At 40.0% G+C, this 106,199-nt stretch overlaps 1 protein-coding gene across 1 annotated transcript; it reads right to left on the bottom strand.

The window, feature by feature from the left end:
• Nucleotides 1–6,974: 6,974 nt before the first annotated feature.
• On the bottom strand, nucleotides 6,975–105,908 carry LOC149319328 (von Willebrand factor A domain-containing protein 3B-like). The gene is made up of 29 exons (XM_089511482.1): nucleotides 105,836–105,908; nucleotides 92,147–92,224; nucleotides 86,814–87,035; nucleotides 85,814–85,908; nucleotides 84,325–84,575; nucleotides 78,418–78,577; nucleotides 73,506–73,675; nucleotides 71,814–71,935; nucleotides 58,764–58,880; nucleotides 57,118–57,308; nucleotides 54,931–55,085; nucleotides 53,309–53,447; nucleotides 52,455–52,586; nucleotides 49,071–49,169; nucleotides 47,004–47,186; nucleotides 45,116–45,243; nucleotides 43,939–44,108; nucleotides 41,730–41,822; nucleotides 38,749–38,788; nucleotides 38,494–38,650; nucleotides 34,937–35,055; nucleotides 30,149–30,199; nucleotides 28,645–28,864; nucleotides 20,011–20,101; nucleotides 19,099–19,223; nucleotides 15,790–15,927; nucleotides 15,092–15,189; nucleotides 12,238–12,485; nucleotides 6,975–7,358 (listed from the first exon to the last, which is right to left on the bottom strand). The coding sequence occupies exons 2-29, from the start codon at nucleotides 92,184–92,186 to the stop codon at nucleotides 7,039–7,041; spliced, it is 4,074 nt and encodes a 1,357-aa protein (XP_089367608.1). The 5' UTR covers nucleotides 92,187–92,224; nucleotides 105,836–105,908; the 3' UTR covers nucleotides 6,975–7,038.
• Between the last annotated feature and the right edge of the window lie 291 nt (nucleotides 105,909–106,199).

The raw sequence follows: 106,199 nt of genomic DNA, 5'->3' as shown, positions 1-106,199 counted from the left end.
GATAATTGCAGCCCAGAATTCTGTGAGTTCCAGAGAATGCAGTCAAGTATCCTGTGAGAAGTGCATGTACCGAAGCAGTCTCTTGATCATAGATTCTTGGAGCTGGAAGGGACCGCAAGGGCCATATAGACCAACCTCTTACCATGCAGGAATATGGAACTAAAGCACCCCTGAAAGATGCCCATACAACTTCTGTTTAGAGACCTCCAAAGACAGAGAGTGCACTACCCTCCGAGGCAATCTAGTCCACTGTCAAACTTGAAACCTTCCTGCAGATAAGGGATGGGAATTGTGCAACACTCCTCCTGATGTTGGATTGCAATTCTCAGCAACCTTAGCAAGCATATCCAATGGTGAGGAATGCCAGGAGCATCAATCCAGTAACTTCTGCTGTTGATAAAGTGTAGAGGGGGCAGTGGTTTTGTGTCAGATATATGCAGCATAAAAACCTATCCATGCAATTACTGATTCTAAGAAACTGGTTACACAGTTGTAATGGACAGAACTTATAACCTGACATTTGTCACAGAAAGAACACTCTGTGTGATACTAATTAGAAAGCACACTTTGTACCTAGTTCTCGCTGTGTGAAATAACCACAGCAGTGAATTGCTGGACTTCTCAAGTTTTTTGTAAAACCTATTGAAAAGATGTGGTTGTCTCAGTCGGAAACAACCAGAATTATAACAACACTGTGGGTGAAAATAAACTAAACTGAGATGGTGAACCACTCTTGAATAGGTTCTGTATGAACAGGAGGAAAAAATGAGTTTAATCTCATAAATTTCTTCTCTGTATACACCGTAGCAAAGAAAAACTGACCATAACCTCCCAGAAATTAATCATGGCCTCTGACAAAAATGGTGGGTGGACACAATTCACCTGCTCCTTTCAGTAATGGGAGGATATGGTCACCAGCATAGATCTACAAGTCTGGCCACCAAAATGGAAATCTTAAGAAAAATGAAGCATTATGGAAGAAAACGTCATCCCTGGATGCATTTTGGAAGAAGCCTTCAAGTGACCACTAGAGAAAACTCAGACTGATTTCATTTACTTGTGCCTCTCACATATGTATGGGACAAAAACTTTGCTGAAACATATTCAGCTGCTCTTTTTGGCGAAGCAGGAATCTAGCTCTATCCTTCCCATGTTATTTCTACCTCTGGTACAGTACCAAATTTTCTGTTAATGAAGTAATGCCCAGGAGCACATCTACTTTGTCAACTGAGGTACACTTGTTATTCTATGAATGTGCTGTTTATTCTTCCTGACTGTTAAAGGAGTGGACCTGGGAATGAAGTGGTTAACATTTATTTTCCAATTAAGATGTGCAGAAGGCTAGAGGAGGAAAAACAGGTAGTTAAAAACCATAGGCACAGAATCATAGGATCATAGGGTTGGAAGGGACCATAAGAGCTATCTGGTTCAACCCCTGCCAGCAGGGATATTATCAAAGTACTCCCAAGAAACAGTTATCCAACCTCTGTTTAAAGACTTCCAAAGAAAGAGAATCCACCATCCTCTAAGGCAGATTCCATTATCTCATTTCTAGTCATTTGAATCCATTGGTTCATGTTCTAGTCTCCAGAGCACCTGAAAACAAGCTTGCTTTATCTTCAGCATGGCATCTCTTCAAATAATTTAAAATAGCTATTGTATCACCTATCAGCCTTCTCTTCTCAAGGCTAAACATTTCCAGTTCCATAGGTTATTTCTCACAGAACATGGTTTCCAGACCCCTTACCATCTTGGTCACCTTCTTCTGAACATGTTCCAGCTTATCAATATCCTTCTTGAACTGCAATGCATAGCACTGGACACAGTACTCCAGGAGAAGTCTTACCAAAACTGAATAAAATGGAACTATTACATCTCTTGATCTAGACATACTCTTGCTGATGCAACCCCTAATTGCATTGGCCTTTTTGTCAGCCACATCACATCATTAACATGCTTGTGTTAAGCTTGTGATTTACTAAGACCTCTAGATCCTTTCCACAAGTACTGTTGTCAAGCCAAGTGTTACCCATCCTACATTTGTTCATTTCATTTTTCCTGCCTGAGGGTAATACATTATAAATATCCTTGTTGAAATTTATTCTGTTAGTTTTTGTTTAGCTCTCCAATCAATTAATTTGAATTGTGATCCCATCCTCTAAAGTATTAGTTATCCCCAGTAATTTGTTTTGTCATCTGCAAATTTAATAAGTATACCCTATATTCTGTCATCCAATTCATTCATAAATACGTTAAAAAATAGGCCCAGGGCCAAACCCAGTGGCACCCCACTAGCCACTTCTCTCCGGGATCAAGAGTAACAATTGATGAGTACTCTTTGGATTTGTTCCTTCAACCAGTTACAAATCCACCTAACAGTAGCACTGTCTAGCTCAGATCTGACCGACTTGTCTGTAAAAATATCATACGGAAACGTGTCCAGAGCTTTACTGACATTGTTGTACTATATCCGTGGCATCTCCCTGATCAACCGAACTCATAACTCCATAAAAAAAACCAGAAAGATTATCATAGAACCATAGAATCATAGAGTTGGAAGAGATCATAAGGGCGATGCAGTCCAACCTCCTGCCATGCAGGAACACACAATCAAACCACCCCCAGCAGATGGCCATCCACCTTCTGTTTAAAGACCTCCAAAGAAGGATGATTCATCCTGGTTGCTTAGAATCAAGTGTAAAATAGCTGATTTTGTCATTGCATCCTCTTTCTTCTGGACAATGAAATTGTTTGCAAAATAAGTGAGGAATTTGTTGGATCTTACATTCAACACAGAATTGGGCTTCCAACAAATATTGGGGAGGTTGAAATCTCCCATTACTACTATCTCTTTTCTTTTTGAAAATTTGGTTACCTGTTCTAGGAAGGCATCATTCAAATCTTCAGTCTGGCTTGGAGGTCTATAGTAAACCCTCACAAGGATGCCATTGTTGTGTCCCTCTCCTTTAATTTTCACTACACTCATCCCTCCACATTCATCAGGGTTATGGGCACAGGACCACCATGAATGTGGGAAAAGCGCAAATGACAAAAACACTGTGTTTTTACCTGAGAGAACACGTTTCTAGGAATTTATAGGTCTTCCAGTGCAACTCTGTGGTCAACATCTGCCAGACATTGACCACATAATTGCACTGGAGGAGCTACAAATGCCTAGTGGAGTGTTCTCTCTGGGAATCTCTAGGTCCTTCAGTATGACCTTTGGTTAAAGTTGATCATAGAGTTGCACTGAAGGATCTAGATATTCTTGGAGAGAACATATTAATAAAATTCATGAATAATCAAATCTGACAAAGTCAAAGCCGCAAATGTGGAGGGACAAGTGTATTTCCCTTCCCCATATAACTCATTTAAAGCCCTACTGATCAAATTACCGAGTCTCTTAGCAAATAAATTCTTGCCAAAAGCTCTGAGGTGCAACACATCTCTTGACAAAATGTTATAGTCAAGTACAGACCATGGTCCAAGAAACCAAACTTTTTCCAGCGACACCATCTCTGGAGCCAGTTGTTCATTTCCAGTATTCTTCCTTCTCTTCCTGGGCCATATCATTAAACTCAAAGACATGATAAAAGGTGTCCTAAGGTCCTTCAGATTCCTACCCAGAGCTTCATAGTTCCATGAAATATTTCCAAGATTATATCTTGCCCTATCATTAGTTCTCATGTGTATAAGAAGACAGAGGTAATGGTTGGCTGGCTTAACTAGTCTTGCTAGACTCTCAATTGTACTGTATCTTGAATCCTCACCTTAGAGAAACAGTACACTTCTTGAGATATCTTGTCTGGCTCACACATCACCACCTCTGTTACTCTCAGGAGGAAATCACTCAAAACTACCACCTGTCCTTTGTTCCTCTGAGAACTAGTAGGAGCCCTTCCATCTTCACCACCCTACAAAACAACTTCCTTGATCTCTGAAGGCTTATGTTGTTCTCCTTCCTGCTGTGTCTCACCATAATCAATCAAAGGGGAAACTCGAAATATGTTGTGTATTTACAAACTGACAGCATGTCTTCTGATGGATCTGCTTCTGTACATTATATACTTCCAAGTGCCTGCCTCCTGCATTTGGGAATTGTTGTCCTCTGTAGAGGCATCCTCCATGTATTCACCTTCATGACAGCCTTCTCCACTTTTTTTTTTTTTTTTTTTTTGAAGCTTCATCCTTTCTGATACGTTGCAGCATTGATACTCAAGCCTCAAGCTGTTGAACCTTGTCTTCCAGCAGGACCACTAGTATAGCCCCCACAAGAAGACAAACATACCACAGCTGTTGCAGTTACTACAGCAGTTCCCTCACCATCCATGATCCTATGTCCTATGTAGGTAGTGGCATGGCACTTTGACCTCCCCTTAAATGTCCTTGGAAAAATGTATATTTGCCTTGTCCTGAGCACTGAGCTCCTGTCTGACCAGCTTATTCTAAGTATTCCACGATACCCACACACAAACCACTTGTTTTGCCTTTTCCTATTTGCCTCTAAGTAGTCAAGCATCCTCCCCTCTGCAGATTGGTAGGGCTGGCATACTCTCACCCATTTTGCCATTCACATATAGGGATGCTTTTCTACCCAAATTGTTTTATGAACATCGCTTAGAGCACTTTGTGGACTATAACTACCAGAATCTGCTGGGCAGCATAGATGCTGGCCAAGTTGGAGATTCTGGGAGATATAGTCTATAAAGTAAACATTAAAAGTTCTTCATACCTCTGAGTATACCCTGTACTGTCTTCTTGGAAGCCTCTAAGTCTGCATCTGACCAAAACATTACACGAGCTAGATTTGAAATGATACAATCCAACTCAATCTGCCTTGAGCTCAACTATCAGAAATCCATATTTCAGAAAAATATTTTCGAGCTTTATTTTGACAAACCTCTTAAGCAGGATTCTGTCATACTTTATGAAGGGGATGGCTGTCAGTGGTACACCAGGCTTCAATGTTAATGAGTTGTGGGAAATCAAAGTAACACATAGTCAAATGCTGCTGTCATCTCATCTCTTTTATGTGCTCACAGATTCCTGGTGCAAAGTCTAACCAACAGTCCAAACAACTAAGTGGTGGTTAAATCAAACAGATGAGATTTCCTGACTTGGTTGGCACTCCTGTCAACAAGTCCTGGTGTCTCTGAGGAACAAGATAGAAGTGCCTGTTGTTGACACATACACTCCAGGTACCAGAGAAGAGTTCCTATAGTGTGTACTGGTGTGAGTCACCCATCATCAGTCTAAAACAATTGCTCAAGACAGATACTTCCTAGATTCGTTGTCTACAGTTTGCATGGAAAGAACTCCTGGCACAGCAGTTGCACCATAATAGGCCTACTTTGTCTCTTGTTCTAATAGTTGCTTGAGGAAACTTTGTAGGTCCCTGGCAGACAGGCAGATTTCATCTCAGGTCACTTATTAGAATTATTAGAACTGAAATTAGTATCTCTAAATGTAAAGAACTGGCTAAATAATACTGTAGTTATTTCTGAATGCAGATATAGCCTTTCTCTACTTTTCTTTATTCAGGCTCTTAATAACAGATATTTGGGAAAGAATAGGGCCCTTCTACACTCTGTCTTGCTAATGTAGCTACTTACTATCTACAATAGTTTAAGTTTTCCAAGGAGGATTTAAGTCAAATCAAGAGGGTTACTAAAAGTGTCTTTCTCTCCAATATTTCTAACTTTGAAGTGCCTCTGGCCTCAAATCAGAATAAAAAATGGTATTTCTCAATGAATACACTTGGAAGTACACTAACATCAGGCACTTGGTAGCTTCCCTTGAGAGGAAGATAATGTGAACACCACTGGATCATTTCAAGGAGCAACAAGAGCTCTTCGGATCTATTAATAGGCTTTTGAGAGCCAGCAAAGAGATGTTCCTGCCATCTATAAAGAATCAATTCCCGCATGGAAGGGGGTCGAACTGGATGGTCCTTGTGGTCTCTTCCAACTCTTATGAGTCGATGAATCGCCCTCATCAGAAGCTGAGTTTGTCTTTGTTTTGAATAAAATAAGCATGTCCTTTACACATAATAGATTTTTAGCATGCTTTTATTCCTGTGTGTGTGTGTGTGTGTGTGTGTGTGTGTGTGTGTGTTCATTAAGGTTTCAAATGAATTTCATTCTATTGCCATCTTATTGCTAGTTTTATCTTAACTTTTTGTATGTTTTTAGCTAAATGTTTTACTTGTATTTCTTTTTTTCTTCTTCTTGTACGCTACCTTGAGTCCACATTTTGGGAAAATGGCAGGACATAAATAAAGCGATAGACAGAAAAATATGATCACAGAAACCTGTTGAGACCTTAAGTCCTCATAAGTGGATTTACTTCTTGAGGGTTGTGAATTGTAAAGTTGTATAATGTCCACATGTAGTAGTGGGATGCTGTTATGTTACTACATAGCAGATTCAGGAAAGTGTCCAATGAGAAATGTGTACATGGCCCTTTTCCCCAGGTTTCCCTCCCTCTCTCCCTTCCTTTCAAGTGCAAGGTTATTGGTTTATGAAATCGATTCTTATTGTCCCATGGCGTACTGTGTTTCAGTGTAGCTCTTTTCTTTAAAAAAAATTAAATCAATAACAACAACAAAAGCAATGCTGGCACAATTAAAAAATAAATAAACAGCACATGTACTAAGTAGGGTGTAAACAGGTAGGAAGCTGAGGTCAACAAGGCAGTGCAGAAAACAGACAGTGGCACCATGCATCGCCAAAGCAGCATCATAGCACAACTGCAGAGAAGTGTGATAGTAAATGTTTCTATACCAGTATGTGTCTGTTTACTTGAACAATGTGATGGCTGCAAGGCAACTGGCTAGTGTGATAAAGTCCCTAGAGGAGGTATTTATTTTCACTACATGGCCCATTTTCAAAAGATCTCCTTACAAAGATCTTGTGATGCTGCACAATTTTAATATCAAAAGTTTAATATCAAATTAAATTGTTTATTTAGTATGCATATAATACAGTTTGGCAACCAGCAGCCATTCCCCACAGTTCCCCTACTGTCCTGACCTGTTCCTTATTTGCAATTGGTGAGGTGGCCTTTCCTTTTAGCGATGTGGTACTGCTGAAGCCGCCTTGCCAGCTCTTCCACCTTCTCAATGCTGGAAAGGGAAACCTTGCTACTACTGCTGCTGCTACTGCTGCTGCTTCTGCTGTTGTTACTGCTGCTGCTGCTGAAAGTTTTGCTAACAAGCTGAGGGACACTCTTCTGGCGCGTAGAAGGGCAGCGAGAGCAACGAAGACTCTTTGGGAGCCTATGTTCAAAAGCATTTGAAGACAGCCTCTGCTTTCTACCTCTCAGAGAATTATGGCACGGAGAGCCACGAAAACCAGGTTCTGGCAAACAAGATGTTAGGAGAAAAGGTGAAGAGTTTGGTGAGATCAAATAAGGCCAATTTTACACTTATTATATATGCAAAAGTAAGAGAAAGCATCAGCAGCAATAAATGAAAATGGGGCAGGATTTTTAAAGCCACATTGAGGCTACAATTATACATACACTTACCTGGGAATAAGCCTCACTGAATTTAGCTTATTGCAAACGAAGACTGAATAAAGTACAATTGTAATTAACATAAAATAGGACTTATTCATCTATACCTAATATCATGAAGGTCACATAGATCATCACATATCTGTTCCTCTTCTGCCAGCACAATGAAGAGGCTAAGTTATTTTTACTCATCTCTTCAGACAGTTTAATCAAAATTACCTCTGAGAGATTAAAAAGCCCAGGATGAGCAGAGGCATCAGATTTAGAAATGAAACCCAAAAAGATCATGCATAAAAATATAGAGAAATCTTTTGGGGGAAGTTGTAAAGAAGCATCAGTGACAATGTCTACCTCTGTTCAAAATCAATGTGAATTATGGATATGATTGCTTTTTGGGTTATGTTGATTGTCCATCTAACTACACAGATTGTTACTGTTGTTGCTGTTATTGTTGAGTGCCTTCAAGACACTTCCAGTTTACGGTGACCCTAAGGTGAACCTATCATCCATGGGGTTTTCTTGGCATGTTCTTTCAAAGAGGGGTTACCACTGCCATCCTCTGAGGCTGAGAGAGTGTGACTTACTCAAGGCCACCCAGTGGGTTTACATGGCCACGCCAGGATTCGAACCCTAGTCTCCATAGTTCAACACTCAAACCACTACACCACACTGGCTCTCTAACTACACAAGCACACACAGTTAAACATAGCAATGTCACATCATCAGCAACACACATCACCAGTCCACCCCTACTGAGTACATACTCTTTTTGAGAAGGCTACAGGACCCACTAAAAGGTTTTAAAATTGTCTTGCACTCCCTGGTATGTGGATAGAAACTGAAGTGGCCAAACTCCTTTGCTCTCAAGTGGCTTATATTCTTAGCAAGTAGCAATAGCATGTACATTTCTATACTGCTTATTAGTTAACTAACACTCCCTAAGCAGTTTACAGTGTGTAAGCCAATTGTCCCCAACAAGTTGGGTACTCATTTTACTGAGCTATAAAAGGATAGAGGGCTGAGTAGACCCAGTAGCCCTAGCTGGGATTGAACTCACAACCTTGTGGCTGTGATTGGCTGCAGTAGCGGCATTTAACCATTGCCCTACCAGAGCTCCATTAGCAAAAGTGAGGCTAGATGAGAAAAGTTATTAATGAAGAAGAACATACAAGGTAGGAAAAGCTGCAGCAGTTTGCTTTTGCTTAAACATTGGACTATGAATATGAAAACCAAGGTTCAAATCCCCACTCAGACGTGGAAACCCACTGGGTAACCTTGGGCAAGTCACACTCTCCCAGCTTCTGAAGAGGGCAATGGCATACTGTACCTCCTCTGAAGAAATCTTGCCAAGAAAACCCAGTGATAGGGCAAGACCCTTGCTTTAGGGTCGCCATAAGTTAGAACACTGGGAAGGGCAAGACTCTACCCCTCTTTTCCTTTCTGTTGCATTAATGGAATGCAAATCGCTTTCACATTTTGAATTCAGTTTGCAGCAATTGAAGTAAACTAAGGGAGAAGGGGGAAAGTAGGAGGAGAATAGAGAAAAAACTGGGGCATTTTTAAAGTGGTTGAAAAAGTGGACAGGGGATTAATCACAACTGTCACAGCCAAACTGGGGCAGCTGGAGGATACACCAAGACCTGAATACAATTTCAAATAAGTTCTTGGGAGCCAAAATGTTTGAATATTTTAGATCAAAGGTCTTTACTGCAAAATATGTCTAGATTCAGGGAGATATTAGATGAGGCTCAGAAGAAAAGGAGGGCAGAGGAAAGTTAGGGGAAATGAATTCTATTAAGAACAGCTACACACACATACAGAACCAAAATATGTCAAAAAGCAATCATGCCAATCGATGCACAATGGATTTTTTCTCCATCTTCTTTTATTCAAGTTATGTCTTACAATATATAGAATACATACAATATACACTAATGGAAGACTCACAAGAAGAGTAACATCAACAAAAGTAAGCATAGTACAGCTATTCCAGAACTAACAAGAACAAGGAGAACAGTACAATATAAGGAAACAATTCTGATAAAAATCTTACTAGACATTACTCCTAGATGAAAAATGGCAAGTCATTCATGTAAGTTGAAACTGTCCACATTTAATCAGGAAGTTTACTTTAAGTAAGAGTCCACTGGTTGGTGGTTTCAGTCTTTTTCAGCACTTCTACAGAATAATCATAAGTGATAGTTTGTGAAGTGAAAGTCTTTCATGGCCAGCATCCATAGTTGTTTTGTGGGGTTTATGGGCTATGTGGCCATGTTCTAAAAGAGTTTGTTTCTCACGTTTCACCAGCATCTGTGGCTGGCATCTTCAGAGAATGCTGGCATGGAACAACACAGAACAAAGTCTTCTAGAACATGGCCACATAGCCCGAAAAACCCATAAAAAGCTGTAAGTGATAGTGATTGCTTATCTTGACAAACAGTACTTTTGTTCAGTATGATAACTCTAGTTACCTCCTGAAAAAGTGAAAGATACACCTTTGCAACTACTAGGAACCAGATGTGGAAAGATTATTTTATACAAAGACATGTTGTGGGAATGTGGGTGAAAAACTACAGGGCTATTTAGTTATTTAATCACTTTACCACTGAGTAATACAGATTATTACAAGGCAGATCATCCAGATAAGCATCATCTGTTCATTTTTTCTCTCTCTTGATCTGGTCTTTCTCTTATCTGTCACTGCCTAACAGACCTTATCTGTCCACGGTATCAAGTCTTTGGTTAGTAAACAAGTTCATTTCACAGAGAACATTATAAGGGTTTTAATATCTACATAGAATCAGTAGAGAAGTGAAGTCAGAGGTCCATAGAATTACAGCACTTAAACTTTTTGATTGGCATGGACAGTGATTCCTTCTACTTCCCTCAGCTATTTGTGTTCCATCTAAGTTTAGCTGTAGTCCCCACAGTGACTGGAAAGGGGTTGTTATTTCCATATTAATGATATATTTTTGTGAACAATCCCTGTTGTAATCCAAAGTATTTGGGTTCGCTAGGTCTTGAATGGACTACGAAGACCCAATAACTTTACAAAAGTCCTGCTCCAAGTGGCAAGGCGAAGTGGTACAACAGATTTGTTGACACAGATCAACATTGCTGTAGCCTTTTTTAGTGCTTCCTGAGAATGAGGCTATGGTCATGATAAGCAACTGTGCTTCAAAACCTACCACCAGAAATGGAACTTAGTTCCTCTTCCTACAAATTGGTTCACCCCAGTTCTAAAGCTACATACTACAGAAATCACTACAGATTTAAAGGCTTGCAGATTTTTCTAACATTTATCTTCCTGTGTAATGCAAGGGTGAGGAAGGTGTGGCCACCTGTGGACACAGGGCTGTTTTTAGGGCCCACAGAGGTTAAAAAAATGGTATTTTTTTAAGAAAGGAAGTTTTGTCCCCAAATGACCTCTAGGTGACTTTATGCCATGTTTGGTGGTGCCCTAAGTCATTTTAGGACCAGAAATGTCTTCTGTTCACTTGTGGTTTAGAAGGAAACCCTCTCCTTGATCTAAAATGGCCCTGGCAGCCCTAAAAGTATGGCTCCTAGAGGGCATTGGAGGGCATTTGGGGGCAAAAAAAATGGGGAGAGGGGTTTCCAGTGGGTGCATGATGGGAAGGTACAGCCCACTAGACTCCCACAGTTGCCCACACCTGCTTTATTACGTACACAAACCTTTGCAGCAATTAACTGAGAACAAGAAAAGCAAGAAAAGCAAGAGAAGTTATTTTCAAGGCAAGTAAGGGATATCAAAGGAAGCTGTTCCTGCTTGGGTACTTGCCAAAGTAAGCCATTGTTTGTAAAAGCACTGTATGAGGGGTGTTGAGGGGTTCTGGATGTTGTTGTCCAAAACAATAACTTTCTGAAATTCAGGTTCAAACCCATATGACATGTGAGATCATAGACTGAGGTATTTTGTCTCTTGTATCTTCAGAAGGGCAGGGGTGATATAGATAAGGAAAATGGCAAATATCAAGGACTGAAAATGTACACACTTTTCTAGAGCTATTCCTCCAGTTAAATCACCTTCTTATGACTGATTTTGAAAAATAAAATGTTTAGAAATCCAATCCAGAAGATCATAAATTACTAGGGAAGGACTTGAAAGAGTTCAAGATTAATTACATGGCTTAATGAAAATGAATGGAACAGAAAAAGCATATGCCCCCATTTTTTAAAAAATGTAACTGGATGTGTGTGTGTGTGAGAGAGAGAGAAAGAGAGAGAGAGAGAGAAAGAGAAAGCGAAAGAGAGAGAGCTAGCTAGCTTTGGGCTTGTGCAACAGTGTATCTGAAGAAATGACATAGTCCTGGGGCTTTTTCACACTACACCACTACACACTACATAATTATAGCACTTTAACATTAAATGTGAAAATGTGGATTCTACTTTAACCGGATTCCACTTTAACAACTTACAGAATCCTGGGATTTGTAGTTTAGGGAGGAGTATTTAGAACCATCAGCCAGAAAGTTCTAGTGCCTCACAAAACTACAACCACTAGACTTGCCATGGGCAGTTAAAGTAGAATATGTAGCTTTAGAACTATGTGGTGTAACAGGATCCCTGAATAAGTACTAGATGGGCAGAGCAATAGGAAATGCTGATTAAGTGATCAACTGACCTTAGGGAGGCATCCTTCCATCTGAGATAAATCTGATTTTATAACCTCACTGAACTCTTTCTCAAGCTTACTTATTATACCTGAACTTTCATCTTTGGCAGGAGGGGGTGGTGATGAACTATGTTCTCTCCGCTTCATTGTCCTACTAGGAACAAACAACATCTCATCTGAGTCAGATGAGGCCCATGCTTTGAGGCATTCGTTCTTGACTGTAGCTCTTCCTTTTCTGTTCCTCTTCTTATAATCCCCTCCTACTGCAATTGTTTTCTTCGTTCTCTCTTCAGATGAGATTGGTCTGTGGAAATGCTTTACAACCCTTATGTTTGGTCTGGAATTAAAAGTAGAAGCATAACTGAGTTCAGGAAAATGTGATGCATCTACTACTTCAGAAACTTTTTTTTCATTCATAAAATGACAAATAGGAGGCATGTGATAATCACAAACTTCTTGTTGTTGTTTGCATTCAAGTCATTTCCAAATTATGATGACCCTAAGCCAGCCCTATCACGTAGTTTTCCTGACAAAATTTGTTCAGAGAGGATTTGACTTTGCCTCTGAAGCTAAAAAAATATGGTTTTCCCAAGTAGGTTTCCATGGCTGAGAAGGGATTCGAACCCTGGTCTCCAGAATCATAATCCAACATTCAAACCACTACACAACACTGGTTCTCTTGCTTGTAATATCTTTGCTGTCCTCATTTCCCACTCACATTTTCTTCCTCCATTACACACAATCCACATACATACTATTAATATAACTCATGGCTCCATTCACACATAGTCTAAGAGTTCTCTATACAGTAGTACTGCCACCTCATTTGTATATCTCCTCCTACCATCACTACAGGTTAATAAACATATAACAGGTAGGATCAAGATGCTTTTAACTAGCTTTTCTAGCTTTTCTGACTCCAAGTGAGAGCCCTGTTTACAAAGACAACTGTAATTCGGCTTTATATCTATCAGCTCAAAGTGTTGCACAGTCTCTTGCCAATATTTCAAGAAGCTTGCTAACACAAGGTGTAGCATAATAACTTCCACTCATGCTTGTAACAAAGGATCAAAGAATAGTACCGCTTCCAGAATCTTTTCCATTGATGCATCTCTGGATCCAACCTTTTACATGTTTGTTTGTTTAATGTATATCCTGCCTTTCATCAAACAAGGAGCCCAAGGTGGACTGTAACATGGTTAAAACAAGATACAAATAAAGATCTGATGCTACAAAAGTTTTTTAAAACAATTAAATCAGCTATCATATAACACCCATAATTTAAAACAGCATAAAGTCATTGTAAAAGCATAACAATGAAACTAAAATGCAGGGCAAAACCTCTATTAAAAGCACCTTTTTATGACCTGTTCATCATCAGATGCCTGTTTAAATAAAAAAAGGTCTTTACCTGCCAGTGGAAGGAGGTAGGGTCAGGGGTAGATCAGTCTTCCATGTAAAGGAATTCTACACCCTGGGAGCAACTACTGAGAAGGTCCTCCCCAAGTCATCACTGGACAGACCTGTGAGGACAAGGGGACTGGAACAAAGCCCTACCCCAGGGAACTGAGGACTTGGATAGGCTCATACAGGGAGGCCCATATATACAGATTGAGTATCCCTTATCCAAAATGCTTGGGACCAGAAATGTTTGGGAATACAAGTAGCATAGTACATACTTGTACTGTATTAGAGAGGCTGGAGAGAGATGTAAGGATCTGTGAAATGGCGGAAATCCAAGTATAGAGCTTGCCATGAATCACGTCTCCCACCACTTCACAGATCCTCATGTACCTTTTCAGATGCTTCTCTCTTCAGCCCCGCATCTCTCATGTCTCTCTCCAACCTCGCAAACATAGTAGGTACTATGCTACTTGTATTCCAAAATCCAAATCCACAATATTCCAAAACTGAAGCCACAAAGCATCATGTCAGCATTCAAAAAGTATCTAAATTTTGATATTCAGATTACCAGATAAGGGATACTCAGCCTGTATTTTCATAAATATGTATCAAATAGCGCATACACACACACACACACACCTTGCATAATTTGACAGGCATTGATGAGAATGGATCTGATACCTCATTCATATTTCTATGACCACACTAAGTTTACAGTTTCAATATGGATGGGCCACATTGTGATATAGTTGGGTCACACTGCAATCCTGCATGCTTGTCTTCACAGTTAAGGGGCAAATCAGGGGTAATTGTGTAAATAGAAATTAATATATGTGGAAAAAATCTGAATACCAACTAAGACTATTGAGACTTCTGTTTGCAATGCGAATACCAACAGATGCTTGCTTCCTAATGTGAATACAGTCAGCCCTATGTATCCACATATCCAACTATCCACAGCTTGTAAGTATTTTTAAAAAATATTTTTAAAGAAATATACAACTGGCTCTCTGTATCCACAGATTTTGTATCCACAGATCTGAGCATCCATGACTTGTAAATATTTTTTTAAAATATAAATTCCAAAAAGTGAATCTTGATTTTGCCATTTTATATAAAGGACACCATTTTACTATGCTGTTATATTTAATGGGACTTGCGTATCCCCAGATTTTGATATCCCCAGGTGGTCCTGGAACCAAACCCCAGTGAATATCAAGACCCCACTGTATATAAATTCCAAAAAGCAAACCTTGACTTTGCCATTTTATGTAAGGGACACCATTTTACTTACATTGTATTTATTGGGACTTGAGCTTCCATTGATTTTGGTATCCATTGGGGGTCCTAGAACCAAACCTCAGTGGATATGATAGGCTTACTATACCATTGGGAGTAAGGGAAGGGGTCACTTATATCTGGAGAAGAATTCTAAAATCATTATTTCTGCTGGTCACACACTGCTATTACCCTAATTGATTTCATTTAGGAATATACCTATGCCAACATTAATAAAAACAAAAATTCTGTTATACCCACATGAGGTAATCCATCATCCGGGTCATGTTTATGTAGCAGCAGGAGCAGGTATATCTTCTATAACTGATTTTAATAAGCCCATTTCGTACACAGTGTTCCTGAAATAGCAAGATTGCTATTTAAAACTCAGTGACTGCCAAACTAATTACTCAAAGAAAAGAAACATATATACAGAAAGAGAAAGATGCAAGTTTATTAAGTGATTTTTAAAAAGTGGCACAGTGGATAAAAAGTATAATTTACTAGAATAGCGGAAGTTATTGGAAAATGGTTTGTGTTCAGAGAAAAGTGGGTGGCTATGGTTTTTGTAGGATGAAGTTTGAAGTCAGTGAGAAGAACAAAATAATGAAGTAGGGCTGAAAATATTTGTTGAGAATATGGATTAAATATAAGAACTAGGTTTTGTTCTAAAATACCATTGTGGGTTTCACCTCATGAAGGCTTTCGTGTAAGAGAAAAGAAAATTAAAGATAAATGGATTATATATTGAGACATTTTGAAATAAGAAAATGGTCAACAGTCATTTTTTTTCCTGTCAGCTGGAGTTTCCAATGAGTTACTTTTTTATCTACTGCTCCCAGAATTCCCCCGACAATATCATCATATGACGGATTGTAGGAGCAATCCAAAATAACTTTGGTGTCAAAAGCAGAGCACATGGCCATATCACTGGTTAAATGCCCTGCCTAGCTACCTACCTTTCTCTTGTTATATTTCAAAACTGTATAGAGTTTATCATCTGCCGCAGTTTTTTGGGGTGTTGCTATAACAACACCAGGTACATAATACTCTTCTCCCAAAGTTTTCCTAATTCTGACAAATACATAGTCTCCAACCTGTAGAAAAACAGGCAAGAGTTGGTTTGTGCACATCCATTTTAAACAGGACTGTCCCAAGGTCTTATAATCTTAATACTATGAGAGATGACAATGTAATTTAACTGTATGAGCTTACACACACATTCAGCAAATTTCAAAATTCATATTAGCATTTCATCTTTATTCTGTTATCTTAGAAGCAGAAATAGACTGAGACATTTTGCTGTCCAAGTCATATATATTAATACCACTCTCCCCTCTCTCTAGTTCAATGCTAAACTGGAAATAGGGCAGAAGCTGAGAAAAATATACAAGTAAGGATTGGTAGAAGATGGTAGATGAAAGGCATAAATTGGAATAAAATAGCACACAAATATTGTTGGGCTTCAAGGCCCCTCTGCTATCTATTTAGTCACCAACATTTAGAACCAAATGAGATATCTAAAATGTGTGAAGCAACTTAATGTACTCATTTCTTTCAATAGTTGCTGCAAGAGGGTGGAAAGGTTAGACCAGATTTGGTACTGCAGCATGTGAGCAGTGGCACTATCCCTATCCCTCCATGCTGTGGTTCCAGTGAAATGCCCCCACCCCAGCTATTATTAGCCATCATCTTATTCGCCATAAGAAGGAAGCTGATATCAACAGTAGCTTCCCTCCTGGGGCCAATAAGACTGTGGAAAAATGTTTGATTGGGAGTGAAATGCATACATATGAGAGCTGGGAGAGTTGAATCATGGTCCAGAACTTGTTAAGTCCCTCTTCCATGGATGCTATTCACGTTAAAACAAGAGCATGTCTACATGGACCAAACAAAAGGGTTTCTCCCCACCCACACGGTGACCTGTTTTTACAATGCAGGGACAAATCCCCGATTCAAGGGTGAACTGTTTTCACAACATGAGGGAAGTTCCACACCAATTCTAGCCCATCCTTCTCTTAAACCAGATTAAAATAATTCACCTTTTGCTCCAGATTTTGCTGATGGAACGAATCTGAGGTCACAAAGAGGTGCCCAGGCATGTGGTCAACTCTGAGTGCCTTGTTGTGACCTCAGAGGAACCGACTTGTGCCAGCAGTGGTGGTGGCATTGGGCATCACAGCAGGGGCAAATGTGTAGACAGCTGCCTGGTGTCACTATGGAGTATAGAGGTAATGAGGAATACAGGGCAGCTCCAGAGCCAGAGTACTCTGGGAGTAGTCTGGATGATGCAGATGAGCTCTGAGTCAGATTTGTGAAATGCAATCAAAGATTGGCAATGTGCTGCACACCTGATCTGTGGACCTGTGGTCTTTCTCTGCATATACAGAAATAATGAGGAATGCTTCTTTCAGGACAGATAGCAGGGTTCCACTTGTATATATTGATCCCAGCCCCTCTCTTCTTTATTACTTCAAAAGGACTCTCAGAAAATATTTAATCTTACAAGATGTATATGTCTTGTGAAAGCTATTTTAGACTATTACTTCCAGAATCCTGCCATGGCCATTCTCGTGGGGCATTCTGGGACTGTAGACAATGTTATTTTATTATTATTTAAAATATTTATACCCCACCAAAAGGCAATCAGAGTGACTTATATTTTTTAAATTAGACAGTTCCCGGCCCTCAGGCTTACAATCTAGGAAAGACATGACACAAAAAGAGAAGGGAATAGTGGGGAAAGGGAAAAGTCCAGCAGATCTTCTCTCCCTCTGATGCCTGGACCACAGCAGATGGACTGGTGGGAGGGATGGGCAGGCCAATTCCAGGCCTAGCCTGAAAAAGAAGAAGGGCCCTCCCTCCAGTCCATCTGCTGTGGTCTAGGCATCAGAGGAAGAGAAGATCTGCTGGACTTTTCCCCTTCTCCGCTGCCATTCCCTTCTCCTTTTGTGTCATGTCTTTCTTAGATTGTAAGCCTGAGGACAGGGAACTGTCCGATTTAAAAAATGTAAGTCGCTCTGATAGCCTTTTGTCTGAAGAATGGGGTATAAATACTTTAATAATAAAATAATATTGTGAATAGAGGGAGGGCCCTTCTTCTTTTTCAGGCAAGGCCTGGAGTTACCCTGCCCATCTGTCCCTCTGGATGATGATGGAAGGTATTCCATCCAAGCTGTGGCTAAACCTTACAGTTGGACTCTCAAGGAACTATATACATTTACTTTCAACATTATATAAGGCACCAAATACCTTTGTGCCAACATTGGCAAGATAAATGAGCTTGCTATGGTCCCCTGGCACCCATATAAACCATGAAAATTGGATGTACAATACACCTCCCATTTTTGTGAGGGATATATTCCTGGACTTACCATGGAAATAGGAAACTATGGATAATAGCAAACCCTATTGAAATTGATGACTTCCAGAGGAAGCATACCATGGAATTGTTCCTGGGAACCTGGAAAATGCCTGGGGAGAAAACTTCTGTAGAAATCTCTAGGTCTTCCAGTGTGACTTTGTGGTCAATCTCTGGTGGAAGTCAAAGGCTTTCATGTCCATAGTTTTCTGTGGGTTTTCTAGTATATGTGGCCACATTCTGGAAAAATTTATCCCTGACATTCCACCTGCACCTGTGGCTCTGCATTCAGGATTCTTTTCAGGACTTTTTAATGCTTTTTCAATGCTTGAGAAACATGTTTTTCAACCATTTAAAAAAAATATTTTAAAATATCCTTACCATCCCTATACATTACTAATTTCTAAGAAACAGCCACATTATCCTATTTCAGCATAAAAAGAAGGGCAAAAGGAAAGGAGTACTGCTAAAACTGAATTATTTTAATATTCAAAGAGATAGACATGTTAGTCTGTTTTGGCATAAAAAGACATAAAGGAATCTGGTAGACTCTATGAGACTAACTGGAAAGGAAAGATTTCTAGCATAAATTTTCCTGATAAAAATTTCTTTTTCCCAGATAATTTCAAAGCTATTACTGGCCTCCTTCATGCACTTTTGTGATTTGTTTTAGCAAGAGCATTTATGGAATTACAATCCATTTCCTGAAACAATACAGTGCAGTATTAAAGCCACAGTTACATAGTTGCAGGAATCAGAGTGGAATAGGAGACAGCAAAAGACAATTGTTAACATTGGTCATAAACCTTTAAAGAGTGGTTTAGCATTACAAATTTTTAGATAAACACCCTGCAGATACAACTTAAACTTAATGGGAACATGCCTTAAGAAACAGTAAACTACCTACCTGTAAGTAAGGACAAGGCATTGCACCACCCACAGGCATAATGAACTTCAGTGGTACAATTTCAGTGTGCCCATGAGCAAAATCAACAAGTGCATAAAAAGGAGTGATACTTCTTATTACTGTCCCTAAAACAAAGACAAGCAAGGAAGGGATAATTCCATAAGTCATATATTATCTGCTATATTTTAGTTTATGAAAGAAATCTACATATTCTTTAACCTATAAATCTTAGGGTAGGTCAGGTATAGTATATTTTATGCATTTGTTATTGTTGCATGCCTTTACACTGTTTCTGATTTATGGTGACCCTAACGCAAACTTATCATAGTGATTTCTTGGCAAGATTTGTTCATTTTAAAATGTACTGCACATTTTTACACTACAATTGGGGAACAAGAGAGTGGTGGAAATGTATACTATCTTTGTTCCTCTCAGATATTTTTATTTCTTCTAATACCAATTTAAGAAAGGAGTTTTAGAACCTAACTATAGCAATGGAGTGTTTTCCCACTAGAAAAGAGGGGTAAATATGAACCTGAGAGTCTGAAAGATTGAACTGTTTTTGCGGGGGGGGGGGGGGGGGCAGGGAGCCTTTTCACAATGTGCTAACAAGAGTAAGATTTGGAATCCAAAGGAAAGCTTCTGGTAATTCCATCTTTAAAAGCAAGATTTCTGCAATCTGCACGGTTTCCAAGCCTCACATGAAGCACAACATCAATATATACTGTATATAAAAGCTCTGCAGTGCTCAATTAATTTTAATATTGGTAACACGGTGCTGGCATACCTCTTATTCTGCACACTTTACTGGCACAACTCAGATCTTCAGATTGGCTGTTCTGAAGCACTGGTCCATTTCAGCTGGAATTATGGACAAAATTAACTCTTGTTTGCTGTGCTGGGAATACTTACCTGGATAGTAAAATCCTGTGCTTTCTGATCTTGCAATGACTTTTCGGTGTTTGAGAGCATCAATCATTTTTCCTTTCTGTTGTTTCTTTGCCTGTAGGTTTGATATAAATTTCTGAATTATACACATGATTTTTCAACTCATTAATGTGATGTCCATCATAAATAGATAATGGCCTAAATCTTGTTACTCCTGACTAGAGCAGTGCCATGAATCAAATGAACTTGTTCATATGTCACATACCCTCCATATCATGGATGAAAATCAGGACAACAGTGACTATCAACATCAGAATATGTTCAAGAAGGCAAAATGTACTAATGAAAAAGAACAGACAAACTGGAACAGGCCACAGCAGTATGTTTTTGCCTGAGATGGTAAGATTCCATGACCACTGCCCCTGCTGAGTTAGCTGAGTACAAACTACTTTTGCATTCTGAACTGTTCGCAGCAATGGAAGCAAACCTAGGACAAAGGGCAGAAATGGAAGAAAGAAACTGAGACATTTTAAAAGCAGCTGAAAAAGTGGAACAGATAATTAATCAGTACTGTCCCTGCCAAATTGGGACAGATGGAAGATACAGTGTTCACGAACCACTCAGCAATTGATACAATGGATCTACTCTAGTTGGGATTAACTAATAGCCAGTAGCAACAAAATACACTCGGCCGATATGCATGAAACCAAACACTTTCAGTTTAGGTGCTCCAGTCCTATGTATCCACATATCCAACTATCCACAGCTTGTAAGTATTTTTAAAAAATATTTTTAAAGAAATATACAACTGGCTCTCTGTATCCACAGATTTTGTATCCACAGATCTGAGCATCCATGACTTGTAAATATTTTTTTAAAATATAAATTCCAAAAAGTGAATCTTGATTTTGCCATTTTATATAAAGGACACCATTTTACTATGCTGTTATATTTAATGGGACTTGCGTATCCCCAGATTTTGATATCCCCAGGTGGTCCTGGAACCAAACCCCAGTGAATATCAAGACCCCACTGTATATAAATTCCAAAAAGCAAACCTTGACTTTGCCATTTTATGTAAGGGACACCATTTTACTTACATTGTATTTATTGGGACTTGAGCTTCCATTGATTTTGGTATCCATTGGGGGTCCTAGAACCAAACCTCAGTGGATATGATAGGCTTACTATACCATTGGGAGTAAGGGAAGGGGTCACTTATATCCGGAGAAGAATTCTAAAATCATTATTTCTGCTGGTCACACACTGCTATTACCCTAATTGATTTCATTTAGGAATATACCTATGCCAACATTAATAAAAACAAAAATTCTGTTATACCCACATGAGGTAATCCATCATCCGGGTCATGTTTATGTAGCAGCAGGAGCGGGTATATCTTCTATAACTGATTTAGGTGCTCCAGTCCTGGCACATTTGGTGGGATAGTAACAATTTTCAACATTCAGAAGGAATTATTCTGAAGAGTTCCTCTCATGTCAGCTGTGGGATTCTAGCTCAGTGGTAGTATGCATCAGTTCTATGCAGGACACACCAGGTCCAGGTACAATCCTCTGCCCACTTAAGCAAGCTTCATTGAATACAATGGAACTTTTATTGAAATAGAGATGTTTGCATCGTGATATACCCAGCATTTCTAATAACAAATACCTTAGGTTACAGGGAACTGAGAGCTTGGGAAGAATCTCTGTTGGAGGTTCCAAAGAGGAAAGTTTGCAAGTTACTTTTTTGGTCTCTTGGGAAATTATGGAAAGCAAAGCTCACAAAAAATAACTTTTCTCAGTTTTGTCAAAGGGATGTCTGCCATCAAACAAACTAGACAATTTGGCTAGATGACAGCAATTTTTGTATATTCTGAAAATCCCAAGTTTATTTTATAGAAATAAAAATAATTGAAATAATGTTTGGTTTCTATAATGATGTGGTATGAAGGTACAAACTGCATCAGACCATAGAGAACAGCTATCTCAGGAGAATTACAATGCATAGGTCTATGTTCTATGGAGAGAAACAAAAAATCTTCTGAATCCCTTTTAAAGCTCTTCCTCTGTATCTTTAATGGCTCAACAACTCATGCAGCCTTCTTGTCAGAACTGCTTCCTCATCACTGAAATAATATATGTAAAGTGCACTGACCACTTGAAAATATGCTATATAAATGCTAAGTATTCTTTTGTCTTTATAGTTTTAGCTCCCAGTTTTTTGCAATCATGAGAATACTTAATTTTCTAGATAACTGAAATGAACTGATATTAGACAATTTAACTGGTGTAAAATATGAACTCTTCCTTTCACTGAATACAGTTCATACCAAAATCAGCAATGGCCCTACACATTTCTGCCTTCCAGAAGGAATACTTCAAACTTCCAATTTTATGTGGGGATCTGCCACCTGCACAAACAGCAGCAGTAATTCTACTTTGTCAACGGAGGATTCAGTAATGCTATTCTTAATCATCTGTAACAACTGATGCTATTTTACCATCTGGTTTAAATCCATAATCCATTAACATAGCCATCCTTTAAATATTACTGTTTCTCTGTAAGTGGTAATAAACAATTGTTGATTTTTAAATCAGGCTTTTAATAAGTTTTAATTGCAGGAAAATAACAGTTTGCTTCTTTCAAAACTTAAAAATACAAACACATACTATATGCCAGAGGAAAGATGCCACATGTATATTCATTTAGAAGCATGACATTACAAGGACAAACACCTGGCCATGATTTCAGAAACATTTTATTTCTTCACAGAGCTCAGAGTTGTTTTGAATGCTGCCCTGCCTTTCTGCCACTCGCTCTTAAAGCTTTACAGTTGCAGATTAGCAATTACTGAAGATGGTGCTCTGATTAGGCTGCTAAAGCAGGTTGTCTCAGGATAAGTGGCTGCCTAGTGTTAATCACATCATGGGCCACAGCATATGTTGGTATGTCAGGAGGGAGGACTCGACAGAGTGAGAAGGTAAATACTAAATATTTCTGCAACAGAACAAACCACACATCAGTACAAACTGATGTCAAAGGAAGATTATGATTATTATCAGATGTCTTATTTGTTTAATTTGTTCAAATAAAAACTATGCATTATATTTTAACAGATGCTCCAGACATTTGATAGAATTGTTCTCTGTCTGGTCATATATTTTCCCATGCACTTCATAGCAAATATCCTGGGAGAGGTGTATTAATATTACTTTCTTTTCTTTTTAAAAATTTTATTTACATATATACATACACACAACGTTATCACCCACCCTTACATACAAACCAAAAACAAAAAACAACTGTGAAATACAGTACTAGACAAACAATAAATATCAAACATATATATGGTAGTGCACAAGCTGGTAACTTCAAGGCTCAACTTTTGCAATATGCTGTATATTGGGCTACCTCTGTACCAAGTTTGGAAACTTCAGTTAGTTCAAAATACAGCAATCAGATTGATCACCGGGACATCCAGGAATGATCATATTACACCAATATTAAACTCACCCGACTGGCTGCCAATTAGCTTCTGGGTAATGTGCAAAGTGTTGATTAATGCTTTTAAAGCCCTACATGGTTTAGGTCCAGATTACCTATAGGATTGCCTCCTCTTGTATAATTCACCCCATACATTTATTCCAGTCAGCCAACTCTAAGTTGGTAACTGCCAGCCAGATGACTTTTTCTTCAGCCACCCCTAGACTGCAGAAAGACCTGCCAGAAGAGATTTGACTGCTAAATACGATGTCCAGATTTAAAACAGCATTGAAGACCAGTCTCTTCCAGCAGGCCTATCCAGATGATTTTTAAATTATGAATGGAGATGATGAATTTTAAATGTGGATTGTTTAAAATAGGTATGTCTTATTTGTCCTTTTTAACTGTTGCATGTTTTAATTAATGTGTTTTAAATATTGATTTGTTGTTGTACCCCACCTCGATCCATGGGGAAAGGTGAATAAGAAATTATAGTTGTTGTTGTTATATTATTTATTAGGGATTGTCCATATGTTACTTGATTGCAACTCTCAGCACCTAATCATCAATGATCACGGAAACTGTAATATATTTGTCCACATTTGCTCATTCCATTTCTAGATACTTGAGTTGAAAAACTGGAGAACTAGAAGGAACTGTCAGAGAAGCGTACTGCCTCTGGGTAAGATCCTCACTGTCTCAAACAGAAATGGACCAAATATGGCCCACCATGCTGTTTCTGTGACCACAGGGCTCCTCTTAGACCCATCAATGCACTTCTACCCCAAAATGGCTCCACATGAACACTATCTGTTCTGGGAAGGTTTGTGAGCAGCAATTTTACACTGAAACAAGGCACTGAGCATTTTCTGCATCGTGTTTTTCCCCCATCCACCCCCAATCCCACAACAAAATCATCAGTGGACAGTTTGTCACTTTCTGTCCTCCTCCAATTTTTAAATCTGCTTTTCTGGAACTGGTACAGCAGGCCACAGCAGGGGGGGATGAAGAATTGGACCCAGACCTCCAAAACATGCCCACCTCAGTTTGAAACATTGCAAAGACAGGTAAAGAATATGTAAAGAAAATGGAAGGATTGGCAGAGCAGATTCAGTTGACCTGGGATGAAATGGCACACACCCAAAAAGGTCAGAGGAAGTGGAACTATGCAATAAACAAGAATACATCAGTATCTATTCTTATACCAAGGTGGCTTCTTATGTTAAATGCAGTGGGGCACTCAGCCACCTGTGATAAGTGGTTAAACCCACAAAGAGAAGGCTATAGGATGTTATTGAGGAAGACTTCAGAGTTAATAGAGGATGTACTCGACAAATTATAATCCTGTTTCTCTCCAAGTGCAGTGCTCAAGGCAGTTTAAAATGTAGATTAAAACAGCACTCAGCTAAAAGCCAATCAATAATATCCAAGAACAATGTTAAAAACAATTAAACATCATATGAAAAACAGCACTGGTTTAAAAATAGTTTAAAATAATTTAAAACCTAAGAAATGAGGTGGAAAGTACAGCATTCCCCCTAACCATCAAAGATCTTTCTGTAGCAACCAGTTAATGCTCAAAAGCTTATCTAAATAAAAAGGTACTTATCTGTAAATGAAAGGAGAGCAAATGGATGGGGAAGAATCTAGGCTCCTGTGGAGGGACTTCCACAGCCTGGGAATAGCCACCAAGAAGGTCTCTCCCATTAAACATGGTGGTGAAGATGATGGGACTCAGAGAGAGATTTTCCCTAAAGATCTCAAAACCTCGGCAGTCTGATATAGGATGATATTGTCTTTCAGAAAGTCTGTATCCAAGCTGTAGAGGGCTTTATAGATCATGATCAGTGCTTGAATTGTGATGGCCCTTTAGTTCAAAGTCTCCAAGGTCCATCAGTCTGATGCTACTGATTTATAAATCCTATACCAACTTTTGAACAAGCTGGTGTGCTCCAAATGTGTCCTTCCATCATTCCCACACCAACTTTAGTTGAATGTGCTAGTTTGGGATGATGTTGATTTTAGTCCAACATACTTGGAAAGGGAACAAGATTGGGAACGATGTCCTATATCCTTTTAACCTGTAGGTTTGCTAAAAGAATCCCTAAAGCATATTGCCTTTTAAGCACGTTGGTCATTTCTGTGCAATGCGTTTAAAAATAAAGTACTATACACATTTACATAGGAATACATTTTGCTGAACCGTGGAACTTCCAGGGATATGGCTACAGGACAGGGTAGATTTTTAAAGTCCTCCCCATTTAAATGTAATCATTGTTTCAAAACATTAGCAAAGATAAGAGCTTTTAAATTTTTTTTACAATCTGAAGAAATGCCCACTTGGAAACCTCCCCACAGTTTGGCATTTTCTCCCCCCCCACCCATCTCCCTTTATTTTATGTGTCTAAGGCCTCCTCTTTTCTCTTAAAAGCAGCTTTATTAGCATTTTAATAACGCTCTTCTCAATAATTTCTTTGTTTCTCCTACTGAATGGTTGGTTTAGCATAATCCTTCTAGGCAAATGTTTTCATTTATCAACTGTCCATTTCAATTACAGATTACTTCAGTCAATCAAAGCAAATGCCATCACTTCCTCTCCAAGTAAAAGATGCCCAATTCCTTCAATTGCATGGTATTTAACCAATACAGCAGCTAATTTTAAATTCCATGCTGAGTTAAGTTCAAACCATGATGTTAAAGATTCCTCTTCTTATTTTTTTTTACACACAAGTAAGCCCATAGTTCTGAGGGGACCCCAGAGAGGTGTAGTGGTTTGAAGACTGGACTTTGAGTCTGGAAACCAGTCTTCAAATCCCAGCTCAGCCATGGAAATCCACTGGATGACGTCCGAAAAATCACACTCTCAGCCTTAGAGGAAAGGCAAAGGCAAACCTTCTCTGAACAAATCTTTCCAAGAAAACCCAGTCATAGGTTTCCCTTAGGGTTGCCATATGTCAGAAATGACTTTAAGGTACACAACAACAAGCCTGTGCAGTTCCCTATTTGGATGATTGGGACAGAAAGAATAAATTTAAATCTTCCTCTACTTCCTAACTAGTTTTTATTTAAAATGGGTTGGGGAGGTTAAAGTTACCAATGGAGTTTGTCACTCCCTCTAATTCTGTAAGCCTCTTGTATCAAAGAAGATGAATTTCTGTATAAAAACGGAGCAGGGGTTAAAGAAGATTTTCACATGACATCACTATATCATTCCTTTATCGTCCCAAAGTGTAGTGGAATCGTCATAACAGATAGACGATTCCAAAAGATTTTCACATGAGGCTGTTAGTGTTCTTAAAACGTTGATATATCAGAATTCAGCAATTCAACTGTTTTGAAATCGTTTTGTAATCATTTATTGCTGAATTCTGATATATCAACGTTTTAAGAACACTAACAGCCTCATCTGAAAATCTTTTGGAATTGTCTATCTGTTATGACGATGCCACTACACTTTGGGACGTTAAAGGAATGATGTAACGATGTTGTGTCAAAATTTTCATAGTTACTTCACTTGCACTACAGGACAATTCTGCTTCAGATTGAGGCTGCTCGTGCTTAGTCAGTTGTTTAAAAAAGAGAAAGCAATCTTCAGCTGCATGAGATTTGATCCCACAAATGTATTCAAATTTACATCTTTGAAAAGTTTAGAGGTGTCAGAAGGTGCAGATTGGCCAGCCGATGAATTCTTATTTCATCAAAAATTATAGAAACATACATTTGCTGGCACCTGACAGAATGAGCCCATGTAGGAATAACCCATTAAGCCAAAATGTCTTGATTCATTAATTAAACAAATTAAAAACCCACTCATCCCTTCACCCCATAAAACATGAAGATGCTTTATATGCCCTATCATTGGTCCATCTTATTCTATATGCTCTACATTGACTAGCAGTGACCTCCAGAAAGGTGTCTTTCCCAGTCAAATTAGGAGATACCAGGAGGCTTCTGTATATAAAGTGTGTGCTTTATAAGAGGTTAGAAAAGTTTTTGTTGTTTTTGTTTTTTGACTACAGTTTCCAGAATTCGTCTGCCACCATGGGATCTAGAGTGGGCAACTATGGTGGGAAAGGATTTAAGGCCCAATTTTTCACTCTCAAAACCTGCTCCAGGCCACTTCCCCACACATCCTGAAGCACACCAAGGTTTCTGAATATTTGCATGCAATCAGGGGCTTTGGATGAGATTTCTGGGTTATTTTTGCCTGAGAATTGCACTGATTTTTAAAAAGGCTTTTTTCAGGGGCCACAAAAAATGGGCTCCAGGTATATGTGGCCAGTCTAGTCAGTGGTGATGCTGGAAAGGGGATTCTGGTACAATTCAGAAAAGTAATTTTTTTCCAAATCCTGTGTTCTACCACTGACCTATGTGCAATGAGTAGCTTATGTACATTGTGGTTTTTGTTGTTCCCATTTTTTGGCTATTCCTTCATAGGGAATGCTGTAATAAGGCATTCTTATCTTAGGTACTATTCACATCAACAAGTCTCCTTTTCCAGTGACACCTTTCCATGCCACAAGCCATGGCTGAATTTGTTTTAGTAGCAATGTTCATTCTGCCCTTGATACTGTGACAATTCATCTAACAGCAACAAGGCAGCAAAAATATCATGTAGGGTTGATGAATAGTGCCTCCCTGCTTATTGCAACAAGTACAACTCCATGCAGGGAAGAACAACAAAGGAAGAAGCACAGCAGCTAGAGTTCTATAGAATAGCCTAAAATCAGTCCCAATCAGAACAGAGCCGCTCAGCCTGTGACTGAATGGAAATCAACACTGCTGTAAATTCTCTTGTTTCAATAATGCTATTACAATTGGATTTAGGTAAAAAATTGTTACAAATACAATACAGCGTGCCTGCGCTGTACGCAGGCTCACCATACGCGGACTTGACTTCATGGAGATGGTGAGTCCTAATATAGTGAATGGGGTGTACGCCCGTGGCACGCACTGCGCACCACAGCAGCACACCCCATTCAAATGAATGGGGCTTAATCATTGGAAGAATTTGCCTTACGCGGGGTTTGGAACAGATCCCAGTGTAAGGTGAGGGTGCATTGTATAGGTCACACTTCCTTTGCTTCTTTAATGCTTATGTGTTGGTGTAGTGAGTCACTTTGCATATGTCTTATTTTTAAAAGGCAGGAGTTAGCCACAAACACCATCTACCTCTTTAGGTGGACAGATCCGAAGTGGGCCAATTCTCTGAGGCTCCTCTTTTGAAGCTTCTTGAAGTTCAGTGGCCTGATGTATATATGTTAATCCTGTCAGGATCTCATCTTCCAACAACATCACATCTTCATAGGCAATGGGCCAACCTGCATTTGCTAAGGCTTCTAGCAAAGATTCTTTACGATCCACGTATGACACTGGCTCATCCTGTTCAAACCTAAAAACAAAAATACATGAATGCTGACTTTAAAGTCATGTGTGTGTGCCCTGCAGCTGTCTTGATCAATCATCACTAAAGTGTAGTGTAGTAAAAGTCATCTGTATTTCTGAAGTGTAGAAATGCAAGGAGTAGTCTCATAAAGATAATTCTGTGGTAGAGAGGTATTGCATGTTGTTGTAGAAACTGGTTCACTACCTTTTCTTTTCAGCAGAAGCTCAGTATCTTTAAAAATCTGGTCTAGCATGTGCAGGTTTCTTCAGTTGGAAAAACCCTAGCTGATATGCAGCTATTAAAAGCACTGTGCTTCTGTGATGAAAATATGATGACAAAGTTTTCATCACACAATAATAATAATAATAATAATAATAATAATATTTATATACCGCCTTTCCAAAAAGACCATAGCATCTTTAAACCAGATTAGACAAACGCATGGGGGTCACTAAATGTAGCCACAGTGGATAAATAACACTGTTTCTGATCATGTCTGTTACTGTCAGCCAACAAGAATGAAAGATTATCTCATGAAAACAGATATTTTAAGGACCAGACCTTGGGAAAAGCTTTTTTTTTATTTTGGACTCCTAGAACCTCCCATCTAGCATGGTCTAGGACACAAGTCTGACAGATAAGTGTAGAGTTCATAAATTCCTAATTTGATACTGTGGCCATGGAGGGAAATATTTCCTTTCAGCCAAAAATAATACCTATTGAATAAAAATCCATACGTATCTTTCTAGATGAACCCTAACCTCTTCACTATTCCACCTCCAGCTGTAGAAGCAAAATAATTGCTTGGGTCCACTAGAATTTTTGGGTGGAACCCAGTAAGAATAGTGGCATTTTTATCAATCAGCACATGCAATGTTTTGCGATGTCTTGTACTTATGAAAACCATTGTCATCAGCTGAAATACAATAGCTAAAGCTTTCATGTCAGGGGAAGGTGACCTATCTGTTACTGATTCTTCAGGCTTGTGCACAGCATCATTCAGACCATTCTAGAGACTACACACCCAACAACCAAACTGCACAAACCCCAACTTTCCAATCTGCACAGATGGAAAGCCTTATGTATGAAGCGTAAACGCTATGAACAAGAGCCTCACATTACCCACAAACACAGATTGCTAAAATCATTAAAGACACACAAAAATCTAAAAATAGAATGCTTAATACTGAAGAGGTGCTTCTAGAGAAGGGAAGCTCTAGTGGCTCTCATTCTTTCCATAGTTTTGACAGGGGGAAATCCTAATTGAAAAGCAAGAAGGGAGCATCTTACTTCTCTTTTTCTTCTTGTGGTAACACTCTCCAAACAATTTGATCAAGGCGCCTGTTAACGAAAACACAACAATATTAAGAGTGAGCATTGGGTAAAATCTAACATACTCTTCTAAAACATAACTGTATACTGAGAAAACACAAGCATCAAACTGTCCTCATCTAACAGTTAATAAGGTCAGATTTATCCTCTGTGAATAAAGGGAACTCATATTTCCAAGTCACAACATGATAATTAATAGATAATAACTGGAGAATGCAATGAACCCTGCCCTCCATTACAGCCTGTAAGAACATCACAGAAAATGTCCAATTCATCACACAGTGATATATCCAAGCAGTGGAGGTGCATTAAACATCAGCCAGGATAAATGTGGTTCTATAGATAACATGTAATAGTTTGTTCCAAAGCTCTCCTATGTCATTAGATATCTCCACGCAAACTTCAGAGATCACTGACTGGCAGAACTTGGAAAAGGGCCACAGCAAAGCCACCCATCCCCAGCACATGGCCTGTGGGAAATCAATAACTCACAAGCTATACAAAATCTACCTTTACTTGCGATCTGATCTTTCACTAGCAGCCTACATGTTTGATCAGGCTGTAAATCGCTCAAAAAATTGCAGTCTACAAACCAGATAAAGCCCATATATGTAAGATGTTCCAGAAACTCTAGAACAAGGTGGACAACTGTTGGAGAGCAGCTGCATTGTTCCCAGAGAAACTTATAGGACCGTACCCTATTTATTAACTTGCCCCAATTCCCCCAACATACCCATAAAGGATGTGCAGAAAGTCCCCCATGTTTTTAGCCCTCCCCTGGGGGCAGAGGAAGCCTTTTTTCATTAGGAAGTGACCAAGGATTTATGGTCCTGCCCATGGAATCCAAAAATGCAAAAATGGATTCCAATTATTTTGGACTTAAAATCATGGATTTTTTATTTTTATTTTGAAAGAAAAATTATTTTATATTGCCATTGCAAGTAAAAACAAACCAGCCTGGGGATCATACTTTCAAATACCCTGCTGGTAGACCAGGTTTGTTCAATCAGGTGCTTATTAGATGTTTTGGGATACAATCCCCATCATTCCCAGTCAGCATGCCTTAACTGAATTGATTAAATAAATAAATCGATAAATCGATAAATTAAATAAATAATTTGTTCCCTATTTCATGGTTCACTTCATGTATTTGTGTCTTCAAAAAATCACAGTGCAATAAATAGGTCAGGCAAGCTTTAATCTTTGTGATCATGCTTGGTATCGCCTCTGGTGCACAGGACAGGTGTCATTTGTGCTCCAACAAACTGGTCCAGTTGCAGTTCTTGAATGCCTTAAAAGGCTCCAGAGGTTTCCAACTAGAGATTCTAGTAGCTAGAAAAAACTACCTTTAACTCAGACTTCTCCAAAATGGTACCCTTCAGATGTGGTGGAGGTCAATACAGATGGACTATAAATAGTGTGTGTGTTTGTGTGCATGCAAACACACACGTATGCACACACACACATGCACCTTCAAGTCACTTGTTGATTTATGTGACCTTTCTGCCTGGCAATGATTCTCCAGGATTTCTGGTCAAAGTGTTTCCCATTATCTACTGACTGACCATTTAACTGGGAGATGCCAGGGATTAAACCTGGGACCTTCTGTATGAGACGTATGTGCTTTGCCACTGAACTATGACTTTCTCCATTGATTTCATCACTCTGAAAGTAGACTGTATGTGTGTGTACCTTCAAGTTGTCTATCAATGTATGGTGACCCGATGAATTCTTTCTTAGGCAAGGAACATTCAGAGGTAGTTTTGCCAGTTTCTTCTTCTAAAATATAGCTTACAGCACCTGTTATTCATTGGTGGTCCCTCATCCAAATACTAACCAGGCCTGATCCTACTTAGCTTCCCAGATCAAACAGGATCTAATGCCTTTAGGGTATTTAGGCCAAACGTAAAGTAGCCATCTGCTAATAGAATCCTCCTTTATTTTAAGCAGCTGTTGCAACAAACAAAACCTTGTAGGTTAATCAGCAAATTCCTCTCGTTCTACACGATACTACAGTAAAGGATACTGAGAATCACAACCTGCAGAATGGAAGCTTCCTGGTGGTCTTGTCCTCTAAATCAGCCCTGGTCAGATGCCAAAGCCTGCAGGTGCAGTAAGACTTAGCCCAATGGAATTCAGCAGAAGCTCTGGCCTAAATCCATCTTTCTTTGAACCACAAATGTGTCCCTCTGGCAGAGTAGGGCTAGAATTACTAAAGCATGCCAGAGACATTCAGGCATTCTAAGGCATAAACACTAAGCATAATTTGTGTCACACATACTCAAAGCCCTTAATTTATTCACAAGCATAAAATCTGAGAGTGCTGGGCTATTTATTTCTGATAGACACATGTCGTCTGTTAACCACCTGCTCATTTTCATATGATTGTAATTACTCTGCATCATTATAACTTTGCAGCTTTAGGGTCTCCCTTTTGGGGATGTTGTGGGGGCATGGTTTTGTTTGTTGCTCAGCAAAAATATTTTCCTTTTAGGTGGCATGAAATTGTCATCACATTTTGCTTCATTTATGTTTCATGCTAATAGCAGTTAGATTATTAATCTAGAGAACAGCGGTTTATGTCATGCATTGTGTGTGTCAGAGAGAGTGAGTATTTTTGCATGGAAACACAAATTGTGCAATTTAGCGAGTGTCAAGTAAATTTTTAACCAATCACAATTCAGATACAACTGCTACTACCCTTGCAAATTCAATTCCAAGAAATATAATACACTGTTTGTGGCATAATGTGACAAGTCTGAACAGATGTGGTGGAGAAAAATTTAGAGCTATTGCTTGGTCATTTTCAAACTATTCCATATTGAAACTTGGCCTCCTGACATTACAGCTCAGCAAGATCTTATAGAGCAAAACAGCAACTGCTTCAAAATTGTAGTGCTATTTTGGAGGTTCAGGGGCTGAAACTACACAACTGTCCCACAAAAAAAATCTGAGCAATCTCAGTTAATGGGACACCACCTATATTTAGATTAATGAAGAAGCACATGTGGTTTTATGGCTGGGTTAAGATTTTGCAATGGAATGTTTAAAAACATTGCTCTCTTCAAAAATGAAAATATATAATGAAAATATGATGAACAAAATGATATTCAAAATTAATGTAAATTGTAAGTTCTTTGGGCCTGCTGTTTATCTATTCTGTGGTCTGTATAGTAATTAGCACAATGCTGAGGTTAAGTCAATATACATCATGACCATCCAAGATAACATGATAACCAACATCTGAATTTTTACATGGCATGCAACCAGCCTAACTGGAATCAGTATCACAAAGCCACCTTTCCTAACTGCTACATGTTAGGCTGGGTTTGCTTAAATCAGAGGTGAGCAACGCTCAGAGATCAGGGAACTACCACATCTGTCCTGCTGCCTCCCCTCCAATTTAAAAACAACTTGTTTTTTCAAAAATGTTTAGGGGAGCTGTAAGGGGCTCCGGGGCTCACAAAATGACCTTGTGGATTGTATGCACCCCACAAACTTAGCTATAATGGAAGGTTTTCAAACACGGCTCAGTTTGGTCGAAGGCTCACTTGAAATTATCTGACTCTGGGAATCCATAAGGAAAAAGATATTGCAATCAAGCACCAGTAAAGTGTTTTCACCTTCCTAGAGACCAGAACCAATCTGGGATTACAGACAAGGTCATCCAGGATAGAAGGCATCATTTCAATGCACTCTTGATCTGTAGCATCTCTCATTTTAGAGATGAATCAGTATATTAAAGCCAATTTGCCACAGAGCAGGCTGTCATTGTTATTGTGTTTGCGTTTTTAACCATGTCACTGCAAGTCTTTTCTTTCATGTATCTGTGATGGCCATCCATTGCATATGGTCCAAGCAGTGGCATAGCCCCCTCCACCACCACCCAGTACATGATAATGTACTAGTAGTGATGCTAAAAAATAATAATGATCACTCATTCCTGCCCACATCCTGGAGTAGCCCTCTAGATTTGCTTGGACAGCAGGTCCCAGCATTCCTCCACAGAGGCTAAAATGCTGGGAAATGCAATCCAAAAATATCTGGAGGATATTTCCCACTCTTAATCTATAGTTCTCAGCCCCCAGATACAATAATTTTAAAACAGTGTTTGCAGAATAGCCCCAGTGTATCAGTCAGCATGAGATCAACACCATTGTTCTTCACTGCTCCCATAAGAGAATCCTTTCTGCATTAATCTGTATGTTAAAGAAATTTCTTGAATGTTTTTCATGAATGCTGGCAGATTACATAGCTCTGAAAGGTGCCCGACCTATTTGTCCCTCCACACAAACAGACAGAGCAGCTAAAAACATGCCCTGCCCTGCTTTGCAACCAGACCTTCGAAACAAGCTATGGCACACAAGATGCCTTTCAGACAACAGTGATAATGACTCTAGTAGTGTCTACAACAGAGTAGGAACTTGTGGCCCTCCAGATGTTCTAGCACTCCTCAACTTTGGTTATTCTGCTTATTCTGCTGAGAGTTGCTATTCAACAACATCTGGAGCCCTACATGATTCCCACCCTTGGTGTACAAGATGGAGCCAACTCTCCCTTTCCCATCATTGCCAGGTGTATACAGTTGAGTCTGTATCAGCTACCCTTACACTCAGATGCTAGCAAAGCTAACACCAGCCACACTCTGATGAAAAAGACTACTGGATAAACAGCAGTCCATGTGGCTGGATTCACTCAAGATGAATCCAGTTTGCTTCATGGAGAATTCCTGCTGACCAGACTTGCCTTTCATAGATTTTTATTGCTTCTTCCACCCTCTTCTTGTAAGCATCCAGATCCACTGCCTGAGGATTAATCAGTGTGACAAATTTCTTATCACTGCTCACATGGGCAAATGGGAGAACCTGCAGCATAACAAAAGAATCAACTTTTCAAAATACTGTTATATTCTAAACACATACGGCTACAGACTCTAGCTAGGGTGAGTGAAAAACAAAGCTTCATGTGAGAATAACTCTTTCCTTCCCTACAACCCCCTCTCCACAAAAAATTGACTGTTATCTATTTATGTACTGTCCTTCAACAGACTTCTTAGCATAGTTTATAATTTTTAAAAGCCAATAAAAATACAATTTAGCAGAAAATAATTACACATCAACCACTAATCAAACAATAAAACCCAAATGAGTAGCAGAGTAATAAAGCCATACAAATTTAAATGATTGAGAAAATAAAATATTTTTTCCTGGCAATGATGTGATAATGAAAGGGACACTAGCTGAACATTTCTAGAAGGAGGAAAATTAAAATGCCAACACCAGGAAGGCTCCTTGCTGGCACCTAGTCAACAACCACTTGGAAAAGTTATTTTGGGGGGAAGACAGTTCCCTGAAGCCTAGCAGTTAGCATGGTCACCAGCCATACTGGCTGGGGAATTCTGGTAACTGCCCTCTAAAAAAGTAATTTTTCCAAGCTGTGCACTCACTCTACTTCAGATAGTGGGGCATTTGCAGAAGATCTTAAGAAATTCTACTAAAGAACTTAAGATACCATCATTTCTTATTATCTTGCAGGATATTTCTGTGATTTATACAATAACCATGGATGTTGGGTACATTTCTCTCTCTCTCTCTCTCTCTCTCTGTTAACTCATTATGAAGTGCTTTGCTTACTGAAAGGCTGTGCAAATTTTAAAAAAATATGTACTGTACTATTATTCCCACTTAATTTAGCTGTGGGTACATGGCTTCTGAGCCAGCATGTCATTATGGGAAATTTATAAATAAAGCTCCTAGTATTCATTGGTGGACTGTCATTGAAGTACTAACCAGGGCTGACCCTGCTTAGCTTCCAAGATTAGAGGTGATCTGGTGACATCTGGGTATTTAGACCTCTTACTTTCAGTTTTAGGCAGCAATTTTTAGAATTCTCTACCAGAGTGCTCTAGTTCCTCACCAAACTACAAATCCCAGGATTCAAGAGCATGTTTCCATGGCAGTTAAATTGGAATCATGGTGCTGTAATTGTGTAGTATGAAAAGATCCAATAACTAAATGCAATCAGTAAACAAATAACTGGGTTAACATTTACCATCTTGCATTGTTGAGCTTTTTGTACAGCCTGTGACATTTCATACCCACTGAGCCCTTTGTAATTGTTATTTAAAAGCATTCACACCTTAAAAATTCAATAGCCCAGAAGCATTTGATCTTTTGTGGATGGATTGGATTGGATTGAACTGGATTATATCCCTCTTTTCTCCCCTGGCTGGGCTACAAAGGAGATTTCAGTGTAATTTTAAAAGTTACTGTGAAAGCACCACAAATTATGTAGGCTAAAACAGGAATTAAATTAGTTATAATATTATAACACCTATTTCAAAAATGTTAAAATAATCACACTAATAATAGATAACTATTAAAATATTTAAGAGTCCACCACATCCATTCTAAAACCTTTGATCATAATGGTAAGGCAGGTGCTGAAGGCCTATCTGAATATAAAGGTGATGCTGATGGAAGGACAACTGGGAACAGGGATCGCCTTGATGATTTTGGAAGGAGGGTTTAGAATCTGGGAGTGGCCAGATCTTTTCTCCTTTTCTCTCTCTCTCTTGGGCTTGTGTGTGTGTTTGTGTGCCGTCAAGTCACCTAACAACTTATAGCATCCTCATTACTTTCATAGGGTTTTCTTAGGCAAGGAATCATCAGGTATGAGTTTTCCAGTTCCTTCCTCTGAAATATAGCCTAGCACCTGTTATTCATTGATGGTCTCTCATCCAAATACTAACCAGGAATGACTCAGTTTAGTTTCCAAGCTCCGATGGGATCTGGAGTATTTAGGTGTGTGTGTGTGTGTGTGTGTTGTGTGCCTTCAAGGCATTTTCCATTGTCTTTTCTTAAGGCTGAGAGCATGTGACTCACTCAAGGTCACACAGTAGTTTTATGGCCAAGCAGGAATTCAATCCTGGTCTCCAGAGTCATAGTCCAGTGCTCAAACCACTACACCACACTGGCCTACTGAATATAGATTATGGCGTGCCAGTGTCATTATTTCCAATGCAACTTCAATTATTGTTAGCAAGCATTGCCCATTTTTGAACCCACAGTGGATATATACTGCTGGCTGCTGGTCAAAAGGGGGAAATGCAAATATCTGTGCAAAATGGCAGCTCTGTATGTGTGTGTGTGTACCCCTTCAAGTTATCTCAAATTTCTTAGGCAAGGAATACTCAGACACAGTATACCAATGCTTTTTTCTGAAATATGGCCTAAAACAACTAGTATTCCTTAGCAGTCCCTCTTCCAAGAACTAACCAGATCTGATCCCACTTAGCATCCAAAATCAGAAGGGATGTGGGTGCCTTCAGTGTATTTAGGTGAGCCAATAGCACAGAAAAGCTGGAAGAAGCTCTCCTAAGTTTTGCTTACATACCTCACCTTCAACCTTCACTCACAAATGGGAGCGAAGTAGTTGCACAGAATTACAAATTATTATATCACTCCTTCAGCTTTGTATTATTATATAATTTTTCAGAGAATGGTTACTGTAACAAGCTTATCATATATAGTTTACTCGTATAAATTCAATTACTTTTCACAAATATTTTCAGCAGTTTCAAGAGTACAGAGAGAGAGAGAGAGAGATTTTAAAACAAATTTTCAGCAATGCTTACAAAAAAAAAGACACATACACCCTACACTCTCAATTGCCTTCATGATGTGATTGCACAGTCAAATCTGACTGGTTACATAGAACTTTGGCATCATCTTATTCACTATATTTTATTTATTTAGTTAGTTAGTTAGTTGTGATTTTATTCTCAGTTGGCTGAAGCTTCATCTGCACTGCTGAAATAATGCAATTTGACACTGCTTTAACTGCCACGGCTCAGTGCTATAGAATCATGGGATTGGTAGTTTGCTGCACTGTTAGAGAAGGCTAAATATCTCACAAAACTACAAAACCCAGAATTTCATAACACTGAGCCTTGGCAGTTAAAACAGTGTCAAACCACATTAGTTCTGTATTGCAGATGCAGACTAAGACCATCCATATTACCGATTCCAAAAAAAGAAAGAAAATGACACCAAAGCAACAGCAGAAATTGAAAATGACATCTAGAGGGATGCAGGAGGGGAGAGATATTCTAGCCAACAAAGAGTTTATAAGGAACTTTTTCTCTTGCACTATTTCTAACATCCCAAAATCAAAATGCATGAGTATTCTGCACAGCCCGCAGTGCATGTTGTGACTGGAATAGTTGAGAATGCAATTAGTTGACACATTCAGTTGCTAATTTGGAGTTTCCCCGGGAAAAAAGGGCACAAAAAGACACTTACATCATCAAATACTTTTGAAACTACATGTTTGTCTAGAACGGGAATGTATTTAGTTGTGCGCGGAACAGCTGTTGGTGCTAAGGCATCCATTATGGTGAGTCTCCTAGCAACTAAGCCATGATTCTTTAGCCATTGAGCTGAAGAGATATCTAAAGGGCTTTTGAAAAAGAAGAAGAGAGATAATGAGCCACAGTGACCAATTCAGCAATAAGAATTTTTAAAAATATAAGTCTCTCTCATTATACATCGACTTACTCTTTATCTATCTTCCTGTCCATTTTTGGTGTCTTCTGCTCTGTAGGGGAAATTTAAAAACAAAATTATTATACAGTTTTCCATACAGCAGCACTGTAGCAGTCAGGAGAGCCAGAACTTGGAAAAGTTACTTTTTGGCAAATAACTCCTACAATGCCTGGAAGGAGCGAAAGATTCTGGGAGATGTCGTTTTAAAAAATAGCCTTTGCAAAGTCTGGTCTTAACAAGATAGGACCAGAAGCAGGCCTAGGCAGTATTGAAAGCAGCCAAATTAGTTTGCATTTTAAATTCAATTTGCAGCAACTGAAGTACGCTGAGGACAAAAGGGGAAAGTGGGAGGAGACGAAAGAAACTGAAACATTTTAAAAGCAGCTGAAAAAATGAGGCAACAGAGAAATAATCATGACTCTTCACCAGAGTTGAAGGGTTTGGCAAGCACATAGACAACACACAGAGATGTATACAACTTTGAGACTAACTAAAAGAATGAAGCTAGTAGCATGAGCTTTTGTAGACTTGAGTCTACTTCCTCAGATGCTCATGCTACCAACTTCTTTCTTTCAATTATTCTTAAAACTGCTACAAGATCCCTTTGCATACTGATTTTCCAGACAAACATGGCTATGTCTTTGAATTCTGCATATACATAAATACATATATACATACATTCTAGTCCTTGTAGTTCCTCACATTATGTAACCATAGTAACTATATGATTTTTTAAAATAGTTTGAGTACTAAGAACATTTTTAATAATAATAATAATAATAATAATAATAATAATAATAATAATAATAAGGCTTTGCATTTATGGAGCAATTGGTTCACATTTCTTCCCAGTAATCCTCACAATATCAGAATCTGAATCTTCAGCAGAATCTATATGCACTGTCTCACCACTTCTAGAAGCTAAGATGGTACTAAAGAAAGGTCTTTCTCAGCAGCCACACATATTTTCATGTTTAAAACTGGTTTTAAAAAGAGTTCAAATTTTTTATCTATTACATTCACCATGGTGGGCAGAAAACTGGTTTTATTTTTTAATAACTATTAATACTATTATATGAGAGGCCAGTGCTGTTATCTATGCACTGCAGATAGAGAGGGATCCATTGGTTGAGAAACTGCAGGCTGCCTTGAATCAACCTCTGAGTTCATGGCAGAAATGAAATTTGAACAAGGGACTTCCTGCTTTATAGTTTCTTTTTTTCTATTAAAAGTAAGTTTTACTGAGTTATTGTTTTTTATAAAGCGTGAATTCCTTTTAATTTTACAGCCTTAGGGGACAATGTAGTATAATGTGTTGACATAATGTCACTTAATCCTTTATCCCATGTGTTTTCTCCCTTAAATTCAGCTTCTATGCTATAATAGCAACTTATTATAAGTTGGCCCTTGTATCCATGCATTTTTTTTATCCACGTGTTCAACCATCCATGGCTTGAAAATATTCAAAAATAATATAAATTCTAAAAACAAAATTGTGTTTTTTGCCATTTTATATAAGGGACACCATTTCACTATGCACTGTATTTAAAGCATTCACAGATTTTGGCATCCACGGGAAGTCATGGAACCAATCCCCAGTGGATAGCTTGCTACAGAGCCTTTAAAGAAGCAGGTTAAGAAAGTAATTCTTCCCTGGTGTTAGTCCAGATCATAAAACATAATAAAAATACATAGCAGAATTTATTTATTTCTGAATTGCTATGCAGGGATTGTTGTGGTAGTGGGGGTGGTGTGCCTTCAAGTCATTTCTGACTTGTGGCAGCCCTAAGGTGAACCTATCATGGGGTTTTCTTGGCAGAATTTGTTCAGTGAGAGTTTGCCTTTACCTCCATGTAAGACTGAAAGAATGTGGCTTCCATGGTTGAGTGGGGATTCAAACCCTGGGCTCCCAGTGTCCTAGTCCAAAACTCAAACCATGTACCATGCTGGCTCTCATAAGAAGATCATATTTATCTCATTTCTATATAGATATGATGCAATGTAGCCCTAATGATCTCTTTCTATACTTTTGAGACTATGGTTGCATCTAAACTACACAATATTAGCACTTTGATTTCACTTTAACTTGGCTCCACTGTATGGAATCCTGGAACTTCTAGTTTGAGAAGCGTGTAGAATTATCTGCAAGGCTGTTGTAGTGCCCTCCTCTTCCCTAAACTGCAGCACTGGAGCTCCCTAACAGAAAAGTCTATGTACCTCACCAAACTACAAATCCCAAAATTCTATAAGATGAAACCATGAGAGTTAAAGTGCTATCAGATGACTCTAAATTTACAGTGTGCATACATCCTACATCTCCACAGAGCAATATTTACTCCTGAACACTCCTATAACACAGATGTTGTACCAAATCTGTCCATGATTCAAACATGGTACAAGTACCAAAATTTTGACTTGTTTGGACAACTAAAGTTGCCAACCACAGCACTAAGGCAAGAATAAAGCTTGGTTTGTGCAATACTGGACCACAGTGAGTTCATGATTCCCATCACAATGAGAATATCTTATTTTATTGGGAGTACTGAGTGCAATTCAATACCCAGTTGAGTGCTGCCAGCATCCAAAGAGTGGGCAAATTGTGCCAAAGGGTGGAAATAGTAGTCAAAAGAGGAATAAGCAAAATGTGGCCCTGCACAAGTGTAGCCCTCTTAGATGCTTCCCAGAGAAGCAATTCTTCTTCCAGAAAGGTTGCAGGTACCCACCAACATCACACTATTTAACATTTAAAACAAAACAAAACACTCTTTTCAAAACCAGGATTGGACTGCTGAACACTTCCTGTTTTGTTCGGTTTAGTGTCATTTTTGGCATACCACATGGTTCCAAAGGGAAACTGGCCCCTGGACCCAGTATAGTTCCCCATCCCTGCAGGAAAAGATAAATTTGGTATGAACGAATGAATGCACTGTGCAACAGTATTAGAACTGCTGAGATAAAAAATATATATTAATCTTCCTAGCCCCACAACTTACCTTTTCTTTCAGGAGAAACCCTTCCATTTTGATTTTGTTCAGAAGGTTTTGCTACATAGCGTTGACTTCTAAGTATGCTACTCTTTGTTTGCTCTGTAAAAGGATATTCACACACACAATCAATGAGTGGCTACTAAGCCAAAAAGCTGCTGAAAGTCTCAAAATGACAAATTGCTTTTAATGCTTACAGCCCATTCAGCAAATACAGTCCCAGAGAATTTCCCATGGGTGAAATATACAGCTTCCATAATTTCTATTCTATGCTTTTCTAATCATATCGTGTTTCATCCTCTTGAAAAGTAGTGTATACTGCTCAACCAACAGAACTGCAATTAATGATGTAACTACACTGGAGACTGAGCTAGAATTGCACTCACAGATCATGAACTTTCATTTTAAAATCTGCATTTCAAATTTTACATTAAAGGAAAAGAGGATAAATACAGATTATTATGGCAGTTTTCAAAGTCTCTGCGACAAGATCCCAGAGGTGTTTCCAAATGAAAGGCTCCTGATGTTACCAGGCAAAAGACATTCTGGAGCTGCTCTTTATTTTCCTCCTCAGTATATTTTGATAGAATGAAAAGAAGATAGACAAAGAGAGGGGAAAACACAGGACAGCTACAAGCAGATAGAGTCTAACCTAAAGCCTCCACAAAATCCCATCCATGAAGCAGGGCAACTGCATGAAAAAAGCTGCATCTGGATGTACCCAGACTGCATCCTATCCCTAAGATTCAATTTAAGATTGTTTTTCTATACATTTATTTTAACTGATCATTGAAAATCTTATGGTTTACATTTACAATGCAAAACCTTTACACATCTCCCTGGGAGTAAGCTCCACTTACTTACAATAGGACTTATTTTGAAGTATGCATCAACAGGACATCCACTGCTAAAAAAAATCATTTATGGTCCTGTCCAAACAACTATAGAGGCCCAAGCTAACAGAAACCACTGTGTTTCTCTTGGAAAACTAGAGAAGGGCTTTGGAACTCTCCCAACCCTCCATATGTTGGACTCTTAACAGTCTCTACCAGACTATGCAATGCTGAGAACAGTAATGGCCCTAAAACATCTCGCGTTACAGATTCCCAGTTTCTGACCCAGAAAAATAACACTATTTTATTAATAATTCCTCTAATTTTGTCCAGTTTCAGATGTTTAACCAGATAGATGTGTTTGTTTAGTGTTATAGGACTGTACCATACTTTCAAATTTTCATGACTTCACACAACACAAGCCCTTCTAGATTATCAACCTAAATTCGGATACTGTTACCCTTTACAGAATCCCTCTTATCTCTGGATTCTGTGGGGCATCAATGATCTGCAGAGATCTATGGGAATTCTTTTTCCTTCAAGAATCTTCATCAAGCTAAGCAGTCAGGACATCCAATACATGTAACTTCCCAATACACGTAACCAGAAGAAAGATATTTCTCTCAAAATCAAAGATGGGCAAGGTTGTTAAGCCTAAACACAGAAAATAATCTTTCCCATAGTAGCAGAAGAGAACCCACATTCATATATCGTGTCTCAGACTTCCAACAGTCTCCTGGCTTACTTTCTATCCCTGTCTTTATGTAGCCATCAGGATTCAGCTTTTCCTCCACAGCAAGTAAGAGGGAAAGGATGGCAAAATAGCCATTGGAAAAACAGAGAGAGGAAAAGTTATGTTTTTGGATGACAGCTCTAAGAATCCCACAGTCACCCTGACCACTAACCATGCCAGCTGAGGGAATCTTGGAATTGTGGCCCAAAATGCTGGTTGGGTGGGGGAACCTGAATCTTTTTTTTAATGTAGTGTAAGAACAAGATGAAATATACAGCAACTTAATCCTCTGTCCCAAACCTCTGGATTGATTATCCACATTGCAATTTAATTCAGAAACCTCCAAGCATTTCCATATCTTAACTACAATACTTATTAAGGAAACAAGACCACATCTAAAGGTAAGTCACAAACAGTGTTGGTATTATTAAAATACATAAACAAGAGTCCTTTAAAATGTGTCAGTCTAGACTTTCTGTTTCCACCCTTGTCTTGTCCTTCCACGGTATGCTGCAGACATCTGGGAAATAAAAGAACTGCAGCATCTAGTATACTATTAGTGTGAAGTAATATGAAAGAGGAAGAGGTTTGAGTTCAAGATATGTCAGAAATGGGCTATGTTTTACTGAGCAATCTCCACAGTCTCTTTTACCTGCATGTAAAGCTTTCTTCTTTCTGCTTGCACTCTCAGAGCGTGCCTGCCATCCATCCGTACCTGGCTGTGGTGAAGGTGAAGCAGGCTCTTCAAAGGCACAATGTGGCCTATCTGGGGGATTCATTCCCTCAACTTGTGGGGTTACAGTGAAATGTTGTCTGCGATGTCTGTTTAAGAAACAGACAAGTCATCATCTGTGCCAAAGCACACACACACATATATCAGGGAGAAGCCACTCTGAGAACTATAAGGTCCAAAGCATTGCACATTGAAACATGCTGACCATGTTTGTACCTAGTATGCAATAGGGAATGGGTGCATGCTGTTCAAAAAGAGGTGTATCCTGCTAGATCCTGGAAAACCAAACAGTACCTGGACAAACCATCCAACCAAATAAGAATTATCACCTTAACAGCCACCACAGATATTTCCAACTGGAATCCACAGAATCTGGGCCAAACATTATTTCTGGCAATTTGTTTTTCCTGTGCAATCCATCTTTAACCAGTACTTCAGACAGTGACATACCAAAGGTGTGTATCTGTGTATAAGAACAGAAACTTCTCCATGAAGAAGACAACTAACAGATGTTGAACATATTACTTCTGATTCTTTGGACATGGGGTTCTCACCTCGTGGCAAGAAAAGCCTCTGATAAGTTCAGGAAGAGGAAACATTTCTGCACTATTTCTCAAGATGCACTTCATTTGCAATGTGGAGAAGGGCAAATAGTGCTTATGAGCAATTAGCTAACCCATGAGCAGAGAAACAACCAAAGTAAACTAGGAAAAAGGCAGGTACCACTGGCTGGGACATGGGGTGAATGAAATTGTAACACTGACAAAGAATAGATACAGAAGGACACAAATATTCCCTCATAAAATTGAGAGGTCTTCGTTGTTTTCCCAGATGAGTACTTTGTTCTTCAATTCACTATTATTTTACAGTATGGATACTAAATAATCCTATCAAAAGCAACAGTTTTGGTCTTTTTTCCACAAAAAAGAATTATTTTGTTCCAAGCACATCAATATTTTTTTCTCCAAGACCATTTCTCTTCAGAACAGAGTATCTCTGCTTATAATTCAGTTCTCCTTATCCAATTTTCAGCCAAGACAAAAGTTGTTAATAGCCGGAGAGCAGTGCAAGAAGGAAAAGCAATCTGAATACATACTTATCGTGAAGATCTTTTGCTCCATTAAACAAATCCATCAATACATTGTCAGTGTGAAAGGCTTGTATTTTCTTCAGTTCCCTTTCTCCTTGTTCAATCTCTTTTTTAAGCAGATATATATCTTCACACTGTCAAAATGAAAAAAGAGTTACTAAAATAAAATTAGAAACACATTTTATTTCTGAAATGAACCTGTTCTAAACAAATAATAAATCTAGACAGTAATTTTAGAAAGGGGAAAAAACCCTACTTCTGAAATACAGTATATCTCTCTCCCATTGATTCTTCAATTCTGGTGCTTATTCTTCCTTACATTTCTTTTCTAGTGTTCATTACATTACACATCTAACATGATTTCTCAGTAATTTACTAATAACATTGGAACAGTTCTTCCAAGTACAATTTTAATTCAATCCCGAATTCATAAAAACAAATATTGCAGAACAGAAAATTATTGGCTGAAAATTTATTACATTTTAGCCTTCAATAAAACAACTGATTTATTAGCCCAACAACAGTGGAGCCAAAATATGTTATATCTCTTGAGGGAATAGAACATTATGAATCTAGCTTTTCTTTGTGCTACTGATTAAGTTTTTAAAACTAATATAAAATCCATGGTATTTCAAAATAGCCACATAAAGTTCTTATTTTTTCTCATTCTTTATGACTAATAAGTTCCCAGAAATAATAAGTAAAAGCCTAGACCTGTCATTCCAGCATGATATATTCTATTTATCAACAAGGATGGTGACACTGATTCTTCATAAAACCATTCTAGAGAACCTCCTTATAGCTTTCACAATCTCTCAACAAGCCACCATGGTTCCTTTGAGAATTTAATAAATCCTCACTGATTCAGCACACTTCATCTTGAAAGAAGTCAATTTGTTTCCTCTGACACTGGCTTTGTAGGCTGAATGATTCTCCACAATGGTCGAACTCCTTAAAAATCAGCATGCACTCAGTATGGCCTCATTCATGGAGTTTCACAGTTATATGTTCAAGAATATCACCCACCTGTAACCCTCCTGTACTGTTTCTTCCATTTAAAAAAATGCACCAAGGAACAAAATGGAACAGCAATAGGAAGCCTGCAAGCCATGTATCAGCTTATGGAAACCCTATGAATTTCATAGGGTTTTCTTAGGCAAGGAATACTCAGAGTTTTTGTTTTGCCAGTTTCTTCCTCTGAAATATAGCCTACAGCACCTAGCATTCATTGATGATCTCCCATTCAAGTACTAACTAGAGTGGAGCCTACTTCCATGTTCAGATGAGATCTGGTGCCTTTAGAGTATTTAGGCATACAGCAGTGCCCCTGAATTAGTACTTAAAGTACATCAGGGCTCCTAAAGCTCTGTACAGTTATGCATACGTACATACATACTTTTCTTTAAGAACAAGTAAAAAACAATTTTCAAAACCAAAGACCTGATGGAATAATGCCCCTGTGCATTTACATCCGATAGCTAGCATGGGAATAAAAACCAGTACACTAATCTCCATTTTGACCATCCACTGGAAGCTCAACATAAGTGTAGTCAATCTGACACTCATTCGCCCTTGGGAGGGAGTTTTACAGACAAGGTGCCATTATAAAACAGAACCTTCCCATGTATTCACCACCTAAACCACTTGGGGTTATCCAACATAGCTACAATGTGGCTAGGATAGTCAGTCAACTGATCCTCTCAAGAAGTCCCTTATCTCCTAATATTTGTTCATGTTTTTTGGCACACAGAAATGCTTTTAAACTTTAACAAAAAAATTGGTGCAGTAACAAACTTTAATCAGATGTTATTGTAAGACCTCTTACAATAGGTCCCTTACATGGGCAGAGAGAAGAAAATTCCTAATGTCTTGATTGCAAATTTGAATGACTTGCCTCAAAAGGTCTTGGAGCATCAGGGTCCCTCAAATGAATATGGTAGTAATGAAACCGTCCACCTGTCTTACTAGCCAGCTCATGTAGGAATTTATTAGCTCCAGTATCATCACAGTTAAAAGAAATGGTGTGAATTGGAATGTTCCGCTGAAGTTTGAGTTGGGCTAAAATTGTATTGGGGGGCTGCACAGAGAGAGAGAGAGAGAGAGAGAGAGAATGGAAATGTATTAATATGGATTATTTATTTATTTATTTACTTATTACTTGCTTTACAGCCCTCTCAAAATAGGTGTCAAAAGTGGCTTACAATATAAAAAAATCTAATACAATATGTAGTACAATTTTTTAAAAAGCATTAAACAACCAATTCCTTTAAAATGTTACTTTTAAGATGTTAATTTAAAAAATAAAATAAAAAGTATAGCACACATATTACATATTAAGAACAGCACACTTACATATTAACACTGCATATCCTGCTACACTAACCTAATACTGATGACCTGTTCAAACAGGAAGGTGTTTATGTGTCAGCAAAAAGAGAATAAAGAGGGGACCAAGGAAGCCAACTTTCCCCTGCTATGCCCACTCACCCACTTGATCAGCCAGCTACCTGCCTTGGGCTGCTGGGTGGTCGTTGGACATGTGAGGCAGCCAAAGGGAGAAGGAGGTGCATGCATGTACCCTTCCCAGTTGCTCCATCATGGGCTTTTTCCCCGGGTCAAAAAGCCCAGGATAAGGGAGGAGCATGCATGCACCCTTCCAAGCCATCGGGAAGGTAGCACAGTTCCCTTCAGACACAGACAAACTTGCAAATAATCAAATCTGCAAATGTGGAGGGCCAACTGTATCTCAGAGTGTGTTTATTTATGTTGAGCATCTTCTAGTTCCCCCAGCTCCATTCTTCTTCTTATTATTATTATTAGTAGTAGTAGTATTTGTACAACTGGCATCATGTCGTGATGTCATGGTGTTCTCTTTTTCCCATTATGTCTACTGTCACTGGCTGCTACTGATAAAAGACAGGAATATGAGGAACACCACAGAGAGGTAGAGCATAGGCTTTGCATGCAAGAAATCAGACATTTAGATCCTGGCATCTCCAGCTAAGACTTGGAAAAAAATCTGTCTGAAGCCCTGGAGAGCCACTATCAGTCAATGCTGGCAATACTGGGTTATATGCCCTAATGATCTGGTTTTGCATAAGCCATTATTCCATGTTTCTACGGTAACATGCCATGAGGCCAGTTCTACTTGCCATTAGAAGAAGAAAGCTAAGCACAGTTACTATTTTCAGCAACCCTCTCATTCTAGTCTGAGTGTTTCCGTTCCCACAACCATACTATCTCCCTCTCCTACAACTCCACTGAAATCTGTTGTGCAGCTTCTATACCCCAAGTGGGAATCATGCAGCCTTCCAGAATTTGCTGGACTGTAGCTCCCAGCTAGCTAGACAGCCAAAGAGGAAAAATGCTGAGGGCTGCAGTCCAATGACATCTGGAGGGCCATGATTCCTACCCCTGGGCTGTATCCTACTTCCATATGGTCTGTATCCCACTTCACAGTCTCTCTACCCTACCCAAATCTCTATATAAGTTTCTCAAGTTATTTCCTTTCTTCTTCCTCACTTCGATGCCCCTGCTTCTCCCTCTTCAAAATCAGCCAGGATCTTCACCCTTACTCCTTCCCCTACCCAAAATCTGCTTGATGCCCATCTTGACTATCTTGCTCCACTCCCATTTTTCCTTGTTTCAATTGGCCCAAGACTCTCAGCCCAATTTCTGCCCTACACCCAAACATCTCTGTGTTGTTTTTTTTAACTTCTTACTTTGGGGGCTGAGAGATCATGCTGTTTCTTCTATCTCCACCATCACCACATCCTCCTCCCAACCTCTCATGGTTCCAATCTGGGGCTGGAACGGAAGATGGGGAGCAGACAAAGGCATGTGTTTTCCTTGAACTGTCAGCCTAGCCCTAGTTTGGCCACCCCTTCAAGGCTCTGCTTTGTCATATTGCCAGTGTTACATCATCATACTATCCTGACATGTTTACTTCTTCCATAGATACCTGGTCAGGTCTCCCATCAGTAAGAAGGTAAATGGCTTGGGTGTCACTATCAGAAAAGGCAATCAGAAGTGCTTGTAGTGTATTTGTAGAACCTCCAACCTAAGCAGCAGAGAGGAAAAAGGAGGGGAGGTGGAACAAAATGGAGAAATTAGTACCAACAAAACTGTGGAGCAGACAGTGAAATGTATTTGTGAAGTGGGCTGATGAGAGAAAGCATACTAGATTGTCTGCAACCACCCAGAGGACCTTTTTGGCAAGCGTTCCCAGATTATAGAATGGCCTGCTGGACAAGATCCATCATATTAACACCTTAAACAGCTTCAAAAAAGCTGTTAAGGCGGATCTCTTCTGGCAGGCCTTTCCTGAACAGACAACCGGCCACCAATAAAGTTGAATCCACATACCTATGGTTTTTGCCACAGCCACTGTTCAACCTGTCTGTTTGTTTGCTGTTATTTTAAAGCATGTTTTTAATTATGAATTGTTTCATTGTATTTTAGGGCGTGGGATATTGGGCTCGGGGACTGTATGTTTTAACATGTAAGCCACCCCGGTTGTGCTACCAGAGAGGCAGGCTATAAATAATAATAATAATAATAATAATAATAATAATAATAATAATAATAATAATAATATATACAATTTGTCCAGAGAACCAATTAATTCTTTATGTAATCTACATGACATTATGATCATCAATTAAATAAATATAACTGATAAACTGGTGTTGGGGCTACAATAATTCTATATCTTAATTAGCATTATAGATCTAGGTAGGTAGTATTTTATGAAATGTGGTACCCCACATGAATTTCTTTTTTTAAAAAAAAGATTATTATTTTTTTACAGTCAAAAACAGGGGGGAATATAAAAACAAATAAAAGCTAACATAAAACTTGATACATGGTCAAAATAATGTTCCATTTGGTTTCAGTATGATACAGAGAATGAGAGGGGGGGATCAGAATCAAAATCATTGCAATTCATATTTACATGGTAAAACTCTCAGGTCTCAGAGTTTCTGCATTTTATATTTAATGCTTCTCTATGTCTTTTCAGTTGCAGAGTCTTCTGAAGTATATTTCCAGGATTTCAGGTGGTGTTTTGGACGAAGGCATAAACAATGTTCTGTATTTATAAATTAAACAGAAGGAAACCAAATCTTCTTCAAAAACTATCTTTATGTTTCTCTCTCTTTTCACATATTTTAATTTACACATTTTTTCTGAGAAGGCTATTGTCCAAATTCTATTTAGCCAATTGCACTGGGTACATGGAGCCAGCACAGCATAGTGGTTTGAGTGTTGGCCTATAACTCTCTGGATCAGGGTTTAAATCCTTGCTCAGCCATGGAAACCCACTGGGTGATCTTAAGCAAGTCACACACTCTCAACCTCAGAAATGTTTTAGGGTTGCCAAAGGTCAGAAATTACTTGAAGGCAGATAACAACAACTGGGTATACCCAGTTATTTTTTCAAACTGTTAAATTGTATGTGTGCAGCTGGGTAGAGGCAGGAAGGTGGAGAAACTTTAAATGTATTTTGATAGCCAGCAGCTTTAAATTTCGCTCAACATGAACTGGATGAACATATTCCTTAGTACTCTTTATTCCTGTGTAATAAGGGGTAAAGACCACCCAACCCATGAGCCAAATGTGGACCTTTACATCTCTCAGTCCAGAAATCCGGGCTCTGCTCAGGTCACGTCCTCTTGCCAGTATGATTTGCTCCATCTTCCAGCCACACAGCAAGTGGGTGGAACTTGGCACAAGACTAGAACTTTTGGATGTTATAGAGGAAGATACATGCCTTTGTCTGCTCCGCATCTTCTATTCCAGCCACAGATTGGAACCATGAGAGGTTGGGAGGAGGATGTGGTGATGATGGTGACATAAAATGAAACATGATCTCTCAGCCCCAAAGTAGTATGTTTCAAGAAAACAACAAATGTCTAGAAACAGGGCAGAAATTGGGCTGAGAGTCTTGGGCCAGCTGAAACAAGGAACAATAGGAGTGGGAAAAGATAGTCAAGATGGCTACCTGGTGGATTTTGGGGAGGATCCCAGCTGACCTTTGAAAAGGGAGAAGTAGGGGTATCTCAGAAAAAGAAAGGAAAAAGTTTTTTGTGGGTTTTTCAGGCTATGTGGCCATGTTCTAGAAGAGTTTCTTCCTGATTGATGTTTTGCCAGCATCTGTGGCTGGCATCTTCAGAGAATTGTCAGGGAACAATTGGAGGTATGTAGTTGCAGCTGATGTAATGATAATTTTCAATGGGAAGGAATCCTCTAACCCCCCCTCCCTCCCCCCCACACACACCTTGCAAAAGACCACATTAAAAAGTATAACCTTCATGTTTTCCTTGCCTGGAAGATCTCCAAAATAAGGGCTTTCCTGGAAAAGGAGAAGCAAATGCTGTATTTTGCATATGACCTTAGTCCTAGGGAGGAGGAACTAATGGCACACCTGAACATTCTTTTCCTGCATAGCAGGATAATTTTCAAAACTCTCTCCCATGAAGAGACCCAAGGAAATATACATTCTTGTTTCAGGGATTCTTCCACAGAAATTTCTGTGCTGCTTGTATAGAGCTAAAACCAAAGCTCAGAAATGGTTAGGTTTTTATTTATTTATTTACTTACTTACTTACAATCCCAAGAATTCCCACTATATCCTGTGGTCACACTGGAGGGAGATCCTGGGAGTTATAATCCCAAAAAGTAACTTTTCCCAGTTCTCGCTAAAACTAAAGGCATTTTTTTTTTCATTTGCCACTAAAAGCTTTTTGACATTACCTAGCATTCAATCTTCATTTCCTGGTTTTATTAAACCAAGGTAGTCCTCACCCCATGTATTTCACTTAACGTAAGATTTCCTGGTGTGTTAAACCACAGTTTACTGTTACATATGGACTGGAAACTGTGGTTTGAGTGCTCTTACAAAACAGAATCAAAGTGCGGGCTGCAATTCTGGTTTTATAGGGATCGTTCCATCCAACGTCCTAGTTCAGGCACTACAAAAAAAATTAGTCTGATAAACTAATAGGTCTTGTTAAGACAGGCATGTGTGGAAAAGAGGAGACGACAGCCAGTAGGGTGATGTGGCATGAGTGCTGGACTAGGACCTGGGAAACTTTGGGGTCAGATCCTTACTTAACCATAGAAATGACCAAGTGATCTTGGGTCAGTTTTTATCTTTCACCTTAGCCTTCTTTATGGCACTATTGTGAAGATGAAACAGAATCCACTCTGTTACCACTTAATCTCGACTTCTAGGAGAAAGAGCAAGGTAAAGGTAACACAAAGCTCTATTGTACCTAAGAAGCTTGCACAACAGACCAAAGAATAACTTAGCAAAGTTATATTTTAAATTCCTTTCTATATTTACCTGCAGTTCTTCCACCCAAATTAAAGCATCCTCCAGATTATGTTCATTAACATCAGCCAGTTTTTCTTTCCAAGCTACTGCCTCAACATCAAATTTAACAAGGTTAAACTTTCTTTTATTCTGTAGTTGCTCCTGCAAGAAATGGTGTGTTGAATTCTTAGTCACATAACAAATGCCACACTTATTTTGTGGTATCTGAAAAACTATCACTACAGGAGTATATTTCATTCTTAGAACATCAGTGGTGATATTTGGTCCTCCTGGTACCTACAACTCCCATAATCCCTTAAAATTGGCCACATTGGATGGGAGTGGTAAGAGTTGTAGGTCAAAATACCTAGAGGGACAAAGATTCCCCACCCCTGTTCTACAGTTCACATTAAGAATTATTTCTTTTCAGATATTTTAATTCTGCTTCACTATCTCTTTGAAACACTGGATCTAGTTAATAGTATATCCTCCCCATGAAAGAATTAGAAAAAACTTCTGCACATGGGGGAAGAACCATAGTTAATGGTGCACCCCACACTAAGGTCTCAAGCTTAGTCTTTGGAGAGTTTCTGCCAATCAGTGTAGCCAATACTGAGTGGGATAGACCAGTGGTATAAAGTAGTACCCTATATTCTTAATTGGAAAAGTATATACGTTTCTATGCATTTCTTTGCATAGACAGCCAACGTGTTATAATGTTTGAGCATTAGACTCTGGAGATCAAGTTTCAATTCCCCACTTGGCCATGAAAACCCACTGGATGACCTTGGGCAAATGACACACTCTCAACCCCAGAAAAGCTTGTGAAAAGTAGGAAACAACTTGAAGGCACACAACAACAAATGCACTCTTTTTGCACTCACCCACATGAGCTGAAACAGTTTCTGTTTCACTACTGGCAGTTTCTCCTGCATTGACTGAGATGTATCAATGAGAATATAGATACGATCCTCTGTAATGTCCCCAAACAATGCTCGGCTTCCTTTCTTCAGTTCCTGAAGCCTATGCAAAAAATACTTTTAACTTGAAATGAAAGGTACAAAGAGAACTGTAGGAATTTCTTACTTAGCAACTTTCCTATTCCCCACCCCCATCGCAATGCTTGTAGAAAGCATTTCTAAATTTGGATTTAGGAGTCAAATAAACCCTAATTATGTTATAGTTTTTTTAAAGAAAGATTACCATCATAACTTTCATAAATGAAAAGTTCTTCAAAACGTCTGAGGTATATAAGCATAATACAAAATCTAATACCCTCTTCACCATCCTTATGTTAATGTAGAGTGAGATGGCATAATAGTTTGAGTCCTGGACTAGGAATGGGAACTCCTAAGACCTAAATCTCCACTCAGCCATTACACTCTTTGGAATAAGGAGCAGGGGAAGAAATATTAATTTAATAAATAAATGATATGATATTGTAATTCCTCTGCAGTTTTACAACCCCCACGATAACTTACACATTAACCTTTTCCTTTCAACTCAGGATCTCCTGGATTTTTAAAAAAATAATAATAATAAATAAGTAAGTAATGGAATACTTAACTTTCTCAAACAAAATGTCTCCTAGGACTAAATCCAATGTTCTGTTGGTGTAACTCTGAAAAAGTTCTTCCTCTCTCCTCCCCTGCAGCCCTTTCCAGCCTCCAAACCAACAGCACCAGAGGATTTTCCATACCTTCATTTTTCAATCATTGGTGGGGGTGGAAGGAACCATCCCCATTCCCACCCCAGTTCTGCTGGATTCCACTGTTCCAGCACTGGAAGTCCACTGCATTAGATGAGATTTTTCACCATGTTGGAGCCATTAGCCTATTTCATTTGCTTGCCCCACCAAATCAAATTGCTTCTTGTAATGGAATTAACATATGTGTCAATTTACTAACTAGCAATTAATTCGGTGGGTCTTCTCCAGCTGAGACTAGTAATTGGATTTAGGATCTTTCCTGCCTATAGCCCATTAATGGGGCCCTCAAATACTGGAGAATATATAGAAAATGGAGAAGTTCAGATTACGGATGAAATATTAATATCTGGATTTTATTCTAAATCCAAGAGTCTAAACTGGCAAAGAGATAATCATAAAAGTCTTAAAATAAAATTACACAATTCCCCACTTGGCCATGGAAACCCATTGGGTGACATGCTCCAGCCTCAGAAACCCCCATGTTAGGTTCACCTTAGGGTCAACAAAAGTCAGAAATGACAACAATGATGAAATTATATCAGTCATATGAAGGAAGGTACACAAGTTCTCTGTGTACAGTATTTCAACTGGTACATTCTCTTCAAAGCTACATTCATCATTATTTGTACTGTATCTTTTCAGATGCTTGCAAAAAGTTTTAAAAAGCAAACCAAAATTATAATACCTGATTCTAGTTTGTAATGTCTTGATATTATGCAATTACATATTTGTTCATGGGACACCTTATTCATTACAAACAATAGCTTTTGAAAAGATTTCATTAGAAAGCAAGCCAACCTTCCTTCAATTCGACTGAGAGCGCTCTTCATTTGCTCTTCGTACTGCTGGCATCGTTCATTATTCAAATATATGTGAATTATAGACCCATCTTCCAAGACTGTATGTAGAAATTTGTCACAGTATTTTGCATGGATTATCTTCTTATTGGTCTCCTAAGATGACAAAAAATGCAGTGAAGAATTCATATGCTTCATTACATGCATAGGCAAATCACCAATGCAGAAATGACCTCCTCAAATTCAGTTCGTCAGATGTATCAGCTTGGAGAAAAGAAATACTACCTGCATGTTCTTCTATGCCCTTTCAAAGTAGCATATTAACACTAAGGCTTAGGATCATGAGATCAACAGTGGGGCTTGGTATCAACCTATATTTTTATAATATGACTTGGTAGGTCTACACCACCATCTTAAGCCTCTAGCTCAAAGGTGGAGGGTATATGAGCCCCCATAGCTAAAGCTGAGAGATGATAATAGCTGCAGTACAAAAATGTCTGGATGGCTATGCTTGTCCAATCCAACTGCAAATCAGTGATCATGGAATAAATTTAAGAAGTAGACAAGAACATTTCTTCCAACAGATCAGTTCATTAGCTCAGACAGCCATGCCTTCTTTGCTGCTGATTCGAGGTCACTGACTTCTCAGTTCTTCAGCCAAGAATGAGGCAAATTTACACCTTTTCAATGAAACAGAACTAAACACACATATGAACTATTTGCCACTATAGTTTACCCTTGTGTTCTATCTAGCAGTTGGATTCACCAGAAATGATCTCAGAGATTGTAGTGACTCTTTCCTTCTCACAATCTTGATGTTTATTGTGAATGCACAGAAACTGGAGGAAGTAGGGCAAATCAAGATGGAAGTGCCCATACCCAACAAAAGTCAAGCCATCTTGGATATTTCTCTTGCATTCATCCCCAACAGGAAAAAGGAAAGGCATAAAGAAAGGTACAGTACATCTCAAATCTGAAGGAAGACTTCTTACTCCAAAATGTTTTGCTTATTAGATTTCAACAAAATGAGCTGGATCCAGACTTAGGGCTCTTCCACACTGCATAATTATAGCACAATGATTCCACCTTAACAGCCATGGCAACATCCTATGGAATCCTAGGAGCTGTGGCTTAGGAAGGGGCATTTAGAATTGTTATCCAAAGAGCTCTACTATCTACAAGCCCCAGGATTCCACAGGATGGAAACATGACAGTAGAATCATGGGCTGTGTCTGCACTGATGGGGAAACCCAGCTTACTGCTAGGGCTTCTGGATCCACAGGGAGAATGAGCCGTCCCACAACCAGCACCCACAATGGACTGATACCAGCAGCACTGTCTGTACACTCACCAGGCAATGACCATCCTATTGAGTGTCAGTGCACTGTACTAATGGTATTGTTCTACTAATGTGCACTTGTGAGATCAATTTGCATGTCTGCAAAAAGAATGGCACTAGAACTGTGCAAAATTGAAAGTGAGAGTTCTATGGTAGAAGTTCTGGGCAGGAAGAGTGACCCACCCACAGACATTCCTCCCCACTGTACCTGCATCAACATGCAGGATTTTCCATTCTGGTCCAGAGCAGAGAGGGACTCTTTTTATTTCAGAGAATCACCCTGCAGTGTGGACTGGGCCCATGTTATGCCTGTTTTGGTCCCTTGCATCGTCTAAACAGGTCAGTACAAGAATGGGATTGGAATGTTTCTTTTCTTCCATACAGATACCACCATAGTGCTATAACTGTGCAGTTTGAAAAGTTAGCCTGATCTTAAGCTTCATTGAAAATAATGGGACAAGTGAATTATAGCTTAAGAACCATTGTTTTCAACCCAATGCTCTCCTGAGGAGAGATAGTTCAAAAGTTCCTCTAAAATGTATTTCTGTAGAGTTCTGGTTCATACAGGATACCTTTGCTTTTCAGCTAAGTTCAAATACGTGCCTCAGAGACCCTGCCATTCCGCAAAGATTTTCAAAATAATACGGTAGTTGTCAAGCAGCATGCAGCACTCATTCACTCTCATGATCTACGCAATGTAAAGAAGAAAAAAATCTGAGGTAATTAGAGGAAGTGCCACAATTGCAAACTAAACCTTCAGCTGTATAATCACTGCATCTGTATAAGCTATGGGACAAAACAGCAATCAGAAAAAATAGCCAGGCAAATCAGAGTGATTGGGTTACCTACAGCATCAGTCTGGAAAGATTCATCTTGTGGCTTGGTTTTTATGTCAACAATCCCATCTGCATGACGAAACGCACAATCAGCAAATGCTTTGGAGATGGTCAGCTTCTGTGCTTTCAAACCATTCTTCTGAAGCCACTCCTTGGAATTCACATAATCCTTGGCATCATGTACTGAACTATCAGCTTGGGGGACTGATATAAAAATGTGACAAAATGAGCATTTTTTTGACTAAACGTGATACTGCACAATCAACCCAAAATATATCAGTATGTAGTCTTTACAGGTAAATCTGGGGTGGCTAAAGTGCAGACCATGGTCTTCCTCAGGATTTAAAAAAAATGACTACTAAGGCTTCCTTTAGGGGGCTTGGGTACAATTTCCCCAAATTATTAGTCTCCTATGGACCATTTTAGGCTCAGGAGAGATCTTTTTAAAAGAAGTCACCTGGAAATAGCAATAGCAACTTCATTTATATACTGCTTCATAACACACTAAGCAGAATCTAAGCGGTTTACAACTGTAAGCTAATTGCCACCAACAAGCTGGATACTCATTTCAGCAACCTCAGATGGATGTAAGGTTGAGTCAACCCTGAGCCCCTGGCTGGGTTGAACCCACAACCTTGTGGTTTGTGAGTGAGTGGCTGCAGTACAGGCATTTAACCACTTTGCCATCAGGACTCCTGAAAGATCTTTCCAGCACCTTAAATAGTGTGTAGGGAGAGTAGTTAAAATATCCCATGAACCCCCAGAGGGGATTAAGGAAGTCTAGGAATTGCAGTCCAACAACTTACAGAGAGCTGGTTTAGCCCTTTATAAAAGGATGTGAAAATCCATTTATCCTGAGTTTTTGTGGGTTTTTCATGCTATGCGGCCATGTTGTGGAAGAATTTATTTCTGACGTTTTGCCTGCATCTGTGGGGAATAAATTCTTCCAGAACACGGCCACACAAAAAATTATGGATGCTGACTATGAAAGCCTTTGTCTTCACATTTATTCTGAATCCATTAATATGCTACTCTTCTACTTACTTCCCAGTTTACAAGTAGACTAGATTTCTTTTTTAAAAAAATCCCACAAAACCACTCAAGACACAGGGAGCTGCAAATATGCTGCTCCCAGACTTTGCAATTCTCACCCCAGGAAGACTAGGATACCTCCACCTTGCTCTCCTGCATCAGCAAGTGATTTTTTTTCTATCCCAGCAAATACTTAGCAGTTGGCAGCAATGGGCTTTTATTGTGTGCTGTTTTGTTGGTTTTTATAGCCTGTCTTTAATGAATTTTTAAATGATTTTAATTCTATATATTGTATAATTGCATTTTAAAATAACAGGTAAAGTTTTGCTGATGTTTTTGGATGTATTTAATCTGCATTGGTTTTAATATTTTGTAAGCCACCTTGAATTGCATAATAGGGAAAAGAGGGAATATGAATAAATATGGGAGAAGGAGAAGGAGAAGAGGAAGAAGTTGAGGAGGCAGCAAACGAACATCATAATCATTAGCAGCAGCAAACAATCTGAACCTATTGAAATGTTTACTCAGAACGATCTGAACAACTCTTCAAATGTCCATCAATACAGAAAATTGCTATCCACAGATCAGAATTTACAGAGGAAGGAAGGCAATATATCAACAAAATACCTGGAACAGATTCAGACTGCTCATACTCTATCAGAATCCTCTGAATTTGGATCAATGTGTTCCTTGCTTCATCTAGCTCTTTCCAGATCAGGTATACATCTTCTCTGACACCTGTCCCTGTATTTGAGAACATGAGAAATTGGAGATATACAAAAATGGAGGCAAGGTTAGTTGTGCATGTGTATGCCTTCAAGTTGCCTCTCAACTTATAGCAGCCCAATGAATTTCATAGGGTTTTCTGAATAATGAGGAGGTGGTTTTGCCAATGCCTTCCTCTGAAATGCAGACTAGAGTACCAGGTATTCCCAGGCAGTCCCCCATCCAAGTACTAACTAGGCTTTACTATTCTTCCCATATATCGCTGAATACTGTATACTGTATCTTCCCAAGCTCTGTGCTGAGATAACAAGAGCTCCAGTAATGAGTGGGTTTTAGTTTTAATGGCTAGGACTACTAGAAATAAATGCATTCCGCAGTGGTATCCCGAAATGCAGTGGTGGCTGGGGGATCCTTGGTCAGTGAAGTGGTGTATTCACAACAGGTTTTAGGTAAGATTTAAAGGCAGGTGTCCAAGATGTTGAACTTTGTCCTCAAATACATTCAGCACCCTGGATGGCTCCACCAATTTCCACTGTCCAAATGTACCTTTTAACCTCTTCTTTGTATAAAAGAGCAGTGAGCAAAATGCAGCCCACAGGTTGCATGTCCCCCCTGCAAGATCATTTCAGCAATTTCCCAAATTTCCCCCAAAGTGAATCATAGGACCAGTCACCTGTAATTTGTGGGGGGGAAGCCCCTCCTAAGCTAAACCAACTCAAGGAAGTCCAAAATACCCCGATACAATACAACAATTGCCCCATGTTCCTTAGAGATACAAAGAACATTTTTGAGGGGGGAAATACGGAGATGTTGTGGTGAAAATGGGATGTGTGGCTCTCTGAGGCTTGGGAGTCATTTGCAGCCCCTAAGCCTCTGGAAGTTGCCCACCACTGATATAAATGTATGGTTAGCATGCATTTCTGTATGCACTCCTTTCACACTACTGTGTATATCCCACTTCAGGTGTCATGCCTCCATCATATGGAAACCTGGGATCTGCAGTTTAGGGAGTGTATTAAGAATTCTCAGCCAAAGTGGTCTAGTGCTACAAACCTCATGATTCCATAGGACAGAATCATGCTATACAGTGTGCCCACATCATACGAGGGCACAATATACGTGGTTTTCAGCATGAGAGGAAGAAGTCTTGGTGCGCCCTGGAAGGGGTAACGGCGCATGCACCCGTGGAGTGTATGCTGTGCCACGGGCACGAGCCCCATTATTTTTAATGGGGCTCGAGCATACGCAGAATTCCTCTTACGCGGGGGAGGGTCAGGAACGGATTCCCCGCATAAGAGAAGGGCCCTTCCCTTATGTAATTGTACACTGTAATTGTGCAATATGAAAGCCCCCGCCCCCCCAAAAAAATGACACTGCTATAACATATGGCCCACACCAACAGGGATCCTACAAAAACTGCAAATTTCCCCTATGATCAGAGCATGCAGGAATGCACCACTTTCCCAGAGCTACGAATTCTAATTCACAAATACATATTGACAGCTTTGCCACAACAGTGCAATACAATTACCTCTCTGGTATATAAAATATACAAGACTTCCCCTCATCCTTGAATCCCAGTAAGCGTAATGCTGGACATTTGGCTCATGTACACATAGAGAGCAGTAAAAAAAAGTTTAAAAAACAGCTAGTCAAAGGTGCTCTCAGGAATCTTAGTATAGATACACAGGAGCCAGGACACAAGAAAACAACTGCAAAAGCAAAAATAACCTTTTCTATTACATACTGAAGTGCTTATCCTGTTTTAAATACCTGAAAAGGTGCAGGCATATTATCCCTATAAAGCAGTCAGGGTCTGAGTCTCCATTATTTGTCTGCAACATTACCTTAACTCAGTTCAGTGCCAGGATAATGTCATAGTTTATGATGCTGCAGAGAAGCACCACAATTGCTGTAAACAACTTTTAAGGGTTTTTTTCCCCTGGCAAAGCAAATCATAAAAAGGCCATATGCTACACATCCAATAACAAAGTGTTGCAACTATCATTTGCTTAAAGATGATATATATGTTTGTTGTTAACTGCCTTCGCACAACCCATGGCACTATGATGCCACTTTAACTGCCATGGCAACAGTCTAGGGCAATGGTTCTCAACCTTCCTAATGCCACAACCCTTTAATACAGTTCCTCATGTTGTAGTGACCCCCAACCATAAAATTATTTTCATCTCAGTTCCTAAGACCATCAGAAATATGTGTTTTCTGATGGTCTTATGCAACCCCTGTGAAAGGGTTGTTCAACCACCAAAGTGGTCGCGACCCACAGGTTGAGAAACCGCTGCTCTATGGGATCCTGAGGCACTAGAGCAATGTGGCAGGGAATTTTAATTACACCTCCCCAAACTGCAAAACTCATGACTCTATTGGCTGGAACCATGGCAGTTAAAGTGGAATCATAGTGCTATAATTGTCTCATGTGAAAGGGCTCAAAAATAATGCACAAACATATTGTTTCTAATAAAAATAATGAAATGGCTCCTTCTCTTTCTCTCTCTTTCTCTCTCTCTTATTACTGTGTCATTTTTAATGTGTTATTGTATACTGCCACCTCCTGGGACTCTTTTTTCTTGTAGACAAGGAACAAAACTAACTTACTAGACAGACAAATATTCACGAGCCTTTGCTCAGTAGTCACAGTATTTTTTATCCATATATGTAAGTGTATTTTACTAGGATTGCCATACCCCTGATTTGGTTGGGTTTTACCCAGATTCTAGGCATGCCACCTGTGTCCACTTAGACCACCATCTGGCCCTCATTTTTGAGTCCTGGAGTACCCTTATCACCTCTAAAATAAAATTATAATTAAAATGTCCCCTATGCTTCGCAGAAGGCATTATAGGCAATTTTACCATGCCCCCATCCCACACACACCGTTTTACGCCCAGGACATGCCTTTAAAAATTGGGTGGAAACAAATTTTGCCTCCAACCATTAAAAGTATGGAAACTGCACAGACTGTGTGTGTGTTGTACGCCTTCAAGTAGTTTCTAACCCTAAGGCGAACCTATCATGGGGTTGTCTTGGCAACATTTATTGAGAGGAAGTTTGCCATTGTCTTCTACTGAGGCTGAGAGTATGTGACTTACCCAAGGTCACCCAGGGGATTTCATGGCCAAGGTAGGAATCAAATGCTGGTCTCCAGCACTCAAACTTATTACAATTTAGTTTATACTCACTCATACATTCAATATTTTCACAGTGAAATTAGGACACCCAAAGGAGAACACACATTTCTAACCGATGCAGGGTGCTATGGTGCAAGAGTTATAAATGGGATGAAGGAATTCAGTTCAAAGGAACAAGTTTACTGAGTAAAAATTGCCTTCCTAAAACGGCACCAATTTATTTTAGCCACAGCTCAATAAAATTCTTAATGACATAAATCTTTTTCAAGCTTTTTCTGTTTTGCTGAGACTTAATTCCTCTCTGCATTTCATTGCACAGGCAAGGGCTGCCATTCCCCACACACTTTTGTTGTTTAAATCCATGCAAGTCAACAGAATTTAAATGACTTAACAGTGCTCAAGAGGACTGCTGCAAAGATCATAATTAACTTTTATACTAGATTAATAAATCCCATTCACTGCTGAATGTTATCATCAACATTATTAATACATTGTTTAAAATTGCCATTCTGCTGAAAGCATGCATTGAGCTGATGAGGAAAGCCTCATCTTTTTATATTCTTCAACTATCTGCCTAACCAGACTTTTAACAGCCTATACTCAGAATACTGTTGGGGCTGACATCAGACTTGCAGCCAACCAGCCCCCTCACAATGATATCATGCCACCATTTTGGAAACTTGACTTTCTGTTATGAGTACAAGCTCCACAATTAGGATGGAACAAATATTTGAAAAATATTTGAAAATATATTTTCCAAGTATTTTTCAATTGTCAAAAGTCCTTGACTAGAAAAATCCTGGTCTTACAAGAATTTTTGCTGTTCAGGATGTTTTCTGCACAAAATTAGCACATTTTTTTCTCAGAAAACAGAATTTTCTACACAGAGAATAATATTCCTGCACAGAAAAAACTGTTTCTGGCAGAGAAAATGCTGTTTTCTGCACCAAAAAACTACATGTGGATCTTGCACAGACTAAGTGCCAAACTGCTAATAGTCTTCAAAAACTGCTGTTTTCAAAGACTTTCTTGTAGTAGGAAGAAAATTACTAAAATGCGTTTGTTCCTTGAAGAACAAAGATAGCAACAACAACAACAAAAATGCACCCCTACTTCACACTCATCTCCTTTTAAAGCTTCTATCCCTGGTTTGTTCTGTAATATCCTACCCCCAGGACCTCAGAAACCTGGGTTCACATCCCCACTTGGCCATGAACCTTGCTGAGCAACCGGGGGCTAGCCACTGTCTCTCAGCCTACCTAATCTACTCCCCAGCTTTGTTGTGGCAATAAGAATGGAAATAAGAACTATGTATGCAACTTAAGGTCCTCTAAGTGGAAGAGGGATATAAATGTTATACATAAACAAACAAAAACAAGAGTTTTCCATTCCATCCAAAATCAGGAAGCAAATTATTGTTGATAAACAAATCAGAGTATGAAAAGAGGACCGGTTTTTGTTTTTATTTTTTTATTTATTATAAATTTATTTATTTATTTACAGCTATTTTTTTCAGTTTGCCTAATAGCAAAAGTTCTCTGTTAATATATGTTAATATCTGACCTGAGCCACACTCATTGTGGTTGACTCCTACCAAATCTTTGTGATTGCTCATGTAAGGTCAGTGGTAAGGCTTAGTACCTCTGAGAGTTGGTTTGGCCTATAAAGAGGGATATTTTTTTTAAAAAAAAGAAATATACAAACTTTACTGTGAGACAACAGCCACAGCAAATAAATGTTGGCAACTTCTTCAAAAACTGGTACTTACTGCTCTCATGATTGCTTTGTTTTAATATTTGAAAGGATGTCATATTGAAGATGGGGCAAGTTTGTTTTCTGCAGCTCCACAGAATAGGACCCAGAGCAATGGATTCAAACAACAGGAAAGGAGATCCCACCTCACATTAGGAAGAACTTCCTGACAGTAAGAGCTGTTTGACAGTGGAACACGCTCCCTCGGAGTGTGGTGGAGTCTCCTTCCTTGGAGGTCTTTAAATAGAGGCTGGATGGCCATCTGTCGGGGTGCTTTGGTTGTGTTTTCCTGCATGGCAGGGGGTTGGACTGAATGGCCCTTGAGGTCTCTACCGACTCTTATGATTCTATTATTTATATATCTTTCTTGTAGTTGAATGAATCCAACTCTGACCTCCTCCTGCAGTTATGACATCAGGTCACCCTGCACATGTCACCACCAACTTGCGGATCATTTTACTCTGCTTCATTTCTCCATCTTTTGGCTACACCTATTGAAGTGAGTTGCCAAAGCTATGCAATCAATGTGAATTGTGTTAATCCCTCAACTGTTTAATCTATTCCAGTTATTGATGCATGGAGACAGATAATATCATCAATAATTCAAAGACATAGCCATGTTAGTCTGGGATATCAATATTCAAAGGGATCTTGTAGCATCTTTGAGACTAACTGTGTAAAATAAATTGAGGCGTAAGCTTTTGTAGACTTAGTCTTGTTGCATCTAAGAAATTAGACCAAGTCGACAAAAGCTATGCTACAACTTCTTTTGTAGTTAGTTGCAAATGTGCTCTCTTTGCATAGTATCATCAATAGTAATTGCTTATGATGTTTCTAATCTTCATTGTCTATCAACACACATAATTACATCACACTATTACCCAGCCATGGGAACCAACCTGGAATATTGCATGTTTCTCACATGTTGGCTATCAAACTGGTGAATATCAGTCTAACTTGCAACATCTTCCCAAGAAGAGACTGCAGACCAAAATATTATGCTAGAGCTGGCAGGATACCTATTAGCCCATACGCTTATTCTACTTCCTCAGAAATAAAGCCTTATGATCCATCAGGATGCAAGCTGCAAGGTTTTTTTGTCCGATGATATGGTCACCCAATGTGCGAGGTGTTCCAATTGTCCCAAAAAACTGAGATCAGTGCAACCCCTGGCTTTTATAGGATGTACAACACTTCCTCTTCCCATTGCTTCTCTGCAAAGCTTTGATGGAAACTATAGATTGCAAAGATTTATTTCATCAGGTCTTAATCAGAAACAGAAACCAAATGTTTCTATCTCATCTCCTTTGGGCATCTGCAACTCAGCAACAAACAAATCAAACACTGCCCAGAATTAATTGGGTGTGGAAAATGGAATGTTTAACCTCTTTACTGTTTATTTAATCAACTGCATTGTCAAGAGGAACAACACAGAATGTGCAGCATGTGGTACTAGATTTCCATTTTCTTGCATTTGCTGGATTTGTTAGATCAGTGATAAGACTAGTTTGCTCATCTTTTATTCTAAGTTTTTTTTCTATTACACAAGAAGCCAAATTGCTGGTGCCAAGACAAGCTTGTCCCCAATCTACCCTGTATTGTGTGTTATTTTGTGTAATCGTACAGTGCATCATAGAAAGTGACACCGACAGCACCACCAAGACATTGACTGAAGATACATTGGCACGGTCCTTACAATGTTATGCTACTGTGGACCCAACTATAATTGACAAATTTACGCAATGTTGAAAGTCACTGCAAAATCAAATGATGAAAAAAAGTACTTTGCAGGTGACAGTGAACTCTTCAGTCATGATACAAAAGGAGTGCTGGATGTAGTTGGCAATGTCGGCAGCAACACAACTGGATCCAAAACAGCTAGACAAATCTTCATGTAAAGTCACAGACAAAGCAGTCAGGAAGTTGGTTCCAATAATATGCAATTAACAAAAGGTTATGAAGACTGCAAGGCAACAATTAGCATAATAATTTTCTCTATTTCTCATCTATTTAAGAACTATCTTTGTTCCTAATTCAAAACCCATATTGCAAACAGCACACTCACAAAAACTATTTCCTAATGCACATTTTATTTTCTTACTTCACAAACCTGCACATTACAATAATGCTTAGTTTTGCTTACAAGGAAGTTAGAAAGAAAGGTACATTTGAAAGCCTTTCTGGAGAGCACAAGAAGTGACAGAGGCAGTTACAATGTCACTGAGGTGGGACTACTGGTGCTCAACAATACTGCTTTTTGTATGTGTATATGTATGCGAATACTGCAAGGTTGACAACTGCTGCAGAAAAGAAATGACATTTCAACACAGGCTCTCAAGAAGCTGAGTATACTCTGGACAGCCAAAAAGGCAAACAAATGGATCCTTGAACAGATTAAGCCTGAAATATCCTTGGAAGCCAAGATTATCAAATTAATGGTGTCAAATTTTGGGCACATCATGAGAAGGCATGACATATAAGAAAAGGCAATAATGCTAGTTAAGATAGAAGGCAGCAAAAAGGAAGGAAGGTCACATGCCAGATGGCTAGACTCAATCAACTGAGAGCCTTTGTGGCTGATGAGCAGGGTATAAATACTCTAAATAAATTAATAAAATAAAAAATCGGGGAGGTTACAGCTCTGATCTAAGCAGAGCGGTGGAGGATTGGAGGTCGCCATGAGTCAGAATCAACTCCAGGGCAATTAACAACAACAACAACAACCTCAAGAAGCTTGTCCTACCTTGAGTCCAAACCATCTTGCTTAGCACTGGCAGCACGGACTGGCAGCAGCCTTTCCCACCTTCCTAGATATGTGAAGGAATGAGCCAGAGTCTTCTGGTATGACAAAGTATGAGTCCTACCATGAACTACTATGTCTCTCCGATGGTGGCCTTATAATTCAAATATAGTCTACTAACCACATATTATGGTTTGTGAGATTTTGAAGACCCAATCCTTGTTCACTGTTCATTCGTTTCTAGCTTTAGAAATCACAAGATAATCAACCTCTTGCTGGGAAACAGTATTGTAGGTATGTTTATAGATTATAGCAAAGGCTTTGTTTGTATAGATCATGAAAAACTAAGGATCATTTTTAAAGAAAAAAGTGTGTCACAACATTTTATTATTTTATTGTCTTGATGTGTAACCTGTACTCAAGACCAGAAACTACTGTTAGGACAACACAGAGAAATGTAATGGTTTCCAATTGACAAGGGGTCAGGCAAGGCTGCATTTTATCATTCTAGCTATTTAACTTGCACACTGAACATATATGTAAAGCAGGATTACACTTGAAGGAAGGAGGTTTGAAACGTGGGAGAAGGAACACCAACAATCTAAGATATGCAGATGACACCATACTACTAGCAGAAAATAGCAAAGACTTGGAATGATTACTGGGGAAAAAGTCAAAGAAGAAAGTAGAAAGGTAGGTTTACAGTTGAACATTAAGAAAACAAAAATAATGGCCACAGATAATTGACATAACCTTAAATTAGATGATGAAGACACTGAAATAGCTCAAGATTTTTTTTTTATACCTTGGCTCAGTCATAAATCAGAAAGGAGACTGCTGTCAAGCAATCAGAAGAAGACTAGGACTTGGAAGAGCAGCTATGAAAGAAATAGAAAAGCTCCTGAAGTGTAAATATATATAATTGAACACTAAAGTTCGATTTGTCCATGCCATCATATTTCCCATTTCTATGCATGGTTGCTAGAGCAGTATAATAAAGAAAGTTGAGAGGAAGAAAAGCTACTCATTTGAAATATGGTGCTGGGGAAGAGTTCTACAGAAACCATGGAAATAAATGGGAGTAAATCAAGACTGAACCCGCCCTAAAAGCCAAGATGTTTAAACTGAAGCTGTCATACTTTGGGCATATCATGAGAAGACATAACTCACTAGAAAAGACAATAATGCTTGGTAAGGTAGAAAGCAGCAGGAAAAGTGGAAGACCACATTGCAGATGGTTAGACTCAATCAAGGAAGCCCCATGGTCCTGAGTCTGGAAGACCTAAGCAGGGCTGTTAATGGCAGGGTGACTTGGAGGTCTCTCTTTCATGGGATCTCCATTTATCACACTATACTCTTAAAGTGCTACTATTCCAGTTTGACTCCTCTAGCTGCCTCCTGTTGCATTCTGGAATTTGCAGTTTTAAGGAGGGGTATTTCTCTGCCTGAGAATTCTAAATACCCCTCCTTAAAACTGCAAATCCCAGAATGCAACAGGAGGCAGCTAGAGGAGTCAAACTGGAATAGTAGCACTTTAAGAGTATAGTGTGATAAACATCATATAAGTCAAAGTCAACTTGAAAGCAGAGAACAACAACAACAAGGTCTATTCAGAAGTTATTTGCTGGACCTCTTACTGATTGCAGAAATCCAATCATTATTTCAAAATAAATTAATAAAATAATAAAATCATCATCTCAATACATCCTTTCAGGAACAATTCTGTCAAAGGCCTTTTTAAAAAAAAAAAAAAGTAGGATTAACATATCACCCTAGGATCTTTTCTGCTGCCCAAAGTGCTCTCCCATACACAGACACAAACACACAATATCTCTCCTTCTCTCGTGGCACCCTGACGGATCTGGAGCCTTCTAACTGGTTGGTCATGATGTCATGCAACCACAGCTCTCTAATGCTAGGTAAATGCCCAAGACTAATTGTGTTCCCTTTTAATGTGTAAATGCTGCTCTGCAAAAGCAATCAGACACGGCCCACAAAGCATTTCGAAGAAATTACTGCACTTCTGGGCTGATTAAAATCACTCTGCAATTCAGCTGAAGCATGAAGGGGCATTGGCATAATTTTAAGAGCAGAAGCTGCAGCAGCCTTCAGCCTGCCTATTGAAATATAAACAGGATGCCTAGGGAGCAGAAGAAGGGAAGGTCCCTTCTCACAATGGAACAAAGCAGAGGGGCTGGGAGAGATGTGAGCAATTATTACAATGCTGCTCAATCAAAATTAAATAGTAAGGAATGAAGAGAGCAGTCCTCTTTAGAAACTTCACAGTATTGAGCAACCTCCGAAGAAAGAACAAGAGGTGCTGCTAAGAAAAGGGGGATATAGTGGCATTCTTCTTATGCTAATATTTCATGCAACTTAGAAAAAAATATTCTTTATTTTTTTCCAAGATCTGCAGTTTATTCCTGCAGCCTCTATCTCAACATGCTGCCTTCGGCTTGACCTCTACACTCCTTGGAAGGCTTGATATGGTTTATTTAAAATATTTTGAACCTGACTCTGAAAGGAAGCCCTCATAAAGCAGTTTACAATTAAAGTCCTCTTCACAAAACATAAGAAGGACTGCATCAGATTAAAACATACATATGGGGCAGTCTAACAACAATAATAAAATAATTTTTAAAAAGCTTGGTGAAATAGCAAAAGATTCTTTTGAAGACCATTTCAGGGCCACAAGGGAAGGAATGACCAGAGTTCTTGGAGCTGGAATTCCACCAGTGTGGGGCGCTCTTTCTCCACCCTCCTCTACACTGGAATCCATAGGATTGACCAAGAGCACTACTATGCATGCACACGCTCCCTACTACAGTGGATCCTTGTTATACGCTGAGGTTTGGTTCCAAGATCCCCCGTGTATAACAAAATCCGTGTATGCTCAAGTCCCATTAAATATAATGACATAGCAAAATGGTGTCTTATAAAAAATGGAAAATCAAGGTTTGATATTTGAAATTTATACTTTTCTGGAACATTTTCAAACCATATATGCTTGAATCCGTGTATAAAAAATCCGTGTATAAGAAGGACCAACTGTATTCAGTCACAGATTTACAGAATTGGAAGGGGCCCTAAGGACCATATTTCAACCCCCTGCCAGTGCAGGAATCCACTGTTAAACCACCCTTGAGTAGTGGCCATCTAACTTCTCCTAGAACCCCCCAATGACAGTCAACCAAATGTCAGAGGCTATGCATTCCACTGTCAAACATTTCTTAGTGCCAGGAGTTTTTTTTTTCCCTTGCAATATTTACTGGGAATCTCCTTTCTTATAATTTGGATCGAAAACAAACTTGGACCAGAACAAGTTTGCTCTAAGTTTGGTATATCAACTCTTCAGAGATCCAAAGGTAACTATTGCCTCACTTCACAGGGCTTCTCTACATGAGTAAAATACTTCTCATTCAAATTGAACTGACTGTGATCCAACCACATGCAATTTGGAGGAATTCAGACTGTGGTGGTGGTGGTGGGGAGCCAAGATGGAAGCCAAGATTATCAAACTGAGGCTGCTGTACTTCAGGCACAACATGAGAAGGAAGGACTCACTGGAAAAGACAATAATGCTGGGAAAGGTGGAGGGAAGTAGGAAGAGAGGAAGGCCACATGCTAGATGGATGGACTCTACTAAGGGGGTCATGGGTATGGGGTTGCAGGATTTAAGCAAAGCAGAGGAAGACAGAGAGTCTTGGAGATGTCTCATCCGTAGGGTCGCCATGAGCCGAGATGGACTTGAGGGCAGTTAACAAAACAAACAAAAATGGAATCAACCCTTTTGTCTGTACTACTCCCATGTTATCAGCATTTGCAAATTACTTGTACAGCAAATTGCTGTGAAGGCAAGAGTAAGATTAAGTTTCCTTTTCTGTAGTCTCAACAATTCGTTTTCTTCTATTAACACACATACAGTAAATAACTCACAAGATTCTTTGGGGATTTGTGCATATTCAAAACAGACCTGCCAGAATATAGAAAATTAACACTGTTTCAGAACAGATCCCACCGCCTCTTCACTTTCTCTAAAACTCAAATACAGCAAAATGCAGAAATTAAATAGAAAACCATTATTTCACTCTTGTCTAAAATACAGGAAATGGGAGTGGGAGTGTCCAGCTGAATTCACTGAAAATGTAACTGCTAAAATAACACAAAACATTTCCCTCCAACACAGCACAGCATCATTTTCAGTGCAATGTATAGTTGTACAACTGTCCTATATTAAGTCACTGTTCTATATACTGGCTCTACACTGTATAGTTTAAATTAGAACATGTCTAAAAATTAATTTCAGAATTGGTCGCATACACAGTATTGCCATAGTTTTTACCATATTGATCATCATGGGTCTTCTATAGCCAGCAAGGGTAGGAGGACTTCACCCCCCCCCCTTCAAGACTGGGGTGGTGGTTCTGAATTTCCCTCACAATGATCCAACAAAATTGGACCACCAAGACCCTGTGTAGTTGAGGTGTCCTCAGGAATTATCAATCAGTACCATCCTAAATGAACAGATTGAGCACTAAGAATATTAAGACGTCAGTTGTAGTTGACCTCTCCAAAGAATAATTAAGGCTGCATGCAGTCCATCATGTGCACACTTACTATTTTAACATTGCTTTCTTGGTAGTCAGATTGCTAACTTCAATTGATTGACTGTTCTTGTAATACAAAGTGTCCTGTATCTTTCACTGTTTTGTAAAAAGAAACAGTTAGATAAAATCCATAATGACCTTCCCACCATCTTGGGCCTCTCCCACTCCTTGAAACCATTTTCAGGGTCCCTGTCAATATCACTGAGAATGGAGTAAAGTTAAAGAAGCTTCTGCCAGTGGCCAGGAGGAGGAAGACATTTTAGGCTACCTCTCCTCTCAAGCAAATGTGCTGAGAAAGAAAACAAAAAAAGGACCACTTTGTTCTTGTGCCCTTTTTTCCATGCAAAATTGGGTTTCCACCAGCCTCATCAAACAGCTTTCTGGGGGAGTGGACAGGAACCAAGTTCTGCTAAGAAAAGGAGAATATGAGATTGATCATCTTCACATACCTTGACAGCAGGAGGTGGAAAAGTATTTGGGGGAGTTGCAATTTCACAGTACCCAATATGCACCCTCAAGAGGCTGCAGAAAAATCTAGGCATTGCATGTAGCCTACATACACAAGCTGTGGATGACTGAATCCGTGGATGCAGAATCTATGGATGGAGAGGGCCGACTGAACATGATAGTTCAATTTCTCACATTTTTTTAAAAATGAAATCTTGAAGGGCAACAACCAGAAATAGCATTCTTTTTGATCTACCTAGAGGCAGACTCCCTTTGAGCTTTCTTGAATTCTGGACAGATACACATTTTTCATCTTCATCAGTCACTGAAGTTTCCATCACAACCATGTAGTCTGTTCTTTCTGCAAATGCATGGAACCTTAAGAATAAGACATTTTGGAATGCAAGTTAAGGTGACGAATATGTTCCCAGAGTGATGTAGTGGTTACAGTACCAAACTAGAGCCAAGAAGACAAAAGTTCACAATCCCCATTGAGCACTGGAGTCATTCACCCTCTCTCAATCTATCCTTTGTCATAAGAAAAGGGGGATACTGTTGAATAGATAAAGGGGGAGTAGAGCCTTATATGCCACCTTGAGCTCCTTGGAATTATTATTTTTATTTAATTAATTCTATTATTTTAACCCACCATTAGGCACCAACACTATCATGCCTATTTGCATATAAAGACACTATGTTGTGGAATATCCTTAAAATAAGGATGCCAAAATAATATTTAGAAAGTCATCTGAGCAGGCATCTTTACATTTTCTCATGATTATGTCTGCTAAATGGACCACAGGGTATACCATCTTAGCAACACAGAACCTCAGTCTCAATCACAACTGATCCTTTTACCTTACTAACACACCTAATTTGAAACACTTGAACAGCTATATTTGTTGAGGGGTGAGAATTGTTCTTCAGACATTCCTGCAGCATGTTCTCCTCCCCACCTACCCACTTCTTGAACTGGAGTTCTCAGATGCATTCTAGATGGGTTAAAACTACAATGCCCAGCACAACCTGGCTAGGGATGGTGGGAGTTGGAGAGCATGCCACAGGAGACAGTCGTTTTAATGGTTCATTGGAAAAGAAGGTATAACAGCTTTAATTCTGTAGTGTGGGCATCCTCTTATATCACTAGTGATTCAAATCATTCACTCATTGGTGTTCATGTGGCATAATTATCATTCTCTGATTATTGTTTTGACTGCAAATGAAAAAAAAAGCTTGTGGTCCTTCCATTTTAACCACCACTACCACACACACACACACACACACACACACAGAGTGAAGACTACCAAGTAGAATGTAGGAAAGTTCCTTATTTAGACTATGGAGCTTATCCCATTAACAAACAAGCTGGCTTACCTCTTCCATCTTGAATTCAAGATCCGGGATGTTCCCAGATGTTATCATACCTAAATCACCACCTATCTAGCTGGGATGCCGCCTCCTGGATGCATCCCAGGTCAAAGCCTAACTCAGCTGGCCAGTTTTTGAGGTTAGAAGCTCCCCCACTTTGAAAAAGTATTGGCTGAGCAAGGCTTCAACCCAGGATATATCTGGAGGGTGGCATCCCAGCTAGATAGGCGGCAATTTAGGTATGATAACATCCGGGAGCATCCCAGATCTTAAATTCAAGACGAAAGAGGTAATCCGGCTTATTTGTTAATGGGATAAACTCCTACAAATGTCAGAATCCCCCAGCCAATATAGTCAGGGGATTCTGACAGCTCTCTTTCAAAAAAGAAAAGAAAAGAAAAGAACTATCCCATGCTCTGCTATGAAGCCATTCTTTGACATAAACAGTTAGTAATGTATATGAGCATAATAATAATAATAATAATAATAATAATAATAATAAACAGTGCCACTGCAAGGATTCCTGAACCAATTCTCCAAAAAGATTTGTAGTACTGAAATTATTACATTTCCCTCCTACCTGGCAGTGGTCAGTTGGCTCAGCTCCTTTAAGAAAGTGATTGTTTCTTCCTCTCTAGCATTGAAAGATACAGTATGGACTGGGCATGGGCTCCGTGATATCTTCTGCATAAGCAAATGCTTCATGCACTCCGGCATATCACCCACAACAAAATAGTATATAGCTTCTGTCTGTGAAAGAGAATCAGCAAAAATCTTAACAGGCCTTCAGTCCAAATGGCTGTGTAGTGACACGTGAATAGCCAGGCTTCCAATATCTCCCCTACCCCACCCCATATGTAGCCATGATGGCCAACTAAGAAAAATGCAGGGAATCTTTGGAAGTGGCTTCTGACACAGCAGATACAAAAGACAGACACCATGAGGCACACACAAAAGGTACATATATGGCACTTTGAATTGCAAACCATCCTATTGTCCCAATTTGGCAGATACTGTATGTTGTTGTGTGCCTTCAAGTCATTTCTGACATATGAAAACCCTAAGGTGAACCTATCTCAGGGTTTTCTTGGCAAGATTTGTTCAGAGATTTGCCATTGCCTTCCCCAGAGGCTGAGAACATGTGACTTGCCCAAGGTCACCTAGTGGGTTTCATGACCAAACTGCTTCTTCCTTCCCCCAAACAGTCTGTATTTCCTCTCAAAACCTGAGATAATGGATATCTAAGGCGCACTACACACTGTCCTTAAAGGATGGTCTGGCGGCGGTGTCGTTTGTGCCTCTGGCAAGTTGCAGTGGATATACTGCGTGGCTTGACGGCGGCAAGAAAAAGAAGTCGCAAAAAGAGGCTTCTTCTTGCGGCGCGCCAGTGATGCTGCAGTGCGCCATTGGCACACTCGTGATGTCACCTGGGCACTGTGACGTGCGGACGCTAGGCGTCCGTTACGTCAAAATGGCAACGCCCATGTGAACAGGGCGCCACCATTTTGTACGTACTCCAGGCAACTCTAGTACATACAGAGTACATACTTGGGTGCCTGTCTGTAGGGGGCCTAAAGCAGTAAGCCAATTTCTCTCTTTCTCTCTTTGCCTACCTCCTGTTGTGATCCCAGCCAAATGTCTCCATCCACCCATCTCAGTGATATCACAGTCCAATCACTGCTTTTAGTAAAACCATCAACCAGTGCGCAATTCCATGGTTAGTTTCCAGGACAAGTTATTCAGTCTTTGTTAGCTGGCTAAATAGCCCATCACCCAGGGCTAATTTAAGTTATAAATATGGCTTCAAAACATAGCTGTTGTGAACATAGCCTAGCCCTCATACATGTCCGCAGTCTTGTGCATGTTCTGTGTCATCTTCAGACCTCCTTGTCTGAGCTACTCCAGTTTTCCACAAACTTCTCTTTGTACAAGTAATTATACCCCTATTGCAGTACCTAAACTCCACTATCCTTCTTCCATATTTCTATTTCAATTAGCTCTATGTGCTGTGTGTGTTTGAATTGCTATCTTGCAGTTATGATTGCACTCTGCATATCTTCTAAATAAAACATTCTTAATTCATCAAGAACCTGGAGTCCTCCCAGATAGTACTGCTATATACTGTGCCCAACAGTCCAAAGGTTACCCAAGCCTCTTGCAAAGCTATTCTTCCCCAATATTTGGAATATCGTTGACAGCTGGTGGGGACCCGCAGTCCCCCCCCACCTGATCTTTGGGTAATAGCACCCCAGAGCACCTTGTTGTTAACTCACAGGGAATGATTTGTACCAGCACCTATTATGCCAAGCAACACAGTGGGGACGTGTATAGACAGCCACCCAACATCACTATGGAATGCTTTGGGTTTTTCTGCAAAATCCATAGCAAAAGGTAAGATTTAAAAACTAGTTTAAGGAAGGGATGGGGAAGACTCAGGGTAGAACTGGCCTTATATCTTGAAAACAGACTGCACTTGAATCGAAAATTTGGCCCTGCATCATGAAGACAGGTTACCATGAGGATCAGGGGAAACTGCTTCATTTGGCATGTGTAGATGACCCCTTAGTCAACAAACAGGTGACTCTTCATGCTAGGAGAGACACAGAATCATAGAATCATAGAGTTGGAAGAGACCACAAGGGCCAACCAGTCCAACCCCCTGCCATACAGGAAATCACAATCAAAGCAACCCCTGACATCCAAACTTTGTTTAAAGACTTCCAAAAGAGGAGACTCCACAACTCTCCACTATTCCACTGTCAAACAGCTCATACTGTCAAGAAGTTCCTCCTAATGTTAAGTGGGAATATTTTTCTGTAGCTTGTATCCATTGTTCCATGTCCTATTATCTGGAGCATCAGAATACAAGCTTACTCTATCTTCAATATGACACCCCTTCAAATACTTAAAAGGGCTATCATATCACCTCTTAACTTTTTCTTCTCCAGGCTAAACATACCCAGCTCCCTAAGTCTCTCCTCATTAGGCATGATTTCCAGACCCTTCACCATTTTGGTCACCCTCCTTTGGGCACACTCCAGCTTCTCAACATCCTTTTTGAATTGTGGTGCCCTGAAATGGACATAGTATTCCAGGTGAGGCCTGATCAAAGCAGAATAGAGTGGCATTATTACTTCCTTTGATCTAGACACTACACATCTATTGATGAAGCCTAGAATCACACTGGCCTTTTTAGCTGCCACATCACACTGTTGGAATAAGAATAGAAAAATGCTGGGCAAGATCAAAGACTGAACTGCACAAACAGAATCCTGTCCCAAGAATGTATATAGCCTTTTTGTAATAAAGTAATTAATTTAGTTTTGTTCAGAGTAGCCATAGGCTACATAGCTAGTTGAGAAACTACACTGGATTGAAGGAATGATGGAATTCTTCTCCCATAAGGAAAATTCCTACATATTAGAAAATTAGGTATCAAGTAGAAGGTGAGGATAGAACCCTCCCCACAGAGAATTATTGTCTATGTGCAGGGAATTATTTTGTAAGAAGGAGCATTCAGTCCTGCAGTACTCCTTCTGCATTCTGAAGTGATACAACCACTGAGCTTGACAGTCTCTACTACCTGAATCAATGGGCCTGAACAGACAGGCCAAAATAAAGCTGCTTCAGGTCATTTTAGAGGTATGCTGTTTATGACACACACATCTTAAGAGGCCAGAAGCTTCACCAAAGCTGTGCTCTTGTCCTTAGGACTGGAGCGTGGATTTGGCGCAGCTTCCGGCCTCTTAGGACGCATGCAGCATTTAAACAGCATACCTCAAAAGTGACCCAAAGCATTCCTTCAATACATTTGGCCTGTCTGTTTGGGCCCAATGTAAGCCAAAAAAAGGGTCAAGGCTAGTAGAAGCTAGATCATGTTGTACTCAAGCTTTCTGTATCCCTATATACCTTGACCTCTATTCATGGTTTGCTCTCTTAATATTACACAACAGGCCCAATTATCTCCACCTTTCAAGATGGAAGTACTTCATCTCTCTACTCAGGCAGGTGAAAACCTTTGGCCCTCTAGATGTTTTAGATTACAGCTTCCACAATGCCTGAATATTGGCTAGACTTTTTCTGGGTGTAAAAGTTCAAAACAACTGGGGAGCGGTACTAATGTTTTACAGGCCTTGGAAGCTCTACATCTCTGCAACAGAGGCTTGATTCTAATCTGGGATTTGATAGGCTAGGCCAGGTTCACTCCATATTTTCCCCATGACATTTTCTTTACCAAAGCTGACAATGGCAAGAGATTCCAGGGCTAGAACTGTGGGTCTTCAGCTCTTTACATACATTGTCCATATAATGAACATCCTTCAGATGACACTCTTGAATGCTCATGAGTTCTGGACTGGCCTTATTAAATGGACACAAGCACTGGGCCCTCCTGGGCAAGAAGAACATAAAGACCTTCTTGTCTGGGCTATAATGTAGCCTGAACAATAAGAGCATCACAGAGACATTGTCACTATGTACAGCCTTCATCTCAAACTCAACTGGTTCATATGTGCCTTCTGGTTTATCCTTGATAATCCCAAAAGGTAATACTGAAGTTATACCGACCATAATTAGGTTTTCTTTGATATGTCCAAACGGTAACTTTCTTGAAATATACCAAGAATGTGACAGCTATACTTGAAAAAGACAACAAAGAAAATGGTGATGTTTACCTCAGTTTACTAAGATAAGATATGCACAAGTCATTTGCCCATGCACATAGTTGCTCTGCACTTCATTTGACAGAGGTGGGGAGACACAGACCCTGGGATCTAATCCAGCCTTCTGGAGTTCCCCAGAAAGATATTGCCACTTCCCCATCATTGGTGGTTTCCCAGTTTACAGGAACTGTAAGTAAGAACTTTCAGTTATAATATGCTGATATTTTTGGTTCCACTTTTTTGGTCCTGCCAACTACTAAAATGCTGAGAACCTCTTTAGAACTGAATTTGACCCTTGGGCTGAAAGATGTTTCTTAACCTTGGTGTATATACCAACCAAATCAGGAAATTTGTAATAAACCATAGTTTTTGAACCCAAAATAGTAAACCAGATATAATATCCTGTGTGGACTCCCCCCCCCCCCCCCCCCAAGCAGATAGTCATAGTTTCTTGATCTTGCTGGACAAAAACAATAGTTATGTACAGACTCGTTGGTTTAACTGTGATTTGCAAAAAGCCAATGCCTGGATACGGAAGAGGTTCATGCATAGTTCCATTTATGAAGATAGAATATTATCATTTCAACCAAGCACCCTGGGAAGGTTGAAACAAACTTTCTGATTTGGGAATGCAATACTATCATGCACATATGATATTGGTAAGCATCATCATGCAGACTGACTTGAAAGAAATTCCTTCTAAAGAATGCCCACATTCTTTTAATAGCATTTAGCACATACATAATTCATCCCTGTAACATTTGCACACCCGTTCCCAGTGGGATATCCTTAATAATAACTGAAGATTTCTGAAAATGTCCATGAGATTACCATTTCATCAAACAATGCCTCCAAGAGAGCTTCTGTGGGGCCAGTGTGGCAAACAGCTGGCACATGCTCCATCATCCAGAGCCATTCAATGGCAGCTTCTATGGTCTCCTCTGTCACAGGAATCACCCTCTCCTGCCACTTCACAAGATCCTGAGCTCCTCTGAAAAAGAGAGGAGCGAAAATACTCAGAGGAAATACTATACTGTCTCGTAATGTAACACTTGTGAATTAAGAGGAAGCGGTTTACATCCCTCCCCCTGCCAACAATCCAAGTAACAACCTGAGAATTCTTGGGATCAGAGAGGAGAGAGGCCTTATCCAGTGTCTAGACAGACATACGATCTGGATGCCAAATGTCCAGAAAATGTCAGCAGACTTTCTCAGACAAAATCACTTGGATACACATTAAATGACAATGTTCTGCTCATTCTCCCAGTCTGGCGGCTGACTATGAGAAAGGAAGGGGACTTTAGAACTCATATCCCATAGATCAAAGAACTTTGTTCTGAAGAGTTTATTCTCAGATAGCTATCACAAACTGTAACAGTGGCAGTGCGCACACACCAGATTTCCTAGAGACCCATTCTGAGAACAGACAGCATGGGCTGGCTAGGCCCATTCCCTCAGTGGGGACCCCAGTGCCATACCCTCAACATTCCTTGTTGGCCTTTAGAACCTTTGGCATGTGAAGCCTCCAGTTCTTTCACATGACATCACATAAAAAGCTTATTCTCTTGAGATAGGGAGTATTTTCCTACCCTGCTGAGAATTCTAATATTGTTCCATTTTGGAATTTAGAACCTTTGTGGACTTCATGGCTAAAACACCAAATTTTGGGGCTTCCATATCTATTCCACCCCTACTTTTCTTTTCTTTTTTAAACCACCTCACCTGATGAAGAGTTGTGGAAGAAAACCTAAATGTTAGTACACTATTGTGGAGCTGTAGATAATCCTAATCACCCATTTCTGTATTTTGTACAGAGAGAGAACCTTCTCAGTGTCTGCTTCTAGATTATGGAGTGTCCGTTCCAGGAAAATTAGGTTACCACCACCCCACCCCAGTTGTCTTTCCACCAGCAGACAAGTACCTTTCTGTTTGTGAAACTCTTTAATAACTAATGGATTCTTGTTGGAAAAAATTATGTATTGCATTCTCCTTTCCCTCCTTAGATAGACAGTGACTTCCTTCTATCCTTCTCATTCTATCTGTCGTGTGACTCCTGTCACTCTTGAGGGCAGTTTAACAGCTCTCTCCCAAGATTCTAAACTGCTTCAAGCAGTCAGTTACTGTCTCTTCCTGCTATATATACAGTTGCCCGTTTTCATGGACTTCAGATCTGCAATCCTTGCTTACTCACGAGGAACAAATGGAGGGGGTTAAAGTGGGGGACGTGCCTATGGGGTTTGAATATCTGCAAGTTTCCATTTTCGCAGGGGGAAGAGGTCTGGAAAAGATCCCCTGGGAAAATGGAGGGCTGACTGTATAGTAAAAGACGGTGAAAGTTTTTCTCTGTACTCAAACCATCACCAATTAGGATAGGATTTAGTTTGTTATGTATTTACTTATTAAAATCATTATTATTTGTTTTTTTTAAACCACAAACTGTATGTTTGTTGTTTTTTTGGAGTAAGCCTTTATTCTTTAGGAAGACAGATTTAAAGTAATAGTCTGGCCCACACTTTTGCTGTTCTGCTGATGAAAGCTGAACTCTAACAAGTTTAACTTTCATGCTCGCATATTTTTGTTTCCCTTTAAAAGGGTTATCACTCTGGGAAACTAAAATTGCACTTCACAGGTCTAAATAGATATGTTAAATGGACTAGGTTTAGGAGAAGGGCGAAAGCAACTGCAGTCTTGGCATGGTTCAGGAGAGATTTATTCTCCCTGCATAGAAGGGGAGGAAGAAACTGGAACCATGGAATTTGGGTGTGGCTGGAGAGGTGTGCTACAGCTTCAAGAGTCAGAGTAGCTAATGGAAAGTCATCATGTATACAATACAACCAATATGATACTGATTCCCTAGCTTCTGCCATAAAGTTTGGCAACAGTTGCTTGAACTTGGGGATGTAATATGGACTACAGCATCCCAAATCCATACTGGATGAGGGTTCTGGGAACTATAGTCCAAACAAAAGATAATTTTCCAAGCACTGACACACTGACAATCAGCTTCACACTGGCTATGAATGGGACAACTTTCAGTGATACTTCTGGAACCACAAGATTTGAAGTCATGTATACAAAGTTAAGACATTGTTTTTAAGCTGTATGTTTAAATACAGGAGGAAAAGCAAGAAATAATGCATGACTAAGAGCATGGAAGAAATCCTCCAACAAAAGAGGGAAATGAACATATTCTGTAACAGAAGCATACAGTACAATCCTGTGACGAGCTATATCTGGTCATCAGTTCATACTCTGTTTTCAACTGGGCAGAAGACTGCGGGTATAAAGGGCCAATCTATATATGTTCCGATCAACAATACTACTAGCTTTGTATCAACAGTCTGGGGTGGCAATAGGTTTTAAGCTCAGGTACCAGGTTTCAGGTAGTCTTGCTGTTCATCAAACTGGGGTATAAATTTTGGGAGCTCTCCATGTGTCTTGGGACTGCAATTCCCATCAGTCTTAGCCAGTATAGCCAATGCAGATGGATAGTAGGAGTTACAGTCCAAAAACATCTGAAAGCCACTTTTGTATCACAGGCCATACAGTTATTGCCCAAACAGCTATGAGCAGTTCCATACCCGCCAACTGTTCTGTTTTGTCAGGGACATTCCCACTTTTGTTGTCCCACTTTTTCAGCTGCTTTTAAAATGTCCAAGTTTCTCTCGCCTCTTCTCGCCTTCCTCCTATGTCCTCAGCTTTCTTCAGTTACTGCAAGCTGAATTAAAGTGCAAAAGTAATTGGCATTCAATTAACTAAGCAGGGAGGCAGAGGAGAGGAGAGATCTTGCATTTTCCTGTAGGCTGATGTAAAATCAAACTGCAGCCTTTACTGGCTTGTGTGTATTCTTCCTCATTGATAACTTTTGCCATCTTGACCACACTCTGATACTGCCTAGCCACATGTATCCTATTCTTTATCTGTGGAATGTTGAAGATAATGCATTCCCCCCAGAATAAACAATCCAATATTGAAACAAAATTGTTAGACATCAGAATAGCACAAATTGCATTTTGCTATTGTGCCAGTAGGCCAGTCCTCACTGCACACAAGAAACTGAGAACTGGTTGTATCAGAGTGTTGGGGGCAGGGGGGAGAGATCACCTTTGACCTCTGATAGCTGAGCATAACCAGGACATTCACAATGCAGTTTGACACAACTTTAATTGCCATGACTCCATCCTACAGAATCCTGAGATGTAGTTTTGTGAGCACTGGCAAAGTTTGGCAGAGAAATCTAAAGATCTTGTAAAACTACAAATCCCAGGATTCCCTAGAATTGAGCTATAGCACTTAAAATTAGTGTCAAACTGCATGATTTGTACAGTGTTGATGCACTCCAGGATATCAAGACCAAAATAGGTGGGCCCTTCATCCCCAAGCACTCTTCATATTCCCAATTCATTTTAGTATTTCAGTAATGGATCTTTTCATCTCACCAATAAATCATCAAGTTTCTGAAATCATAAGAAGATTTCAGACAGAATGTGCATGCAGCATGGATGCCCTGCTTTAAGCATATCTTTCTACAGCCACTGTAACCAGAGTTTTGAATAAAATTCACAGAAATCTTGCCATAAATTCCAGAAATTCTCACTCTGTTGCCTGAACCTACTCAACTAGGAGTGGGCAAATATGGTCCTAGGGCTACACATGTGCCTACACCCCCAGGTGTTTTTTCAGTCCTTGACCCATCCAGGAAACTTGGATCATCCTTCTTCTGGCCCCAAAAAGAGCATGAACTGACATTCCCAAAAAGCTTCCTTCTAAAGCAGTCGTAAGGTCCCTCTGTACTATTTAATTTTTTTTTTTTTAATAAAAATTTAAAAACCAATAGTGGACTTCCAGCCATTTCTGGTTGGGAGTTTCTTTGTTAGTTTTTTGGTTTGGGTTTGGTTTTGTTTTTTTGGCAGTACATGTAGCTGCAGATGTATCCTGAAGTGGAACACTGACACACACACCCTAAAAAAACCATTACAATTGCCCATCACAGTTATTTGTTGTTTTTGTTGTTGTTGTTGTTCTGTGCCTTCAACTCATTTCTGACTTTTGGATACCCTAAGGCAAACCTGTGAGGGCCAGCATAGTGTACTGGTTTGGGCATCTGACTAGGACACTGGGAGACGAGGGTTCAAAACCTGATTTGGCCATGGAAACCCACTGGGGTGACCTTGGCCATGTCCCACTCATTCATCCTCAGAGGATGGCAATGGCAAACCCCGTCTGAACAGATCTTGCCAAGAAAACCCTAAGATAAGTTTGTCTTAGTGTCACCATAAGTCAGAAACAACCTGAAACCACACAACAACAACAATAAAGCAAACCTAGCATGGGTTGCCAAGATTTGTTCACAGGGGTGTTTTGCCTTTGTCTTTCTCTGAGACTGAGAGTGTGTGGCTTGGCCAAGGTAGTTTTCCACACAGGGATTTGAATCCTGGTCCCCAGAATAAAAATCCAAAATTCAAACCACTACACCAGAGCCGATCCCTAGTCTACAGAAAGAAAAGGCATCCTATCTTTCTGCTGATTCATACTGGGAAAGATCAAGGAGTGTTTGCTTTTCAGATTGTTCTTCTTTTATGTCAATACTCTGCTCCAGTGCTTCTTGAGCTATTTGATATAGGGAACCAACAAAATTTTATTTCCCCAATGTGCTAAGAACCAGTGCCATTTTTGTACCTATTGACTATAAATATTTCTTTCTTATCTTGAAACTCTGGAGGGACCAATAGCCAATGGCTCATGGACGACCCTTGTCCAAAGACCCCACCACTTTGAGCAGCACTGTTCTATCTCATACTAATTAAAATAGGTTCTTGCCCCAATTGTTCTCATCAGCTAGGACTTGAGCGAGAGAGATTTTTGAACAGATAGCTCCACTTAAGCTTTTGAAAGAAGAGTTACAGAGTGTAAAAGAAAGTCTCTATAATTTAAGGAAGAATGGACATATTTTGATCGAAATGTAGCTGGCATGGGAAACTTGAGCTCTTTGACCTAGTTCCATCAGTGGTCAAGAGAGTATTGAAAAGCATATTAAAAGCAGAAAACAATAAGGAGACAAGCACCACATGCTCTGAGATGGCCAATTGTTTATTTCTCTTAAAAAGCCCAACACGTTTTGGTCTATATGAGAAAAGGCCTTCTTCAGGAGCCTTCAGCAGAAATCACTGGAGTTGAGAACACTCTCCAAAACACAGTGTTTAAAAGGAATCAGTGGTTGACCATCTCAAAGCACATGGAGCTTGTCTCCTTATTGTTTTCTAATTCAACACAGCCCTCTGTGTCATCCAATTTTTATGACACTGAAGGCTAATATGTGCTTTCTTGGCCACCCCTCTGAGTACATGTATGTATGAGTGAAAAGCAGAGAAGGGGTGGCACAGGGACTATGCTGTGCAGTTCTGCAAATGCTGCCCACTACTGCCTCTGTCTTTGGTTCCAATTACCCCATCCTCCATCCTAACTAAACCCCCCCAACTGACTTTTTCTCAAGGGTTAATCACCCTTCAAACAAAAACCCTACCCATTCCTGTTATATGCAAAGTCAAATAAGAGACTTTCCATTCCTCGCCTCCTATGAGAAATGGCATAAAAGGCATTGCAAACCAAGTGCAGGGATGTTCAACTGACATACACTTTTGGTGCATTTTTCCAAACTTTTTGTCTCCACTGTTTGCTTGTTCCCATTGTAGGTTCAGGTGTTCCTGCATGTTTCATGAGTGAAGTGTAAAAATTTACCGAATGAGGTTAAATTTGGCTATTTGAGCCACCTGCTGTTTGATGACCATCGAAAGTGCTTCTCGACACAGATCAAACTCAGCTTTAGAAGCAACACCAAAATCCAGAACAATGGTAATGCTCTGTTCTTCAATCACCCCAAATATTTGCCGGCTTTCAGTGGTTAACCACTCCATTCTTTGTTTATACAGTTCAATAGCTCCAGTAAGACAATCCACAAAATGAATGAGCAGGTCTTTGTTGGCTGTCAGCTGTAATTAAAAACAGTATAAAGATGTAAATCTCAAAATGGTAAGCAATTGGATGGGAAGTGCAGATTTCATACAATCGCTTGATGTTTCAAAAAGCAAGCACTACTTTGGAACCTGACAAATCTACCTAACAGATCAATAAAAGGAAAGAAACTGTGGCCCTTCAGATGTTGAACTACAACTCCTATCAAGCTGAGCCAGCATGGCCATTGTTAAGGGATGGTAGACACTTGTATTCCAAAAATATCTGGAAGGCAAGTTTCATAGCCATGAATAAAGGCCCCACCATGTTTCATGTAAATATTGGTGTGACCATTTTGCTGGAATTAGCTAAGTTCTGTTCCTGTTTTCTTAAGCAAAATCCAACATGAGGTGATACTGAAACCATTATTCTAGAACAAACATCCATTAACAATTTACCAAACAAATATCAAGATTGTGGTAGACAGGAATATACAACAGCTCTGCAAAATTCTGGAACTAGGATTTCCTGGTTGTTGTTTTGTTCCTATAAGTCATTTCTGACTCATGGAGAACATAAGGTGAACATATCACTGGGTTTTCTGTGGCTGCCCATGACTTGCCCAAGCTCACCTTTAATGGGTTTCCATGGCCAAGTGAGGATTCAAACCCTAGTCTCCAGAGTCATAGTCCAATGTTCAAACCACTATACCATGCTGACTAACTACCACCTAATCAATATTTTGACGTAGACCCAAAATGGCCAGAGCGCTTGTGTTTGTGAAAACCAGCTTTCATTTCGTTCCATCAGTCACTCTAAACTATGGAAGCAAAAGGAACAAATTCTGATTTTGATAAGAATCAATGTCAGCAGTTTTTTTTCTTGAATACTTTAAGTGTCAAACAAAATAAGTTCTGGCATCTGCTATCTTTGCTCACAAAGTCTGCATGAACATAAAGTCTTTATTGTTAATTCCACATCCAGTTTAGACACAACCCTTCCCAAATCCTGCACCAAAAGATCAGTCAGATTTCTACATCTAGCAATTTCAAGAACATCAGTGGATGGTTGGTTCTGGTTTCTCAACTTATTTTGGCTTAAAGTAGATCTAAATGGTAAAATTATATTGAAATAGCAAATCACAGACACCTGGGGCTTCTAGAGGTGTGGTTCAATTTTGTTGGGGTGGAAAGACTGGAAAAGGTTCGGCTTTGTAGATTATTATTGTACTTCATGCTATGTTTCAAAAAGACAGCTATAAATGTGTCACACTTACTTTATACAGCTTTCCATCCGGTTCTGTCCTGAATTGGTAATACAGTCCATTTGCATACCGTGAAGCCACAAGTTTCCTCAATATAGATACATAATCTAGAATAGAAAGATGTTTTACATGTGTGACGTTCTGGAACAATAAGGTATGTGAGACAGTACAACCATCTGCCTTATTAAGAATATGTAAATGACCACAGCATTTGTTTATTAACAGCACAAATGATCATAGTTATATATAGTGCCTTGCAGCAATACGGACACACACTCTTGAATTTTCCACTTTTTGTTGTGTTACAACCTGGAACTGAACTGGATTTAATTGGCATTATTATCATTTGATGTACATAAGATTCTCAACACTTTTTACTGTGGCACAAACATTAAGCAAATAAAATCAAGCTGGCACTTCTTGGTTGCATGTAGTAACAATGCCAGTTTAATCCATTATTCCAGGTTCTGACACAACAAAATGTGGAAAGCTAAGCAGAGTCAGTCCTAGTTAATATTTGGATGGGATGGCCAATGAATACCAGCTGCTATAGGCAATCTTTCAGAGGAAGGAAGTAACAAACCAGTATACGTAGTATTCCTTGTCTTACAAAATCCTATGAAATTAAGGGGATCTCCATAACTCAACAGGTGTCTCGAAGGCACGTACACATGTGTGTGTGTCAATACTTGTGCAAGGTAATTAGATTGCATATATATATGAAATTTCTCTCTGTGTTAATTTTTCCCCCTCAAATATTTATGCATTATCTACAAGTAAATTAATAAAAAGAAAGAAAAATTAAAAGATGTCTTGCATGCAACATCTTTCTTATGCATATTACTTATATCCTAGATATCTACATATTTACGTCCCATTGACCACATGTCTACAGTTCTGTACATGTGCTGTTGTATCTTATCTTTTATCTGTAAATATCCAAAAGATCAGACTATGTCTCATGAAAAAGGGAAAGGGACCTTCCTCCATAACCTGTTTTATGATATCACACCTTCTTTTTGCTGAAATCCAATCTGGGATAAAATCTGAGAAAAGGTCAACTTGTTCCTCTTGAGCCCATGGAGCTGAAGCCATTTAGCAGAGGAGATAAGAGGCTGCACATCCAAGTCCCACTGAATACCATGATCCCTTCTGTCCTTTTCTTCCAAGTTCCTCTCATGGTCTTTTTTAGATTTCTCACGGTCTTTTTTAGGCTTTCCACCCAAAATAAGTTCTGTTAAGAAAAAATACTGATAGCATAAACTTATTGCAAAACTAATTTCATTCACTTCCTTCCTCAACTACGTCATCCAAAGTTATTTTACTATATTCATATGACTATTCCTTCTTAAACACACTATTGAATGGTGTTGTTAATTCAAAGGGGATCAGTTATTACTCCCTTCATGAGCAGAAGACACCTGAGAACATTTTCCCAACACATTTTCTGGAACTGGGTTTGGAATCAGGCCAAGAACTATGTTGCCCTCCCTTAATATCATTCCCTGGAAACTGTGGAAGCTCTTATACAGTGTAAATAAGGAGAACACCACTTTACAGCAAAGGTAAGCTATGTCTTCTAACAGATATAGAACTCAACACGTATTGTGCTTAAGCATACATCAGGGTTATTTAGTAAATGTTAATGTTCTCTGGAACACTTGGAATCTGCTGGTAGACATTCATAGCTGTCAAACAGGCTCTGCACAAAATATAGTACAAAAATAAATAGAGGAATAATTGCCTTTTGTTGCTTTATAGAGGGAAGGAGAAAGACGTATTGCCTGTTCTCCAACATGTCAAATGACGCCACACTCAATTTTCCATTTATTCAGAGGTACCATTAAGTAATAAGCATGTGCTGCTGCTTCAAGTATACCCACACCATCATAAAGTTTTCCCCCAAACTCACTTTTTCAGTGGCTGTTCTTTTTAATTCCATGCCTCACCTAGGCTGCATCCACAATAGGCTCTGGTGCCATAACAAATTACAATGCCCAGAATTCCACAGCATTGAGCCACGTCAGCTAAAGTGGTGTCAAACTGGATTATTTCAGCAGTGTGGATGCAGGCTACTCACTTTTATCTCAGCTCCATGTTTTCAAACCCATGTCCTATTTTGTGTCACTTTCCTTAGACCTTAGGCTTTCTGTTGTCTGTCCTCACTTGCTAAGAAACAATGCTTTTCTTGACTTACAGTCCTCTGAATGTGGTCAGTTGCTTCCACATTTGCTACCCCAATCCCTCATCTACCTAAATAATAATAATAATAATATACTGTTTATTTATAGCCCGCTTTTCCAAAAGAGATCAAAGTGGGTTACAACAAGAGCACAAAACAATGTACAATTTACAACAGTATCCACATCATAAAAACACACGAAACTACACCAAATTTAAGACACGATTTAAAAACACGATAAAAAAATTGCAAACATTAAAAACCACAACAAAAACTAGCTTAAAAGTGCCAGTGTAATGGGGGGAGAGCAGATGTCACAACGCATGGGGGAAAGCCTGTTGGAAGAGGTAGATCTTCAGCTTCTTCCTGAACAGGTCAAGGGAGGCAGCCAAGCGGAGCTCGCCGGGAAGAGAGTTCCAAAACTGCGGGGCCGAGATGGAAAATGCCCTCTGTGCAGTCGAGATGTATTTCGTATTAGGAACCCTCAACAATTGCTTCCCGGCCGATCTGAGAGTGCGGGGCGGATTATATGGGGAGAGGCGGTCCTCCAAGTATCCCGGACCCAAGCCATTTAGGGCTTTATAGGTAATAACCAACACCTTGTATTGGGCCCGGAAGCGAATGGGCAGCCAATGAAGATCTTGCAGAATGGGTGTTATGTGGCTAGTCCTGGGGCATCCAGTGACTAACCTAGCTGCCATATTCTGCACTAATTGAAGCTTCCGGGTTTGGTACAAGGGTTGCCCCATGTAAAGCGCATTACAGAAATCCAACCGAGAGGTTACCAGAGCATGTACCTCCCGGCCCAGGAAGGGTCGCAGCTGGCGTATCAGCCGAAGCTGATAACAAGTGCTCCTGACTGCTGCATCCACCTGAGATGTAAGGTGGAGCAACGAGTCCAGAAGCACCCCCAGACTGAGAACTGAGTCCTTCAGGGGGAGCGTGACCCCATTCAGGACAGGTAGACAAATTTCCATCCCCGGGCCAGGTGAGCCTATCACAAGTACTTCCATTTTCTCTGGATTCAAGCTGAGTCTGTTTTCCCTCATCCAGCCCATTACTGACTCCAGACAGGCGTCTAGAGGAGAGATGCCATCCCTGGTCACTGCATCAGTCGGAAACACAGAGAAACATATTTGGGTGTCATCAGCGTACTGATAACACCGCGCCCCGTGTCTCCGGATGATCTCTCCCAGCAGTTTCATGTAAATGTTAAATAGCATGGGGGACAAAATGGCTCCTTGAGGGACACCAGATGTGAGTGCCCTCTTATCGGAGCACACGTTCCCCAGCTGCACCATCTGGAATCTACCCGAGAGATAGGACCGGAACCACTGGAGCGCAGTGCCCCCGATACCTAACTCCCTCAGGCGTTCCAGAAGGATACCATGGTCAATGGTATCGAAAGCCGCTGAGATGTCCAAGAGCACTAACAGGGACACGCTACCCCTGTCCATGCCCAGATGGAGATCATCGACCAGGGCGACCAGGGCAGTCTCAACTCCATAGCCCGCTCGGAAGCCAGTTTGAAATGGGATTAGAAAATCCATATCATCCAAGACAGCTTGAAGTTGGAAAGCAACCGCCCTCTCGATCACCTTCCCCAAAAAAGGCAGCAGCGAGACAGGCCGATAATTACTTTGTATCAGGGGGTCTAGGGAGGGCTTTTTTAACAGCGGTTTTACAGTGGCCAATTTCAAGCTGGATGGAAATCGCCCTTCCCTAAAGGATGAATTAATTATGCGGCGTAACATAACAGTTACAGCCGTCCCCCCCTGAGCTGCTAGCCATGAGGGACAAGGATCAAGAGAGCATGTTGTCTTCCTAACACTTCGAAGGATCTTGTCCACTTCCTCAGTATTCACAGACTCAAAATGATCCAGTACAACAGTCCATGGAAGCTCTGGAGACCTCTACTCTGGATCCTGAAGAAATACTGGCGTCGAGATCAGCCCTTATTCGAGAGGTTTTATCCGCAAAGAAGTTGTTAAACTCGTCACAGCAGGCTTTGGATGGTTCCAAAATAGGGTTCAGGGAGGGGGGCAATTGAGTAAGCTCCCTCACTACCCTGAACAGCTCTGCCGGACACGACTCCGCGGACGCAATACGTGCAGCATAGAACGAATGCTTTGCTGCACTTATTGCCACTCCGTAGGCCTTCAAATGAGAGTCCAGGAGTGCCTTGTCGGATAAGTGCTGGTGTCTTCGCCAGTTGCGCTCTAGTCGTTGCAGAACCCGCTTCCTTCCCCTGAGGTCTTCTGTGTACCAGGGCTGTTTTTTGGAAGCAGGCCTGAAAGGACGCTTGGGAGCGATACTGTGTATAGCCCTGGAGAGATCAGTATCCCAGGTGTTAGTCAGGGCATCAACAGAATCGCTGTCAGTTCCAACCATATACCCCTCTAGGGCTTCTTGGAACCTTTTGGGTTCCATCAGCCTTCGAGGGTGAACCATCCTAATAGGTCTGCCACCCCCGGGAGAGATCTGGGTAGATGCCTTGAGTTTAACCTTGACCAGGAAATGGTCCGTCCATGACAAGGCAGAGATATTAGTTACCTCCGCCCACGGAGTCTCCATGTCCGTACAAAAGACCATATCAAGCGTATTACCAGCAGAATGTGTGGGCCCTGAGACCAATTGGGACAGGCCCATGGCAGTCATGGTAGCCATGAACTCCCGAGCTGCACCAATTGGACCATCGCTGGCCTCGAAGGGGATGTTGAGGTCCCCCAGGACAAGAAGCCTAGGGGACTCCAGCACCACCTCCGAGACCAGCTGTGTCAGCTTGGCCAGGGAGTCTGTTAGCGCACGGGGTGGCCGGTATACCAACAGAATCCCTAAACTATTCCTGGCCTTCAGGGTCAGGTAAATACATTTGATATGGTCAGTTTGTCGGACATGGTTCCTGGTTAAGGGAAAGGTGTTCTTATGGATCAAGGCAACACCCTCCCCTCCCCCCCTGCCCACCTAACCTGGTCTGGTCCTTAACTGAGTACCCGGCAGGAAGGGCCTGTGCCCACACCGCTTCGTTCTCAGGCCCAAGCCAGGTCTCAGTGATGCAAGCCAGGTCACAGCTCTTATCATGCATAAGACTGTATATTATGTGGGACTTATTCCTTACAGACCTAGCATTGCACAGGAGCAGAGACAGGATTTGTGGTACAGTTGGACTGACCCTCAGATCTCTTTGGTTAGGAGAGTGGATAGAAGGAGAGATAGATATTATGCATCGATCTCGCCTTCCCTTCCAATATGACTCCACTCTCCTACTGCTATATCTCCCCCTGCCCCACACTACTCCAATGGGAGCCCCGCTCACACCAACACAATCACCCCTTACCTCCCCAAGCTGTACACTCCCCATGTCCATAATTTCTCCCCTCAACAAAGCAACAATGCAGCAGAGAAAGAATACAACACAAATCATTCCTCTGCTGCAACCAAGCTAGGTCTTCCCAGGGGCCTTGGGAGTTGGAGTTCTTAAGTCCCTTCTCCCTTGCCACACCCCTTGAAGGCAGAGTCCAGGGCTGGGGCTCGCAGGTCTTCCCAGGGGCCTTGGGAGTTGGAGTTCTTAAGTCCCTTCTCCCTTGTAAATCCTCTGCCCTTCTTTTATTCAAGTCTCCTTCTTTGCTAACTGCCTTCTTGTTTCTAGTTCACTACTACTCTTCTCTCAGCCCTCCTACCTACTACACACTTTCTAGCCCTTTGCTTACCTACTTCCTAGGATGCCTACCCATTGGACCTTCCTTTTCTCATCCTACCCACACACAATTCTTCCTGTAATGGAGGCTTGCATGAAATGGTAATCCTAGCCAAACAATCTTCCAGAAAACTGCAAATAAATAAATATAGGTTGATGGAAGCTTCATTCAGAGATTATTTGGAGCACAGACAAACATCCCACGACATCACGCCTGTTGCACAAATATCAATTTAATTTCATCACCACTGTCACAGACTATAAAGGTTTTGCTGTAATTTCTTATTGTTATTCTTATTACTTTTTACTTGAATAAACTAATTGATCATGATAGTAATGTATGCCCTAAAGAGAAAATAACTGCTTTGCAGAGACTGTCAACACGGTTGTCAAAACACAAAGCATGTTTAATAGAACTTTCAGCTGTAAATTATTTAACAAAACATCATCATCTTAAAATACTCACGTTCACCCCAAGCAACCTGTTTACCCATGTTACCAGTCATTCTGACCACGTTGATTTTTTGCTTCCTTTTATGTTCTCCTTAAAACAGAATAAAAAGGTATTTTTGTTACAGTGATTCAATCCAAGACTAAACCAATACTTTAGACACAGGACAAAGATTATAGAGCTCCAACAATTTTATTAACAAGAATCTTAGCTCTCATTTGTACGACAGAAATAATGGAGTTTGATACCACTTTAACTGCCGTGACTCAATGCTTTGGCATTCGGGGATTTGTAGTTTTGTGAGATATTTAGCCTTCTCTGTCAGAGAGATCTGGTGCCCAACAAGCTACAAATCCAAGGATTCCATAACATGGAGCCATGGTAGTTAAAGCGTTATGTGACTCCATTATTTCTGCAGTGTAGATTAGGCCATGCCCTTACAAATTAAGTAAAGGGAACCAACAACCTCAAGGATCAGCTACTAGGGACAGCGGTATCTGCTATCACTCCCCAACAATTACCTTGTGTCATAGGACAGAAGTGTATGTGTATATAACCTGTCCTAAATCCTCTAAATTAGTCTGCTTCCTCACATGTGGTGAACACTGCCACTTTGCAAGCATTTGAAGGAAAATTAAACTGTCGACCCAGTTCATCCTATATGCATGGAATGGAATGAGTAAGACACCATTTTATTTTTCTCCTCAAGCAGCAGACCAAAAACCTTTAACAGACATGCAGTCCCACAAGCAGTCTGAAACAGTGTGAAACAGATATACAATATGAAGCTTCTCTTCATTTCTTTGAACCTGAAAACAGAAAATTAATTCAGGTTCCTGGAGAACAGTAGGTTGTGTACTGGGATGCATCATGTCTACCTCCATCTAATCTTAAATCATTTATGATAATCCTTTGCTAACAGTACTGTCACCTACAGTCGCCCCTCCATTTTCATGGACTTGAGATCTGCGGTTTTATTTGCGGAGGGGCAACCTCCATTAAAGTTAATGGCACGCACACCTGTGGGGCTGTGGGGCTTGAATATCTGCGGATTTCCCAATTCACGGAGGGGGGGGGGTCCGGAACAGATCCCCGCAAATTCAGAGGAAGGACTGTATATATACATCTCCTTATCCAGATGTCTGTCCTTCACAACCAACATATTTGACTCAATACAGAAAAATAAAGAAATGGGGGAAAGTTATAGTAACCTCTTGCAACTTGTCTTTGCTAGCTGCAAATACACAGCAAAACTTCAGTCATGTTTGCTATTAAGGTAATAAGTATTTATATCAGAAATGGGAAATATGTGGCTTGTTGGACTGCCACTCCCATCAGACCTAACCAAAATAGGCAAAGTATAACCATGACTGGAGCTGAAGTCCCAAAACATCTGGTGGACCATTTGTCCCCCCTATGATTTAAAGTGAGGCTTTTAAATACTGTATATATGTACTTTCATGCACAAGATTTGTTTATATATAGTGCGTATGAACTGAAAATGAACATATGATGTGGCCTTATGTTAGCTGGCTCAGAGGTGTCTACAGCAACTCATAAGAGCCTGGAAATGTTGTTTGCTTGGACTCCAACCCTCAGAATTCTCCAGGCAGGATGGGCACTGGCCATATTGGATTCTATGAACTGGCATCCAGAAAAGCAACTTTTCCAAGCCCTGAGCTGGCAAACACTCTGCACAGTCTCAGATGCTAGTGACTGACCAGGATGGTACTTTCTCCCACTGGACTGAGCATGCCCTTTTCTATCAGACTATGCCTCTGTCCTTATGAAGTATTATCTAATGAATCACTCCTCTTTCCCCACCTTCACTGTAATAATTGCCAAAGCTAAGACAGGAGCTACATGTAACCCATCAAACCACTTGTCAGTGGTGCCATGAAAAAAAATCCATTACAAAATGGGAAACTGCCATAGGTTAAGTCAGGAGAAGAACTGTATGCTGTGACAAGAGTGAGCACTAATGTACATCAGTTTTGAAACCCACAGCCTCCTGACCTTTCAAAGGGTTTTTCAAGAATGCCGTTAGCATATTAGAATAATAAACACCTGAATTAATCTCCATCATTTGTGCACGACCAGCTTGTAAAAAACATTTTCAGGACTTGCAAAAAAAAAATTAAGCTCAGCAAACTATTTTGGTAATTTTCTTTTCACTGGACTGACATCAACAAGAACAAAGCTTCTAATTTTCAAGCAGTAAAACTAAGAATACTGATAATATAACATGGGAATAGACATGCACTCTTGGCCTCACAAAACCCGATGATAAGGTTGCCTTAGAGTCATCATAAGTTGGAAATGATCTGAAGGCACACAACAACAGTATATATGATGTTGATTTAAGAGTGTCGTTAATTTAAACAGATCAATAATGAAATGAATTAATTTAAATTACATTATAGGTCAAGTCTCTCTTATATAGAATTCTGAAAATCAAAATACTCCAAAGTGCAAAATGGCTGAGATAATGATGCCTTTCCTTTCTGATGGTTGAGTACACAAACTTTGTTTCACGCACAAAATTATTAAAAATATTGTGTATAAAATTACCTTCAGGCTATGTGTATAGGGTGTATTTCTGTTGTTGTTGTTTCCTTTCAAATCATTTTTTTACTTATGGCAACCCTAAGGCAAATCTATCACTGGGTTTTTGCAGCTGAGACTGTGTGACTCACCCAAGGTCACCCAGTGGATTTCCACAGCTGAGCAGAGAATCAAACTCTGAACTCCTGAGCCCAAGTGGTATGTTCAAACCACAACACCACACTGGCTCTATATTCAAAACATAAATGTCATGTTTAGAATTGGGTCCGACAGCCAAGATATCTCATTATGTATGCCTAAACTGGGAATCCAACCCTGGTCTCCAGAATTGTAATCTGATGCTTAAACCATTATGCCATTCTGGCTCTCTTTGACTACTGACACAATGAAGATTATCGCATATCATTCTCAGAATGTTCCGAGACGGAACGTTCTGGGAACGTTCTGGGAACAGATATTACCGCATTGAGGAAAGTGGAACGTGATGGGAACATGATGAGAACGCATTTTACCGCACAGCACATCCCTTTTTCTTGAGAACGTTCCCAGAACGTTTTGCTGTAGCGCATGTGTATTTTGTTCGGAGGACTGTAAGGAACTGGGAAGATTCGGTTTCTGCCCCTCCAAATGCCTCTGGAAGCAAGTGCCCACTACAAATACCTCAATCTGGGTATTTAGCCCCAGCAGCCATTGCAGCTCTTTAGATGAAGATTCCTTTAAGCAGTAGGTGATGGAACTTACACTGATTTTCTGCTTGGCAGCTGTAATAGACTACTGTTGAGGTGTGCCTGGGTTTGGGAGATTTCCCTTACCCCTAAGCCATACCTTTTCATATTGTGTTATTGTTGTTTCAGAGGTTTCTCTCTCTGCCCTTCTAGGGAGACCTTTTCAAGTACTAAGACAGCTGCTAGTCAGGGTGGGTTGGGCAGCTGATAAATTTTCTTCACCAAACATCAGAAATCCAGTCCTGCGTTTGTTTTGTTTTGTTTTCTATGGTCACTCAGACTGGGATCCTTTACTTCTAAAACCTGTTCAACAGCAAATTATTACCACTCCACATTTACATAACAACAAAAGTTACTTGGGCAACTTTAAATACTTTGAAATGTATTGAAGCACTAGGGCAAACACTGACTCTTTGACTGCAGTACCAAGTAGTAAAGTGTGCATTTTTGCCTCTAAGGAAACAGAAGTTTACCTTTAAGCATTAATGATGAATAGGATGAAAAATTGGCATGCACTGACCAGAATGTTAGATTGGGACCTACTTTACAAAAATCCTACACTGTAATCAATTTTTTTAGAATAATTTTTATAAATTGCAGGATTTGAGTCCTCACTCAGCCATGAAAACCTACCGTATGATCTTGAGCAAGTCACATTCTCTCAGCCTCAGAGGGAAACAAAGGCAAATCCCCTCCAAATTAATCTTGCCAAGATCCTCTCCCCTGCCCAAGATAGGGTCACCTTTGTTGTTGCTCTGTGCCTTCAAGTCGTTTCTGACTTACAGAGACACTAAGGCGATCCTATCATGGGGGTTTTCTTGGCAAGATTTTTCACAGGAAGTTTGCCATTGCCTTCCCCTGAGGCTGAGCAAGTGTGACTTGCCCAAGGTCACCCAGTCAGTTTCATAGCCAAGTGGGGAATTGAACCCTGGTCTCCAGAGTTGCAGCCCAACACTCAAACTACAGGGTCACTGTAAGTTGGAAGCAAACTGAAGGCACACAACAATAAAACTAATTAAATAAATAAATACATCAGACATTTGGAATGCTATCATTAAATACTGTTATATTATAGGAATCATAAAATCTGAGGATGCCAATACAGCATTCCAATAGCTCAATTATAATTTCTGTTGTTATAGCAATGATGACAGAAACCTTGGTGCATCCTCCAATGCCAGCTCGTCACTCTGTTATTCTCTCACTGCACATACGCACACACACACACACAAATGTTTTCCACCTTTGTTGTTATGTGCATTCAAGTTGTTTCCAACTTATGGCAACCCTAACATGGGAATTTCTAGGCAAGATTTGTTCAGAGGAGATTTGCATTGACTTCTCCTGAGGTTGAGAGCATGTGACTTTCCCAAGGTCACTCAGTGGGTTTCATGGCTCAAACCCTGGTCTCCAGAATCCAACACTCAAACCGCTGTGCCACACTGGCTCTCTCCCACTTTTACTCGCATTGATTTCTATTTGTCTAACAGGAAAGATTGATGCCTGTGGATGCAGACTGTGGAAGGTTTAAATCCTGCTGTGGTCATCTGTGCACATGTAGTGTGGTATGCTTGTGCCATACCAACCACTCTAACCTTTTCACCCATTTCACCATCAGAGTAATAGACACAGAGAGAAAAAGCAGGAGGGAGAGCACTTCAAATGGTGGGATTAAGGGAATGTCTTCCCAAAGGGAGAGGGGAAAGGGAGTAGGGTAAAGCAGGCTGAGATAGGTCCACTCTTCACATTGTTCTACCAATTTGTTTCCACCAACAATATTGCTGAGGTTACAATGGACTGTCCTGTGGTCACTTCTTCCTCTATATAGTATGAAGAATCTTTTCAGCAGAAAAAGCCAAATTATCTGTCTAGAAGTTTGTATTGTTTAGGGGTAGGGAGAGCCCATGATTTTCAAATAAGGCAAAGGTCTTCCAATAACTGTGGTGATGGATTTCCCAAGAAGGAACAGCATGATGGATTTAAATGCCAATTCTAGAGTGAGTTTGGGGGACAGCTTGACTACAAAGGAAAGCAGATAAGGAAAACTATTGTGAAGACCTTTGAAGATGTCATTCTGTCATGAGAGAAAACATATGATTACTGTGGATTTTGACAGCAATAAATTTCATTGTTGTGGTCACCTTTTACAAATTAGCATCCTTTGCATGGATGGCATCCTTGCTCCCATTTGTGCTCCTTGTCAAAGCTATATTTTTAATATTTATTGGACCGGATCCCACAAGAAAGGAGTAAGATATACCAGACCCACAAATAAAATAAAAGGTGAAAAGCAACTTATGAATAAAAAGTAGGAACAGTAGAAAGTGGTACATTATGAAAAGAAAGGAACATAGATCAATGGAGGTATTGATAGAGAACTCTGAATGAAGTAGAATAAAGCTGTATCAAGCAGTATGAGAGGTAAATATGTTCCAGAATATTGTGAAAACCAATAGTTAAAAGACTCTAAATTCCCACCCATCCACCTCAGCCTTTCTCTCTTCTGGATAACAATTTAACTAGCCAATGTTATGGTCTCTAGGGTTAGTTCTCTGAATTCTCTGAAGAGAGAAAAGCCAGAATGCCAGCTCTTCCAAGATTAGGATGTCCCACTAAACAAACCATGATTGGAAGATCTGTGGTTTGTTTAGCTGATCAATCTCCATGCAGGAACCATCTCTCACTGCAAGTGGCATCCCAGTTCATTCATATCTGAATATATATCTGGCATCTAAACACACATAACTACATGGCAAATCAAATCCCAATTTCACCCTGGGGTTAACAGTGTAATTAAATAGTGTTTAATTTGGGTGGTTTATCTTTAATAGTGGAGCAACGCACCATGTTATTTTACAGCTGACTATAGACCTTCTTTTCACATGAAGAATGTAAGAGTTCATACCAGCTGCATAATTTCTTCCCATGAACCTCTCAGGACTAAATTAATGGCAAATGGGGAAAAATACAAAATGATTCTAACAGGGAACAAAATTGTTGGAAACTCTAATTGAAAAGGAAATTTATACTTCAACTGAGAAAAGCCAAAGGAAATTAGACAAACAGAAATTTAAGAAGTAATGTGTCACATTTAAAAAGAACAGATATAATGATAATAAATAATGAATAAAACAAACATATATGAATCTGTTAAGTCTTAAAAATACTACATGACAGTTAGTTGTTTTGCTGCAACAGAGTAACATTGATATCCTTTTGAAGATAATTAAAAGGTTTATCTTAAACTCAACAATTTAAACTACTGTAGATTCACTTGAAAAGTTCAGAAAGAGTTCAGCCAGCCAGCCTTCTCCTTCGATTTGGGAAAATGCATAAGAACATCCCTTGAGCCTGAGCTTGTACTGAATGTTAAGATTTTAACAGATGCAGCCATCTGTGCAAGGATAACTATATACCCCATAATAAATGCATGGATTTCTCAGGAAGCTTAGAGGCTTAAAGATTCAATGCAAGAAACTGGCAAAGGTCCAGTCAAAATACTGTGAAACTTGGGAGGCTGCCTACATGTAGCTTTCTACATTTGACTAGGAATGATGGGGAGACTTATCTTTCCACAAGCAGACAAACATTTTTTTTAATTTACTAGTGAAAACTATTCTTCTATAAAATGTTACTGGTCTCAGAGCTGCAATGTATACAGAATTAACTACATCCAATGCTCTGCTGCAAAGCTGGATCCTTTATGTGATACTGACATATACCAACAATACATCACACATTAATCCAGAAGGAAACATGATCAGATCTGTCTGCCCGTTCATAACTGTCACCAGACTATCAGCAAGGAAGACCACCCCAATAATTGCATTTCTGCCTCTAAGCAAAGGCCAACCAGTTGATGATACATGAATGGCCATGATGTACTTGTGAACAAAAGAGGTGTGAAGGCTGTAATACACATTCTATAGGAAATCTGTGGGAGGCATAACATTTTGCCTGTAACAGGCTCCTGTTTATTGTGGAGGAAGCTCTCAGGGCTGTGTCTTCTTTGTTCTAGTCTATCCTCTGGAGTGTGGTCTTCCACTTTTCCTACTGCCTTGTATCTTACTTAGGCGCTTTACAGAGCACCCGGAAAGGATGCCCCTTCCTAACCCTAGTACGTACCAAGCACGTACTTTTTGGCGGTGTGTAACCCGCCTAAGGCCTGATTCCCACTACCTTTTAAACCAGGTTGCAAATTGGTTTGAACCGGTTCAAATGACCCTGGTTCCCACTTGAAGTGATTCACTGAAGTGATTCATAGAGGGGGGCCATGAGCTACGCCCATTTAATGCACATCTTATTGATGCTGATGGTTTCATTCCCACTTACAAAAAAACCCAGATGCGGATCGGAATCAATTTAAATTTGCCCTTCAACCAGCTGGAGCAGGTCCATTTTGAACCGATTAATTCATGAATGTGAGTCACAAGGGGGTTATTTTACAGGGAAAAAATGTGATTGGGGCGAATGTACTGGGAACCACACTCTACTGTCGAATCAATCCATCAATTCAGATCATAAAATGCTTTTTTTGTAAGTGGGAATGAGGCCTAAGTATTATTGTCTTTTCTACTAAGTCCTGCCTTGTCCTGATATGGCCAAAGTACAAGAACCTCAGTTTAGTCATCTTGGCTTCCAAGGAAAGATCATGAATACTGCCTCCCATTCTCTGGAGAAAGGTTCACGAGAATGTGCAAATTAGGCTGCAATATTGTGACTATTCGAAAAGATAATAATGTCAGTAAAGCTGAAAGCAGTAAGAAAAGAGGAAGAGTGATTTACAGGTGGATAGGCTCAAGGAAGCCATAGTCCTGTGTCTGCAGGACTTGAGCAAGGATGTAGATGGGAGACTCTTAAAAGTCTCATTCAAGGTCTAGGCATACGTTGAAGATGATTTGAGGGATCTGAGAATTATAACAAAGCCCCATTGAACTTAATGGAATTTACTTCTATGTTGGTAGATACAAAATTACACTGTCACTGTGGATCATTCTGATGTATGGAAGCACTAGCAGTGCAACTAGGCACATACTGTACTTTTACATTAGGGCTATCATTTTTATAAGTGACCCAATTTAAACTTTAAAGAAATGGTAGGATAAGACCTAAAGAGCAAGAATAACAGGAAAGGGAACGATTATCAGAAAAGATTTCAGCCTTTTTTGAAAAGACTTTGGATCACATATTGGGAGGAAGGTAGGATGTAAATAAAATGCTTATAAAATAAGTAAATAAAAACAGAAAATACACAATACATACAATTGGCAGAAAATGCAAGAAATTATATTCTATACTCCAAGATGGACCAAAAAACTCTAGTACTGCTCATTTGTGTTATTAATATTAATAACTGTATTAATTAATACCCCTATTAATTATTGATATCAGTGTCATTAATTGTCATGATACCTGTAAATGATGTCTCCATGGGCCAGCAGTGGCCCTGGATCCACTAATGTCCATATAACCACTTCCAGCCTAGAAAAACAAGATGTGACCTCTTAACATGAATAACACAATGTCCACTTAACCCTCTTAATTTTAGGATAGCAACAACCTTTTGCATTCCACAATGCTGCACCAAACTCAAAGACTTGCAAATACAAAGAAAAAATAAACCACAACTGAGATTTCAGCAAAATGAATGCACAAAATAGATTTCAGTAATTATACTTTTAAGTAGTTCATTTTATAAGGAGCCAGAAATAACACTATGGTGGTATCCAGACTGGCGCTTTGCACCGGCCTGGATACGTGCTAGGGTTGCCTCGGGGCGTCCTTTACAGACGCCCCGCAACCCTAGCATGTAACTGCGGTGTGGTAATGGCGGCGCCCTGTCTACATTGACGCCACCATTATGATGCTACAGCCGCGCCGCCTCCAAATGGAGTGGTGTGGGCGTGACACATGCATGGTACTGCAGGGCACTTGTGGCAGCCTTTCAGCGGTGCCAGAAGGAGCTCCGAAACGAAGCTCCTTCTGTCGCTTGTATTGCTGGTGCAGCCTTTACACAGCTGTGCCAGTGATAAAAAAGAGAAAGGAGCCGAGTGGCCCCTTTCTCTGTTTCCCTGCCACTGTCAGGGTGTCCTTGGGGCATGAAACCCCAAGGACATCCCTTTCTAAGCTGCGGGGAAGCGGCTTTTTGCCGCTTCCCCGAGGCCTAGAAAAGCAGCAGATCAGTGCCTCTGGGGCTACCACTGTTGCCTCTGAGGCCCTGATCCGTCGGGGAAAGAGGCAGGTGCAGGCCGCCCCAAAAGGGCGGTATGTATCTTGCCTATGTTAAGGTTTTCCCAAAGATCCTTCTAGAAAAAGAGACAAGCAACTGTGGCCACCATAGGCTCCTGCACTGCAGATCCCAAACTCTGAGCCATACAGATAAGAAAAAGAAAGTCAGTCAAAATGTTATTGTAATTAGCAAACAGCCATTATACCAATCTATAATAAACATTCCCTTTGGTCTTTGCATGCAAGCCTAATGCCAAAATTCAAAGTGAACCAGTGTGGTGATGTGGTTTGAGCATTGGACTAGGGACTCTGGAAGAAGACTCTGAATCCCTGCTCAGCCATGGAAACCCATAGCTTGACATTCAGCAACTCACAGCCTCTCAGCCTCAGAGGAAAGCAATGGCAAACCTTCTCTAAACAAGTCTTGCCAAGAAAATCTCATGATAAATTCAATTTAGGATTGCAATAAATCAACATCTGAACAAATTTTGCAAAAAAAAAAAACCAACATCCAAAAACCTCCACAATAACTTTGCCATAAGTCAGATACTACTTGAAGGCACACTACAAAAAAAATTATATGTTTGTTACAATCATCCAATATAAACCTCATGTTTTCCAGGGATAGATTTCATGGACATGGTAATTAGACAGAATCTTCTTATTATTAATGGTTCTAAAGCTGATAGCTCTCAGGGGGGATTCATTTATATAAGCTGCTTAGGGACAAGAGCATTCAGCTGTGTTATAGTGAGCCCGTACAGACAGGCCAAAATAAAGCTGCTTCAGGTCATTTTGGAGGTATGCTGTTTAAATGATGCATGTGTCCTAAGAGGCCAGAAGACTGGAGTGCAACTTAGGTACAGCTTCTGGCCTCTTAAGGCGGGATACAAACCGCCATATAGTACGTATAGGATACGTACTAGGGTTAGGAAGGGGCGGTGCTTCCGCACCCCCCTAACCCTAGTATGTATCCTATACGTACAAGATGGCGGCGCCCCTTCCACATGGGCGCCGCCATCTTTACGTACTGGACGCATAGCGTCCAGACGTGTCGTGGCGCCTATGAAGTCGCGAATGCGCCAGCGGCGCCTCACAACGTCATAGAAATTGAGCTTCTTTTTTGCTCCGCACGGGAGCCGCACGGTTTGGCTGCTGTAGCTCCCGCGCGGAGCAAACGGCAGCGGCGGGGAAGCGCCGCAAAGCGGCGGTTTGTATCCCGCCTAAGATGCATGTGTCATTTAAAAAGGGCTAGCCTGAAGAAGAAGAGCCCTCCCTTCAGTCCATCTGCCTTGGTCCAGGCCTCAGAGGGAGAGAAGAATGCTGGACCTGATGCCCTCCCCCCCACCATTCCCTTCTCCTATTGTGTCTTGTCTTTTAGATTGTAAGCCTGAGGCTTACAATCTATTATCCCCTCTGTTGTAAGCCGCCAGGATTCCCAGTGATTGGGCGGCATATAAATAAATCCTATTATTATTATTATTATTATTATTATTATTATTATTATTAAAAAGCATACCTCCAAAGTGACCTGGTGCAGCTTTATTTGGGCCTGTCTTTATGGGCCCTGTGTCTCAGTCTTTCTGCTCAGCAAAAAGAAAGAAAAACACTGAAATTGTTTGTACCCCTTTTAGTAAGGTGAATTTGAATGCACTGTAAATACTATCCAGATAATTTTGATTTCTGAAACTTACAGTTAGGACAACCAGGGTCAAAATCTTGAGAGGACTCCAGCATTTTCAGTTCTGTATAAATGTACACAGGTGCGTCTACATGGAGCAAATAATGCAGTTTGACACTACGAGTGCTGTAGCTCCATCCAATGCCATCCTGGGATTTAAGGTTTTACAAGGTCTTTGGCCTTCACTGCCCAAGGGTGCTGTTGCCTCACAAAACTATAAATTCCAGTTCTTCTTTAAGATGAAGCTACAGCAGTTAAAGTAGTGTCAAACTGCATTATTTCTGTCACACAGAGGCACCTTGAGACTTACCTCTGGGTAAACACAAGCTCTGGCTGGAAAAGCTGCCGCATATCCTGTGACCTACAGTATAAATTTCTATGCAAATAAAAAAGGTTTCACCATAAAATAATCTGTCCTGCAGCTGCCAGCATATTCTCTTCTTTGTACACTTCTTAAAGACACAGAAACAACTGCAGTGTCTGCCGCGAACAGGGTCTCTCCTTGTTGCACACGACTGTCTGGACTGGTGTCAAGTGGATTGTGCCAAATGTGAAACTACAGATAACTGATGATTCCTTTAGTCCTAGTTCTTTTGACTCTGTAATGCATATGCAGAATGCTTGCATTTTTTTCCTCCAGAGTAAAAGTGTAATTGTGAATAATAATAATAATAATAATCTATTATTATTTTATTAAAAATAAAATAAAACACCATGGGTCCTTCATATCCACTGGGGTTTGGTTCCAGAACCCCACATGGATACCAACATTCATGGATGCTATATACAATGGTGTAGTAAAATGGCATCTGTTATACAAAATGGCAAATTCAAGGTTTGCTTTTTGGATTTTTAAAAAATATATATTTTCAAGCCGTGGATGACTGAATCCATGGCTGCAGACTCCATGGGCAGAGAAGGCCAATGGTATATGATAGTTCAATTTCTGCCAGCTTTATAAATAAATAAATAATAAAAATTGAAATTTTGAAGGGCAACAACCAGCAATGGCGCTCTTTATTCTACCTAGAGGCAGGCTCCTTTTGTAATAAAACATATAACAAAGTGTTATTATTATTATTATTATTATTATTATTATTATTACCTAGTAATCATTTTATAATATACCGATGATAACAGTATATACAGTTGGTCCTCCTTATGCATGGATTTTTTAATTAACTGATTCAACCACCCATGGCTTGAAAATATTCAAAAATAATATGATTCCCAAAAACAAACTTGAAAATTGCCATTTTATATAATGGATAACATTTTACTACACCACTGTATATAATGGTACTTGAGCATCCGCTTTGGATTTTGGTATCCGCAGAGGGTCCTGGATCCAAACTCCAGCAGATATCAAGGGCCCACTGTATAATAATATTAACAATTATAGCAATAATAATAATAATGCAATACTTATTATTGCTATTAATAGAATTATTATTATTATTATTATTATTATTATTATAAATTTGCTATCTGCTCTCAAGTCAATCTTGATTCATGGTGACCTTGTGGATGGGACATCTCCAAGACACCTTCTCTTCCACGGCTCTGCTTAGGTCCTGCAAATTCATGCCTGCAACCTCCTTAATAATAGAGCCCATTTGTCTAGCATGCAGCCTTCCCCTCTTTCTACTTTCCTCCACTTTTCCTAGCATTAGTATTTTTTCCAGTGAGTCCTTCTTTCTCATGTCGTGACCAAAATATGACAGCCTCAACTTTATCATCTTGGCTTCCAAGGAGATTTCAGGCTTGATCTGTTTGAGGGCCTATTTGGTTGTCTTTTGGGCTCTCCATGGGATCCCCAGTGCTCTTCTCCAGCACCACATTTCAAATGGATTGATTCTCACAATAATAATAATAATAATAATAATAATAACAATTATAAGAATAATAGCAACAATTAATAATAGCAATATAATAATAATCATAATAATACATGGAAATCACTCCTCCCTACCCAGGGTCACACAGTACAGTGTATATACACATACACACACACACACCCAACTCTCTTCGATGCCAGCATTCTCTGAAGATGCCAGCCACAGATACTGGCAAAATATCAGGAGTAAACTCTTCTAGAACATGGCCACATAGCCCAAAAACCCACAAAAAAAGTATGGATGTCAACCATGAAAGCCTTCGATTTCACAATAACAATGCACTCTGTAAACCACTTAGGGAGTGCAATGCACTTGCTATTGCTATAATAATAATAGCAATAATTAATAATAGCAAATAAGAAGAAGAAGAAGAAGAAGAAGAAGAAGAAGCTTCTCACTCATTTTTGCTGTTAGAAGGAAGAAGGTGCTCAGCAGCTTGGATAGATGCCAGCAAAGCCAAGGGGGCCGGAGTGCAAAGAGGGCCCAGCCGGGGAGCTGCCTGGCCAGAGCTGTCCCTCTTCCCCTGCTGCTGGGCAGCCTCCCTGCAAAGCCCCGGGGCAGCAGCAGTGGCTCCCGCGCGCCCCCTGCCGGCGCCCCTCCTCCTCACCTGCTTCGACCCCCAGACAGGGGCTTCCATGCCATTGTGACGCCACAGAGCCCGGGGTCCCAGCCTTGCTTTTGTTGACCTTGGAGACAGTGGGTTGCTAAGGCTGGGAGGGCAGGGCTCTCCTTCCAGGACCGCCCCTCCAGGACCAAGGGGAGGATCACTCAGCCTGGAGGCTGAAGCAGCAGCACGGCCACCAAGTCTGCCTCCATCCTCTGCTGTGGTTGTCGTGTGCCTTCAGGCTGTTTCTGACTTGTGGTGAAGCTGCCATAGGGTTTCCCTGGCAAGGTTGGTTCACAAGGAGGTGTGACTTTGCCTCCCTCTGAGGCTGAGAGAGTGTGACTCGCCCAAAGTTATGCAATGGGTT

The sequence above is a fragment of the Sceloporus occidentalis genome, unplaced genomic scaffold, assembly GCF_023333645.1.
Source record: "Sceloporus occidentalis isolate IW3139 unplaced genomic scaffold, rSceOcc1.0.p SCAF_2, whole genome shotgun sequence".
NCBI classification, from domain to species: Eukaryota; Metazoa; Chordata; class Lepidosauria; order Squamata; family Phrynosomatidae; genus Sceloporus; species Sceloporus occidentalis.
The sequence above is the reverse complement of the archived record's forward strand: the minus strand, read 5'-3'. Positions and strand labels throughout refer to the sequence as shown.

Coding starts and splice junctions, on each gene's coding strand:
- LOC149319328 (XM_089511482.1), bottom strand. CDS start 92,186: ATGACTGGTAACATGGGTAAACAGGTTGCTTGGGGTGAAC. Junction 84,576..85,813: donor CGGATGGAAAGCTGTATAAA/GTAAGTGTGACA, acceptor TTTTAATTACAG/CTGACAGCCAACAAAGACCT. Junction 47,187..49,070: donor CTGATGGGAGACCTGACCAG/GTATCTATGGAA, acceptor CTCTCTGTGCAG/CCCCCCAATACAATTTTAGC.